General features: G+C 55.3%; 5 protein-coding genes across 8 annotated transcripts; 2 read left to right on the forward strand and 3 right to left on the reverse strand.

The window, feature by feature from the left end:
* Positions 1-2,389: 2,389 nt before the first annotated feature.
* Positions 2,390-31,739, reverse strand: HM13 (histocompatibility minor 13). Of its 2 annotated transcripts, XM_054045764.1 has the most exons (13): positions 31,508-31,739; positions 28,932-29,030; positions 25,709-25,791; positions 23,715-23,803; positions 23,155-23,240; positions 22,862-22,987; positions 17,301-17,358; positions 12,102-12,185; positions 10,463-10,499; positions 8,423-8,525; positions 6,868-6,953; positions 4,097-4,292; positions 2,878-2,966 (listed from the first exon to the last, which is right to left on the reverse strand). In XM_054045764.1, exons 1-12 carry the CDS (start codon positions 31,700-31,702, stop codon positions 4,142-4,144), a joined length of 1,197 nt encoding a protein of 398 aa, XP_053901739.1. In that variant the 5' UTR covers positions 31,703-31,739; the 3' UTR covers positions 2,878-2,966; positions 4,097-4,141. The 2 variants fall into 2 exon arrangements, with proteins under 2 accessions (XP_053901740.1, XP_053901739.1); XM_054045765.1 differs by lacking the exon at positions 4,097-4,292 and having other exon boundaries at positions 2,390-2,966; positions 31,508-31,733.
* Positions 31,740-48,272: 16,533 nt separating this feature from the next.
* On the reverse strand, positions 48,273-60,034 carry REM1 (RRAD and GEM like GTPase 1). Its single transcript, XM_054046481.1, has 5 exons — positions 59,819-60,034; positions 58,141-58,483; positions 57,150-57,232; positions 50,076-50,286; positions 48,273-49,561 (listed from the first exon to the last, which is right to left on the reverse strand). Exons 2-5 carry the CDS (start codon positions 58,478-58,480, stop codon positions 49,284-49,286), a joined length of 912 nt encoding a protein of 303 aa, XP_053902456.1. The 5' UTR covers positions 58,481-58,483; positions 59,819-60,034; the 3' UTR covers positions 48,273-49,283.
* Positions 60,035-63,183: 3,149 nt separating this feature from the next.
* On the reverse strand, positions 63,184-76,127 carry C12H20orf96 (chromosome 12 C20orf96 homolog). Of its 3 annotated transcripts, none has more exons than XM_054045655.1 (11): positions 76,048-76,127; positions 74,362-74,435; positions 73,816-73,957; positions 72,693-72,823; positions 72,046-72,204; positions 71,319-71,418; positions 69,690-69,847; positions 69,463-69,564; positions 68,214-68,300; positions 67,758-67,876; positions 63,184-64,213 (listed from the first exon to the last, which is right to left on the reverse strand). In XM_054045655.1, exons 2-11 carry the CDS (start codon positions 74,419-74,421, stop codon positions 64,153-64,155), a joined length of 1,119 nt encoding a protein of 372 aa, XP_053901630.1. In that variant the 5' UTR covers positions 74,422-74,435; positions 76,048-76,127; the 3' UTR covers positions 63,184-64,152. The 3 variants fall into 3 exon arrangements, with proteins under 3 accessions (XP_053901630.1, XP_053901631.1, XP_053901632.1); XM_054045656.1 differs by having other exon boundaries at positions 76,017-76,092; XM_054045657.1 differs by lacking the exon at positions 76,048-76,127 and adding an exon at positions 74,561-74,955.
* Positions 76,128-103,273: 27,146 nt separating this feature from the next.
* Positions 103,274-104,600, forward strand: SOX12 (SRY-box transcription factor 12). Its single transcript, XM_054045900.1, has one exon. The coding sequence runs from the start codon at positions 103,314-103,316 to the stop codon at positions 104,313-104,315; it is 1,002 nt and encodes a 333-aa protein (XP_053901875.1). The 5' UTR covers positions 103,274-103,313; the 3' UTR covers positions 104,316-104,600.
* Positions 104,601-118,165: 13,565 nt separating this feature from the next.
* NRSN2 (neurensin 2) lies at positions 118,166-124,126 on the forward strand. Its single transcript, XM_054045990.1, has 3 exons — positions 118,166-118,587; positions 120,928-121,118; positions 123,151-124,126. Exons 2-3 carry the CDS (start codon positions 120,933-120,935, stop codon positions 123,595-123,597), a joined length of 633 nt encoding a protein of 210 aa, XP_053901965.1. The 5' UTR covers positions 118,166-118,587; positions 120,928-120,932; the 3' UTR covers positions 123,598-124,126.
* The last annotated feature ends 15,023 nt before the right edge of the window (positions 124,127-139,149 follow it).

Genomic DNA, 139,149 nt, shown 5'->3' on the forward strand with positions numbered 1-139,149 from the left:
CCCCCCCCCCCTTTTAAAAACGCCAGCCTGGGCTTTCAGTCCCACGACTCCCACAGCCTGGGCCCTGCCACAACCCATAGCGCTTTTATTTAACCCAACCTTGGGATTAGCACAGGTGCTGGGCAAAAGCAACAGTTCTAGTTAAGGCAGCCTGAGGCTGGCAGTCAGGGGGCTCGAACCCGCAGCAGTGCAGTGACAGAGCAGAACATCCCTTTCCAAGGGAGGGCAGCGAAGCCCTGCGGGCAGCAGCACTGGCACCCCCCTCGGACAGGCCAGGCCTCTCCCAGACACCGCGGCTCTCGCTGATCAGCTTCCCTGCGTGCAGGATCTACGTGGGTACCGAGGAGGCGCCCCCCCCCCACATTCCTGCAACGAATCATTGACCCTGCCCTGCTTCCTTTAGCTAAGGGAGGGAATCGAACAGCTGCTCCCCTGAGTCCTGCAGGGAAAGAACACGACAGGTAACAGCTCCATGCTGCACCAGGCCACACGTCCAAGGCCAAACGCAGAGGTGCCGTAAGAAGGGGTAGAGGAGTCTCTACAGCTCCAGCGGGTAACCGCTTACAATCAGAAGCATCTGACCTTTGCTCCGAACATGTTGAGATCCCTGCAGTTTCCTCTGTCCTGGGGCAAAACTCTCACTCAGCCTGCCGGGGAAACGAAGTTAGCTGGGTCTCCCTACTGGCTAGACAGGGGAAGAGAGTGTCAATTCCTAGAGTTCTCTGCTGCTAGCCTTCCCCTTCCAGAACCACAGCAGGGCAGGCTGGGAAGAGAGGCCCGAGGTCACAGATGTGTGGGACCCATTCAGAGACTGAAGCTTCTCCAGCCCAGAAAGCGATAGGGCCCAGCAGTTTTTAAGGAGACCCTGAGCCACAGCAGTGCCCAAATGCACAGACTGGCAGGAGCAGGGATGGTTTCTATCTCTGTGTTTGTAGGACAATGGGGCCCTGATGCTGATCGGGGTCTCTGGGCACAACCTACAGAAGGCAGAGTCAGACGTGGATTGTCAGCCTCAGTCCCCTTAGCTGAACGTAGGCCTGAACACTGCCTAATTCCTTCGCTCCGGGTCAGGACCCTGGCTATCAGACTGGGGCTCTAAGCCCCAGGCGTTAAAGAGGAGAAGCCTCAGGATTTAGGGCAGGGAATGGATCTGACACGTTTATCTTGTCTCCTCCTTCCGGCCCCCGCCTCTGGGGCATATTTTCTGGCTCCGTTATACTTGGCATAGGACAGGCAACACACAGCAGGCTAGCCCTGATCACCTTCATTTCTCCCTGCCCAGCACCTCTGCTCCTCCCCCCCGCCCTTTCCACCTGCTCTGAGCAGGGACAGGCCCCCAGGGGACCCTCTGTCCTATTCCCCACCCACCTTGCAACGCGAGCTCTAGTGCTTCCTTCTGAGGTAGGTCACGGCTTCTCTTCCATCAGCAGCTGCTGGGTTCGGTTCTTCATGGAAGCAGCAAGCCTTCCACCCCTTGTCCTGCCAGGCAGCAGCACCCCCTGGCAGGTGGATCTCCTCCCCAGAGGTCACAGCAGGTGGCGTTCCCACCATGCAGCTCTCCCTGGCACCGTGGGACCGCCAGCGCCCTGCAAGTCACTAGAAGCGCCAGCAATGCTCTCCCCAGAGACGCTTCACAGGGGCAGGGGACAAAGCGCAAACAGCCACTTCCTCTAGTGCCACTGCCGCTTTGCTATTGGCCAAGGAGGGGTCACGTGATCTAAGCCAAGCCGATCGAGTGGGATTCTCAAAGCCACCTCAGCTGTGGCTCCCCGACTCCCACGAGACGTTAACGGGAGAGGAAGGATGTTAGGGCCCAGGCTGAGACCCAGGGTCAATTCTCTGCTCTGCCACAGACCCCATGTGACCTTGGGCAGGTCGCTGTGTGCCTCAGTTTCCCATCTGTACAATGGGGATAATGGTTCAACTCTGCCCCCTGGGGCTTTGTGCGGATGAGGACAAAGGTGGACTGGCGCTCTGATACGAGGGGAATGGGGGCCAGATGAGTACCTGAGACAGAAATTAATGGGAAACAGGCATCCAACTCCTCCAGGCAGCCAGCCCCACCCTTCCTCTCTGTCAGGGGCCAAGTCAGTCACGTGAGTGTGTAGCAAACAGAGGGAGTGATTGGACAGTTCTCAGAGAAAAGCACTTTCCTAGGCTAAGAGAAAGCGACCCCCCAGCCCACTAGGCAGTGATGCTGGAGGTCACTTTTTAGCTTGAACCTCATCTGCACTCAACACACTCCAGGCAGGACTGCCCCCAGAGCAGGGGCCAGGCGACCCCCGATCCGCTGCCCGGGGGTAACGAGTGTCGTCCCCGCTGGGGCCCAAAGGGAGAGGTGAGCTCCCTCACCCACTTAACAGCAAGGATCAGACCCAGACAGCTCCTCCATCCTTCGAGATGGTTTAATATGAGAGAAAGCGAATCCACAATACAAAATTTAAAAACCAGCCCCTTGGTTTTCCCCCTCCCCTTTTTTCTACCCATTTAGGAGATGACCAAAAAATGAAATAAAAGAAGGGAGCGCAGCTGCCCAAAGCGCTGCGTGGCCGTGGACAGGCCCCAGGTGGAACGTCGGGATGGCAGAAAGACTTCAGACAGAGATTCTCCCATCCCGACACACACACACACAGGCCCCAGGTGGAACGTCGGGATGGCAGAAAGACTTCAGACAGAGATTCTCCCATCCCGACACACACACACACAGGCCCCAGGTGGAACGTCGGGATGGCAGAAAGACTTCAGACAGAGATTCTCCCATCCCGACACACACACGCACACACAACGATGCTGATACACAATTGGTCTTTATCTTTATCCCTTGCGATGGGGCCTGGATCCCAGCCTGGCCCCGACACGCCCATCCTGGCCCAGGCGTGCAAGGTCACTTCTCTTTTTTATCCGTTTCCATCCTTGCGTCTTTGGAGTCCCCAGGCTCCTCCTTTGGCGTGGAATTCTCCTCATAGCTGAGGGCAAGAGAAGGAGAGGACGTTGGGAGTTAAGCAGCTGCACTTCTTAGGAAAGTCAGCGGGTGGGGACGGTGTGGATCAGGACCAAGGGCACTAGCACTGTCGGCCAGCTGCACAGAGAGCGGAGCTTTCCAGCCCGCCCCTAGCAGTGCAGATCACTGGGCTGTACACACTCCACGCAGGTGGGGAGAACAGCTCCCACGGTCACTGCTGTGTTACAGCGCCGGACAGTGGATTCAGCTGAAGTCACTGGGACAGGGGAGGCTGACAACGGCCATCCTGAAGACAACGTAAGATGCACTGTCGTACCTCCCTCCCTCCCCTCCCCAAATATACATTCCAAACCGAGAAGAGAGGATTTCGCCAGGGCAGCAAGGCGCACACGCAGATACACTAACATGCTCCAGTCGGCCCAGTGAGCACGCCCGCCGATGGACACCCGCTCTCGGTCAAGGGACTGAGAATTCAGCTCAAGGCAGCCCTGGCTTGTGTAGGTGGTACATGGATCGGATAGCGCTGGCTCCCAGCGCCACGCAGAACATTCGGACATCCTGAATAAAAGCATTGCCCTTCGACACTGCCCCTCTGTACAACGTGGCATTGGCCTTTTCACCAGGCCAGACGGGCCAGGCTGCGAAGAGCACGTGTGCCTGGGACAAGTGACCTCAGCTAAGCCAGCAGCCGGGGGCAGGCTATTCAGTAAGGCAGATTTGGGCTTCTTCTTTCGGGTGGCTGGCTCTGGCTGTATGAAGGGAGGAGCGTCTGCAGGGGCCGTTCAGGGATTGGTTCCCTGGGGCACCAGAGAACCTGGTAGCAAGGCCTTCAGGCAGACGGTGGAGAGCTGAACACGTGCAATGCTGCCACCCACGCCTTGGACACCTCTGAACTAACGACACCAGGCACTTGATCCCTTGCATTGGGCTCACGAGCTGGTTCAGACTGGGCAAGCAGGTGGCCTGAAGGTGCTCTGGCACTTAGTGTGGGGACCCAGGATGCCATCAGGGGAGGGGCACCAGCTCAAAGGCGGAAAGAGTGAGACCAGCCCATTGCAGCGAGGCAGATGGCCACAGCACAAGCCAGACACCGTGGAGCTGGGAAGGAGTTTGACAGAACTGGAGAGACCCTACCTGGCCAGACAGAGACAGACAAAGAAAGGGCATCAGATGCGATTGCTACATGGCGCTGGGGCTTTGCTGCCGGCGTCGGCGGGGACAGGACAGTTTCTGCTGCATGGAATCGGCAAGGCTGGCCGGAGAACCCGACACGGTTGGGAAGTGGGTAAGTCTTGGTGTGTGTGGCAAGATTTCAGCAGAGGATTCATAGCTGCAGGAAAGACAGGAAGCAGGAAGGGGACAGGGAGGAATGGAATAGAAGGGAAAGAGAAAGAAAGGAATAAGAATTGCTTTGAGTGATAGGTCTGCAAACACTCCGCCCTGCAAAGCCTGCTTGCTGTCTCGTAACCCGCACTTCCGGCCCCAGCACTGGGATGAGCTGGGCGGTTGGGTACTGTATGAGAGCCCGGGGGGCGCGAGCCTACACGAGTGCAGCTGTACGAGGCATGAGGGGCCGAGGTCTATGGCATGGCCGTATCTGCAGTGTGACCACGGAGAGCAAATGGACAGAGCTCAGCAGGAGAATAGAATTGGGCACCAATGCACAGAAGTGCACACAGGGTAGGGCCAGGCCCAGAGGCCTTTGAGAGGCAGCAGACCAGTGCATGCAAAAGCTCTTCCATACAGGTCTAGGCCGGCTGCTGCACTCGCTATCGGATTTCCTGGGATTAATTCAAAGCACAAAGGGAGATGGGAGGTTGGGGACCTGCCTAAGAGGGCTCTGCAGGGACACGAACCCCAGAGAGTTCGCTCCAAGTTGGGTGCCACCTAGCTCTGCTCCAGCCTGCATTCCACCCCCCCTCCCGACCCCATATAGCTAACTGTTCCCCCGGCTTCTTCTCCCATGTCTTCCTGGCTGCCTCGCCAATCCCCTCCGTAGCCAGGCACAGCACCGCCCCCCTCCTCTTAGGGCACTGGTTCTGTGAAGCCCAGCAGTGTGTTTACAACTGCCCGGCCATTGAAAATCCCGCTGCACTGAGCAGCAATTCTACTGTTTGGGCACCTGGTGCCGTCCAAAACCCGTAAGCTCCTCAGAGCAGAGCCACGTCTCCGCGTTCAATACACACTGGAAACCGCAAGGGACTGCGGGCCGAGAGCCCGGGCCCATCCTCAGACTGAGGTGTGCTGCCAGAAGCACAGGTGGCTGATGGAGACGCATGGAGCAGCTCCCCATCTCAAATCACAGACTTTCAGCGCTCACAGGAACACAGGCTGCATCAAAGCAACCTAGGATCCTACACCTGGTGGAATTCCTAGGGTGGGGAGGCTTCCGTCCCTCCAGGCACATGAGCTCTATCAAGTTCCATTTCCTCCTCCAAATACTGGAGCAGTTTCAAGAGATGCTGGACCCCAGAAACCTTCCTAAGACATCCAACCCCCGCGCTCTCTGCAAGACAGCCGACTCCCGGAGATGCAGAATGCTGCGTCCGCCTCCAAGATGCTAGGAGGGTATCGCTCTTTCCTAGCAAGTTAGTTCTAAGGGGGGCTCGCTAACAATTGAGAGTCACACCGGGGTAAGAGCTATACGCGGCGTCCATGCCGGCCCAGCGCTCCGGAACATTAACCCTTCTCGCTCTGCCACACGAGTCCACGAGCTCCTTGCTCAAATACTGCGTGTGCAAGCAGCTTGTCTCTCACCAGAGCCATCTCTAGCACGGGAGGGGATGCTGCAGCAGGCTGGTGAGTCACAGGCGTGTGTGAAAAGTGGCTGCAGGATACCAGGTGCACAGGAAGGATGAAGCCAGAACACACAGTGCCTGCAGCAGCGACTGTCAGAAGCAAACATCAAAGAGCAGGCAGGTGCTGAAGGGACTGGGAAAAGGGGAGAAGTCCCAGCGAAGAGCCACAGTGGGGAAGACGCACAGAAGAATTCCCTGGGCTAGGAGATGGGGAGGGAAAGACTGGTTCCACTGGCATCCAGCAGGTGAATGACAATTTGCCCCTTTACTTTACCACACTTTTGCCCCCATTAATTTCTGACCAATTGTGTGTCAGTCCAGTGGGTTCAGGCCAGCTGCCAGACCTGGAGCCGCAGGCCCCCTCTGAGCAGACAGAGGCCACAATGCAAGGAGCTCGCGTTTCCATGTGCCATGGACTGTCCAAGTTCTCCCGTGACACGTGAGAAGGACGCCAGCTCTGGGGAGGAACTTACAGGGCTCCATTGTGGCTGGGAGGGTGCAGGACCCCCATGGCTGGGACAGGCCAGCCAGAAGGTGCTGGAGCCAGACTGAAGGGCGCCTCCAGTTGCTGGCCAGCAGGGCTAGAAGCGCCCCCTCTGCAGAGCCAGGGGCGGGAGTAGCACAGAGAAGATGGCTACATAGCTAGGACCTGGATGATTAAACTGGCCTGGTGGCACCCGTGATGATGAAGCATGCCATTACCTCTCCAGGCTCCACGGCTGGCCTGGCTCTGCTCCCTTCCCCCAGCGGGCACTGGGTGCTGACGAGCCAGGTGTGCTGGCCCACCCTCTGACTTCACTCCAGCTCATCGGAAGAGTGAGTCAGAGTTCACGGTGCAGAGCGATACCAGAGGCCTCACCTGTGTTCCAGCCCTGGCGCTCCCACACAGCTACCCAGGAGGAGGGTAGGGACCGGGCTAGAGGAGGAACGCTCCAGGGAGACGTGTATGAACACAGATTCGCTCCCTCCACCCGTACACACGCCCACGCGCCCACAGCATGCCCAGATGCACTCGTCCGTTTGCCTGCGCCCCAGCATGGGAACACCTGCACATTTCAGGCACTCCCAGCACTGCTGGCTAGGGAGCCGTGCCAGAGGCGGACTTACCTGAACATTTCGGTTACTTCTCCCTTCACCAAGGCCACGAGGAGAGGGAACCCAATGCAGGCAGGGACCAGATACAGCAGGGCTGGCTGAGGGGGAGGAAAAACTGAGGCAATTACTGCATCCAACAGCCGGAAAAACCAACACAGCCTTCAGCAGAGGCCCTTGGGGAGGAACGGGACTGGCTCGTCTCAGGTTCACGGCTGGTCTCAGTCCCCAGATTATGGACTAAGTCACACATGAGGGAACGCTGGGCACGGCTCAGGGCTAGGGCTCAGTGTCAGATCTTTCCTTTATGCTCCAGAAATCTGTAAGCATCGAGTCTCAACATATCCTGACGCCCAGGTAAGAACGTGACCAGAAGTCCCACACTCTGGCCCAGCACTCCCAGCGCAGAGCACTTCCAGGAAGGGGCAGGTGACACTTTACAGGTGCTGACTTTCTGATAGCCAAGGTCCCGTCTGCTTGTCTAGCACCCACCTGGATGGGGACTAATGATCTGGGGATACGGCCCTGGAGGAGGAGCGGAGAATCCCCAAGTACTGACCACCCCACTGCACCAGGCTAACGGAGTTATGTGCTGAGGGCACAGCGGCTGCCACGCTCGCCCATAGTTTCCACATCTTGTTCATTCCTCCCTCCCCTGCAGGGGGCAGCTGGGAAGCATTGAAACTAGCCGGATATTTCTGCTGCGCTTGCACCTGCTCTTGCGATCCAGAGACGAGCCCAGGAGAACATGCCGATACTCCCCGTTACTAAGGAGCAGGCGGTTCTCAGCGCACAAGCAGAGCTCCCCACTGATGTGATGGAGTCGCAAGGCCAGGCAGAACCACCCCCCTCCTCCAGAAGACAGGAAAGTGCAGTTATACTCAGAGATGCCCACAGCAGGCTCCACCTTTAGTGCCTGGGAATCCCAGAGCCAGTTTGCCCAATTTATAATCGGAGACAATTCATCAATGCACACTTCACCCGGGAGCTGAAAACCCTGCTGGCCTGGCTGCCTCCTGCGTCACCCCTGGCAGGACACACCCTGCAGGAGGATCTTAGCAGAGTTTTGCAGATGCATGAGGCTCTGCTGTGCTAGCAGCAGTGAACAGATAGCACTCTGAGGGGCAGGCCCTAGTAACCTTTGCATTTAATGCAGTCTCTCCTCAGCCAGGTGCTCCACTCTGTTACGAAGCACGCACCCCCAATATGAAAAGGCAAAGCGGAGCGGCTGTGTCTAGCCTCTCAGGGTGGTCACCACACAATCTCAGCTCAGAGATACAGTCTATTCTCTGCCCCCAAAGCAGCACTGTCCCCCTGATTGTAACGCAAGTTCTGACCAAGCTTCCCCAACCTGCTGCTGCACTTGGCTGCCTGAGGCAGAGCGGTAATGGGCAGGGCACAGAAGACAGGGGATTCGCCGCCCTTGATGGCCAGGGACTGCAAACTGTGCAGTGGAAGGCATGTCTTACAGATCCTCACTGCACCAACACAGGGAGAGCTTGTGGCCAAAACTGCAGTTTTGCAGCTCCTTTGATAGCGTGAGGCGAGGCCAGTTGGACAGCAAGCTTACCTGGGCATGTTTGAAGATGTGCATGATGAAGATGGTCAGGCCCAGTCCAAAGATGTATGCCACAAAGCTGGTGTAGAAGTACGTGTGAGTGTTCTTCTTTAAACTACAGGGGAGGGAAAAGAGCAGAATTAACATGTGCCCCAAACCACTCCAGCTTATGGGATTTGCGAGCTTTATCAGGACAGATCTGCAGCTGCCTAGCAATCTAGTGGCAACACATCCACACAGGAGACTGACATCCAGGCTGGCAGAGACCGGCGGCACCATTACTCCTGAACAGCCCTTCTGCCCGTGCTCGGAGTGGTGCAGAGAGGATCTGGTGAGAGCACAGTCCAGTCCTGGAGGGGAGGCTACCATGACACGAGGTCTCTGGAAGGATCCTGGAACCCCCAGTCCTTACCCAATAAAAACACAAAGTGCCCTGCAGTCTTACCCCATTAACATGAGCGAGGAAGCTGCAGTGAGAAGCCCTCCACCAAGGGAGCAGCTCATAGACTCAGACTTTAAGGTCAGAAGGGACCAGTATGATCATCTAGTCTGACCTCCTGCATGATGCAGGCCACAAAAGCTGACCCACCCCCTTTCCCTTGACTCAGCTGTTGAAGTCCCCAAATCCTGTGATTTAAGGACTTCAAGTCGCAGAGAATCCTCCAGCTAGCGACCCCCGCCCCATGCTGCAGAGGAAGGCGAAAAACCTCCAGGGCCTCTGCCAATCTACCCTGGAGGAAAATTCCTTCCCGACCCCAAATATGGCGATCAGTAGAACCCCGAGCATGCAGGCAAGATTCTCCAGCCAGACCCTCATTGACCATTGATACTATTTACCAGTGATGGCACGCTGTTTATTAATTTACTAAAATCACGTTATCCCATCATACCATTCCCTCCATAAACTTATCAAGCTTAATCTTTAAGCCAGAGAGGTCTTTCGCCCCCACGGTTTCCCTCGGAAGGCTGTTCCAGAACTTCACCCCTCTGATGGTTAGAAACCTTCGTCTAATTTCAAGCCTAAACTTCCCCACCGCCAGTTTATAGCCATTCGTTCTTGTGTCCACATTAGTACTGAGCTGAAATAATTCCTCTCCCTCCCTGGTATTTATCCCTCTGATATATTTAAAGAGAGCAATCATATCCCTGTATCACCCTGCACCTATTCCCCGGCTGGGCAGCTGTTTTACTACAGGTCAGGCCGGGGCAGCAGCTGCAGGCAGAAACACCCGCAGCACTTCCAGCCCTGCACGGATCCATGTGGCAAGTGGAGCGTTTGAGGAGGAGTGGGAACCTGAGGGAGGCATGTTCAGTTGCCCATCTTCCAAGTGACGCAAGGTGACCACTGAGAACTAGAGTCCCAGAGGCAGGCCGAACGCCGTGTGGGAAGGCCCTGCTTTCCCTACACATGGGAAAACACAGCCCTGGCAACAAATGCGCACAGACAATCGGTCACATGTCCGGAGAAGTGCTTCTTGTGTGAGCGAGCAACAGGACCACTCCCAACAGCTTCTCACTGGCCTACACCATCGGCAACAGTGACCCTGAGCGCTCCTCTTCCCCGTCTCCATGTGCCCAACCACCCCAGTATTGCTGCCTCACCTCCACTTCTCCCAGCTCCACCACAGCGGTCTCCTCTTGGCTCTTCCTCCAGGCCCAGCCCGTGCGGAATGCTGCTCTCACATGCACAAACGCAGCAGAGTTTCCAGGGTCAAACAACGTGACAGGGCCCAGTCATTTCAGGGTCCAGATCACAAGTGACCACCCCCTGCCCATGGACTTTCCTGGTCCTCACAGACCTGATCTTTCTGGGCTTGTCTAGCACCAGGCTCTTTTCAGTCACAACGATTGTGGCCTTCTCCTTTGTTCTTCTGCTTTCTAGACTAACCCCGTGGCCTCCTGTCAAAGCTTCCCCATCTCAAGGCTCAGTGAGAGACGTCTGGCCACCCTGGCCTTCCTCCTCTAGTTCAGCAAAGCACTCTGGGGCAACTTACACAAATGCAGTGCAAAACAAAGCTGTCCTGTAGACATGCTCCTAGAGGCACAGCTCACCTGATGTCAAAACGCAGCAGCAGAGCAATGAAGATCCCTGAGGGGCAGAAACGCAGAGTTAGAGAAGGGGATGGAAAGATCGCCTATCTGACAGCTGGTGCCGAATGCAGGGATGGGATGATTTTGTACCTGGCCACAACCACAAGCACATTTGGGACCACAGCACCCCCTTGTGGCTGAATTCAATATTGGTTCAGTTCTAGCAAAACAATTCCTGACTCCCTTGGTATTGTAAAGCAGTGGTTCTCAACCAGGGCACATGTACCCTGGGGGTACACGGAGATTTTCCAGGGGGTATGTCAACTCATCTTGGCTACATAAAAAGCCCTAGCGAAGTCAGTACAAACTAAAATTTCATACAATAACTTGTTTATACTGCTCTATATACGGAAATCTAAGTACAGTATTTATAGTCCAATTGATTTTATAATTCTATGGTAACAATGAGAACATCAGCCATTGTTCAGTAATAGTGGCTGTGGCCACTTTTGTATTCTTATGTCTGATTTTGTAAGCAGGTAGTTTTTAAGTGAGGTGTAACTTGGGGGTACGCAAGACAAGTCCCACTCCTGAAAGGGGTACAGGAGTCTGGACAGGTTGAGAGCACTCAACCCCAACCCCTCGCTGCAAAGGGAAACGGCAGGAGGGAGAGGCACTGGAGATCAGGGGAGTAAAATACAGGGGCACTATGCTGGGGTACAGGGCAGAGCAAGCCACAGGAGAGAACGCACCCAAACCCACATGCTCACCCCTCTTCCTTTCAGAAAAGTGGTCCCTAGCCTGGAATTCAAACTGGTGACCAAGTGCTGCTGTCTCCATCACCATGCTGGGCAGCACCCGAGCACATTCCTTAAGGAACACTTCCCTGGCCCTAACGTACCAGGCCGCACACTAGAGCTAGATTACGAGACCAGGCCCAGCACATCTGCAAGCACCACTAGCTGTGCTGTCAGAAGCTCCCCCCTTCAGAGAACACTTTTCAGTCTAAAATGCTTCCCACCAGTTCCTTCCCTAGGGGCCTACGGTAGCAGTCGGGAGGGAAAGGGATCTCCTGAGAGTCCAAACCCTGAGAGGGGGGCGGCAGCAAATCCCTGCATCAGCGCTCCTAAGGAGCACAGCCCAGGCCAGCCAGCCCCAGCTCCCAGCACGGCTGACTTGAGAAGGTCTCCGGCAGCCCCACGCTGTGAGCCTGCAGCAGGCTCTATATCAATGCATACAACGGAGCCATCTGGCGCTAGGACTGGCAATGGCCTTGCTGCAGATCAGCATGGCAAACAAACTCCACAGCTATCATGACAGCTCCAATGCCAACACCTGGCTTCCCTCTACAACCTTTCCCATATGCCTTCCCCTCTCCTTACTCCCTTTCCTACTCCCAGCCTCAGGCTCCCCAAAAGCCAAGGGCTTCTCCAATCTCCCTTTGACAGCCTCCATTCTGGGCTCCCCCCACTTCAGAACCACGAGACCTTGTCCTCATTCAGCTCTTATGCAGAGGATTCCCTGGTTGACCTGTAGCCATTCAGCCGGATTTGTAGTGTACACTCCACACCCAGGCCCCACCAGGCCAGAGTCCAGGGACCAAAATTGTATCCTTGGTCGAGTAACACACGTTCTATTAACACCATCCATTCATCTTTACCTGGAATTACAACATCTCCAAGGCCCAACATGGCAAAGTTGTCAGCCTCCAGCCCCTTCTCCAGCAGATCCTGGGGGAAAACCACTGGAAAAGCAGAGAGGGAGCATTAAAAAGGGGAAGAGCTCAAGTATAAAAGCACAAACCCAAGCTGCTGCTTTGGTTGGAGATTAGCAGCAGGTGTGCATACGTACAGGAATGGAAAAAGGGGAAGGGGAAGGGATAGCTCAGTGGTTTGAGCACTAAACTAAACCCAGGGTTGTGAGTTCACTCCTTGAGGGGGCCACTTAGGGATCTGGGACAAAAATCTGTCTGGGGGTTGGTCCTGCTTTGAGCAGGAGGTTGGACTAGATGATCTCCTGAGGTCCCTTCCAACCCAGATATTTTATTTATAGATTGAGTTTGGAGAGAAAACTCTCATATGAGTTTTCTCTCCAAACTCAATCTATAAATACAATATCTGGGTTGATATTAAAGAATAAAGTGTGTGTGTGAGTGTGTGTGTGTGTGTGTGCACGCGCTCCAAAGTCAATCTATTCTTATTGCCACAAAGCTGCATCAACTTACTGCATATCCCCCCTGCAGGCCCTGGAAAGCAAGGGAACAAGGAGATAAATCATTCAAATCCCATTCACATGCCATGCTTGCCAGACAACACCCATAGCAGGTGAATGGGGGGACATATGTCCCCTCTACATGCAATTCTTCCGTGCATGAAGGCTGGACTCCTCCTGGTGAGCTGGGGAAGCAGAGGTATTAGGACATTCAGAGCTTCCTTTGGTGAAGCTGTCTTGATTGCCCTCATCTCGCAGGCAGCAGTGCTGTGTGGCGCCAACTTGGGGGAAGATCACATTGAGGGGGCAAAGAAAGAGGAAGGTGGGAAGCCTCCAGGCATCCTGCTCTGGGTCCCCCAGCTGGAGAGGAGTCCAATAGGGCTGCTCAGGTGGTTTGCAGAAGCTGCCGTCTCTGGAGAGGAGCCAATAGTTTCAGTTCAAGACACTTCACAAGCTGAGCTGTCCCATCTAGGGTGACATGGTGGGAGGGGCCAGGGAGACAGGAAAGAAGGCAGCGGATGGAGCATCATGAACAGACTATAGCTATCTAGGCCCCCGCGGGCCAAGAGTTCAGAGTGACCCATGCCCGTGACACGACAGGAATGCATGGCAGGGTTGTCTGGAGTGGGTGGGCTGTTTAGCTAAAGGAACCCAAAGAAACAGGCAGTATGGTTCTTTCACTATATGTGAAAGCAGAGAGTCAAATATGGTAAAAATCAGATATGAATCCAACAGTCCCACAGACTCACTACAGACATTCCCTGCGTGACTAATAAGAGCACAGCAGTAGGAATATAGTACCGACCACCTGACCAGGATGGTGATGGTGACTCTAGGGAGATTCAAGAGGCTACAAAAACAGAAACCCCAACAACAACAGGGATTTCAGCTCCCCCCACATTGACTGGGAACACGTCTCCTCAGGACAGGATGCAGAGATAAAATTTCTAGCAACTAGTTCTGGAACCCACAAGGGGAGGGGCAATTCTTGATTTAGTCTTAAGCAGCGCACATGATCCGCTCAGTAATAGGCACCAGAACATCTTTGGAGGGGGGAAAACACCAAAGAAACCCACCACAGCAGCATTTCACTTCCGAAAGAGGAACTACACAAAAGTGATCCGGCTAGTTCGATGGAAATTAAAAAGCCGTCACACGAGTGAAATGCCTGCAAGCTGCATGGAAACTGTTTAAAAGATACTGTAACAGAGGCTCAAAATATATAAAACAAAAACTAAATAAATGAAAACAAAAACAAAACAAAAAAACAGTAAGAGCCAAAACACGCCACCATGGTAAACAATAAAAAGACCTCCTTTAAAAACTGGAAGTCTAATCTTACTGAGGAAAATAGCAAGGAATGTAAACTCTGGCAAGTCAAGCGTAATTAGGCAGGCCAAAAAATAATTCGAAAAGCAACTAGCAAAAGAGAGAGACAAACTAACAGGAAATTTTTGTAAGTACATCAGAGGCAATAAGTCTGCCAAGCAACCAGTGGGGCCAGTGGACGATCAGAGTACTGACGGAGCACTCAAGGAAGCCAAGGCCTTTGCAGAGAAGCTAAATGAATCCTTTGCATCGGTCTTCACTGCCAAAGGTGCGAGGGAGATTCCCCCACGTGAGCCATTCTTTTTAGGTGACAAATCTGAGGAACTGTCCCAGGTGGGGGTGTCACTAAAGGAGGTTTTGGAACAAACTGATAAATTAAACAGTCATAAGTCACCAGGACCAGATGGCATTCACCCAAGAGTTCTGAAATAATTCAAAGGTGAAACTGCAGAACTACTAATTGTGGTACATAATGTATTATTTAAATCAGCCTCTGTACCAGATGTCTGGAGGATAGCTTATGTCACGCCTATTTTTTTAAAAAGGCTCCAGCAGCAATCCTGGCAATTACAGACCAGATGAGTCTAACTTCAATACCAGGCAAATTGATTGCAACTATAGTAAAGAACAGAATGATTAGACACAGAGATGAACACAATATGTTGGGAAAGAGTTAACACAGCTTTTGTAAAGAAAAATCCTGCCTCAATCAATTCGAATTCTTTGAGCAGGTCAAACTTGTGGAAAGGGTGATCCAGGGGATATAGTATACTTGGACCTTTAGGAAGCCTTTGACAAGGTCCCTCACCAAAGGCTCTTAAGCAAAGTAAGCGGTCATGGGATAAGAGGGATGGTCCTCATGGACCAGTAGCTGGTTAAAAGAGAGGAAACAAAGGGTAGGAATAAATAGTCAGTTTTCACAGAGGAGAGAGGTAAATAGCCAGGTCCGCCCAAGGATCTGTACTGGGACCAGTGATGTTCAACATATTCATAAATGATCTGGAAAAAGGGGTAAACTGGGAGATGGCAAAGTTTGCAGCTAATACAAAACTAGTCAAGATAGGGAAGTCCAAAGCAGACTGAGAAGAGTTACAAAGGGATCTCACTAAACCGGGTGACCAGGCAAGAAAATGGCAGATGAAATTCAATGTTGATAAGTACAAAGTCATGCACATTGGAAAACAATCCCATACATACAAAATGATGGGCTCTAAATTAACTGTTGCCACAGAAGAAAGATCTTGGAGTCATTGTGGATAGTTCTCTGAAAGCATCTGCTCAATGTGCAGTGGCAGTCAAAAAAGCTACCAATGTTAGGAACCATTAGGAAAGGGATAGACAAGACAGAAAATATCATGCCACTATATAAATCCATGGTATGTCCACACCTTGAATACTGCGTGCAGTTCTGGTCACCCCATCTCAAAAAAGATGTATTCGAACTGGAAAAGGAGAAGGGGCAACAAAAATGATTAGGAGTATGGAACAGCTTCCATATGAGGAGAGATTAAAAAGACTGGGACTGTTCATCTTGGAAAAGAGATGGGGGGGATATGATATAGGTCTATAAAATCTTGAATGGTGTGGAGAAAGTGAATAAGGAAGTGTTAGTTACTCATTCACATAACACAAGAACCTGTGGTCACCCAGTGAAATTAATAGGCATTAAGTTTAAAACATACATGAGGAAGTACTTCTTCATATAACACAAAGTCAACCTGTGGAACTCCTTGCCAGGGGATACAGTGAAGGCCAAAGTATTACTGGGTTCAAAAAGGAATTAGATACATTCATGGAGGATGGGTCCATCAATGGCTATTAGCCAAGATGGTCAGGGATACAACCCATGTTCTGAGTGTCTCTAAACCTCTTACTTCTAAAAGCTGGGGCTGGACAACAGGAGATGATCACTCGATAAATTGCCCTGTTCTGTTCGCTCCCTCTTTAGCATCTGGCATTGTCCACTGTCGAAAGATAGGATACTGGGCTAGATGGACCATTGGTCTGAGCCAGTATAGCCGTTATGATGTTCAAAAGTGTTTCCTTTACTTTCTAGAACGATTAGCTGGGAGATTCCATTGTTCCCTGGAGAGTTACTAAGCCAAATCTGGAGACTAAGAGGGATTCTATGAGCCAGCAGTGTGTCCTTGTTGCCAAGAAGGCTAACAGCATATTGGGCTGCATTAGTAGGAGCATTGCCAGCAGATCGAGGGAAGTGATTATTCCCCTCTATTCAGCACTGGTGAGCTACATCTGGAGTACTGCGTCCAGTTTTGGGCCCCCCAATATAGAAAGGATGTGGACAAATTGGAGAGAGTCCAGCAGAAGGCAATGAAAATGATTAGGGGGCTGGGGCACATGACTTACAAGGAGAGGCTGAGGGAACTGGGCTTATTTAATCTGCAGAAGAGAAGAGTGTGGGGGGGGGGGGGGGGAGAATGATAGCAGCCTTCAACTACCTGAAGGGGGGTTCCAAAGAGGAACAAGGAGCAATGGTCTCAAGTTGCAGTGGGGGAGGTCTAGGTTGGATATTAGGAAAAACCTTTTCACTAGGAGGGTGGTGAAGCACTGGAATGGGTTACCTAGGGAGGTGGTGGAATCTCCATCCTTAGAGGTTTTTAAGGCCTGACTTGACAAAGCCCTGGCTGGGATGATTTAGTTGGGAATTGGTCCTGCTTTGAGCAGGGGGTTGGACTAGATGACCTCCTGAGGTCTCTTCCAACCCTGATATTCTATGATTCTATTCCAGCTTTACATGCAAATCCCCACGTAGCCTGAACTGGGGAGCGGCTACCAACACCCCAGAATACTGCAGATTCCATGGCTTCAGGTGCCTTTCAGATCGCGTGTCTGATGCACCTGCCTTGTTCAGTGGCTGTAAAAACTCACTTCACACGTCTGAGGTGACCCTGAGTTCCCATGATTTCCACCTTAAAGGCTTTGTATTGACCCCCTTCACTGGCTGGGCCAGGTCTCTGCAGATATTCCCGCCCCATCATCAGAGACCTGAATGCCCACATCCAATGCTACCCTGCCTGGCAGGTGTATTGTACTTCATGGCGTGCCAGTGACAGGACACGCCGAAAAGACCTATACCGAGCAAATGGCCGCGAGAGGATCCAAATTCCTCATGGGCAGAGTGCAAGCAGGAGTAGGATTACAACCCTGAGGGAGGGAGCCCAGGAAAGAATCCACTCATGGACAGGGGCACGCACAATAGAATGTAAAACGAGTCAGGTGGAGCACAGAGCCCAGGCAGTGAGGGTGATGGGCAGGAGACAGGACAGGTCCTCTCAGGAAGCAGGAAAGATCTACTCACGTTTTATTGGTGCCTCAAACGATTTGGCAACAGTCACCATCACGTTGGTGCCAAAAACCTAGGAGCAAACAACAGTCCCAAGTGAAACCATAGGCCCAAGTAATAACGAAAAGTCATTCCACTATAGCTGCGTAGCTGCAGCTACCGCCACCAGAGCCAGTTGTGGTCACAGCAGAGACCAAGCTCCCGCCAGTCACAGAATCACACTATTCATTTTCTACCGATTCACATTCGTTGACTGTGAAGCCAGAGTAACAGGAGTGCAGCAATTCTCCCAAAAGAGCCATATTTCTGGAGTTTAAAGTACTCGCTCTCCACACACCCACATCATATCTTGTTTGAAAGATTATTTTAGGTACGTTTAGATGAAGTATTATGTGGGACTGTCAAGTGGTGCCATAAGATTGCACACAAGGTGAAACAATGGTACACAAAACGAGAGTCATTGTTTTTGCACTGTTCCAGAAACACTAACGTGACGATGACTGGAGTTTTTACTGTTGAAATTAATTTCAACACCTTGTTGCGGTGTTTATTGGTGAAAATTACCAAACAACAATGTATTAAAAGATCTGTATTGGTTTTGCATGGGTGTTTTTCCCAGAAATTATGCCATTCAGCACGTGGCAAATGTGATGAATATCAACATTTTGCAATACAGTAACATGAACAGTTTTCACATCACGTGAGATACTTTGACAATTAAGAATACAAGTGATTAGAATAGATTTCCTATATTTTTAATTGAAATTTGCTGACCAGACCAGTTTCGCACTGAAGGTTGTGAACCAGTAACAGTAGATCGCATGCTCCTAGCTTGCCCTGCACGGTGGGTAGATATAAATGTACGTGGATTCCTAATGTAATGCTTTTCCCTTTGTAAATACAACATCGCATTTAGTCTGCCTGGTAGAAGGTTTTTAATTTGAAGTTGCCTATGCATGTAGTACTAGCCTTTGAAATATTCTAGAAACTCGCTTTTTAATCCAGTGACACTTTATGCCCAGATCAGTGTTGGTGTTAAAGATGACAATACACAGCTCCATATCATGAATACGCAAAAGCTTTGAGAGAAAAGTGGCCTAACAAGAAGTAGTGAAGACAAACCCCACAAACCCCTTTCCTCGGCACTGAAGGGAGATGAAGAGCATGTTACAGCGCTTACCAATCACATGAGCAATAATATAACAAACCCACTTGACCCTGTATCACATCTAGAGCAACATTTCTCAAATGTGGCCACTAGGGGCTTTTCTTGCGGTCACAGCTTCTTGGGTGGTGATTTGGGGGGTAGGGAGGAAAGGAGCAGCCCCTCTTCTGGGGCTGCCAGGAGGGGTTGGGGCTTGCCCCCCAGAGCCACAAACACTGGAGGAGCAGACATCCGGCGTGAGTTGCCCATCTTCCCAGTGCAGTGGGGCTCAGGCTTCTGGCTTCAGCCCTGGCTTGGCAGGTGGCAGGCTCCGGCCACAGGCTCTGACTGTGAGGCTTTGGTTACTCAGCAGTAGGCTCCATCCCTTGGCCACAGGACTCCATCCCCAGACTCACCACCCCATCATCGCCCCTGCTGCCTTCCCTGCCCACTTCCCCATCCAAGCCTTAATTTGTTCCCCGGCTTGCCAGGGCTGAATAAGTGTGCTGTGAAAAGTGATATTTGTATATTTGTTAATATCAGTTTTCACTGCCTCTTAGCCAGCTAACAAGTCTGTTAATATCATTTTTCACAGCAACAAACATACAAATATCACTTTTCACAGAAGCAGACTTACTAGCTAGCAAGTCTAAAAAATGTAGTGAAAAAAGCAAAAGAAACAATAATAAAAAAAGACAAGAACATGCAAAGCACCTTATTTGTGTTTCTAGTCTGTTTAGGTCCAGTAAAGAACAGAGACAACTGTACATTATTTTTATTAAGTCTGCAAAAAAAATGTACATAATAAATTAGAATGATTTGGACATAGACATGTGCATATTTGTTTTTCCTAAAGTTGATTAAGTATTTTAGGAAAAATTGTCAAGCGGCCAACAGCCAGAGTTGGTGGCCGCACTCTGAAGCACCGAAATTTTTTTTTGCGAGAACACCTGCTCTAGAGGTGCTTACCAACATAGCTACCGGACTACATGTAACAACACATGTACAAGAGTCTCTACTGAAAACAGCAGATGTTGGTGAAGAACAAACAGATTCATGAGAGGTGCACTTGATTCTAATGCGACCCGTAGCTTCTTCAGCCCAGTCAAGAAATCTGGCATCAAAACATTTGCTGACGTGGCCCAATAGGACCTGTACCTATGTCCCTCTTCCACGCTGATACAATGAGAAGAACAGACAAAGATGAATTAGGACATCAACTGGAAGCTCAAGATGGAAGAATCAATAAGCTAAGAGCATGCAACAGAGAAGCCACAGTGTCCATCAGAAGTGTCATGGCTGCGATAGAAATGATGGCACATGGCAATTCCACACCTTCGATGAACTGGCTGCTGAGTACTTGAGGCAGGTCCAAAAAGGATTTGACAAAGCTAATTCTGCCATTGAAGTCTTTGACAGATACAACAGTAACTCAGTGAAAACTGCAGAAAGACAACACCGGACAGGATCGAAGGAGGGATGCAAGAAAGAGCAGGTGATTGACGGATGCCCTGTGCCTCCAAGGAAGAAGTTTCTAAGGCCTCGTCTACACTACAAAGTTTTGTCGGCAAAAGTTAATCCGCTTTAATTAAAATCACTGTTGCATGCCCTCACTAGCTCCTTGTGTCGGCAGAGTGCATCCACACTAACAGCGCTCGCATGCACACAGAGAGCAGTGCACTATGGGTAGCTATCCCACCGTGCAAGAGGCCGCAGGGTGCTTTGGGAAGGGTTTGCAATGCCTCAGTAGATTGTCAGCCGCTTTTTCAACTGAAGTGGGGGGCGGGGGAGAGAAGAGTGGTATGTCTGTGACGGGGAAGACAGCAGGCTGACCCACCTATCCAGAGGCAGGGGGAGAGGGACACCTCCCTGGCTCTCCCCGGAGTCCGCACAGCAGTCTCTCCTGACAGCCCGCTCTGCCTGCGGCTCTGATTCCCTGAGCTCTCCCACAGCCTCCTCAGCTGCCGGGAGCCATCCCGAGCAGCTCTGTAGCTCTCCGTGCTGAGAAATGGCAAACCAGCAGCCTAGTGCCGGGCAGAACAGGAGCCTTTGTTCCCCAAACGGAGCAGCACACTGGGCTGTCGGATACTTCCTGGAGCTTCGAAAGGGGAGGGGGACATGCCTGCAGGGTAGGAGAGATCAAAACAGTGAGCGGAGCAGTCCCAGCGGGCATTGTGGGATATAGATGGAAGCCAGTTATGTCGACAAAACAAACAGCAGTGTCTACCCTGACACTTTGTTGCTTTAACTTTGTCGCAAAAAGCTTTATACCTCTCGTTGAGGTGGTTTTATATGGTCGGCAAAACGGCAGAGTTTTGCCACCAAAAGTAGCTTTGTAGTGTGTCCCCCTCCCGTTTTGTCGGCAAAAAGCAGCTTCTGCAGACAAAACTTTGTAGTCTAGACAAGGCCTAAATGTGGCATCCAGCACATTTCACACTTGTGAAATTCCTCTGACTAGATGGTTCGTGCACCCTCGGGTATATTTTGAAACACCCCTCCTGGCTGGAGATTTTTCCAGTAGCACTTGCTCTTCACTACTTTCCGAAAATGGAACAGAGCAAGAAACACGTGGATTGAAACCCTCAATTACCAGCACAACTGACAAGTGTTGCACTTCATACTTGTGCGTGCAATTTGTGATGCACTCATTCCTGACTTCCACAACATACCTCCTGCTGTACCGGCATTAACAGGATGTAGCTGTGTCATTCCTATTTGGTGTTCAGGAAAAAAAATCCGTGCTTAATGTTGTTAAAACAAAGACAGCTTCCTGCTTCCGGGAGAGAGGGCAGACAAGCCAGGGTGTCTGCAGCAAGGAAGTTGGTGGCAGTGCTGTCTGAGTGAGAAAGGAAAGACGACCCACAGATCTGAATTGCTTGTACCTGAATCTAGCCATCAAAAAGGACAAGTCACTGGTCAAACGCCCACCATGTGAGGACAGTTTTGAAGTGCATGCCAAAAGAGAATCTTGGCAAACAAAGATTTGGATGTCCTTGCACACAGGTAAACCAGACAGCGGATCACCAGTGCAACATGGATGGAAAAATGTGGATGATGAATTACTTCCTGTATTCTTCAAGGGCCTGTTGGCATCTGAGTTTCTACAAGACCTTCTTTGTGCCTGTACCAATAGGGGTTGCTGCATAACTATACAAGTTTAAAGGGTAAAACAAAATCTAATAGATGATGACCTCAAAGCATCACAACAACAATACAGAGAGACATTAAACTAACAGAAGTGAATGCAAATATTGAAAGTGGTCATTAACGTGATGGTGTCAGTTTATCCCTGTTTCTACGGTAACGGCACCACTTGACAGCTCCATATCATACCTCATCCTAAAGTAGACCTCATAAGGTTCCAAATGATGTGTGATGTGCATGTGTAGAGAGGATACATTAAGTCGACCAAATTGATGGTGCCTGCCATTCACATGAAGGCATTTCTGCAAAACTACAAACTGCTGACTTGGCCGCAATCAGCAGACTATGCAGAGTTTGTGTCTGGAAGCTTAAAACAGGACTGAATTCAATAGGAAGTCTAACAATTGCTTCTGACAACTGTATTTTGCTCTGTGGCCATCTATTTTTATTGTATTATCTGGAGGAATGTGTCCATTTTAAATATTGACATCTTTTTGCAGGACTGACTGAACACGTGTTTGTCAGGCCTCTTCAATTCCTGGTCATTTCATGGCATCTAGTTTAAATTAAGCCGACTGTAGATCTATAAATCAGAGGCCAACTAGTTCCTGGCTAGTGAGAGCCAAGAGTTAGCACAGAGAGACAAGAGCATGACAGAATGGTGCAATCACTGTTAGAATGTCTATTATAATCAAGGAGTGAGGTCAGAAAGCTCTAGCTAGGACCAAGGAGAGGACAGTATCCAGAGGGACCTTCCAGCAGACTGGCCCTTGAAGCAGCCACAAGGACTAAGGAAAATCTTTAACAAACATTCTAGCAAAACTTCACACCAACATTACAAGAGGGACCTGTAGCATGTTCAGTAAAATATTTATCTTCTCCTTATTGTAAAATCATCACCTTGGATCCCAAATTGTGAATGACTCTCACTGAACTACAACGTGACTGTTTAACGCTGAAGAGACACATGAAATCAAGCAGCAAGGACAAGTCCTTTGTACAGAGCCAGGAAGTCTGGCTGGAGACGGCTTGTAGGCACAGCATGATAATCAGCTGAGAAAACCAGATCTACTAGAGCAAACAGACAGCAGTGCTGGTGCCAACTGCACCCCCTTGCTTTTGGGCAGAGGAGAAAGTGTACACCCGATTGTAGTCATGGTTTCCAATAGTCCCTCCTTTCCCAAAATTAGCATGACATCATATACGGCCAACTCTGCCAGAAAACCCACAGAACAGGGGTGGTGTGATACTGCTCCTCCTCCAACGCCCACGAGCCGCGCCTGCTTACCCAGAACACATCGTAGATGAAGAGGCCCCCGAGCAGGATGCATCCTGTGCTGACGTTGTTCAAATGCAGGAGCTCCACGCCGTTGAGAGAGAACGCCAGTCCAAAGAGATTGTTTGCAATCCAGTGCTAAGGGCCAAACACAACAGGAAGATGGATCTGGTTCAGCACAGCTAGCGGCACAAACTGACTATTCCTCACAAGCAAATTACCAAGAGACTCCCAAGTTTGATCTAGGGCTGTTCCTCCCCCTTCCTAGTTTGAATATCCCACTGCTGCTTTGTTCCCTTTCTTACCTTCCTCAGCAGGTACCAGACTCCAACGACACTGCTCATGGCCAAGCAAACAAGGTCCTTGGAATCAAACTCATAATTCACTATTTCTGTAACAAACATAACAGCATGATTCCAGCTAGCCCGCACAACTCCTCCTCCCACTCACACAGGCAGAGCAGTGACTAGTGTATATAGAGCAGGTGAGCAACACAGGACCACCGTGGCAACTTTCCCAAACGAGTGTCGGAGTGACACTGCACGTGCAAGTGGCCAATTCTACAGTAACCCCATTCAAGTTAGGTGTGCACTGGGAGCTGACCTTGGAAAATCCAGACCTTTCCTTTCAACCAGGCCACTCTTCCTCAGCAGATTGTCTTGCTGCCAGGAAGGACACTGAACTCAGGGTACATCCGAACAGGCCCGAGCAGCATGGAGTGGGGAATGAGAGGCAGAGAGTCCAAAATATTTTGATTCAATGAAGAGTTGAAAATTGACAAGCTGAGAGAGTGAGAGCACATGAAGCAGGACACAAAAAGGTAGAACAATTAAGTCCCAAGAGAAAGCAGGCAAAATAGACATACCTTCCTTGTTTTCCCCTGAGCCCTGGGTGAAGAGAAGCTGGTACTGTTTGCTGGGGAAGTTAGCCGGGAAGAATTTGTTCATGATGGGGCTGAAATAGAGATGGAGAGAAGGTCAATCCTGCAGAAGCACCTGTGAATTCAATGCACTTCCCTAGCACCTCCAGGATGACTGCAAATCCCATTACAAACCTCAAGTCCCAACACCTCTGCCCTATCCCCACTGTACAGATGGGGAAACTCAAGTACAGAACGAAGTGACTTGCTGAATGTTCCCGAGATAGTGGCACAGCCAGGGCTGTGACGGTCACCAGGCGCTAACCAGCAGTAGACAGTCTTTGTAGGGTTATAGGCAGTATTCAAACCAATTTGTAGGGGGGGCCTGCAGGGGACCATTGCTGGGTATATTTTGGAAGCATGCCAACTTGGTGCAATTGGCTGCATTCCAATGCTTTCCAGAGTCGCCCATGACAGGGCTGGCTTAGCATTAGCCAGAGAGAAAGGGGAGCTCCACTGGAGGCAGAGAAGCCTAACCCCAATTCTGCTAGTGCTCAGGAGTGATAGTTCTCATTTCCCATCCATTACACCTCCTAACGCCGCGAGGTTGGGGTTCACTCTGGATTGCTCTCTGGATGTTTCTAGTGTAACTTGCTGCAGCATCCCACGAGTCTCCTGGATCAGAGACTGGCAGTGGAGAGACCCATTCGAAGCCTGACACCAGCAATACCTTCTCAGGCAGTAACTAACGTGTTTGGGTCAGCACCTCTAGAGAGAAAAAGGCAAAACACCATAATCCAAACGCCCGGGGAAAGTTATCCCTGTCCCCAAAGCCCACAACCTCCTGGGTTTGCGGGGACCAGTGAAACCAATATCAGAAGTCAGAGGGGTCCACGTTGGGTTCAAAATCCTGTAATCTAAAAGAAGGCATTTCCCTCCTCCCCACACCACCCCCCAAAGGCCCCAAACAGCTCAGGAAACAGGAAGTTGATTTCTCTCCCCCCCCCCCCAATAACTTGACCTTTCTAGAAAAGCTCAGATGAGATTGCAACATCCAAGACCAGATCCTACCCTACTCTAAGGTTCAAAGGGCCCTTAAATGCTGCCTTCAGTGGGCGACCAGTTTCCCCTGGAAAGACGGAATCCTCAACTGGTGCAAAGCTGGCAGAGCCGGCCCCCTCTGGTGGATCGGGCAGGAGGGGGTGGGCTGGAGTACACCAGACTGTAGTGAGCCTTGCTGGTGTCACGAGCTCAGACTGCTCTAACTTGCATTGGGAGGTGTGGCTAGCCCCAGGCATGGGGGATGGAGCAGAACAGTGGCCCAATTCCACCTGTTTCCTGGACTGTATCACATTTCGTCCCAGCGCCGCTGAGAATTTAGCCTGCAGTTTTCACTGAGGTTTGTGCTTTGTAAACCAATTTCCCAACCGGCTTTGCTGAGGCACAAGCTCTGGCAATAAAAGTCCATTGAGGATTTCACAACCATCTCTCACGGTTGCTGTTCAAAGCAAAACGTTCTCTGTGTCCTGTTTAAATACAAGCTACGCTGTAAGCTCCTCAGGAGAGGGACAGTGCCTTGCTGGCCATGCACACCTATGGTGCAGTAACAGCATAAATCCAAACTCTTTTGCATGCAGCGTAGCCCAGTGCTTTGTCCACTAGCCTGGGGCTTGGGAGAGCTGGGTTCTATGCCTGGCTCACCCACTGGTCTGCTATGTGACCTTGGGCAAGTCACTTCACCTCTCTATGCCTCAGCTTCCCTGTCTGTAAGTCAGACATGCTGCTGCTGCCTGCCCTCCTTTGTAAAGTGCTTAGAGTTCTACGGATGAAAAGCGCTATGTAAGAGCTAGGTCGTATTATTACTGCTGCAAGGTAACTGCACTCTGGGAATAAACCAGTCCAATCTGCCCTCTTCTAGGTGCACATACGCCATAGGGCACTCCCCTAGTCACCAGGACAGAGTTTACCATACAATATTGAGGTACCCCCCCATTTTTTACCTGATGGTGTGAGACAGGGCTAGGATCCCCAAGACAAAGAAATACATGGAGAGCAACAGGTTGATATATTCTTGAGAGAAGATCTGGAAGGCAAAAGAACGAGATTCGGTTATAATAGCAATTCCCACCTTGCAGGTGGCAGAAAAGACAAGAACCCCTTTACATGTTACCCAGCTGTGATGTAACTAGCAGGTTACTTGCCACTGCTTTCTAGTCACAGTTGTGACAAGTGACTAAGAATGACTAAGGGAACTCAACATATTTACTATATTTCATACCAGCAGGGTTAAAATAAAAAAGGAATAAAATAAATGACTAGTCCCCCAATCACATAATAAGGGCTATGTGGGATAGGTGGCCACCTCTGGGGTCTATGCTACCACAAGCAACAGCGAGCCATTCAGAATGGTTTAAAAAAAAATAATAATAATTTTTTTTGCAGGAAAGGGCACTCATTTTTTCCAAACAATTCTCTTTTGGAGAAAAATTCAGCATGTGATTGGAGCATGAAATTGTTTGTTAAATTCATGCAACAGCCTGAAAATAAAAAATGACCAAGAGGTTGACCTAGTCCTGCCTCAATCTGAGGGACTGGACAAGATAACCTCTTGAGGTCTCTTCCAGCCCTACATTTCTAGGAAAACTGAATTAAGATGGCATTCCCACTACCCTTCAGTTCCAAAGGCATCCTACACTCATACTCCGCCCTAGTTTATCTGAGGATATTATGAGAACCCCAACTTCTCTGAAATGCAAGTGCAGCCTCATAGCCTGCATTCAATTTCTCTCTGAGAGAGAGAGAGAGAGAGACACACACACACACACAACCTAGCTAAATGTGCCAAGAAACACTTAAGGCAGCCTTTGAGCTTTTCTTGTACTCTCCTAAAATAGAGAGAAATTAAGATACAGATGCCCATTGCAGAGTAACATCACAGTAACAATTTAAACCTGTCCAAGTGAAGGCTCATGTACCAACATTAGTTTGTCCACACTGCACACATTTAGCACTTTCCCTTGAGACACTTCACAGCCAGACCTGGCATGACCAAAAGATAAGGGCTGGTAAAGGTACCCGAGGAGTCCTGCTAGGATCCGGACACTGCAGGAGATTGGATCTCTTAGGGGGAACACCTTCTCTGACCACAGGCAAGAAGGAACTGACCAGAACGTTTGATGGGCAGTATTTGTAACCATGGTGGGGAGATGCCATAAATAGTAGGGACCCTGGCTTCTGGTCTCCCCTATTCCAGAAGCAAGAACCCTATCCAGATGGTATTTTTAGAGAAGTATTCCCCCTGCCCCAAAGCTCACATAACTCAGATATGCCTGAACCAATTTCATTCAAGTATTCTAAAAATAAATTCCCCCTGGGCTAAAGACCAAGAACGGAAGATTACAGCCCAGAGAAGTATGAGAAAGTTGTAAGTGACAAAGGATTAGAATAGCAGTTGAAACGAATCCTTAACTAAGGCCTCCTCCATCAAAGAAAGGCTGTACCACTTTAACTAAGCTGATTTTAAATTGTAAACGAGTTAGGCCTGTACATCCCCCTATGTAGACACACTTAAGCCAGTTTAAGCTTCAGTTTAAACTGGTAATTTGCTACCTTAAGCACAGCTACATAGGGGATTCGTACGGGTTTAATTACATAATTTAAAGTCAACTTTAGTACAGGTTTCAGAGTGGTAGCCATGTTAGTCTGTATCAGCAAAAACAACAAGAAATCCTTGTGGCACTGCAGAGATTAACACATTTATTTGGGCATAAGCTTTCCTGGGCTAAAACCCACTTCATCAGATGCATGGAGTGGAACGTACAGTAAGGAGGTATAAATACACAGCATATGAAAAGATGGGAGTTGCCTTACCAAGTCAGGGTTGCACTGACCCTACTCACTACTGTATGTTCCACTCCATGCATCTGATGAAGTGGGTTTTAGCCCACTAAAGCTTATGCCCAAATAAATGTGTTAGTCTCTAAAGTGCCACAAGGACTCCTCGTAACTTTAGTACAAACATTCTCACATAGATGAAGCCCAAGTCAATTCAGTGCCACTATTCTCATATACAAGGCCTAAAGCCCTTACTGCCATGACCTTTAGCTACAGTTCTGGCATTTTCATGTAACCTGGGATGTGGGCATGGGCGCCAGGTTTGTATAATTTTTGGTGGTGCCCAGAATGGGTCCAGCAGAGCCGTCCAGTCCATAGGACGGACCGGGGCAACCGCGGGAAGAGGTGGGACGAGGGCTTGGGGGAAGGGGTGGAGTGGAGGAGGGGCAGGAAGAGGCAGAGCGGAGGGCAGGCTGGGGCCGGGTTACTTGCTACTGACAGCGCCAGGCCCCCCACTAATCCCCCAGGCCACCCTGGACCCTACGTCCAACTGAAGCTTGGGGCCCGGGGCGGTTGCCTCGTTCCATCCTATGGACAGGATGGCTCTGAAAATATCAGCCCAAACGTTGGTGGAGCCAGGCCCACCTTCCTGAATACTGGTGGAGCACGGACACCACGGGCCCATATAACTTGCCGCCTATGGATGTGGGTGTAGTAATTCTCTGAGGCTTCCCCTATGAAACATGTGGGAGATTATTTTTACTTATAGACAATGTCACCTTTTAGCTTCTCAGCTAGCTGGATAGCTGGCATTGATAAATGCCTAAGGCGGGTTACAGCTGGAAGGAATAGGAAACAATGTCGGAAGAAGCTACAGTTCATATACCTTCATTCTCCTCTGCTTTCAGTCAGGTCACTGAGTTACCACTTACTACATCTCAGACTTCAGAGACAGCACCACAGCGTGTCAGGGAAGGCCACATGTGCTTAGTAGTCTGAGAATCGACTCAAGATTTCCATTGGTTCTTTGGCCTTATTTTATAAGCAATTACTTGTACACAGACTCAGACTTGCCATAAAAGTCAGATAATTCAGAATACAGGCTGTGACTCCATCCCTCATGTCTCTCACTGCCTAGCAATGTTGCAAGGACCTCTAAAACCCGTGCAATTTCAACATAGTGCACACCCAGAGATCACAATACAGCAAGCCAGAAAGAGCCTTTCAGACTCCTCTTTGAGATGTCCGCACTGCAGGCTGTGATCAGTCTTGAGGTGATTTAAACACGAATGCAGTAAGGTAGAGAGGTTAAAACAAACAACGAGCAAAGAAGGGAGTTTCCACATTTCTATGGCCCCCAACAACATAGGATCTAAGTGGCTTACTTACTTTAAAGAAGAGGTAGAGTCCGAAGAGGGTGCAACTGGCGACAATGGGAAAGCGAGCAGCGTCCCGACTGGTAATCGTCTCTGGCATATCTGAGGCATTCTAGAGAGGGAAGAAGAGCACATCTGTAGATTAACCTGCTCTCCGTATCAACACATTGGGGAGAAGAGGTCCAGAAGCACCAGCGGAGCTATCAGCTTGCTGAACTCTGCAGAACTAATCAACACTGGGCTCACACGGACGCAGGTTGCTTGCTGGTTTCCAGTCATCCCTGCCGAGCCTTTATTAAAAGCAGAAACTGATACCTGCCCACCTTTGTCCTAGCAGGAATTGCCAGAGTTTACTACTTTTTTCCTTGGGGAGAAATCAGCAGGCCTTCTGAGCTGACCTCCCTCCCCATATCTCTCTTCCTAGTCCCCCAGCCCAGCAGAGGAGTGCTGGACACTGCTGGCTCTGCAGCGCCCTCTGTGCTATTCTAACATCAGAACTGTTTCAACATTATTCATATTCTTGGCTTCATTTACCGTCCCCATCTGTGTGTACCATAGGTTTATTACCCATTGAATGACAGTTCTGTCCAGCCACGTATTTACTCATCACATTCTTAGGATGCGCCCCTGGATTGAGCCCCTTACTAGTGTGAAAGATGTATCAATTTTGTAGATTCCTTTAAATAATTTTGGAAGCGTCTGTTAGGTAACTTGAAGTCTCTTGTTTTGACCCAACAAAGTCTGGTTCTCTCAATGTAGGTCCTCAGTTCCTGATATGACCTTTTCCCCCCCTACACTGCATCCTCTCCATGACATCAATAGCCTGGCTGTGGTACCGAGACCACACGGCAGAGCACACAGGCTAGCAGTCTACTTGGCATGCTGAAAGCAGCGTCACTCAGTGATGGTTACCAAACAGCTGACTGCACTCCACACTTGGCATTAGCTGTTTGGCTAATCAAGACACAGAAACTTTCACAACACACTTGCAATCCCGCCTGAGCAGTATGCGCCCTACTGCTGCAACTTATGCAAAACAACCATATGAAAGTAGCGACGACTCATAGAGAGCATACAGCTGGCTGCTACACAGCATTCCCCAGCTCAAGACAGTATCTAAGTACCCAAAGAATTGCTCATTCTCTGCAGCAAGGTCTGTTAACTCCGCAGCTTTATTTCCATTAGTGCATACTGAACAACGCGGCTATAATACGCTCCCAAAGCTAGGCATTAGAGAAGAAAATGTTATATAACTGGGAAAACCAAGGTGAGCTATCATTACTAGACAGCCCCCAAGAGGGGGACAGGATAATGCGCAGAATCATACAAATGCAGGGTTGGAACGGACCTTGGGAGGTTAATCTAATGCAGTCTTCTGCAATGAGGCAGGACCAAGTATACCTAGACACTCTGAAAGGTGTTTGTTTAACCTAAGCTGGGAGCAGAATTCTCTCAGACAGGGAAGGCATCTCCGTGGAGGATAGTGAGAAGAAGCAGGAGTTTTTCCAGGGAGAAGGCCAGAGGGATAGAAACAGAACCCAGGCTCGGCTCTCTCTGGTGGATGCATTACTCAGAAAGGGATGATGGTGCTTAGAAGCTTTCCAAGGATATATGAACTTCTCCTGAGCCAGTAGGGGCACTATCCAGGGGGCAATAACCAAGAAGGCAGAAGTACCCATGGGTTACCTCTCTCCAGAAGGGGAGAATGAAGGCAGTACTAGGGAATGAAAGCAGAACCCTATGGGTCACAGACAGAGATGAGGGACCAGTAGCTAGAGAGCATCTCTTGCCAGGAAGGGAGCAGTAATACCTGGGGGTATGAAAACGTCGTGGCCCCCCATGTGTGACATATGGCTCCCAGTCCTTGGAGGAGGTTCAGTCAAAGGGAATGCTCAGGACTCTTCTCTCCATGGCACGAGAGGAGAAATCGCTGAGATCAGAGCCAGACGCTCAGGACGCCTCGGTGTCTCAGGGGAGCAGTGGGGGACCACAGCAAAAGGCAGACCTGTCACTGGGGGTCCCAGACCCCTTGTGGGGGTCAACCGGAGCAGCAACAAGGGGAATCACGGCCCCTCAGCGTGGGAGGTCCCTGGGGATGCTCCAGAGCATGAGTCCCTCCAAGGGGCCCGGTCGAGCGGGGGGTGGGGGTCCGGTCCCAGGGGGGGGTCCGAGCGGGAGGTGGGGCCGGTCCCGGGGGGGGTTCGAGCGGGAGGTGGGGCCGGTCGAGCGGGGGGTGGGGGTCCGGTCCCGGGGGGGGTCCGGTCGAGAGGGGGGTGGGGGGCCGGTCGAGCGGGGGGTGGGGGGCCGGTCGAGAGGGGGGGTGGGGGGGCGGTCGAGAGGGGGGGTGGGGGGGCGGTCCGGGGGGGGTCCGGTCGAGCGGGGGGGTGGGGGTCCGGTCGAGAGGGGGGTGGGGGTCCGGTCGAGAGGGGGGTGGGGGGCCGGTCCCGGGGGGGGTCCGGTCGAGCGGGGGATGGGGGGCCGGTCCCGGGGGGGGTCCGGTCGAGCGGGGGATGGGGGTCCGGTCCGGGGGGGGTCCGGTCGAGCGGGGGATGGGGGTCCGGTCCGGGGGGGGGGGGGGGCGGAGGTTACCTTGCTCTTGGCACAGGTGACGGAGCGCAGCGCCCCGAAGAAGATGGGCAGCAGCGCCATGAGCACCAGGCTGCCGTAGGCCAGGGCCATGCCCTCGGGGGTGGCGGGCGGGCGCGCCGGGCCGGCGGCGGGGGCCTCCCCGGGCCCGCTCACGTTGTGCGCTTCGCTCAAGGGAGCCGTCGCCTGCTCCGCCATCGCTGCCTGCTCCCAGCGCGGTCCGCACTTCCGGCCCGGCAGCCCCGCCGTGTCAGGGACACGTTCCCTTACGAGCCGGAAGTGAGAAGCGCGCGTGCGCCAGCCTGGCCCCGCCCCCTAGCAACCGAGCCGGCTCCGTTACCAAGGCCCCTGCTGCTGCGGCTGCACCAACCGGGGAGGAGCCAGGGCCACGCCTAGGCCTAGAGCAGCCCCCGCCCCCAGGCCGGACCCCCACCCCTGGTCCTCCTCCCCCCAGCTTCTGGCAAACAGAGGCTAGGGACACCACCCCTGCCCAGCCTGGCTCATAGCCATTGATGGACCTATCCTCCATGAATTTATCTAGTTCTTGTTTGAACCCTGTTACAGTCTTGGCCTTCACAACATCCTCCGGCAAGGAGTTCCACAGGTTGACGGTGCGCTCTGTGAAGAAATACTTCCTTTTGTTCCTTTTAAACCTATTCATTTCATTTGGTGACCCCTAGTTCTTGTGTTCTGTGAAGGGATAAATAACACGTCCTTATTTACTTTCTCCACACCCGTCATGATTTCATAGACCTCTATCATACCCCCCCAGTCGCCTCTTTTCCAAGCCGAACAGTCCCAGTCTTATTAATCTCGCCTCATACGGAAGCTGTTCCATATCCCTAATTTTTGTTGCTCTTTTCTGTACCTTTTCCAATTCCAATATCTCTTTTTTGAGATGGGGGGGGGGGGGGGGCAGATCTGCACACAGTATTCAAGATGTGGGCATCTCATAGATTTATATAGAGGCAATATGATATTTTCTGTCTTACTATCTATCCCTTTCTTAATGATTCTCAACATTGTTAGTTTTTTGGACTGCCGCTGCACATTGAGTGGATGTTTTCAGAGAACTCTCCACAAGGACTCCAAGATCTCTTTCTTGATTGGTAGCAGCTAATTTAGACCCATCATTTTATAAGTACAGTTGTGATTATGTTTTCCAATGTGCATTACTTGCATTTAGCAGCATTTGGGTCCCTCTTTCTGCTCAGTCTAGTCAGGATCTCTCTCAGGATCGGGATGATGAAGGCCTGACATCTCAGGAGACGGTGGGCATGGCAGCCATGATGTTGAAGCTCGCTCCAGTAGCCAATTTTTCTCCCCAAAGTCTCTTTCTTTAAGGATTCACAAAGGAATGATGATTGGAATAGCCCAGCTCATTCTTTTGTCCACCAATTAGGCCTAGTTTCTAACCCAGCAATTTTGGTTCCCTGATTTCTGGTTCCACTTTTCTTGTTTACCAAGCCTGAGCTTAACACAGTCCATGAGTTATTTCAGGAGGTCTTTTTGTTTGGACTAATTCAGTCTGTCTCACTTTCATACTTTTTCCCATCAGCTTTTGTTGTTATAGGTTATTGTGACATCTTATGACCTTTCAAGTCCTTCTTACAGTTGAACTCACAATTGGGATAAATTTGTAAGCCCAGTTATTACAACGGGTAATAATTGTGATCACACAGCTGGCACAGGCCTAAGGCCATCACAGCCGAGGTGTTATAAATATTTTCTTTGACAAAGTGAGTACAAACTGTTATATAACTAGACATTTTACACAGCAAAACTCTGCGTCCCCCATGGCACAAAATAAACCCGGCCTTTTAGAGCATGCAAGTCAGGTCTTTTTTCTAAATGCCACAATTGTTGCTACATATTCAACTGGATTCAAGTATTACAGCTATAGCAATGCCAGCGTGTTATTGATTAGCTAATCAACCAGATCTCGAGTTGCGAGCCGAGTGGCATTTGCTAGGCAGTTGCCAACAGCAGCAAATTCCCAAATGAGAGACCCCCCAGATTAGAAATGAGAGAACTCTCATTCCTTTTGGTGTCTGGAGATTGACCCACATTCCGATCACTTAAGCTGAAAGAGATGGAGAGCACACCCTCTGACAGAGAAAGGATATTTGATCCGGACATGCTTCACCTTGAGCAGTTCAGGCAGTGCAAAAACCACTTCCGTGTGGAGGGCTTGCCACAGACCTGGCCCCATGTCTTCGTGAGATTTCTGTCGAAACAGAGCCACACCCCCAGGCTAGTGGAAATATAGTGCACTACCATGCAGAGGGTCCAGTGTTGGGACTTGTGCTGTAGTCTTTCACTCCTGGGTTGGCACTAGAGAGTAACACAGCAAGAGGGAGTCCCCCTCAGATCGGCTGATTCAGAAGTATTCATGTGGGCGCTTAGTGAGGGGCGGGGGGGCAGCCATTTCCAGCTCTCCTCAACCAGAATGATGGTGGGGTTGATACAGAATTCATACTATGAATGGGAAATAAGAGCGGGGGGAAAGATAGAGGGTTGCCTGGGTCACCAGGAAGAGCTTGGAGGAACCATGATAAAACAAATAAATCATCACCAGAAAACTCTTACCCGAGCTGGTTGCTTGGAGTGAGCTGCTGTTTAACCCGAGAACCGCCAGAGGTCAGCAAAATCCAGCTGATAGATGCATGGACTTGATGCGGCCTGTGTGGAAGAGAAGACTTTGCAGCACCTCTCTCCTCTCTCTATAATCTGCATCCGGAGGTCGATACTACTGAGCGATTGCATGTGTCTGCTTGTGTTCAGAGAGCTGCAGTATCTGAACTGGGCTAGCTTGGGACAGCAGTTGTTTTTCCAGTTGCTGAAAAGTCTATGATGCTAGTTTGCTGCCTAGGCAGGAGTAGAGTAACTGCTCTCTCAACCAGGACATCTTCACTCACAATGGACTGGGGAAAACACAAGACAAAATGGAGCCCCAGCATCTAAACGATCAGCCCTTAGCATAAGAGTGCTAGCCAGCATGTATGGGTCTGGCTCCCTTCAGGGCAAGGATAGCATCCATTCAGTAGTCACTACCTGGGGAACAAAAAATTGATAAGAGGGCACTTAAATCTCGCAGACAAAGGTATAACAAGGGCCATGTGCAGCCTGGAAGTTGTAGCTAGGCAAATTCAGACTAGAAATACGGTGCAAATTCTCAACAGTGAGAGCAATTAACAACTTACCAAGGGATGTGGTAGATTCTCCATCCCTGGAAACTTTTCAATCCAGATTGGATGTTTTTCTAAACGATCCGTTCTCGGTCAAACCAGAATTAATTCAGGGAAATCCTATGGCTTGTGTTATCTTGGAGGTCAGAGTAGATGATCACAATGGTCCCGTCTAGTTTTATAATCTATTTAGACTGTGGTCCTTAAGTCTGTATTTCAGGACTAGATACCACTGGGAATAGGTGCTTGATAGACAGACAACTGGTGTACTCCCTGGCCTCCCTGCAGCTCTGTGTAAAAGGGTACAATATGGGGGGGGAGGTTCTCTCTTTTTTCTTTATTTGTAGGCTGTTCTATGGAGCATCGAATGCTGGGGCTGAGCAGAGCAGTGTAACTCCAGTTGTAGTTTGTGTTGTGGAGTCAGGGTACCAAAAACCTCCTTGTTGAAGATGTGGTGCCAAGAACCTCTATGCTTTGCAGATGAAGTCATGGTCCAACCCCTAAAGTAAAATCTCTGTCCATGGCCAACATAGGGTACGAAAGGCTCAGCCACTTACTGGTTGGGGACGTGGTAGAAAAGGCCTCCTGTCCTGTGCCTGGAGATGTGGCCTAAGGGCCTTCTACACTGGTTGTACAAATGAAACAGACCCTGAGGATGCCCGGCCTGTCTCCAGGAGCAGTGTGTGTTGCTAGCTCCTTTGCTCACAATGCTTCTAATACTCAGAGTGTTGCATATTTAACTTTCCTCGCAGCTGCTTCTCCCTTCTCTCCACCCTCACCGCCAAGACGGGCACCCGAAGAAGGCAATAAAAGAGAAGGTGATAGATATACAGCCAGCAGAGGAATCTGAATAAATTACTACGTCTGGCGCTATAATCGTTAACTAATGTCCCTGTTTTATGCTGGGCTTCCCTGTTCTGGGGCTGGCTGGTTCAGAGTGACAGTTAACCGCTCTGAATCTTCCCTTTTGCCTCCTTGGATCCTTCTCACCCCTGTTCTTCCTTGGATCCCACCTGCGGCAGGACTCCGCAGACAACTCTTCAGGAAAAATGCCTCGTAAATGAAAGCAAACTTTCCATGCAGCTGGACAGGAGCCCGGCTCCACTGGAAAATTGGCTGAAATGTGTGTTTTCCTTGTGAATATTTCCTTCCCTCCTGGGCTGCTGGCAGCGTGGCTGTGTTATTGAGCATCCTCCTTAGCTTATACACTGAGGCTGCTAGAGTGGTGTCCCCCTTTCCTCATCTGCCGGAGAAGGGGTGGGAGGGGCTTGGTGCATTTGGGACACTGTGTCCTCTTCCCAATTCATCCCTGCAATTAAGCTCTTTTGAAATCAGTTCTTCTGCTTCCTGTGGAACCGTCTTCTGATGCCTAAGCCTGTCTGTGTCGGTGTCTATCTCAGAGTTTAGTCTCGGGGTCTTCCAGACTGTAGGAGCTAGCCCTGAATCAGGAGATCATTCACACATATTCTCTGATCGGAGAAGTCCTAAAATTCAAACCTGGTAAAGGCTTCCCTTCTGCAGTGCACAGGGTCAGTGAGCCCTTTTTGTCCACCAGAGAAGGACACGGTAAGCAGTCGTGTCCTTCATTTGTAGCAATGAGGGATAGAGCCGCTCTGTTTCCAGCAAATAAAACATTACTATCCGGAAACTAAGGGAAACTGGGATTTACTCTCATAAAACATGGCGACTCTAGCTGGGGCTTCGCTGGTGCAATTAGAGGCCCGGGTTTCCTATGACTCTGAGGAGGAGAGTTTAGGTAGTCTCAAGTTGTTAAGCCTACTTGGTAAATTTAATCTGTCACAAACTACCAGTCACTGAACCCGAAGAGTCATCTGCTTCACTCGTGACTAATTACCTCGTGGGCTGTGCCTCTCGCGAATGTGTTGTAAGGAGACCGCAGCCCTGCTGGGGCTTCAGAATGTGCATTAATGTCTGAGTTGCCAAGTGGAATTCAAGGTGTTGGTTTTAAACGTATAAATCTTTAGTGATTTGGGTCCTGATTACCTGAGAGTTGGCCCTTCTCCCCATGCTATACTGGACCTAGAGGGCTAAAAGGAGCCAACTCCTCTCTCCCTACGGCTGCTGGCTCCAGGGAATGACAGAATCCTTCAAAGCCTTACAGGCTGCCCCAACTAGCCGAGGAGAGCACAAAGAAATAGGACGAAGGCTCCACTTGCCTCTTGAGAGGAAAGCAACATAGTTGAGTTATCAATGCACTGGTACCGCTGGGAGGAAGAGTTTAGAATAGGCTTTGCCCAATCCCCTTTAGGCTCCATCTTGTATAGATGAGACCCTCTTGTAACAGGGCCTCTGGATTTTCCAGAGGAATTTAGTGTAGGTAAAAGGTGCACCACTGGCAGTCCTGGAGCCCGAAGTCCCTGTATCCACAGGACATGCAGTAGCCGTGCTGCCTTCCTTCAGCCTGCCCCATCAATGCTCCCCAGCCCTGGCCTGGAGGGACCACCTCTGGGGAGGCTGAGGTAGTTCCGTCTCATGGGCCATTCAGTTCTTTGCTAAGACGGGGCTCGGTGCTAGTTTAAATTCAGAGTGCAGGCAGGGCAAACGAGCCCAGGAAGGAAAGAAATACGATTGCTTTAATTTATCCCCTTAAAAAAAAAATCTATTTCAGGGCTCAGAGGGGATGATTCCTAGTTTCATATTTCAGGCAAGGGGGAGATAGAAAGGTCTCGAGGGAGCTCCAGTCCTGATTTCCATGGGGCTGGTCTCCTGACCAGGACACTCTCCTAATCCTTTCATTGTCTGTCCTTCTCTCACGAACAGCAGGTGTAAAGCATATTCTAAACCAGGGCTTGGCTGGTAACCCCTTCATGCAGGGCAATCTCTTCCCCTTACTGCCCTCTCCCGGCCTCTACATGACTTTATCTCAACCCCATTCAGTCCCTGTCCCAATCCCTTGCAAGCCGTAGGACTCCAGCCCCAGAGTGTGCTCTTTGTCAGCGATAGACACACGCACATCGTGGAATCGAGGCTTCTCGTTTTCCATGCCAACTCAGGGTGATGATGACTGAATTCTGCCCTGCGTCAGAGGCATGGTTGAAAAGATCACTCCCAAGTGGGCTAGAAGAATCACCAGGGGAGAAAACCCTTTCAGCCTTTTATTTTATTTTTTCTGTTGGAAGAACCAAATTAGTGTCAAATTCTGCTCTTAATTACACCGGAACAATGGTGCTGACTTCAAAAATGCAACCCTGGTGCGCCCCAGAAAAGAATTGAGCATCATGTGATCAGGGCCATGCTTCCATGATGCTGTGGTGTCCATGGCTTGCTGCAAAGTCTCAGCTTCCACTTTAGAAACCATATTTCTACGTTGCCTGGTTGCAAAGGTGCCCTAGATAAGCTGGATGGAGTGTGACTGATGCAGTGCTGTCTGCCGGAGTTTGGAGACAGCCTGAAACAATAGCTTGGAGAGGTGTGAACTGACCCATTCATTTCCAAGGGTTGTTAAATCTGAAACCTGAGGATAACTATTTCAATGCTAACACTGTTAACTATTTCACTGCTGAGCATTTTAGCAGAAACATTCAACAAATATTTCCCCCATAATTCCAAATTGCCATCCATGGCTCCCCCGAGGGGGAATATAATTCCAAACTAAATAACCCAGGGTGACTCTACTGACTGTAGAACTAATGTCCATGGCTGATACCTTTACAAAAACAACAATACCGTTTTTAATTGGATGAAGCTGGTGTGGAAGTTCCATGTGCTGAACCCGATGACACAGAAGCCAGGGATCTTGATGCAGAACTGAAGGCCAGCTTTCTGCAGAATAGCTTGTACCTTGCATTTGACAGGGTGCCACCTGGGAAGTGATGTGTTAAGCTGGAGAAGGTGGGGAGTAGCACAGAATTGTAGGGTGAGTAAGGAATTGGCTAAAGGAGGGATGACAACGGGTTGTGCTGAAAAGAGAACTCTTGGGATGGAGGGAGGCTATTAGAGGAGTTCCTCAAAGATCAGTCGTGAGACTGAGCTCATTTAATATTTGCACTAGTGACCTTGCGTGCGAATGAAATTTGCTGATGGCAAAAACTGGGAAGCACCATCAGTACAGAGGAGTGGAATATTAGCCAGGAAGAACTGGATGACAGAGGACTGGAGTAATAGAAATAGGATGACATTTAATACTACATAGTGCACTGTCATGCACTTAGGGACTATTAACAAGAACTTCTGCTTAACACACTTAAAACCGCCTTCACCAAACAAGGACGCTGCACCAGAGACGTGGACTGCATCATGGAATGGGCCACCCAAATACCCCAAGAGAATCTGTTTCAATACAGAAATGACCCCTCTGCCCCCAACCAAACGCCCCTAGTTGTCACCTACCACCCCACCCTGTAACCCATACGGGGGATCATCAAACAGCTACAACCCATACTCAGTGGGGACCCCATCCTGAGAGAAAAGGTCCAGCTTGGCAGGGGCTTTGTTTGTCATGAGGATGGGGAGAGTCTTTGACACGATTGAAGAAACTGGATTTAGAAATAAAGTTGTAGTGCTCTGACACCTGCTCACGGACCATTCTTTTCCGCTGACAATGGCAGGAAGCACCAACAGGCTCGACTCAGAAGCTCGCCAGTGTCATGTGTCTGGGCGTGCTCAGATCTCTGGCTTTGCAATCAAGCCCTGGCTAGCCATTCCTCTGGCTGGCGTGAGTCTGATCCTGGGGACAGCAGCCTCCATGAATTGCAAGGGCAGATTTCAGGGCAAAAGCCCTTAGTCCTAAAGGGGCAGATTACAGAACGACACTTTCAACAAGCAGGACTGGTGGATTTCGGGATCTCTAGCTAGCTTCTAGCATTTATAATGCACCCATCACCATGGCATTTAGGCAGGCACCTTGGACCGAGATACGATGACCCCAGGATAGTGGCTTCAGGGTTCCAGGAAGAGTTAATTGCTGGGATATTAGTCATCTGCTAGAGAGAGTCCAACAGTGGGGTAGCAGTGAGCCGAGTGGAGAGGTCAGGAGAATAACAGGAATTTTCTGCAAGAACATGTGTTGGGAAAGCAGGAGGGACTTTCCACTATCATTGTACTAGAGGGATTTGGAACATGACCTGCCTGCAGCCTGTAGTGAGGAGCAGGAGAAGCGCCAGACCATCCTTCCCAAAAGCTTTTCTTAGAGCCTCTCCATGAGAAGATGAACTGTGGCACATTTTATACACGCGTAACCGTTTCCACCCCAGGCTGCTGGTATGGCCCACGTAGATCTGAGATGCCTTCTCCGCCCGCACGCATGCACACACACACGTTAGACTTCACACAGGCACTGTTAGCAATCTTCATTCAAAGCAACAAAAAATTTCAGGGTCAAATCCCCAGGTTGGACCCTTTTTCCCTGCTGAGATTCACAGCTGCAAACCCTGTCCCTGTCCCTTTGGTGCATCTTCCCAGCACCAAGCTCTGGAGATGACCTTGGTCTGATGCCCCTCAAGTGGGGAGGGGGAACCCCACACTGCATTTGAGAGGATGAGAGACAGAGAGACACTGCCTCACTTCATCTCTCAGCACCACCAGAAAGAAATGGGGAGTGCAGGATAAACAAGGCTACGTAGAGAGAGAAGCAAAGGAAGGGACAAAGAGAGATTGGAAAGGTGGGAATGGGGAGAGAGAGAGAATAGAAAAGAAGTGACGGTTTTGCTACTCCCCTGCTTCTCCTCTTTAATCTCTCCTCTCCTCTTTTCTTGCCCTGTAAACAGCTGAAATGAACCTTTTGTTTCCAGAGCAGAGGGGCTGTGGACTGAAAAGTGACCGAGAATGCTGCCCAAAGAGGCTGCAAATGGCATTATCAGTCAGTTGAGATATCCAACCTCATGCCAGTAAGCAGGGGAGGAGGGAAATCCTCCATCAGATAAGAGACAGGCATGCCTGTTCTGCAAGGGGGAAACCTACCCGTGCTGAGACGGGGTGGGACCGGGGTCAGCCTTGGGCCCCTCTATTGAGAGCCTGTCCATGTGGCAAACACAGTCTAGAGTGGCCCTTACTGTGTTTGCCTTCTCCGGAATGGTTGTCACTTTCTCTCCGATGCAGACCTTGCCTTGGTCAGGCTGGGTTACTGAGATGTGCTTCTGCTTCTCTTGAAATAGCACCAAAAGCTTCAATGCTCACAAACTGGGGTTGCCTGCCTGCTCCTTGGGATAGGAGCAAGACAACTGAGTCCCCTGCAATCTACTGACCCCCAAAGGATCCAATGCAAAGTCCTGGCAATGGCAGAACCTTCTGTAAGTCCTAAGTATTAGGGTGAGATGTGATTGTGGTATCTTCCGACCCAGCAGTAGCAGTCAGAAAGCATTTGGGCCCCTCGCGTCAGTCAGGAGCAGGGGCGGCTCAGGTGAAGAGTCTTGGCTCACGTACAGCAAGTCTGCCGGAGTCCTACACTAGCTGCCCTCAAAGCATAATACAAATCTCGTTTATTTCGGTTGGCCTGTTTTAGGTTGGGGGTGGGCCCCTCCCCTTGCGTGTGTATTTACTACCCTTCCTCGTTACTATCGCTAGATGGGAATTGATCCCGGTGCAAGCAGAGTGGTTTGCCCGATGGCTATTAGGCTTCTCCCAGTGCCAGATATTTTTTTACACTGTCTGGCTGCGTATTGCATTTGGCTGGTTGATTCTTTGGCATTTGGTTTTTATTGTACGTTTCTTAGATGCCTCACAATAGTTGCCTTATAAAAGGACTAAATAAATAAAGTAAAAATGGTTCTGTCCCCATGGCCCATTCAAAGCCTGGCCTCTCTACCAAACCCTGGGCCAATCAGTGCCAACTGGGGGGGTGTTTTCGGAGATGTGGACACTGTTGGAAGCTGGATGAAAACTCAACAAACTCGTTCCACCAAGGCCACTGAACAGCCATCGAATGGCAACAACTTTTGGTCCCCAATGACCCAGTCTGGATACCAATGAGTGACTTGGAAGTGAAAAGACTCAAGATCCTATTAGCAACTGGCTGAGTAAAGTTTAGGCCCAGATCCTCATCTAGGCCTAGATCCGCTGACTTCAAGGGAGCTGCACAAGTTGACATCAGTGGGGGGCTCTGGCCCCTTCTTTTCAGTTAGTACATTGTGGGCTGCTCCTGGCCACTTTAAACGCTAATTGCATTTTCTTTCCCATCCTCTAGGTTTTCTCGGCCTTCCGTTTCCTGCGGTGCCTCCCAGGCAGCAGATGCTACTTCCCGAAAGTTGCACCACTGATTGTCTCAATCCCCTGAGCTCACTCCTGCTCTCAGTTACAGCTGGGCCACCTAGAACATTAACAGGGATGCCCAGGTGTGACTGAGAGCAGAATTGGCCCATTGCCTTCTGTCCCGTGTGGGATGCTTTTCTCCGAGAACCTGCTTCTGCTGAAACATTGGCAAAAACCCCACTGGCTTCCTCAGAAGCAGGAGCAGCACCGACAAGCTTCAGGGCACGTCCCACGGAGTCAGCCAATGGCTGGAGACAAATAGAGGGCAGCAGCCCTAGACAGGGAATTCCAGTGAAAGCTGGCACCTGGCTCCTACTGGTTCCCGCTGGCTGGCTAGTGGGTTTTGGGACAGAGCAATGGGTTGACTGGTCCGCTGGATAGCGGAGGTCCTGGTTCGTGTGGAGGGACCAGAGGCCGGTAGCAATCAGTGGGCACCACGTGAAGCAGGGTGCAGTGTGTCAACACTTACACCTGGGCCAAAGACGTGCAATTGAGAACGGCAGCGTTTTGCACCCGCAGGGTGGGGTGTGTGCAGCCGCGCAGGGGGCTGGAGCCTGCGTGCACAGAAGCAGGCAGGGGATGCTGGGAGGAGCAAGCCCAGACGTAGCAGGTACTACTAGATCCTTAGAACAGGTGCATGGCGTGCTCCCTACAGGTCCGGCCTCCAGCCACTCCTAGCCTCACCCGTGACCAGTTCAAGGCCACCTCCAAGCCACATGGTCACACTCCCTTTGCACTCCTGGCCCGTGGCAGCACGAGAGGAACGCTAGCTCCGGCCGTGCACTGGAGGCAGATTCAGAGATTCCTGGGCCAGAAGGGACCGTTGTGATCTTCCAGCTTGCGCTCCTGTGTAACAGGCCCGCGAACGTCCCCCAAGGAACACCTAGAGCAGAGCTATTCGAAAAACCTCCCCCCTTGCTCTAAGAGCCATCAGTGATGGGGAGCCCCCACATTCGGCCGACGGGCTCCCCATTCCCCTCTCCCCGCCTGCCCTGCCCTGCCGTGGCCCACGCTGTGACGGACGGGCAGTGCCGCTCAGGAGGGGTGGGAAGCAGGCAGCTGAGGCTGGCTTTACGTACCTGCGTCAGGTGCCGCAGTGCGTGCAGAATCCCTGGCCAAAAGCCCCCCTCCCTTCCTTTCCCAGCGGGTCAGTGTCGCCCCCTTGGCCTCTCCTCCGGGCCCTCCAGCAGGGCTGCATTTTTCTGGGTTTGATCTCATTCTTTCCACTCTCCTCCCGGCCTGCAGCCTCTTGCCAACTTTCCATAATGACAGCCCCGCCCCCGCCTTTCGGCGCAAGCGACTGCAACCGTCTCTCAGCTGTTTGCACACAGGAGACATATGGATGCTCCCTGGTCGGCCGGGGCCGGGGGGGGCGAAGGAGGGGAGGGCAGCAGGGCCAGAGCTGATCTTCAACAACAACAAAGAGCTTTACAGATCAACGCTGACGCTTCGCAGAGAACTGTTTCCACTGCGCTTTGGAGTGGTGCCGCCCGGCCAGGCAGCCCAGCTAACTCCACACCAGGGCAGCACAGGGAATGCTGGGCTGGAAGAACCCAGCGCCGAGATCAAAGGGCATTTCCTGGGTCCAGCTGCAGCTAGGCGCCAAGGACTGTGAGCTTCCTCCCAGCAGTGCGCTGCCAGCGGCCAATGGGACTCCAGTGCCGTGAGCTTCCTCCCAGCAGTGCGCCACCAGCGGCCAATGGGACTCCAGTGCCGTGAGCTTCCTCCCAGCAGTGCGCTGCCAGCGGCCAATGGGACTCCAGTGCCGTGAGCTTCCTCCCAGCAGTGCGCCACCAGCGGCCAATGGGACTCCAGTGCCGTGAGCTTCCTCTCAGCAGTGCGCTGCCAGCGGCCAATGGGACTCCAGTGCCGTGAGCTTCCTCCCAGCAGTGCGCCACCAGCGGCCAATGGGACTCCAGTGCCGTGAGCTTCCTCCCAGCAGTGTGCCGCCAGTGGCCAATGGGACTCCTCCAGTGTGAGCGTCCCTGTAGCGGTGCCTTGAGGAAGCCGCTAGATCCCACGTGGGAAGAAGCATTTTGCGGAAGGGGCAGCTGGCTGTGTAGCATATAAAGGAGCAGCAGCCCGAGAGCGGTCACTGTTTAGTAGAAGCTCTCGCCGCTCGGAAACAGAGTTTGTTGGTTAGTGAGAACCTTTCAGCAACACCCCGGGGGCTGCAGAGCAGATTTCTTCGGGGTTCCTCTGGCTACTGAATAGTGCAGCAGCCCAGGGCAGATTCTGAGCTCGCTGACAGCTGGTAAATCTGGAGTAAGCAGCCGTCAGTGGAATCACTCTGGATTTGCCCTGGGGTAAAGAGCAGCAGAATTCAGTCTCTAGTTTTCTCAGGAGCAGGAAAGCGGCTTTTACACCCCCCGGCCCCCACCTCCTTTCAGCTGCTTAGATTAATGACTGCAATTCACCAGAGCTTTGCATCTCCCCCGCTCTCCCCTTAAACAATTCTTCCCGCGCCTGATGCTAAAGATGCACGGCGAGTGGAAACTCCCGACCTGACCTGGGGCGGGGGCGGCTGGCCAAGTCAGCTCTGGCCTGGGGCCCAAACCTCCGAGCAAGCTACCACCACGAACCACTTGAAGGCTCTTCCAGCAGCCGCAGCTAAATAAAAGACAAGCCGAGAGGGGGTTTTGCTCCTTATCGGAGTCATGGATTCCTCCGGTCAGGTTCTGCAGCTGTGGGGGCTGCGCTCCCGGTGGAGAATCGCTCACTCTTGTCCCTGGCATACCAGTCCCATCACACCCAGCAGTGGGGATCCTGGCCGTCCCGCTGGGGAAGTGTGCTGCTCCCAGCTGACTAGCCAGGACAGGGGGAGAGCTGGCCATTCAAAGGGCGGATTTCTGTGGCCTCACCCCCACCCCATCAGTGCTAGCCTCTCTCACCCCGCTGGGCCCATGCAGCCCAGGCCCGTTCTCCTGCGGCTCCGTCCCATCCAAGGCTGTCGCTGCCCGGTACATCGACCGGGGAATTCAGCCTCCCAGCAGCTCTGCAAGGTGAGCACGAGTCCCCTGTAGCACAGACGGGCCCTTAATGGATTCCCCAGGACCAGCAGCAAGTCAGGACTGGAAGCTCCAGGGAATAGCCCCCGGCTTTAACTGTCTCCTCCTCACTGGGCTCCTGCCCAGGGGATATGAGGTCCCCGTCTGGGCCAGGCTAGCCCCAGCATGGCCTGGAAGGGGAGATGCAGCGGGCACCTAGTGCCAAAGGGGAGCCTCGGGAAGGCCCTCCCCTCCCTGCAAAGCGGAAACGTGCCGTAGACCAGCGTGGGCCTTTGACGAAGCCGCGCTGCGAGCCGGAGGCCGGTGGCGTGACGCAGCCCGGGGCAAGTGAGCTCAGGGGCTGGCCAGACTTGGAGAAATCCCTTCCCCTCCCTCTGTGTGAAAAGGGCCCGGTTAGCTGCCTTGCAGGGCTGCCGGGCCGAGGCAATCACCCGGGAGGAGCTCGGAGCGCGTACAGAGCAGCCCAGCCGGGCGTGCTCCGGGACTGGCACGGCTAGAAGTAGCTTGGAGCACAAGCCTCCTCTCTGGGCTGGTCCCTCCTGGCCGTGTGAGCCAGACAAGGCAGGTCAAAGGCCGTGGGACTCACCTGCTAAGCCCAGGGCCGGCGCTTCCACTAGGCGACCCTAGGCAGTCGCCTAGGGCAGCAGGATTTGGGGAGCGGCATTTTGCCGTCCTCGGCAGAAATTTGGCGGCGGGGGGTCCTTCCGCTCTGGGTCTTCGGCGGAAATTCGGCGGCGGGTGTGACGAACTGGGACTGTTCTTGCTGGGGTGTGGGAATGCTGACAGGGGAGTGTGACTAGGATGGTCTGCATCGGAGGATGGGAGTCGGCCCGAGGGAACATACCTGAGCTTGTAACATGAGAACCCAGGAGGGGGTTGGAGGTCAGGTGACTCCGGGGCCCGGGAAACTGACAAAGGCTGTGGGAGGGGTCGCTGAAAGCAGAGTGCTGGAAGCAGGCTGGAGAGATGGCTGGGAGGCAGAGATGGCTCTGACCCCCCAAGGGGGGTGGGCTGGCATGCCCTGGGACCCCAAGCTGGACCTAACTGAGGGGGGCCCCGTTGTCTGTGCCTGCAAGACCTGTCTTGGACTGTATTCCTGTCATCCAAATAAACCTTCTGCTTTACTGGCTGGCTGAGAGTCATGGTGAATCGCAGGAAGCCGGGGGTGCAGGGCCCTGAGTCCCCCAATACTCCGTGACAGCGGGTCCTTCACTCACTCCGGGACCCGCCGCCGAAGTGCCCCGAAGACATGGAGTGGAAGGACCCCCCGCCGCCAAATGCTCAGAGGAAGAGCACTGCTGCCTAGGGCGGCAAAAACCCTGGCACCGCTCCTGGCTAACCCACCTCCATTCGCTGGCTGGGACAGCTGCAAACGGGCCCTCCTCTCCACTGGCAGCTGACCAGGGCAGTCTGTGGCCCAGCCAGGCCGGGCAGCCTGGCCCTCCGGTGACAGGGCCAGCTTGGAATTTCACTCCCTGGGGAGCCGGGCAGGGAGCCCCCGTTCGGTTTCTCACTCCGGGAATCACTTGCAGGCACGAGCCGCTCTTGTTCCCTGATGACAGGGGCCTGCTCAGCTCCCGGCCAAGTGCTCCAGACCCAGGGGTCCCCCCCTCTCCGGGCAGGGTTCACCTTTCAAAGTGGAGTCAGGCGAGCTTGTACAAGATCAGATGGATGGTCACCCACAGGCTGGCCCCATTAGCCCAGCCCCAGTGCTGGGTCCCAGCCTCCCACAACTCCCCTCCCTGCCTGGGCACCCCAGAAAGCCCTCCCGTTCCCACTCTTCTCCATGCCCCAGCCACCCGCCGTGCTGTGTAGTCAGCAAACTGCACTGAGCTGCCACAAGCCCACCATCAGCCTCTCTCATGGGACCCCCCCCAATAGTGAGATGCCTTCCCCCCCTAAACTGTTCTTACCGCCTCGCTCTGAACCTCATCTTTTCTCACAGGACTCCCCAACAGTCAGACACCTTCCCCCCCTACATCGTTCTTACCCCCTCCCTGAACCTCACCTCTTCTCACGGGACCCCCTGAGAGTCAGACGCCTTCCCCCCATACACTGTCCTTACCCCCCTACCTTGCATCTCACCTCCTCTCACGGGCCCGCCCCCCTCCGGTTCCTGCTGTCTCCCATGCTGCCCCATAGACCTGGGACCTCCCCCAGACCCTGCTGGCCAAGCGTCCTTCCCTCTCTCTTTCCAATCTCTTCTAGGAACTAGAGCCGGCTCCACTGTGGCTCCCTAAGCCAAGGCACTGAACTGCCCCGGGAGGTCCATAGCTCGAAGCTTCATTGCTGATGTCCCGAGTATCGCCCTAGCACTAACATTCCCCAGGTCCCGGATCCAACCCCCCCAGCTCACCCTGTCTGTGTAGCAGACTCCATCTCCACCCCTTTCGCCCTGAACATCCAACTGGGCTTCCGGTGTCAAAGTCTGACCCCATCTCCACTGTAAACCACGCTGTAAGGGACGTAGGGCGGGACTGGCTTCGGCCCGGCTCCCTGCCCCAGCTGAGCTGACATCCCCTTGGCACAGCGCTGGGTGCACATGGTGCGGGGTACAGAATCCACAGCCAGGATGATTAACAGTCACTGAGCAATGAAATCACCCCATCTGTGCATAGGAGACACGGGCCCCGCTCCTCCCACTACGGCCACGCTGTGCTCGGTGGCAGCTGCAGGGCACGGACTGCGGCTTGCCGATTCCTGACCGCTCGGCTCCGGCGCTGGCACCGGCTCCCTGCTGCTCTCACTCCTGCTGTGTAACTCCAGGGAGCTCTGCTCCCGCCCTCGCCACCCCTCCCTTCCCACTCAGCTCCTGGAAGGGGGCAGCTACGCCGTACATGGCCCAGATCCCTACTGCACCCAGGGGACTCTCCAGCCAGTTTCAGTTCACTGTGCACCTCAGAAGTAGCACACAGCGAAGTTGGCAGACTGGAGAATCCGGCCTCCATTCCTCAAGGCTATTCCATGGGATTTCCTAGCCGCCTGGAAACCTTGTGTGTGAACCAAGTCCCTCCAGCTGCCCCATGTGCTTCTGTGCTGCCATTTCAGGGTATCTACAGAAATCAAACCAGCCCCCTGCTTGGGGAAATCCCAGGAAGTTCTCGCGGCAGCCCAATGGATCCAGCCCATTTGCCCCCATTAAAGGTGCATTTCGGAGTCCGGCTCGGAAGCCCAGCTCCCCCAGGGGTCAGACTCAGGGGTCTGGTTTGGGCTTTGCCCATCTCGGATTTGGAAGCAGGTACAACGAGCAGTGGGCCCAGCTCCCTGCCTCTCTGGGGGGCACAGGGAAATCCAAGAGAGGAGCCCCTTGCAGGGGGAGTTAAAGGGCAAAAGGCGCTACGCAGTCACTGGTGACAGGCGCCTTTCCAGATTTGGTTTATTCTGCCAGTCTCGGCGGGTCGTCACCGCGGTCATACAGAGACAACAGAAAAACCTCCATCCAAAAACACTGTACAAAAGAGAGATGTGATACAAAAACCCCACCATGCCCACCGCCCGGCCCCCGGCACAGTCCCCAACCCCAGGCCAGGAGACAGGCGGGGTCTGGCTTCCCCAGACTCCTACCCAAGGAAGATGCTTCTCCATTGCCTTCTTCTCCCCTGTCCCCACTGACGTTAATGTGCCCAGAGGTGGCAGCAAAACGCCGCCAGCCCCCACCCTGACATACCGTTGCACCCCAGCTCAGGGCCTTCCTGTCTAAGGGATTTCTAGAGTGCCTGTGCGCACGGTGTCACGGGCCAGCTACACGTCTGGCTCCCAGCAGCATTCAGAGGCATCTTCCAACCTTGGTGATGGCTTTGTGGACTCCAGCAGAGCCGGTGGCCGTACTGCCCCTGCTCCATGATCTGAGTGTCCTGCTCAAACCCATCCCTGGCGCTGGCAAAGTCAGACTTGCATTATCTCTAGGCACCAGGGAACACCCCACCTTCTCTCCCACAGTCCCCGCCCCTCCGGGGCAGCTTCCTCCCCCCCTCCCCCTTCCATGGGCAAACACTAGAACACCTCCTGGTGCCTCCTGGCACCCTGGAGACCTGCCCTAGCTTCTCCCTGCCCGCCTCCTCTTGCAGGGCTCCAGGCAAGTGGCAGGGCTGGCAGGAGGCGCTATTGGGGATTAGGACATTCAGTCCATGCAAGGAGTCCTTCCCCACGGGTTGCTGGTGTCACTTTGGTTCTGAGGCTCTGGTTAGGAAGTTGGCGCCGTCTCCCGGATTATTGCTCCAGACGGGTCTCGTCTCTCCCCTGAAAGGTCCTGTCCACATGCCACCAACCGAGAAGAAAGTTTACAAACCCCTATGTACATGGCAGAAAGCCACTTGGGAGGTACAAGAGGCCATCCCTTTACGCATGAGAAGGAAGTGTCCTGTTTTGTGACAGGTCTCAGAGCACGGACAGGTCATGGCAAGACTTGGAGCGAACTTTCAGAGCCACCTTCTTGTTGTTCCTGGCGACCAGTCTGTCCAGGAAGCGCCGGGCCTTCTTGGTGAGGCTCTCTTTGCGCTTGTAGATGGACTTGCGCCTCTCGTTGGCCTCCTTGCTGTCCCGGCGCAGGCGGATCTGGCGCACCACCCCCTCAAAGAGCTCCGTCACGTTGTGCTGGAGGGTGGCAGACGTCTCGATGAACTTGCAATCGAAGACCACGGCGCAGGCCCGGCCCTCTGGGAAGAGAATGGGTCCAACCCCACCTGAGTTGGCCACCAGGACAAAGAGCTCTCTCCCGGCAGAGCCAGGCGGTGCTTTCTGCACAGGGCACGGGACAGGGGAAGCGGTGAACAGTAGGTTACGCCAGGGAGGCACCTGCTCAGGGCAGTAGCTAATGGGTGCAGGGAGAGATGCTGGTGGAAAGGCTGGATTGATGGCAGACTAACGGGAGGGCAGAGATGGAGGTGACAGGATGGGCTGCTAAAAGAAAGTAGGATGGGTGGTTTAATGGCTGGACAGATGGCTGGCAGAGGACTAGACAGATGGACAGAGAGTGGCACTCCTGGATGGACGCTCAGCAGATGAGCGGGTCCCATCGCAATCTTTCGCTGGCCATCTCAGCTAGGTCTGAGAAGCCGCAGCAGGAGACACCAAGCAAGAAGCCTCCCCCTCCCCTCAGTTCCCGGTCCCCGAACAGCTGGCTGGGAACTGTCTCCCGCAGGGTGGGGACGACAGGCCCTGCTCGCTCACCTTCCACCGAGACCTCTCGGCACCGCACCAGGTCCGTCTTGTTCCCCACGAGGATGATGGGGATGTTCTCTGCTTGCCGGGTCCGGCGCAGCTGGATTCTCAGCTCAGAGGCGCTCTCGAAACTCACCCTGTCGGTGACGGAGTAGACAATGACATAGGCATTCCCCACCTGCATGCAGTGATTGCGGAACCGGTTCTCCTCCTCCTGGGGCTGCAGAGGGAAAGACGGGGTTACTGGGGCACACAGCCATCGGCCACACACACTCGCCGGCGGCGGGCCAGACTCAGCAGTGCTGCGGCCAGCTCCTCACGTGCTTCCCAGTGCCGGGGTAACCTACGCGCCGAGGAGCTGGGAGGAGCATCCAGGATTGGGCTTCTTTAACTTACGCCTTCTGCCTGGCTGGCCACCTTCCTTACTGAACCTGCTCTTCCCGCCCTGGGCTGGGAATTACCAGGCCAATTGAGGGGATGTTTGCACTGCACCAAGCTGGGATCACAGCCCGAGTGGCCAGCCCTGTGCTAGCACTGCTGAAAAGAGCCGTGTAGACACACTGGCACAGGCTTCAGCGTGGCCTGGACACGCGCATCAGGGATCCAAGCTAGGACCTCTCGAGATCCCTTCCAGTCCTACCCTTCTAGGGGTGCTAGTCGGCATTTAAGCGTGTGCTGCTATTTTTAGCCACGCTGGCACGGGTGATGCTAGTGCAGGCACGTCTCGCTGGGCTGCAGTCACGCTACGGATTGCGGTGTGGACACCTCCCAGGCTCCAGGAGCCACATTCAGAGGCAGTAAGTGCGGGCTGGTTGTGAGGGCGGAAAGCCCACGTGCCTGACAGAGCCCAAGCTGGTGGGACGTGCGAGGGGGTGGCGGGGTGGCATGTCCCGCAAGCTTCGACTCCGCTCCTGGCCCAGGGAGTGGGGAACGAGAGCACCCAGCCAGGCTCTTCCAGACACCTGGCGTGGCGGGAACTCCGAGAGCGATTCGGGGCCAGCCGTTCTACCCAAATGCCTGAGCCCGAGGCTTCCCCGCCTGGCGCCGTGCGTAGGCGGCTCCTCCAGTGCGTGGGAAATGCTGCCACTGATGTTTGCTAGCATTTTGCACAGGCGTAGTGACTAGGAGCCCGCACCCCCGGAGCAATGCGGGATGTACCCCTTTCACTTGCCCACAATGCACTGCTGCCAAACGTTTACTCTGCCGCTCCCGGCGCTTTTACCAGCTGCTTCCTTCCTCGCTGTGCTTGGAATCGCTTCGCTCGTATTCAGACGTGACTGGGACGGCCAAGACAACACCCCTGGCTCTTGTCACTCCAGGCCTGCGTGTCAGCGCGGGCTGTATCCTGGGGGACCAGTCCCTTCCCCCCAGGGCTCTCGAAGACTTTGGTTTTGTTTCCTCAAACCACAGCCCCTTGGTTCTAGAGCTCCACCCATCCACAGCCTGCCAGCCCGTTGCCTCGCGCGTCTGCCTCTGGCAGGATGGCGTCAGGGCTGGTTTTTCATTCACGCCCTCATGCCCCTGGCACGGGAGACCAGCAAGGCTCTCCTGCCGTTCCCACGAGCCCAACACACCATCCTTCGCGCTCTTGTTCGCCTTGGTAAGCCCTCCACACCTTTGCCTGGGCAGCACGCCACCCGCTTCGCCATCATTGCGTCTTACCTCGCTGACCCCCACGCTCCCCTCCTGCTCAGGACCGGTGAGCTGTAAATCTATGTTCAGGGTTTTTCTCAGCCTGTGAAAACCTTCCCCCCTTCACTGATTTGGGCACATATGGAAGGACGTCCTGGGACCTCAGGGGCACTGGGGTGATTTACACCAGCTGAGGATCTGGCCCTAGAAAAAACACACGTCCCCATGTGCCCCGGGGGATTGTTACGGGGATTTGATCATTACCCTTTTCTGCAGGTGTCTGACATTCAGGAGGAGGCCAAGGCTGGTGCCCACTCCCAGGATTCCCCTACAAGCATTAATTCAGGCGGTGAGAGTAAGTTAGTACCAGCCAGCACCGCTGGACCCCAGCTGCCCCTCCCCCTCTCAGCCTGACAGCGAGTCCAGCCTCCCCCGCCGGCCGCCGGGATTTCTGCTCACCGCTCGCCATGGGCAGATCTCGCTGGCGGAAGCGTGGGACACTGCTTTCTGTGATGGTTCATTAGCTTTGCTGAGATCCGCCCTCTCCCCTCCGCCTGCACTGGACCCACACATGTGCATTCCCCCATCCATCCCGCAGGTTTTCACACAGCCACTCCCAGCTCCCACAGCTGGGCCAGCTAGCAGGTAGGGGCTCCTGGCAAAGACATGAGGAAGGGGACTCCATGGAGTCAGGGGGCTAGTGACTTGGCATGGGAAGAGCCGTATCCTCGCTGCTGTTGGCAGCACTGGGCACAAACAAGCATTTCCCTCTTGCCCTTAATGGGGAAGGAGGCGGGAACTTGTATAATAAGTGCCCTCCCCAGCTTCCAGGTGGCCTTGATGGCTACCAAGGATGCCAGCCACCGGGATCATTGGGTACAAGACAAGGCACCCCAGTGTCTGCATTATACCGGCCCGTCCTCAGCAGCAATGCTGTCTAGCAATACGAACAGAAGAGTCTTCTCTGCTCCCTGCAGGGGTGGGGCTGAGCCAGCCGCTAGTCTGTGGGCCGGGGCCAAGAGTGGGTAACGGCTCAGCTGAACAGTCCCATCAATCAGTGGGGAACTGGTAGCGCGCTCAAGGTTTACTGAAGGATGAGGCCTGCCCCCAGGCTACTCCCTGCCAGCTGGGGCTAGTCTGAGCCCTTGGAAGGAACGGGTCCCCAGAGAGGGTGCAAATCTCCAGGCTGCAGACAGGGCAAGGAGGGGGAAGCAGTTCAGCATCACAGCCCCGGTGCAGGTGCGGCGCGGCCCCCGCTGCCGTCAGCCTGTCCCCATCAGACAGCAGCCCAGGCTCCCGCAGCCTCTGGCCGCCCAGCAGACATGTCAATAACCTGCAGATTAAAAGCTTCTGGCTTTGGGGGGCGTTTGACCCAGTCTCCTCCTCAATCTGTGTCAGCTGCAAATTACAGCCCCAGGGCTCCGCTCCCAAACGTGCAGGCTGCCCGGCCATGCATCTGTGGCAGCCCAGCGCCTGCAAACACCAATGGGGTTCTTGGGGCTCAGGGGGACCCGCCCTCCCATGCCGGAGAAGGAAGAGGGCTTTAAAGGGTTCACAACAGAACCACTGGCTGCAGCACCCTCTGGGGAACACACCCAGCCCGTGACACCCTTTGTATTCGTACAGCCCCAAACCCCGGCCAGCGCGCTCAGGGGTCTGGGCCTCAGGCTGAAATATGAGCCCCTTTCCAATTGCGAACCGCCAGCAAGAGCCGGGGAGCCCATTTACAAGGGAATGGGGGCCTGGAAGGGAAGGGGCTGAAGGATGGTCCAGTGGTTAGGCCTGGCTTCAATTCCCTGCTGTGCCACAGACTTCCTGTGTGACCATGGGCAAGTCACTTACCACCTCTGCATCTGTCTGTACACTGGGGTTAAGAGCACCTCACCGGGGGGTGGATGGGTGGGAGGATAAATACATTAACAACGGTGATGTGGTTTGAGATCTACTGATGAAAAACGCCACATAAGAGCTAGATAATGTTATCATCAGGCCAGAGCCCCTGGGAGAAAACATGAGCTTTTAATGCGGGTTTTTAAAATGGGAAGGATGGGGGGGGGTAGATTTCAGGGGCATCGGGTTCAAGGCCTTAGGACCCATCACGGTCAAAATGTTGATGTTCACTGTGTCCCTAAACAAATTAACTCGACAATCGGTATCTTCTCACGAGGGGAAATAGCACTCAGTAGAAAAATGCAATTCAGGGATAGTGGAAATAAATTCAAGTCTTTAAAACTTTAGGACCAGATTTTCAGACTGTTTAGATGTACAACTGCTTGTGCAAAAGGTGCATCTAATTTGCATGCACAGTTACCGTGATTAGATGCACAGATTGGGCATGCTAATCCACACGCATTCTGCATGCCGTTGTGGTCCTAAATTCTATGACAAACCGGCCCGCTATTTCTCGTGCTGGGAACAGAAGCCAGCTTCACACACGAGGGAGCAAACCTCAAACTGCAGAGATGCTGGTCAGCAAATGTTGCCAGGACCAACAGGCTTAGGGGCCTTAGAACCAGTAATGCCAATTTACAGTCAATCTCTTCTTTAGAGGCGGTGCAGAAGACACAGGTGTTTCTGACAGGACACTACGGCTTTTCCAGCGAGTGGTCACGCCACTGCTTCTGGACAAGCTGCACGTGCCAGAGCCCTGCCAAGAGAGACCCCCAAACTGGGCAACTCTTCTCGCGTTTGCTTGCAAAACAGGACCCACGAGCCTGCAGCAAAACCTCAGCTCCAACCAGTGCAGAGTTCTGGCGACAGCCAGATCCTGACCCAAGCCTCCCAGGGCGGCGCTCATCTCTACAGACCCGAGAGCCCAGGCAAAGCAAGGCAGATGGAGGGGTTGGGTGGGAGCCGTGGAAAGCTTTGGCAAGATTTGGACCCCGAGACTTAGTACCTTGGGGAGTTTGCCTTTGGGTTTCATGCAGCAGGAGGCCAAGCCCGTATGAACCAGAAGCCAAAGGGCTGGCCCCAGCTTCCCGTGCCTGGCCCAGCTCTGATGTGGAGAGAGCTCATGCAGGCCTAGAACTGCAGGAGGCAGCTGGCCAGAGGTGCAAAGCCGGTTCACAGGAATGACAGGGAATTAACCCTTTGTTCGTCCACTAAAACCAAAGTGATAAAGAATTGCATTTCTCACTGTATCCCCAGTAAAATACTGACCCACTACGAACAGCCTGGCCATAATCACTGCAAGCAGGCCCAGCTGGGCCAGGCTAGTGGGGTCTCGCCAGAACCCCTGCCCCGCCCCCACCTCTCACATCCTCGTCTGGGTCAGGGTCTCTCATTCGGGGCTCGGTGGGTACCACTGACTCACACTCCATGCCAATGCTCTCATCCCCACTCAGTTACGGGCTGTGTTTCCCATAGGAGCCATTCCCCAAGCCCCCTCTGTTCCTCTCAGCCCCCCCCTGGATTTTAAGGGCGGGACGCTAAGGGGTATCTGCGCCCAGTGCTCTGGGCAGAGTGGACAGTGGAAAAGAGGACCGGCGTTTCCTGCTTGTACCAGGTCAGGTGGGGAAGCGAGCCCATCCCTTCCCAGATATCATCAGAGACCTTGGCCACAGGGAGCAGGGGCTGCAGGAGGTGCTGGGGACTAGATGGCCCCCCCGACTTTCCTGAAGATGCAGCTGGCGAAGGGGAAGAGGGCAGGTGGGTCCCAGACCGGCAGGCGGACAGGCCATCTCAGTGAAGCTCAGGACCCTCTTACTGTTACCAGCGAGCGTCGCCCCCAGTTGTACATCGAAAGCAAAGACCCGGGAGGGGCTGGAAGAGGGGGAATCTTGCTCCTATCAATCTCCAGACACCCACAAGCAGGGGCGGAGGGGCAGAGATGCTGCCGGGCACCACGACTGCTGCCTACGAACGCATTCCCTTTAAAGGCTGCATTTCCTCACCCGTCATTCGCCCCGTCAGCTCCTGCACAGCTAGGAGCCAACCGAACCCCAGCACCTCCCAGCACACTCAGCCTGGGCATCTGGCACGTTTCCCTCCTTCTCTCCACCTTCCCCGGGGATGTCTCGGGCCCAGCTCCCGCTGCCTGGCACCTCGCGTCTGCACTTCCGCCAGCACAGCCATTCTGCCCCAGCAGCAGCCTACACCCCCTTTGCAGGTGCATCAGCAGCTACGCCAGAGGGAAGGTGGGAGAATCAGCCCCAAGGGCCTAGCTTGGAGCATCCGCTCTGTGGGGAGCTGGGGGGGACAGGGAGTTGGGTCTGTCCGGAGTCACCCCCCCAGAGTTTAAAATTGCCACATTTTGGAAAGAAGCCGACTCAAGCCCTCGCTTCCTCCCACAGCAGTTAACCCCCAGCTTGGGGCGGGGGGGGGGGGGATTCCTTCCAGCTCCCAGGGGTGTTAAGCTCCTCCCTTGGACACTGATGAGCCAGTCAGCTTTCCACTGGGGAAGTCACCCTCAGCCCCTTACTGGCTGCTGACCCTGACCTCCCCTCTCCAGCCACAGCCTGAGGGGAGCAGTAACCACAGTCTGCTGGGGACATCACACAATGGCCAGAGCAGCTCCCCAGAAAGCGAAAGGGGGGCCTGGTGGACGTAGGGTCCAGCAGGAGGGTCTGTCCCTGCAGCCCCGTCTCATGAGCCGGTGGGCATGGACACACAGCCGGCCGTAGATAACGGAAAGAAAATATCACGTTGCCTCTATACAAATCCACGGTACACCCACATCTTGAACACTGCGTGCAGAGGTGGTCGCCCCATCTCAGAAAAGATGTATTGGAATTGGAAAAGGTTCAGAAAAGGGCAACAAAAATGATTCGGGGTATGGAACGGCTTCCATCTGAGGAGAGATTAATAAGACTGGGACTTTTTAGCTTGAAAAAGAGACGACTAAGGGGGGGATCTGATTGAGGTCTATAAAATCATGACTGGTGTAGAGAAAGTAGATAAGGAAGTAGATTACTCCTTCTCATAGCACAAGAACTAGGGTCACCAAATGAAATTAATGGGCAGCAGGTTTAAAACAAATAAAACAAAGTATTTCTTCACACAACGCACAGTCAACCTGTGGAACTCCTTGCCAGAGGATGTTGTGAAGGCCAAGACTATAACAGGGTTCAAAAAAGAACTAGATAAAAATTCATTGAGGGTAGGTCCTCAATGGCTATTAAACAGGATGGACAGGGATGGATGTTTGCCAGAGGCAAATGAATGAGTGACAGGGGATAGATCACTTGAGGATTCCCTGTTCTGTTCATTCCCTCTGGGGCACCTGGCACTGGCCATAATCGGCAGACAGGATACTGGGCTAGATGGACCTTTGGTCTGACCCAGTAGGGCCGTTCTTATGTTCATACAAGTTCATTGTGGCATTTACAACAGCAATAGACCCTATAATAAATAGCTCCAGTCTATCAACAGAACCCACTTCACTGAAAAGGTAACCTCCCTCCACCCACAGACAGCCCCTCTGATTGCCACGCCCCATGCACGCTCCCCTACCCGCCTCTCTGTTTCCCAGGTGTCCATCACCAGCAGCGTGGTCTCCTCCCCATCCACCGACAGGGTGCGTTCGTAGGCGTCCTCTGAAACAAGCCAGATGCATCCAAGTCAGCCAGACTCCGCGTGCCCAGCAGGGCCTCCAGCCCAGGCCCAGGGCCAGGGCCGCTGAGCTCCGCAGAGGGAGAGTCTGCTGGCTGCTCAGGCTGGGAGGAGGCAGCACCCCAGGGTGGTGGGGCTAAACATAGGGCATGAAAAACACAACTGATCCTCTAGGCGAGGAACTAAAGCTACCAACCAGCCAGCACCATGGAAGGATGTGGGAAAGTGGTGAGGTCCAGGGCGATGCCCTGGCGGAAGCCTGCTCTCCTGCCTTAGTGCGTGGAAGGAGGGGAAGGTGCTGGGGCATCTCACAGTTCTTCCCAGATTCAGGACTCACTCATCCCCCTTGCCAGGTTATTTTTTGGCTTGTGGGGAGGCTGAAAGGTACCGAGGCTCTAGCAGGCAGCTGGACAACTGGCATTGACTGGACCCAGGCGGCTGACCCCTGATGCGTGTCAGAACGATCTCAAACCCACTGAAATCCACAGCTAAGGACCCCCCAGTTTTCAAGGGGGTGCACAGTGTTACCTACAATAGGTACATCAGAACTGAGCCACCGGTGGCTCTCAGCTGGCACTGTGCCCTGCTAACTTCCCCCTGCCCAGCCCCAGAGATGGGGAACGGCACTGGGGGCACGATTCCCACGTTTGGCGGCACGCTCCTCACTGCTAAGCAGTGGCTCTGCCCTGCTCCCAAGCAGTCAGTGCAGCCTCTCCACTGTGCCCCTTGGCTTGGGTTTACACAGGGCTTCTGCCCGCTGTGACCCACTGCCCACACCCCAACCTCTGCCCCGCATGGTCCTCAAGAGCATTTCATTCTGCAGAGCCCCAGGAAGACCTGGGGCAGCCGGCTTGACACCCACGCTGCATTTCCTCCAGGGCAGGGCCCCTACCTCCTGGCTGTTCCGGCAGGTCCCGCTCTTGGATCCCGGCAAAGAGGTTCACCAAGCTGGTCTTGCCCACACCAGGGTCGCCCAGCAGCACCACCCGATACAAGGATTCCCAGGAGCTGTCGGAGTCGGCCGAGTCCGATGACCAGCTGCTGCGCGGCATGACGGGAGCTTTGTCTCCAGGCTCGAAGGATGAGGAGTAGCCAAGCGGAGGGTGATGGGACTCACTGGGGTTAGGCCTCAGCTCACGCATCCCTGGCCTGGCCTGGTGGGAGAGGGGGACCGGGGTGCTGGCCCGTCTGCACACAGGGCCCTTGCCCCCTTGCTGCGTGTTCAGAGTCATCTTCTGCAAAACAGAAAAGGCCGAGCGACGGGCTTGTGGAAGGAAGTCTGGAGGCGAGCGCTGTCCTGGGGAGCTGGAGGTCCCGGTCTGCCTTTCCTCGCCCTGCTCTGCCTGGGATTCTCCAGGACTGGACCCGCCCCACCCCTGGGTGCCCTCGGAGTTCGATTACGTTCACCTTAGGTACAGAGGGGATCGTTTTCAGTTCCACTTCGGTTGGCTCCTGACTGGAGGCAGGCCCAGAAGAAACAAACATAAATCATCCCGGTCTCCTAACGCACTCCCCAGCCGCCCTGCGTTGTCTCAGCCAAACAACTTTTAAACTGGAAAAAAATATCTGGAGCCAAAGACTCTTCAAAGCCCGGTGGATCCTGGGTGTTAGCCCGTCTCTGCTTCAGCTCCAGAGCAAGGAAGGCAAACGTGTGGGGGGAGGCAGGAGGGGGGTCTGATTGCTGCCCACACCCAGCGCCCTTTCACCCAGCTGGGATTGGGACACAAGTAGGGTCCCAGCAGCGTGGGAAGGTTTTTATTCAGGCCAGATGGAAGGAATAAAGGAGAGGCAGAAGGCCAAGGGGCTGATCCATGGAGGAGAGGGATTGGAAATGTTCCCTTCGCCGATCTCACCTGCTGGGAAGGGGGTGGGTTTAGGGTGGTACCCACAGCTGCCAGCTTGGCACTGGCCCATGAAAGACCCTCGCCCCTCTGTGTCGGGTAAGGACAGGGAGGAAGCGCTGTCCCATGCGCTTTCCCGGCCTGGTTTCCCCACCCTATGAATTTCAGCCTGGCACCAAACCCCCAAGAGTCCCGATGCCATGGGGACAGCGGTGCCAACCTCCACCACATGGCACAGGCACCATTGTACCAGCCTGGGGAGCAGCGCACAGGAGGGGCAGGGAGGCGATCCCGACAGACACAGCGTCCTCCCACCCGGGCCAGGCAGCGCCAAGCGCCCGTTCTCCGAACCTGCCCCGGGTTCGAGGCTCCCCAGAGGAGTCCGGCCCCACCCGGGATGCGGCCCCAATTCCGGGACTCGGAGGCTCCTTGCGCGGGTCCCCCTCCGGCCCTGGGAGCGGACCCATTGGCGGCCGCGGGCAGCCCGGAGCCCGGTCCTGCCGGGGAAAGGGCACCGCGCAGGAGGGCAGCCCGCTGGGGCAGGGGAGCCGAGCCAGGCAGCCGAGGGAGCGGGGAACGGCGCGCCCGGGATGGAGAGTCTCAGGCCAAGGCTGAACGCCGGGAGGGGGCCAGGACAACGCGGGCTGCCGGGGGTTCGCTGCGCTCCCGTGCGCCCCAGCTCTCGGCCCCCGCAGCGGAAAGTTTCTTCGCACAACTCAGCCCGCTCACCTCGGCGCCGGCCCCGCTGCTGCTCCGCGCTCCCCGGCTCACCGGAGCCGCTGTCCGGGGGCCCCCGACCGCCCGCAGCCCGCGGAACCCAACGCCCGGCCGCTGGAGCTCCCCTGCCTCATCGCGTAGCGCCGCAGCCGCCGAGCGCAGGGCTTTAAACCCTGGGAGGTGGAGCTCCCTTCGGCCGGTCCCGGGACCCTCCCCTGCCCGCCCGGTGCGGCTCAGAGCGGGTGGAGTTGGAACCCACTCCCCGAGCCCGGGCCAGCGCCGCGGGATCCACCCCTGCCCAAACCCAGCGCCTCCAAGGTCCGCCCCGCAATCCGCCAAGGGAGTCACTGGCCCGGCCCAAGGCTGTTCCCCACAGGCCAGGGGTCTGAGCACTGTGCCGGGGGCCCACACCGGGCGATCAAGTTCTCCAGCACCCGAACACCCTGCCCCAGGCTTCAGAGGGGAGCCCTGGTAGTCTGTAGCCACAAAAACAACCAGGAGGCCGGTGGCACCTTAAAGACGAACGTTTATTTGCATCTGAAGAAGTGGGTTTCTTTACCCACAAAAGCTTATACCCAAATAAGTCTGTTAGTCTTTAAGGTGCCACCGGCCTCCTCCTTGTTTCTGCCCCAGGCTGAATCCAATGCCCATCCCCTCCCCCAACACCCACGGGTATATGCCCGCCCCCCCCCCACCCCAGCCTGAGCCCCCTGACTTCCATACCCCCAGCTGGATCTCGTCACCAGGGCATCCACTCCACTGCAGCGCCCACAGCCCCTGCCTCAGGGACCTGCCCCTTCAGGCCTAATAATCTCAGGGCATCATTCTAGACACCCCCCCACATGACATGATGGAAGATTATACCTCCAGCACCCAGCATAGCCCTGGACTATCCCTCTCCAGACCCTGTTGCCCCAGGCAATTAATACCATCCCTAGGACTGGGGTAACTTCCACTTCCCCGTAGGGGGCAAAGAGAGAGCCAGCAAATGAAGTGGCCAAACAGGAGGATGATCCTTGGAAGGCTGCCTGAGCTGTTTCCCCAGCCAAGCGTGTGCCAGTCCCCTCGGTGGTCCTGGCACTCTGCTCCCCAGGGCTGGGTGGTCATGTCCGTGATCCTGCCGTGTAACACGGGGCTGTAGATTTGACAGACTACTGCACGAAGAGCTGCTGTAACACATCAGAAGGCCTCCTGTCACCTTGGCTGCTACCACTCTAAGCACCTTCCTTCCTTCATTTCCAGTCGTTAGTGGATTCGCATTCTCAGCCCAACACTGAGAGGTGTGTGGGTGAGGCTAGGGCACTGTCAACACACACCGTGAATCCTGTCTGGTCCCCGCTATGGTGGGGCCCAGCCAAGGGCTCTCACTTCAGCAGAGCTGGATCAGTCCCCCAGGGACGAATCTGGGTGCAAAGGCCCCACTTTGGGTGCACTAGGGCTGGTGTTGGGAAGCCAGCTCCTACTGTGGGTCTGGTTCAGGCTGCAGCCCCGGTCCAAGCTCCTGGGCTTTCCCATTCCTTACAGGGCAGCTTTCTCCAGGAGTGAAAAAATGGAGAAGGAACAACTCAGCAGGATTCTTCTTCAGCCTGCCACCCTTGGAGGAGATTCTCCTCCTATGTTTGAAAGTCCATCCCCTATCAAAGGGCACTTCCCACCTTCCATGGGTGAGACAGCCCCTGTACCAGGCCTGCTCTCCAGGGCTCCTCATTTTCTGCTAGTCGGCAGGGAAACCCCTTCCCCCAGCACTTTGGCTCTGGGAGTTTTCTATTAATCTAGGGTTACCATACGTCCGGATTTTCCTGGACATGTCCGGCTTTTGGGGGCTCAAATCCCCGTCCGGGGGGAAATCCCCAAAAGCCGGGCATGTCCGGGAAAATCGGGAGGGCTCAGTGGTGCTCGGCCGGGCCGGCGGTGCGGGGCCGGGGGCATGGTGCCGGGCCGGGAACCAGGGTCACAGTGCCGGGCTGGGCGCGGGGCCGGAGGGAGAGCCGGGGGCACGGTGCCGGGCCGGGAGCCAGTCAGCCGGGCCGGCGGGGAGCCGGTCAGCCGGGCCCGCGAGGAGCCGGTCAGCCGGGCCCGCGAGGAGCCGCGCCGGCGGGGAGCCGGTCAGCCGGGCCGGCAGGGAGCCGGGCCGGCGGGGAGCCCGTCAGCCGGGCCGGCGGGGAGCCGGTCAGCCGGGCCCGCGGGGAGCCGGGCCGGCGGGGAGCCGGTCAGCCGGGCTGGCGGGGAGCCGGGCCCGCGGGGAGCCGGTCAGCCGGGCCGGCGGGGAGCCGGTCAGCCGGGCCCGCGGGGAGCCGGGCCCTCGGGGAGCCGGTCAGCCGGGCCGGCGGGGAGCCGGGCCGGCGGGGAGCCGGTCAGCCGGGCTGGCGGGGAGCCGGTCAGCCGGGCCGGCGGGGAGCCGGTCAGCCGGGCCGGCGGGGAGCCGGTCAGCCGGGCCCGCGGGGAGCCGGGCCCGCGGGGAGCCGATCAGCCGGGCCCGCGGGGAGCCCGGTCAGCCGGGGAGCCGAGCCCGCGGGGAGCCGGGCGCGCGGGGAGCCGGGCGCGCGGGGAGCCGGGGAGCTGGGGGGTGCGCCGGGCCGCCGGGGGCCGGCAGTGCTGGGCGGGCCGGGGGTGGTCGGCCGGGGGCGGTCGGCCGGGGCCGGCACCCCAGGGCCCGAGCCAACCCAGGCTGGAGCCGCCGGGGGGCCAGCCTGGGCCGCGCCTCCTCCCCCCCACATTCCCCTTACCTGCTTCAGGCTTCCCGCGAATTAAATGTTCGCGGGAAGCAGGGGAGGGGGCGGAGACTTTGGGGAGGGGGCGGGGTTGGGGCGGGGGGTGTGGGCGGGGCTGGGGGCGGGGCCGTGGGCCGTGGAGTGTCCTCCATTTGGAGGCACAGAATATGGTAACCCTAATTAATCACTTGATATTCATATTTGATTTCTCTATCTGCTGAGCTGCTGCCAGGCTCCATCTAGTGGCAGACTGAATAGCGACAGAAGGTATGGCTATTTCACCAAGTAAGGAGTGGGACTCGGTACACTGTAATACTACTCCACCAATCACAGAGCACTTGAGAGGAACGGGTACGTATCCCTGCCCTAGCCTCACCCACACACCTCCAGGAGTAAGGTTTTTAGAGGTGCACGTGAAATATCATTATGATCATTACGGGAAGTGAGGCGGGCTCCCATCTTACAGGGATGGGGCTGGAGGAGTACCTAGCCAGCTAGTCTGGCTCTGTGTCATCAAGGCTGTGAGGTTACATTTACTAGTGGCTGTAAAGCACTTTGAGATCCCTGCTTGATACATACTACTGAAGTGAAAAGTGCGATTATTTTTGACAAATAATAAAAGGTGCCTGGAGATTTATTCTGACAGGATGAAACTTCAGTTACAAATTAAAGACCCACTTAATTTTTATTTCAAAATGTAGATTGAAAGTTGCAGGTTAAACATGCTACACAGTTATCCATCAACTGGTAGACTTCCCAGACTGAATACTGTCAGAACCATTCAACCCTAAGCAAGACACAGCTGGGATGGGATGGACTACACTACAGCCATAGGGCAAGCGACGCCGGCTGCTAAGAACGGCAAGCATTTGTACAGACACTGGAAGTGGAAGATCCTCATCCTGTGTCACCATTCTGTCCCCCTGAACTGACATGTGCTATAGCTGATGGGGATGCAATTGTTCTGACAGGCAGCTGCTGGAGGGCACTTAGTGACAGCTGCTCATTGTTCCATTACTAAAGACCTCATCCTGGGTCTGGGCTTCAGCTCATCAGAAATCAAAATATTGATAAAAGTAACTTGTACAAAGGCGTTTTACTGGGAAGGATAAAAAGGCCAAATTTGTTCTGATAGAACTCCCCTGGGCTTCAGGAATTAATCTGCCCACGTGGAACTGTGACGTTTTATCGGTAGGTGGCTGACACCAATGACACTTGGTAGCGCTGTAAGAATGTGAGATTGGGAAAGGGCTGTTGACAATAGTGACACCTCATCAACGATCCCGTTTGGGATCACACCTGGCTGCTTTAATAGAATTTTGCACCATATTCCTTCTAGCGAGATGGCCGTTTTCTGGCTTTTACCCAGCTTGGATCTGGCATGACGATGACACAATGAGTCCTGCATATTGTTCTGTGATGGAACTTGTTTGTCCTGACAAACCAAAAGCGGCGCAGAGCAGAACTTCCTGAGAACTGGGATGGTTTGGAGAACTTGTCCATGAAGAGGGGGCGATTTGTTGTACAGCTCCTCATCCTGTTCTTGGCCCAGCTGCGTTCTATGATGACATAGCTCTGTGGGCGAGGCCTGGCCCATCCACCCACCTTTCCACTTCAGGTCCAAAGGTTCTGGGACTAAACGAAAACCTTCTCCTCTAAGGGGATATTGAGAACAATCTCTGTATCTGGCAGGCATCTGAGCAGAGAGAGGAGAGAGCAATAAGGAGAAAGTCAAACCATAGCCAAGGAAACAAGAACTCTGCCTCAGTTCAGATCAAGTGAGTCTTTGGGAGTGAGGTGGTGGGGAAGAGAAATCCTGGTACAATCAGGGCCAGAAACACATGGCCCTTCTCAGACATGCTGTACAGCCAAAACAGTAACTCAAGGGCCTGGACATCCTTTGTCCACCACTCATGCACCCTTCGCTATTGGAGGGTGGGAGGAGGGGTAGGACCAGAACCCCAGACTTGCTCAGAGGACAACAGCCCTTAAAAGCCATATTGGGTTCTCGTGCATGAGCCAGCGCCCAGACAGGCGACCCAGCCCACAGCAGCAGTGCCCAAGCAGTATTATATGTTAGCTCTGACTCACCCTGCGGAGCCCATTCTGGCATTAACCAGACTGGCCATCTCCTCTCTTCCTATGGGAAGATCACACATTGTAAATCAAACCCTGAGCCCTGTTGCCTAGCTGTTGCCTAGACAGCACGCACAGGATAACCGAGCCCTAATCAGAGTCGGCAGTGGGTTTATGAAAACAGAACAATGTATTTAGCTGCGACTCTCCTCCAAGCCCAACAGACAAACGCAGAGGGGAAAAGCTTCACAGCAGCAGGGCCCACAGTTACATCCACTCTCCAGCACACAGTGGGAGAAACGCAGTAAGATGAAATGTGACCACTAGTTTGTGTATCAACATCCTCATTAATTCTGGTTCTGTTTCGTGACACCTTCAATCCAGGCTTCTGTAACAGCTGGGAAAAGCTCAATGAATGACACCCCATGGCACTCAGAGGAGGTACATTTTTAAAGATGGGAAACTGAAGCCCAGAGGGGTAAATCGCCTGATTTCCAGAAGGTCTGAACACCCACAATGCCCGTGGACTTCCCACACTGAGAAATCAGGCCCCACATGACTTGCCAAATGTCAGACAATGAGTCCGTGGCAAAGCCAGGAATAGCTTCCCAAGTCTTCTGACTCCCAGCCATCTCTCACCTTCCTTGCTGACTAGGCTGCAATACTGATTCTGCACAAAAGGTGGACTTGTTCAGCTGTATTTCGGCAAAGCAGAGGCAGGGAACGGAGGGCGAGAGGAAAGAAGTAACGTGGTTTTGCTGCTTTGGCCACGCAGCAATTAGAAACAAAAATGAGTATGGAAAGGGAGGGACCCCCTCCAGCCTCTTGGCATCCCAGATCTCGTGTCCTGGGACACTATAGGCCTGTTCCGAAAAATCCAACCCTGCCTACGATCAGTTTCTGCTCTGCTGCTGCTAGTGGGGAGAGAGACTGAGCCCCTGCACTCCCAGCTGAACGTGGGCTGAACACAACTTTGTTTCTTCAGTGTCTCAGGGAAACCAATGGGCTAATCTCAGAAAACCAGCCCATTGCGAAGTCATGTGAAAAGTGTAAGGGAGGTCAGTGGGAAAGGTCTGTGGTGGAAACCGTGGTGATGGCTCTAGCAAAGGTGCCCAGCCTGGCAGGGTGTGTAATCACCAAATGCCTGATTTATGATGCTGCAGAAACATTCCCACTTGGCCTTTCTTCTATTTTTAAACCTTTCCCAGTCACACGCAGTCACCCCAGCTCTACAATCTCTCAGGACTAATTAACTCTCCATTTTATCCTGCTTTTATCTGAAAAAAATTAAGTTAGACTAATATCACCAGGCCGTTCAACTCTCCCCAACTTCCTGACACGTTGCAGGCGTTCCTTCTCCTTCACACCAGGCCTCCAAACTTCTGCAGTTGGACCAGGCCAAAGGACCGTCTTCTGCTTAAAACACGGGACTTGGAGTCAGGGAATCTGGCCCTATTTGCCTCTGTCACAGACTTATGGCCTGGGTTTATGGAAATCATGGAAGACGTGGTTTTCATACAGTTCATGTGAATAATCTATGTATGCAAAATGGGGGGAAACTGCAGGACTAATCTGCCTATAAAATTACTTTATGTGCAAAAATGGGGAAGCTAGAGGTGAAAAATCAGTGTGATTCACAGTTTGTTCACACACTCACTTTGCACACACAACTGCAATAAACGCACAGGCAAATAGCAAACAATTTCACATGCATTTTGCACACACACCTACAAGTTAGACTGGCTGACATTCAAGACCTTAACCTCTTTGGGCCAAACGTGGCCCTGGCTTGCACCCTAACTGAAGTCAATAACCGATCAAGACCAATGGCCAGTTGTAACGTCACTTGACACTTGTTAATCAAGTTTCTATTTTAACCTGCATTACGTTTCCTTTAGATATTGTGGATCTGTGTTTATTTGGTGTGCAGTCAATCACAATCTGAGGTGTTATCACAATTGCTCTTTGCATCAACTGCACCCCAGAAGGTATTTGTGGGAGTAGTTTCAGGGCGTGTTAGTGCATCTCTCTCTGTTTTATGATTTGAGCCCACACTCTTAGCCGAACCTTTTCCATTGTTCCTGGAAGTTAGAAGCCAGGATTTTTGTGAATGAGCTGGCAGGGCACCCTGCACATTGATGAACAGAAACTCAATGCTGAAAGCAATCAGCCACCAGTGAACTGGGGCCGGGGAGGGAGAAATGAGATTTGGCTTTTTGCAGCTCTCATCTGCCTTTGAAACCTCTTTAACATAGTAGGAAAATGGCCTACTTATCTTTTTTCACCCAGTATTTTGGGGGGGAATTTACTGTGGCTGTTCGAAAAGTGACTTTAGATAACCAGTGCATGCTCTGACAATTAGTCTTTTGGGACCAACATGGCTATGAATACACTACATACAATGAGTCTTTTGGGAAGGCCTGTTGGTCCCTCGGAGCCTTAGTTTTCCCAACTGGAAAATGAGAACAACAGAATACTTCCTTATTGTGCATCACAGGAGGCTTGTAAAGCTTTATTAATCCTCACAATCCCCTAGTGGGGAAACTGAGGCACAGGGCCGGGAAGTGACTTACCCAAGGTTGACAGTAAATCCGTATCAGTGCTAGGGCTAGCCCGTCCTAGTTCCTACTCCTGTGCTCAGGCCATTAGGCCATGCACGTCCCTTCCCCAATTGGATCTCAAGTAATGGTCTCAAGTTGCAGTGGGGGAGGTCTAGGTTGGATATTAGGAAACACTATTTCACTCGGAGGGTGGTGAAGCACTGGAATGGGTTACCTAGGAAGGTGGTGGAATCTCCTTCCTTAGAGGTTTTTAAGGTCAGGCTTGACAAAGCCCTGGCTGGGATGATTTACTTGGGGATTGGTCCTGCTTTGAGCAGGGGGTTGGACTAGAACCTCCTGAGGTCCCTTCCAGCCCTGATATTCTATGATCCAATATTATAATTAAGTTTACATTTTATGGTGAGGTGCATCGTTTACCTTTGAAGGCTGTGCAAATAGCTGGCTTGCGTTTCTTAACACAAAGGCATTCTGAGTGGAGATTAACTCCCAGTGCACCAAGCAGAGGGTGACCTATGAATACTCACATTGAAGCTGGTGTCAGAAGGGCCTGTGGCTTGTCGGTCAATAAACTCTACTGCTTAGGAGATAAATGCAGGGACTTACTTGGGCCTGCGGAGCAGGACATCGGCGAAGATCACCTCTCTAGGGTCTCTCACGCTCCAGCGAAGTGTCATAATGCTCCTTCGTAGCTCTGTGATTTCTTCCAACAGCTTGTGAATGAACTGAAAGAATTAAACCTGTGAGACTGCTCTTTAAAAACACCTAGATGACGAGAGCACGAAGGTACCAGAGAACTAGAAACATCAGAGGAGCTAGAGAAGACTGGCCAAGGCATTGGTCCATCCTCACAAAGCCAGGGCCAGAGTGTTCCCCACAGTACATTCTGCAGTGTGCCAGGGGAATCCCTGCTGTGCGCCTCAACATCCTAGGTGTACCCTAATAGTCCACTGGAAACTGAATGGCACAGCCACTGTACTGGACGACCAGCAGCAAAGGGGTTAATACTCACTAGGCCAACACCCCTGCTGCTCCATGCGATTTCCTCCCAAATCTGCTCACCTTCTTTTGCATTTGGATTTCATTCCTGAGTATCCGATTGTTGACAGCCATCTGCTTCAGCCCCTCCTGATAGAGAAACGCCTTGTCCTGCACAGATAGAAAAAATAAACCAGCTGAAGTAAAAGACCAGACAGTAAATTCCAGTATGCATCTGGACCAGAAGAGAAGCAGAAAATAGCTGGGGAGGGCTGCAGCAATCACAAACATGATTGCTGTACATGGCTCTCTTTGAGCTAACAGGCTCAGAAGAATGGGTTCACAGCTTCAATGGGAAGAAAAAGGGATGCGGTCTCTCAGGGTTTTGGTTGTTCAAAAACCTGTACTTTAGAGCTGACTGGGTATAATTTATTTCTACAATGCAACCCACAATGACAGATATGAAACCCTGCCACTTGCAGACCCTAGGGATGACCCAGTTGTATTTGCCATGTCTAGAATAACAGGTGAACTCCTCCTTTAAGGAATGCAGACTGGGACAAATTCTGGGGGCCATCATCTGCTCAATACCCAATGAGATCATATTGTGCTGAATACAGGAATAGGAGTCAGTAATATTGGTGTTCTAATGCCAGGTGCCAACACAGACTAGCTATATGGCCTTGGGCAAGTCACATCACCCTTGCTTACAGATTCATCTGTGAAATGGGAATACCGATATTTTTCCACCTCACCAGGCTGTGGTGAGGGCTCCTTTACGTTTGCACAGAAGTCTTAAGTACTACCACATAAACAGCAATTGTACAACAGAAGTTTCCTATATCTTCTGAAGGGACAATAAAGTCTCATATTTTCAGTATTGTGTCTATTTGTGTGCTTAATGTGCTCATGCAATTACTGCAAATGTGTGTGCAATCTCAGTAATTGTGCAGACAAGTGACTAGTTAAACATCTATCTAAATAACATCAGTTCCATTTAATTCATTCCCTCTAATTGTGTGTGCAAATATCCATGTATGATTCTGAAAATATTGCAACATGCAAGGCTACAATTGCACACCAATGCGAAATCCAGCTCTGTACCTACAGCTCCCTGCTACTCCAAAGAAAAGCTCCAGGTAGCAACTAAGCTGGAGGCAGTAGTTCACTGTTACACTCTTGCATGTCCTCTGTACCACAGTGTCACTGGTGGGCCAAATCTGGAACCCCCTAGCCCTAGATGGCAGCTCCCAGTAGCAGTCTAGTTGGCAGGATAGTCCATTATCTTTCTCACTGACTTTCAAGCATGCAAAGACAGATGCAATCCACTAACCTCTGCAACAGCCTGTAATATCTGCTCCTTCTCATCTTGCACCTTCTTTTCCAGTTGCTGCATTACTGTTTTGGCCAGATCTTCTATATCTTCCATTTCATCCTGAGAATTACAGGGATGGGTGGCAGAGAAACAACAGGATTATTAAGCAAGTGAACATCTGATTGCCTTAGTCATCCCTTCTCTTTACACACAGGGATAACAAAGGTTAGGAGAGGTTTCTTTACCTGCTGTTCTTCCTTCAGGTTTCGGATGTTGCGAAGCATAAAGGCTATCTGGACGGCTTTCACTGGGTACTCCTTGTCCATGTATGTTCGTAAAACATTGAGCTCTTCCTGGAGGATTTGCACCTTGGTGTTCATGTGATCCACCTGATGTTTCAGTTCTGATTAAAAGGCCAAGATAGAAAGTTAAGCCACAGAGACTCCTAAACCCCCTCTCTACTGAGTCTCCTGTTCAGTGGAGCCAAGGAAACTTTTGTTCTTCTGAAACAGAACCTTCTCTTTATGATGGTTAAATATTATGTTAGTCTAGTAGCCATGATTAGAAACACAGAAACTGCCAGACTGAATCAGACCAGTGGCCCATCTAATCCACTATCCTGTCGCTGACAGTGGCCAGTACCAGATATTTTCAAAGAAGGTGCAAGAATATGGAATAACTTGCTCATAGGGGAAGTCTCTTTCTAACCCCATCAGTTATGGTTGGTTCTGCCGTTGTAAGGTTTATAGCCCTTCCAAACATTTTTTACATGAGTTGACTGAGAGGGAATGTCCTGTGACAGGTATTACAACTGCATGCAGTATCCCATGTTGTATTAAGTGTATGATTAGTTTGTGTATCACTGTGGGACAGGAATTGTGTGCAACTCCAGTAGGGAAAGGTTACTTTTAGCTCCGCCAGAAATTAAGAAGTAGTGGGGGAGAAGAATGATTAAGGTTTAAAATATATGGAGATATACCTATCTCATAGAGCTGGAAGGGACCCCAAAAGGTCATCGAGTCCAGCCTCCTACCTTCACTAGCAGGACCAAGTTCTGATTTTTGCCCCAGATCCCTAAGTGGCCCCCTCAAGGATTGAACTCATAATCCTGGATTTAGCAGGCCAATGCTCAAACCACTGAGCTATCCCTCCCCCTATCTGGAAGTTGTTAACACCTCCAGAGAGGTACCAACTGGGGAGGTTTGTCCATACTGGTTCAAACTGGGTTTTCCAGAGACCAACAGACAAAGAAAGGGCTTTTGGCATGAAAAGACTGTTTAAACTGACGCAGGGAAAGACTTTGGCCTACAAGGGCACCATAAGACTAATGGGTGACGCCTGGAATGTTTAAGGTGAGTTAAACTCTATTGATTGTTTTAATGATGTTTACTCTATAAATGCTTTTACTTGAAGAATAAATGTGCTTGCTTATGAGGAGCCGTGTAGTAACTTGTAACTGCTGGCAATATACTGTTCATTGCCCACGGAGAGAAAGCAACACACAGGTGCTGGCCATCAGGCAGACTAGCTTGCTGGGGATATCACTGAGTAAGGCAAGGAGCTGTGCAGCTTTAAAACCGAGTTAGAAGGGAGTGGAACAAAGGTCCCTAACCCAGAGACAGGTAACAGCTGGAGTCCTGAGACCTGGCTGGGAACTCCTCGAGTGGCCCACGGAGGGGGAATACAGATGCAGTTACCCTGAAACTGTGACAGTCCCCATATACCAAAACTAATTGATTATCTTTAGGAAACCTAATCATTTGACGTTCACAACAACAATCTGGCATTTATAATCTAATGAAATGAGGAGTACTGGACAATGGGGTTACATGTACTATATTGATATTAGCTTAATGTAAACTATCCATTCTTACTCCTCAGGTTCTTTTCCACCATTTTTTCTGTTTCTTGGAGTTCTGCTCGTGCTACGCCAGCTTGGTTCTGATTGGAGTCCCGAAGGGTCGAGATGACGGTCTACAGAGAGAGAAATCTAGTCACTGATTGCTGTACGCTACTGACAGACTATGAAGTGTCTAGCTGCAGGCTTCCTAATGCACCTCTCCCCATGGTATTTATTGATCCCACTAATAGCATGATGGAGTGAACTGCATGGTGCCAAGGCAGCACAGCTGCAAGGAGAGCTGCTCTTGGGAGTGACTTTGTGCTTCCCACCTCATGAGCCAGTCGAGGTCATGCACTTGATGGAGGGGACATGTTCAAGCTACTAGGAGAGGGTGACAGTTGTCACTTGCTACACTATTGCTTCCTCATCAGAAAATCGTGCAGCAGCATTGCCTTTGGGATCGGCAAGGCAGCTGCTCCGCACACTCCAGGGCTGTATCTGCATTAAGAGGAGGCAGCAGAATGCAGGTAGCTGGAGCACCTCTGGCTGCTGGGGGGCAGTGCCCAGTGGTATATAAACTGTGTAAACCAGAATGCTGCATAGGAGCCTCAGGGCACAGGACTGTTCCCCCTTACCACTAGTGACGGGCTGTGTAATCACCACACAAGAGCTTGAACCTGCTCGGGTGGGATTAGAAGGAGCTGGGATTATGTTGGGATTCTGCCCATCTGACTTCACTGGCCACACCTAAGCCTCACCCCAAACATCTCATACTGCTGCAGCAGGTCTCTGGCATGCTTGGCAGTACTGGCATCTGTCTGCTGAATGTCCTGGGCTAGTCTCCCGTTGGTCTCCACAAGGGCGGCGCTGTGATGCTTCAGCTCATTTAGGGACTTTCTCTTCGACTTAGTCAGTTTCTGAAAGAATTTATGAATGAAAGATTTACAAATGTGTTCCACCTGCCATCCCAATGACATTTCTGTTAATTAATAAATAATGATATCGCCCTTGATTTACTTTGGCACCACAAAACCACCCAATAAACCTCCATCTTTTTGCTAAATTACATCACACCAATTCCCCCAACACATCCCTGCACCCACCTTCTTCACTGGCCAGCTGCTCTATCACTACACTCTTCCTCTAGTTCCTCCCAGCACCTAGGGCCTGATTCTCCATTGCTCAGCACCTTGTGGAGTCATCCGCGTGAGCACAATGGGAGTGTCAAATTGGTGCATGCCTCCAAATCAGAATAGCAGGCTTGGACATCCACTTTGCATGAGTGCAAATGAGATAATCAGGCAACTCGTTTTTTTCCTCTCTTGGGACAACCCTGAATAACTTGAATGGTGTGCGCCAGCCTCCCTATAAATAAATCACAGCACTGGACATTTGCTTTACACACCTTAATAATTTTGATGTTCTCCAAGCTTTTAGTTACATCAGTCTCCTTTGCTGAGGTTTTCTGCTGAACAAATCTGGGATTCAGAGAGGATGCTGTCTTTGAAGGCAAGGATGAACTGGTACTGAATAGAACTGGTAAAACAGAAAATGCTCTGCACTTATTAAACTGCCCAGTTTTAACACATGACAGGAATTGCATACACTTGCCATGTGTAGCTGAGAGATATGTTGTATAAGTAGGGACACTGCCAGCAGATCGAGGGACGTGATCATTCCCCTCTATTCGGCACTGGTGAGGCCTCATCTGGAGTACTGTGTCCAGTTTTGGGCCCCACACTACAAGAAGGATGTAGAAAAATTGGAAAGAGTCCAGCAGAGGGCAACAAAAATGATTAGGGGGCTGGAGCACATAATTTATGAGGAGAGGCTGAGGAAACTGGGATTATTTAGTCTGCAGAAGAGAAGAATGGGGGGGATTTGATAGCTCCTTTCAACTACCTGAAAGGGGGTTCCAAAGAGGATGGATCTAGACTGTTCTCAGTGGTAGCAGATGACAGAACAAGGAGCAATGGTCTCAAGTTGCAGTGGGGGAGGTCTAGGTTGGATATTAGGAAACACTATTTCACTAGGAGGGTGGTGAAGCACTGGAATGGGTTTCCTAGGGAGGTGGTGGAATCTCCTTCCTTAGAGGTTTTTAAGGTCAGACTTGACAAAGCCCTGGCTGGGAAGATTTAGTTGGGAATTGGTCCTGCTTTGAGCAGGGGGTTGGACTAGATGACCTCCTGAGGTCCCTTCCAACCCTGATATTCTATGATTCTATGACATTTAGGAATGCCAGCCACAGGGAGTTTCTAATTCCTGCAGACCCAGGGGAAGTAACTTCAAGTAATGGTATAGGAGCACTGAATGTAAGCAGCTCACAGGTCTCCAGTCCTGACATTTTTATTCTCAGCCTTTCCCAGAAGGAGTCACTGGAGAGAATGGTGAAGCTGTACTGGTTTTGGAGAAATTCTCAGCTCCTCTGGGCTCAAGCCGTCCCATCAGGAAGCACTGTTGGGACTGCAAGAGGGGACACTGGTGGGCAGTAACATGCCATATGGTACAGAAATAGAATCTTTGCCAACCTGACCGCTTGCCTTTCTGGCAGCCAGCGGAGCTCCCTTCGCTTTTCTTGTCCTCACTTGGTGATGCGATAGGTGGCAAAGCTGGTTTGTGTGACACAGGTTTCTTCTTTTTTGCTTCTACCCGCTGCCACTTGCTGTAATCCTAAACTCAGCAGAAGGCACAAACAAGACGCTTACGGTGTCATGGGAGGTTTATGGGTGGTCTTCACTACAATTCAAACTTCCCCATCCTCTTCCCCAAGGGAGTCTGGGAACCTCTCCACTGTGCCAGAGGGCTGAGCACCATTTGGGGAACACTCCCTTCAGGCCTTCTATCAGTGACAGTTTGCTAGTATATCTGACAGGGCCAGTCGAACATGTGCGTACATTCGAATGGCAGCCATCCACCTCCCAGTCCCCAGCCCTTCCTTCACCACAAGCGGCATGGGGAGAGGCACTGTATAGGGTCTATTTATACACTTCTAAAGCCCCCATCACCATGGTGTCCTGGCTCCAGCCCCCAGCCCCTCAGAGGAGTCCAGTTAAAGTGCCATTAGGGTAACTTACTATTGTCCCGTATTTATTCGTTATGTTTTGTGCCAGGGTGTTCAGGACCTTTGCAGCCATCTCTGGAGGTGGCTCTGGAAGAAAAGCAGGAGACGCTAGTCAGGTGGCTAACCCAAAGGTGACTTTATGATTACTACAGAAGACCCTGGGCAAGTAACTTCAAGAAACGGTATAGGAGCACTGAATGTAAGCAGCTCACAGGTCTCCAGTCCCGGCTTATTTATTCTCAGGCTTTCCCAGCAGGATTCACTTCAGAGAATGGCGAAGCTGTACTGGCTTTGGGGAAACTCTCAGTTCCTCTGGGCTCAAGCCGTCCCAGCAGGAAGCACTGTTGGGACTGCAAGAGGGGACACTGGTGGGTGGGCAGTGACATGCCATATAGCCATGCAGACAAATGAACGAGACACCATCCTGGGGTCCCCCCAGCACCTCCCCAGGAGCCAGAGCCCATCCTGGGGTCCCCCTAGCACCCTCCCAGGGGGAACCAGAGCCCACCCTGGGGTACCCCCAGCACCCTCCCAGGAGCCAGAGCCCATCCTGGGGTCTCGCTAGCACCCGCCCAGGGGGAACCAGAGCCCATCCTGGGGTCTCGCTAGCACCCTCCCAGGGGGAACCAGAGCCCACCCTGGGGTCCCCCCAGCACCCTCCCAGGGGGAACCAGAGCCCACCCTGGGGTCCTCCCAGCACCCTCCCAGGGGGAACCAGAGCCCACCCTGGGGTCCCCCCAGCACCTCCCAGGGGGAACCAGAGCCCACCCTGGGGTCCCCCCAGCACCCTCCCAGGAGCCAGAGCCCACCCTGGGGTCCCCCCAGCACCCTCCCAGGGGGAACCAGAGCCCATCCTGGGGTCCCCCCAGCACCTCCCAGGGGGAACCAGAGCCCACCCTGGGGTCCCCCCAGCACCCTCCCAGGGGGAACCAGAGCCCATCCTGGGGTCCCCCTAGCACCCTCCCAGGGGGAACCAGAGCCCATCCTGGGGTCCCCCCAGCACCTCCCAGGAGCCAGAGCCCACCCTGGGGTCCCCCCAGCACCTCCCAGGGGGAACCAGAGCCCATCCTGGGGTCCCCCCAGCACCCTCCCAGGGGGAACCAGAGCCCACCCTGGGGTCCCCCCAGCACCTCCCAGGGGGAACCAGAGCCCACCCTGGGGTCCCCCCAGCACCCTCCCAGGAGCCAGAGCCCACCCTGGGGTCCCCCCAGCACCCTCCCAGGGGGAACCAGAGCCCATCCTGGGGTCCCCCCAGCACCTCCCAGGGGGAACCAGAGCCCACCCTGGGGTCCCCCCAGCACCCTCCCAGGGGGAACCAGAGCCCATCCTGGGGTCCCCCTAGCACCCTCCCAGGGGGAACCAGAGCCCATCCTGGGGTCCCCCCAGCACCTCCCAGGAGCCAGAGCCCACCCTGGGGTCCCCCCAGCACCTCCCAGGGGGAACCAGAGCCCATCCTGGGGTCCCCCCAGCACCTCCCAGGGGGAACCAGAGCCCACCCTGGGGTCCCCCCAGCACCCTCCCAGGGGGAACCAGAGCCCACCCTGGGGTCCCCCTAGCACCCTCCCAGGGGGAACCAGAGCCCATCCTGGGGTCCCCCCAGCACCTCCCAGGAGCCAGAGCCCACCCTGGGGTCCCCCCAACGTCCCCCTGGGGGAGCCAGAGCCCAACCTGGGGTCCCCCAGCCCCGCCCCTTCCGTGCCTGTCCTCGCCCCGGGCGCCCCCTCCCGGCTGGTTCCTCCCCAGGGCTTCTGCTCCTGGTAGCAGCCGGGGCGGCGCGGAGCGGCGGGTCTCCATGGGAACGGGGCGCAGGCGGACGCGGCGTACGGAAGCCGGCTGGGGGGCGTGGCTCTCTAGTCCCGCCCCCCGGCGCTGTGCTCTGCGGGCCGGCCTGGCCGGGCGGACGTGGGGCGGGGCCACGGCTCTGCAGCGCCCCCTGGCGATCCCCAGTCGGCAGAGCGCTCCGGTCAGTGCTGCAGCGTGCGCCCCGCAGGGGGCGGTTTGACTGAGCCCACACGGAGCCCCGTGTTACACACGTGGCGCTGCGCTGGCCTGGGCGCTCTGTCCTGGTGTGGACATGGCCTAGGACAGGTTACAGGGTGACCAGATGTCCCGATTTTAGAGGGACAGTCCCGATTTTGGGGTCTTTTTCTTATATAGGCGCCTATTACCCCCCCCCCACCCCCTGTCCTGATTTTTCACACTTGCTGTCTGGTCACCCTGATTGAGGAACCTCGAGCTTGCAGAGTCAAGCACCAAAGTTAGGAAAAGACCCAATGAAGCAGCAATTGCAGGGAACCTTCTGCCCAGCCCCCTGCAGCCCTGGGCTGGGGTGCAGCATCTTCATAGGCTATGCCCCCTCCCGGGAAAGGTTAATTGAAATGGGCTTTAGAAAACCACGGGCCATGTATCAGAGGGGGAGCCGTGCTCATCTGGTTCTGTAAAAAGCGACAAAGAGTCTGTGGCACCTTATAGACTAACAGACGTATTGGAGCATGAGCTTTTGTGGGTGAATGCCCACTTCGTCAGACGCATGGAGCTGTGTGATTTGTGGGCATTGGACACAGGCTGTGTCCAATGTCCCCCAAATCCATAGACAGTGTGTCTGTGTTTCCATAAAAACAACAAGGAGTCCGGGGGCACCTTAAAGACGAACAGATTTATTTGGGCATAAGCTTTCGTGGATAAAAAACCTCACTTCTTCAGATGCATCGTTTTTTACCCACGAAAGCTTATGTTCAAATAAATCTGTTAGTCTTTAAAATGCCACCGGACTCCTTGTTGTTTTTGTGGATACAGACCAACACGGCTACCCCCTGATTCTGGCACCACGTGTTACCAGATTTACTGGATCGTGTGAATAACTTCAGTTACAAAGCCATTCATTTCTACACAGTTGGATTTATGAGTAATTTTTAAAAAATGTTAGAGCATTGTTAGAATCTAAACCTTTCCTGAGTGTCTGGTTTGTGTACGAGCGGAGGATTCATAGATTTTGAAGGCCAGAAAGGATTACGATTATCTACTCTGCCCTCTTAAATAAGACAGGCCAGGGAACTTGGCCCGATACTTCATTACCTGGGAGCTTTCTACACACAAACTTGCACCAGTTTAGTTAAACCAGTACATATCCCGGTGTGGACACCTTTACATCAGATTACAACAGGTTATAATGGATTAGCTTGCCCCATAAAGACTTGTCTATGTGATAAATGGCACTGAAATAACAAAAGGGGTTGTAATTCACACCTGAGTTATTTCAGTTCAAATCTACATTTTACCAATATTGAAATAGGACTGGTGCTCTTACTCCGAAATGAGTGTGTCCACACACAGCCTTCCACTGAAATTATTAACGGTGTGAATTGACACCCATTTATCTCATTCGGTGCCAGGTCAGGTCGTTTGTAGGCAAGCCCCAAATTGACAAATGTTTAAGATTTAAAACGATTGAAGAGCATCTACACACAAGTGGCACCAGTTTAACTAAATCAGTTTAAAGTCACACCTGTCATTAAGCTGGTGCTACTTTGTTCATAAGCCTAACAAAACGTCTCTCAGATATAAATACGGGCTCTGTACTGCAGTCCTTATTCAGGCCCAACACTTAGGCCATGGCTACACTTGCAAATGTAGAGCGCTTTGGGTTAAACCCGCCTTCGGAGAGCGCACCAGGGAAAGCGCTGCAGTCTGTCCACACTGACAGCTGACAGCGCACTGGCATGGCTACATTTGCGGCACTTGAAGTGGCATTTGGAGTGGTGCATTATGGGCAGCTATCCCATAGAGCACCTCTTCCCATTCTGGCGCTGTGGCTTGTGGGAAGGGGGCGTGGGGCATTCTGGATCCTGTCCCAACGCCCCGTGATGCATCGCTTTGCATCCCAGCAATCCCTGTGCTTCCGTCCACATTCGGCGCCATCTTTCAACGGTTTCTGTGCAGAGCGCACTTTGTCTTCCCTTTCGGTCTGCGGGAATGGAGCCCGAACTGCATACCACCAGTGTGTGGTTTGCCTGAGGGAAGACCTCAGCATATGACAATTCAGCAGGGCCAAGAAACAGGACAGTCTCAGCAGTGGCCCAATCAGCACGTTGGTAATGACCTGTCCTGTGCCTTGGGCTGGAGCGGCTGCTCCCTTTGTCTTGCAAGAGGTCATTCGTAGCATTGGCTCCATCTAATCACTGCAGGGTTAGGCTGTGATCTCTTCTCACCTGTCTTCACACAGGATATCCTTTCCCTTTCCCCTTCCCATCCATGAGCACGTGAGCCTACCGGGCAGGAGATTAATCACATTTAGCTATATAGCATTTTATACCTTTAAAGGGCCTTACAACCCTTAGCTAAGGGCTTGTCTACAGGAGTAGTTATATTGGCATAATACCCATATAGTTAAATCACCGTAATTTCTGGTGTGGACACTTACTCTGGAATAAAAGTGGTTTTCTCCAGTTTAAACTAAACCACTTCCAAAGTGACATAAGCTAAACCAGGAAAAGGCCCTCTTTCCAGAACAAGAGTTATACAAGTACACACAGGGAGTTATACAAGTACAACTACAACTGGTCACTTTACACCAGTATAATTTCCTCTGTGAACAAGCCCTTAGTGATGATCTTCCACAGCCCTGTTGGTTGGTATGCAAATATTAGCCCCGGTTCTGTTACAGCACAGGGTGAGAATTACTTTCTGTTTAAATTTTATAGATGGGAAGCTGCGGCCCAGGCCCAGGCCCAGAGGCAAAGTGACTTGCCCAAGCCCAGAGAGGAGTCTGTGTCAGAGCTAGATTAGCCCCCAAGAAGTCTTAGCTCCCAGTTCTGTGCCCTCTCTGCTGTGAGTAGCTCACCCTAGGGTGACCAGATGTCCTGATTTTATAGGGACAGTCCCGATATTTGGGGCTTTTTCCTATATAGGTTCCTATTTCCCCCCCCCCCCCCCGTCCCAATTTTCACATTTGCTATCTGGTCACCCTAGCTCCCCCATGTCTGCTGCTGAAGCAGGGGGAGATTAAAGCCAAGCAGGCTAAGATAGTTATGCCCAGAGTTAGAACATGGATCTCAGGCTCAGCTCAGGGGAGTTTCAGAGTTCACGGCCATGTGCTCGCTCGTTGTCCTTTGCAGAGCCCTGCTGGCTGCTGGGGTCGATCCTGCTCACCAGCTCCGTGACCAGTGTCTGCAGGGGGACAGCCCACGACCGGCTCACCTCCAGCACACCCTCGGGGTTGGCGCTCTCTTTGCTGTCGTACTCCTTCACCACCTTGTTGGTGGTCAGGGAGAGGCCAAAGACTCGCAGCCCACAATACTTTGCAAGGAGCATCTCGGGAGCAGTGCTCATTCCGGATTACCAAGGCAATCAGAGCTTCTGCGGTGTGATAGGGACCAAGCTTTGTGGGGGTCTCCTGGAGCATCCGGCCAGAGGGTCCTTTCACCAGCAGGGTCAGTCTGTCCAGCAGGGGAATGCAACCAGTGTGCCTAGGGCCCTGCACGAGGGATAGCTCTGTAGTTTGAGCATTGGTCTGCTGTTCTCTGCACTCACCCCCTCTGATCAAATACTTACCTGCGAGACACAGCGACCTGCCCGGTTCCGTCCAGCTCCTTCGCCTGGAGCTAGCCGGGCATCTCCTCGCGCTTCCTACAATTCTCGGGGTCTCAAGCAGCAAGGCTTGGCCCGTGCCCACCCCCTCCCACGCAGGCGTGGTACAGATACTGCCCTTCCCCCCACCCCGTGCAGAGATCCTCCCTTCACAGGAGCAGCCGGCAGGAGGATGGTGCATCAAGTGCTGCACTCAAGGCAGATTTGCCCAGGGCAGGCTCTGCAAAGCCCAGTCCCCCCAGGCCAATCCCCAGGGCCCCCGGGACACTGTTAGTGCCCGTTTACAGCAGGGCGGGGATCTTCAGGTGACTTGCGCCTCACCCCCCCCAGCCCAGCCCCGGGACAGGAGAGATCATTAACCCTCTCTTGGCCTTTGTCTAGCAGGTGGGAGGAGCTTTCACACTCTCAGGCCCAGATGCCCTGGGCCCAGCTGGTGATGAGTTGAGCTCCAGGTTCTGCTTTATCAAAGCAGGGCAGCTGGCCCCCCCTCAGCCCCCAGATGCCCCTTAGCAAGAGCTTGTTTCTTCTCAGAAGTTGATGAATGACTTTTTGGGGCATGACACGGCCTGGGATCCGGGAAGGCTCCGAGTCTGAGACAGCCCTGGGTGCTGTGGGGTGGGCGTGGGGGGGTCCTCCCCCATCCGTTCAGCGCTGCCTTTGTTCCTTGGCTTTTTTACACATTAAAAAAAACCCTTTGTAGAACGGGGTGGGGGAGGGGATTGCAGCGATGAGCTGAATGGCTCCTTTGTTCCCTGGCCTGTCACTTACTGTCAGGTTAGTCGGGAAGAAGAGAGGGGGCGAGCCCTTAAGCAGCTGTTTGGGTGCGCTGACGTTTCCTTCTTCACGTTAATGGGGACTTTATTATAGTGCGGTGGGAGGGGGAGTGCTGGGGGCTGGGGCTGGGAAAGGGATTTTCACCCCACTCCTTTGCCTGCTGGGATTGGATTTGGTTCTTTTTTCTCTCCTCTCATTTGCAATGTGGCTGCCGATTCTTTGGCCCCTTTGTGGTGAGTCTCTCTCCCGGGGCGGGAAATGGCAGAATGCTACATTCTTCCTATGCAGGTGTTTATGCCCGACTCAGCAGGATGGTAACCGAGTCTGGTCCTTCCCCTGACTTCCAAGTGAAGATGATGATGATCAGGATCAGTCATCAGGTGAAGGGGAAGAGGGGCACTTCCCCCTTCCTGAGCTCATCAGCGTGGGGCATCTGTTGCTGTAACGACCTGCAAATTGACACAAAGACATAAAGAGAGGACTGGGTGCAACCAGAATCCTTGCTAACAGTGACATGTTTCCAAGGTCAGACTCTGATTTACTGTAGCAATCCCCAACAAGCAGGGCTGCAAGGAACACAGGGAAATGGAAAGGACACGAGGGTGGGCCCAGACCGCATGCTGTGATCAACGATCAGGCGTCCGCAAAGATCTCATCTTGCTCTGTGACCCTGCATCTCTGAACTGTGCTGCAGCGTGAGAGAGGACACGCCAACTGGGCCTTCCTCACTCCTGGAGTTAGAACGAGCCGGATTCTGATCTCCTGGCATTGCAGAGGTGCTGCAGGTTAGTCAGTGTCACTCGGAGCAGAATCCAGCCCAGGGTTTTACATCTAAACAGATAAGAAAACAGAAAGGAGCAGCCCAAGTTCTCATTGTGGAGAAGAATGGGCCCAAGGAGTATTTGGGCAGAAGGGTGCCCTGCTTTCAAAGCTTGAGCCACACAGGTTAGAAGATGATGGTTTGAACCTGCCCTTGTTCACAATGGTGCAGAGTGAACGGTGCAGTTCTGCCCTCGCTGACACCCAGGCAAAAATGCCGTCTGTCCAAGTGACAGCAGACTAGCTACTGTGCCGGGGCGTCTCACTTCTCACCTTGCTGCCACCTGTGTCTGCCAGCCCCTGCACCTTTCGCTAAATCAGCAGTGTGCAGGTAACCCGTGCCAAGGGGCTGCTAGCAGCTCCTCACGTAGAATAACCTGAAATGCTTCTCCACAAGCCGTCTCTCCGTGCATACCCAAGCAGCTCTCCAAAGCAGCGAGCACCCCGACACAGCCTCTTCCCCAGCACGATACGAGGAGACCCTCATTCCTCTGCACTCGCTCACTCAATGGCACCAGCTTTATCCTTGTCCAGTTTTCATTCCGGGCAGCAGGCACTTTCCCATTGTCCTGCACCCTCGGCTTGGCAGGGTCTCCTTGGGTCGGGGGGGAGACAGAGGGAGGGCTAAAAGCAGGAGGATTTTGTTCTCTTTGTAAGAACCCTTCTCTCTCCTCTGGCTCTGGCTGCTCCAGGCCTGCTCCCAGGCAGCTGGTTGGTGCTGGCCTTATTTTCACCCATCTTCTCATTGCTTTCACCTGGCCTTCCAGCCAGCCACTTCGCTGGGTCAGAAGTCAGCAGAGAGGCCAAGGATCCGAATGAGACGTGGAGGCCCAAGTGCCCTCCTGGCCCTTGAGAAGGTCTCTCCAGCTCAGGGCTGAAGCACGTTAATGAGGTGGCCTGGTGAGGGGAAGGCCAGGCTCAGCTGCTGCCGATGATGTTCCTGGTCTGTGGAGAAACGGCTCTCCAGTCTTTCCCAAGCACTGCCACCATCAGACACGCTCTCTCTAGCTGCCTGCTGCATCCTCTTATGCCACCTTGTTTGGCTGGTGACCTGGCCGTTCCGGGGCTAGAGGTTGATCTTACCATGACAGCAGTTTGACAGTCGTCCTGGAGCCGGTGCCTTGGAATAGAGGGTTTCTTGGGCTTGGCTGATACACGGTTTCCATTGACTGCCCCTTGTTCTCTGAATCGGAGAGCCCCACTTATCTTCTCGGGACCAGTCACCAGTGTGGCTGCCTCTGTTATGGCCTCTCGCTATCTCCTCTGTCACCAAGGCAGACCTGGGGGAGACCCTCACCCCTGCTCCAGGCCCTTTATGCTGGGTAAGAAGGTGTTGAGAAGGGGCCCTAAAAGCCTCATATCTTGCTGGGGGAAGATGCCCTCGGAGCAGGCTGGGGGTGCACTGGGGTACATCAGGAGCAGGGTTGCAGGCAGCCTGTAGTGAGGCGGGCCAGGGCCGCCAAGTGAGGCTGCTGTAACTTGGAGAGGCCCCCAGGGCTAACTTCCACTAGGGCAGACCAGCATCGGGAGGGTGCAAAGGTGGCTTAAAGCCCCATTCCGCCCTGCTCCCGTTCCCTCCCTCCGCCCGCCTGTGATTTCTGTGCTGCGGCTCTTGCTCCTGGTGCTTTTACTCTCTCTTCACACAGGAGTCTGCCCAGCCCTACTCCTGCTGCATCCTCCTTCAGAGAGGGGCCCCGAGCGAAACACATGGTCCCAGGGGCGGGCGTGCCCAGCAGCAATCATTTCAGGGGACAGGAAACTGCTTCTTTTAACCGGGTCCTGATGAGACGTAATAGGACCAATCTGGGTGGCCAGTCTTGGTCTCAGTGGGGTGGCAGAGATGTTCTTTGGGCTCCACCTTGTCCAGAGACTGCAGGGAAAATTTTCGGTGACCATCCTCGCTCCTAAGGATGGCGGCAGGCCCTGTGGGAGGATCCTCGCTTCTTGCCCTGGATGTGTCGGACTCTCCCTGCAGTGCTAGCCAAAGCAGGGAGTTACCTTTCGGGTCTCTGGTGTCACTGCGGAGGGAGGGCCGTGCACTCCAAAGTCAGATGGCGAACAACGCGCCAGCTTCTCTTATCCGCCACCCACCCAGCTCTGGTCAGATTTACCCCATCAGTTCCCTTCCTGCGGACGCCTGCAAAGCGCTGGCCTGGCCTTGCAGGATAAATGTATCCAGCCAGGGAATAGGCACCCTGCATAGCTGGGAGGAGAGAGCCTTGCTGCATCAGGTCTGAGTTGAGGCGGGAGAGCTTGGTCAGAAAAACCTTGAAAAGAAGGTTTGCGTTTTCCACAGGTGCGGGGTGTCAATGTCCCTGGCACAGCCCTGGGACCCGTTACTAAACCCCCCGTGCCAGGGACTGAAGAAGACTATCGAGGGGAGTGAATTCATTAGCAGAGAAGCTGGGTCTCTCCCATCCTGAGATCTAGGTGTGTGTTCTCACTCACTCTCCCTCCAGATTGGGAGAATTTCTCTGTCCCAAGAGTCCCCCTGTCTCTGGGGATCTTGAGCCTCTCTCTCTCTCTCTCTCTCTCTCTCTCTCACACACACACACAAACACACACTCTCTCTCTCTCTCTCTCTCACACACACACACACACACACACACACACACACTCATTCTCTCTCTCTCTCTCTCTCTCTCACACACACACACACTCATTCTCTCTCTCTCTCTCACACACACACACACACACTCATTCTCTCTCTCTCTCTCTCACACACACACACACACTCTCTCTCTCTCTCTCTCTGTATGAGGCCAGCTGTTCTGTTCTGAGGCAATGTCTTCTACCTCCCACTATATCATCCTATGCCCTACGTGGACTAAACTCAAAGGAGATCATCTTTCCCTCAGGGCTCATTGCTGGGCCCTTTGCAGACCTGAACACGCTGGAGTTGTTTTTCATCGTGGGTTTTTCCTCTGAAAAGCAAATTAGGGGAAAACCCCAATGGAGGCCTACACCCAGGGTTGACTTTGGCTCACGTCACTTTCACAGCCCTCTCTGCTCATTGCTCTGTCCCCTGTAATGTGCTATTTCCCCAGGCTTTGCGGCAGAGCGTGGACAGTCCAACACAACTCACTGGCTGCGTCTGCACAAGTGTTGTCCGGGAGATCGGGCGCCATCCTGCCGGTGGGAGCACAGACAGGGTGCTGGCGCTCTCACACCATCCTGCCTAACCCTGCTCAGAGCAGGGCAAGTCGACACCCAGGGGAAAAGTAAAAGGTCCAGAGGGGCCTCTCAGGGTGCCAGCTACCCCTCCTCAATACAGACAGTGATCATCAGTCCACCCAGCACCCCTGCAACTTCTGTTCCAAGCCTTTACAAGCTTCAGCAAATGACCCTTCGCCACCCCTGCCCAGGTGGTACAGAGGGAAATGCCGCTGCCCCATTGTGCAGATGGCAGACAGAGGGTCAGACCCTCCAAAGTGGCCTCTACTACAGGCTGCTAAGGCCAGATTCTCCCGTCTGCAAAAGGACCTGCAAGCCGACGGAGACTCTCCTGGTGCAGAGCGGCTCTCTGAAGCTGCACCAGCCATTCCCTCGCCTCTGGGATAAGGGGAGGGAGAGGTGCCCTGGGGGTGCCCTGTGGGGCAGAGCCTGGGTGTGATGGGAATGGAAGCGGGCATGGCAGAGAGCTTTGTTACCCCATATTCTCCACAGGCATAACGCGCCGGGGAAGCTAGAGCTACAGAAGGTCAACGAGCTGCCCCTGGGTCCTGCCATGTCACCTCGTCACTGCTGGGCAGGATCAGACGGGTGAAGAATCTGCACCCAGGGTCTGTCTGGCCAACTGCTGAGCCCCCACAACGGTCTGTGTAGGAAAGAGGAGCACCAGGGGCTTGGCCCCTCTGCAAAACAGCTCATGGGGGCTGCAGACGGGCCTCCAAAATCCAGGGCTGCCAGCCCTGGGGGCCGCTTTGGGAAAGGCAGCCCCGGGCGCCCGGCCCCAGACTAGCACCCCAGCCCAGGGAAGAAAGCAGGCGTTTGCCGTTTCTAGGCCTGTGACTGCTCACACCTCTCTCTGGGCCAACCCCCCAAGTCCTTGCTCCAGCCCCAGGCAGGTAAAACTCCATGAGCTAGGAGTGAGGGTGGAGTGGGACGGCCGGGTCTGCTGCTGGGAGCGTAGCACGGCTTCATCTCGGAGCTGCTGGCACGAGCTGCAGGGCAGTGACCTCGCTACAGCCCCTCGCCCCGCTCACAGCCCTGGTCCCCCCTTTCTCTCGAGGTGTAAATCGAGGACAAGCCAGCAGAGGGCACCAGGCAACCAGCTCGGCTCCGGGTGACGGGTGTGAAATGGGAGAAGTCAGCAGAGGGCTCCAGTTCCCCACCTCGGGCCCTAGCAAGATGCATTCGGGCAGCAAAGCCGTGTGTCAAACCAGCCCCTCCTGACTCAACGTGTGCACTGCCTTTCCTCATTCCCGGGGGAGCTCACACAGCGATGGGAGAGGGAGGCCGGGGCTCCTCTACCCGGCTGTATTCCCGCCACAGCGCAGCTTCTCTGCCGGCTCCAAGGGCTCGCCCTGGAGATGGCACAAGCCAAGCCCCGCAGCCCCCAAACGCCGAGGAAGTTTGGACTTGGCTGAACCTTGCAGCGGGCCGCAGCCTCAAAGCCAAGCCCCAGGTCCAGACAGCTGGGAGTTCCTGGTTACATTCACATCCGGCCCTGAGCTTTAAGGCTTGGCCCTCATCTCCTGCTTGTGATGGTGCAATGGCAGCACTGCGAGGTCCCTGCAGGAGGGACAGGGCTGGGCCGGGCCGGGCCGCTGAGCTGAGCAGAGCAGCTCTCCCTTCTGCTGTCCAGATTCCCACCCACGCTAGCAATGACGCTGCAGTAGATCCCTTGCTTACAGGGCGCTTGGCGGCTGAAGCTCTCCAAGCACTTTGCAAGGGATCCCAGAAAGATCCCAGCCAGCCCTAGCCGATGGGCTCTACAACGATATTCGCTTTCCTCTCGTGACCCCACAGGACAGGGAGGAGATGAGACACTGCCAGGAACAGCTGCTGGAACTAGGATCCTGGACTGGGAAGAGAGTGACTGATCTGGCCCATCTGGAGCTGGGATCCCAGGAAGGAGCCCAGGAGCCAATGACCTGGAGATGGAATGCCCTTCCAGGAGAAGATTGTCACTCCGGAGTGGGGATCTCAGGGTCTGTGGGGGCGGACGGGAGAAACGCAGCCTCCAGGGGACTCCCAGCGCAGCAGGGAATCTGCAGTTCCCCACGTGGCCCGCAAATGGCCCATGAAATGAACCAACACTGCTCTTCCCCACTGCCCCAGTCTGCCCTGCTTTCTCCCAACTCACTGCCCCCGCCCCTGTCCCCAGCCCACCCCCTCTCACTCCAGTCACACCCCTTCCCCAGCAGTGGTGGGAGCATGGAGCAGGACCAAGCCCAGGGGGAAGGCAGGAGAACCCAGCAGAAGTGGATGCAGGGGGCAGTGAAGGGGAGCTTGGGGTTGGGTGCTGGAGGTGGGGATAGCAGTTGGAGATGGGGGGCTGAAGGACAGGGTGAGGGGGGCGCAGGAGGGGGTGCAGCGGCTGGAGGAGCCTGTTCCCAGGGCGGGATGGGATGCAGAGAGAGGTCAGGACAGAGTATCTCAATCAAGGTAAGCAAATGTGGGATGCAGGAGGTACAGACACCCAAGAACTGCCCAAGGACACGGTGTCTGGAGATGCATGAGTGCCCCAGGCCATGCCTCCCCTCCTTGGTGGAGTTGGAGGCATGTTGGGGAGCAGGGTAAGGCAGCCAGGATCCCAGGAGACCGCAGAATGACCCCTCCAGGGCTGGGGGGAGCTGGCACTCCCGTCTGAGCCATGCCAGCACTTCCCTGCCTCGGAATCAAGGCCCTGGTGGTAGCAGTGCAACTGGTGTGAGCAGGACCTGGTGTGGCCATGTATGCCCAAGTCTGCACGCAGGTGGAAACACACGGCTGGACTTACACTGGGGACAAGCTCAGACTGTTAGGGGCAGGAGAGTGAGGACGGTAACTGGGAAGCTTAACAACAGCACTGGCTGTTTCCTGGCTGACCGTATTAGCAGAAGGAGCCGCTGTTTCCAGGGCTGTGCGTGACATTTCAGGAAGGCACCATGCGCACGCACACACTGCTGCTGGCCTGGGTCACAGCCAGGGACCCCAGGGGCAAGAGACCGGGCCAGCTGATGGGGGGGAGCAGCATTTGAATGCTCAGCACTGGCGTTTGGTCTCCCCCTTCTGACTGGCATCGAACGAACCAGGGAGGAAACCCCGCCAGTTCTTCCCTTGGTCCCCTGGCCAAGCGGCTTGTGTGCGGGTGGGGCTGGGGCCAGGCCCCCACTCGCTTTGGAAGGCCGGTCAATCCGTGGCAGTGGGCGCGGAAGGCGCGATGACGGATTGAGGTTCTTGGCTGATGCCTCGGAAAGTTTTGTCGCGGGGCCTTGGCAGCGAAGTGCAAGGCACGAGCTCGCTGCTGCCCGCAGTGCAGGAGGGACCTCCGCCCGCCACACAGCCGGCCTGCAATTGGGGTCAGGCTGCTAGCCTCTCCCGGCAGGGAGGGGCTTCTGTTTGTCAGCCTCCCAGCGCAGCAAGATGGTTGCCCAAACCTAGCCCTAGTGAGCGGAGGCTGCAGCTGGCTGGCTAGGGGGCGGCTTCCAATCACCTTTAACCCCTCGGTGGCCAGCCTGCAAGCTTCCCCTCTGCAGGGCCTTGGAAGATGGGGCTCTCTGTGCCCTGGTTTAGAGTTTCCCCCCCTACACACACACCAGTTTCTGCCTGGTAGCAACCCGCCTATGCCCTGCCCCGAGTGGCTCAGAACTCTTGGTTCTCAGGGATGGTCAGGCCCCCTCCTGGCATCGCTCAGGAAGGTGCAGGGGGGCAGAGGGTGGGCCTACGGGTTACCCTGCAGCTTGGTGTGAGGCAGACATGGCTTGTGCTGAGCCCCTCGCCCCATGAGCTGAAAGGCTGGTTGTGATCCTCCCACTGGCCCTCGGTGGGAGGGACACCTCGGGTGGCTGGAGTCCCTGACCGTCACTGAGTCACGGTGCAGCTGCGGCTTCCCTGGAGCAGAGGTTTTCTGGAGCTGCATAAGGAGGTTGGATACTCCGGTCCCACTCGTTCACGGGAATTGGGCACCTGAACCCCCGAGGGGTCACTGAAAATTGCAGCCTGTGCCTCCAGCTTCCCCTTCTGTACAATGCATGCAACACTCTCTGGACTGCCGGGGGCGCAGTAATGGGCACATCCCAAACCTCAGGAGACAGGCAGATCGAGGGAACCCCAGTTAGTGCCAAGGCTTAGAAACCCTGCTCTTCAGAGAGCCAGGTACCATGCACCCCTGGCCTGGGGGCCCTCCCCAGGCTGTCTGATGCCCCTACAGGTACAGCCCAGGGTGGGGATGTTTGTGCCAGACCCCCAGCTGCTAGTGACCTGTTGTCAGATGGGTGAGGGGTGTGCCCTGAAGAAGGTGGCCCTGAAACTGGGCTCCGCCTGGAGGGAGGTGGCCATGGGTGGAAGGTGCATCCCTCTCTCCTAGCCAGGGGAGGCTATGGGTGCATGGTTGGGGCAGCTTCAGAGGCAGAGCAGGAGGGAATGAGGAGGCCACAGTGGAAGGCAGAGGGCCAGGCAGGAGGTGGCGTTCCTCTGTTCAGAATGGAGAAACCCAGCACCTGTCCCCTCTACCTGCTCAGAACAAACCAACAAGCAGGCAGGGGGCCTGGTCCGGGCAGTGCCCTGGCCCTGAGCTGCAGCATGAAGCCTCTCCACCCTCCTGCTGGTGTGGGCTCTGCGTGGATCCTGCGCGCTGGCCTCTGGGATTGGTGCTGAGAGGAGCCCTGGTCATATCTGTCCTCAGGTGTCTCGCCCGCCTGCCGTTCCTCTCACTAAAATCAGGTGCCCTGCTGTGCCCACCTTGCCCGTGGCTTGCATATTCCAGCTGTCCCAGTCTGGGCGCAGCCCTGCTTGCGTCTCCAGCCTGACCATGTGCGTGTGTGATCACTGGCTGGAACCGCAGCACTTGTTCCTGTCCACTCTGCCATTTCACACTTGAGTGCCCACAGACCCCTGCTTCAGAGGCGTGCTCTGCCCTCCCAATGGCACTGTGGCACTCACTGGTTTTTTTGGGGGGAGAAACTGGAATCTGGAAGACGATGCTAATACTATGGCAGAGTCCCCCAGCCAGGCAAGGCAGGAGATCCAGCTGCAGGGGTGGCCTTGTGCTTAGCTCATCCTGCTGCTCAGAGGAGAGCATGGAAAAGACCAGTCAGGTGCCATCCAGTCTCTCTCCCCAGGTTACAGGCTCATTGCTATAGGATCTCTGACGCTAGGGCAGAGCCTGCCATCTGGACCTGACCCAAATGGAACCTGACCAGACCCCTCAGGAGCAGATCGGACCCAAACAGAACCTGAGCGGTTTCTTTGGGTCCAAGGCATGAGGCCACATGATGTGAATGGGCCACGCAGGTCTCTATGGAACAAGGCTAATACGCAAGTGACTTTAAAGGGTGTGGGAAGCAGGACTCCTGGGTTCCATTCCCTGGTCTGCCCCGCATTCACCGCATGATCCTTGAAGAGAGTCGCTCTGTCTGTCGGTGTCTCCATCTAGAGCATGGACCCAGCTCCCAGAGGGTCAATTACTGGTTGTGAGATGCTGGGAGAGGAGGTTCTGCAGAGGCCCCGAGGATTACGGCGCTTTGTAAACAAGCCAGCGGGCTGCCGGAGGGTCACTCGCTAGCAGGGCGGTCCAGGCGAAGTTTAAAGCAAGATCTCCCCCAAAGCCAGCTCTCCTCACTAGCACCACGGGCTCTTTGTACAGACGCACCAGCCACCCCACTACAGGCCAGGAGAGCAGGTCTCAGCGGGTCATTTTGTTGATGAGGCACGAGGTAGAATAGAACCCAGCCTGCTCCTTCCTGCCTGGATCAGCCCAGTGGGGACGCCAGGGGTTAAACTGTGGTCATGCCAGTAGGTTAAGCCATCAGGACTCAGGGCAAAGGGAGGGAGCAGCTACCTGGGGGGGAAGGGGAGGATCCATTCCGTTGGGCTGATTTACATAGTGCCCGGAATAAGAGGGGGCTGTTTTTGCAGTCATTTTTCTGAGTGTAACTGTCTTTTTAAGGTGCCTCCCCAAGAGCAGGTGGAAATGGCGTGGTGGAGGTGAGGCGAGGGCAGGGCCTGGATACCCACTGGCTGCTGGGTGACACCACCGATGCAAGCCAATCAGAGCATTGCAATTGTGACCTGGGTTCGAAAGCCTGGTGAGCAGGTGTCTCACAGGGTTACCCCCCGCTGCACAGGTTTACTTTGGGACGAGGCACCACCCAGCATCCCTGGCAGCCCGTTACCAGACACCCAGCAGGGCTGCGTCACATCCAGTCCCCATCCAGCTGTGCCAGCGGCAGCAGGATCTGGTGCATTCACACAGCTATGGTGGCAGCTCCACTGGTCTGAATAAACCCTCTGGGTTCTAAACTCCTCGGCTGCAGGTTGCTCTTGAGCTCTCCAAGGAGCACTGTGACCTGTCTCCCCCTCCCAGGTGCCAGCCTCCGCCAGGGAAAACACTGCGTCCCCCTCTCTCCTGGACTAGGGTTCTGACCCAACCCGCTTCCGAGCTGCAAGGACCCTCCCCCTGTGCCAGTAAGGGCCGGGCTCAGCATCAGAGAGAAGCTGGTTCAAGGTGCCCGCAGCCCAGCTGGTGGAAGGCAGATCCCAAAAGCACAGGAAAGCAGAGGAGAGGGTTTCAGAGCTGCTCACGCCAGCCCGCTGCCACTTTCTCTCTAGTTTAGAGGCTGCTCCCTTCCCCACCTCGGAGAGGATGTGCCTTCTCGGAGAACCTGCTTGCTTGCAGGGGCTGGCTCTGAACCGCAATATGACACCTGCGCCTGGGTCTTTCTGCCCAGGGCCGCCCAGAGGATTCAGGGGGCCTGGGGTCTTTGGTGGCAGGTCCCGGGGTGGAAGGACCCCCCACCACAGGTCTTCGGGACACTTCGGCGGCGGGTCCCGGAGCGGAAGGACCCCCCGCCGCCGAATTGCCACCGAAGACGCGGAGCGGAAGAAGCTCCGGGTGTCCGGGCCCCGCGAGAGTTTTCCGGGACCCCCAGAGCGAGTGAAGGACCTGTTTCTGCCTCTGAGTCTGGAGGACACGACCACGCCACACGCTGCTTGGGAGCCCGTGGCACTAGCTGCTCCGGGCTGCTGTACACTCCCCGCCCTGCGAGAGCAGGTGTCTGGCACTCCCCAGCCCCGAGTGGGGCAAGGCCACCAAGGAACACCCAGCCCGCCCCACCCCCCAGATCTCCCAGCATTCCCAGGGGCTAAGGCAGCACCACGCAGCTTTGGCCCGTCCCCTCCATCAATGGAGACAGCAGGGTGGCCCGGCCTAACCTGACTGGCGCTGCGACCCTGTGCACCATGCCATCCTGTTTGGGGGCCCCCTCAAATGGGGTGACTGGGGCAAATTGCTCCCACCCCCCCCCCATCTGGACAGCCCTGCCTGGGGGAAATGGTCAGTTCAACCAGGACAGGGAGCTCGTGGGGACAATCCCACGAAACCCGGGACTGTTGGCAGGTCTGCCGCCGCCTGTGCGGGGAGGGCACCAGGCCCCTTGTTTTCCTTTACAACTGTTGTTGCTACGGCAACTAGCTGCCTGGGCTTCGATGCTCTGCTAACCCGTCAGTCACCGAGGCAGCCAATGGGCATCGGCTGTGCTCCCCGATCCTCTCAGGCGCTCGGGCAACCAATGGGCACTTCACCTGCCCAGGGAAGCCCTCGGTCACTGAGGCAACCCGTGGGCACGTCCTGCACCCAGTGCACCAAAGCCCAAGGGGAGCTCTCGGAGGTGGGGGTGATTAGTGCGGACATCTGGCGGCCCTGTCTGCGTGCCACCCTAAGCTCCTGCTGGCGTCTCCCTGCCAAGCGCGCGCCACGAAAGGAATTGGGTTCAAAAAAGCTGCCCTGTTTCTATGCCTCCCCGCACTTCACCTTGGGGCTCTGTTAACCCTTCCCACCCCATGCCTGCTGAGCTGTCCCGGGCAGGGACTGGCCCTGGGCTAAGAGCCTGGGCCCCAGCAGGGAAGACTCTTGTTAGAGGGATGCGGGGCCCATGACCCACAGGCGAATACGCCCTAGGCAGAACGGCAGTGCCTGTCCCCCCCGGACCGCATGCCCCAGGGAGCCAGGCACACAGCGAAGCGTACCACAGGGAAGTTTCCCCTTCTCAGACTGTACAGAAACGGGGGCACTGGGGAGGAGGCAGGGCTGTGCCCTTCCTTTGGCAAAGTCCACCTCATTCTTTATACAGAACTTTTTCTCTCCCTGAAAAATGCCTGAATGTTTCTACCCCACTCCCAGCCCCTGGGGCCCTACGGGGCCAGCGCAGGGCAGCCCCGAGAAGGCAAAGGGTCTCCGTTTCGGAGGGGTCACTGAGAAAAGAGTCGCATCTTTTTTTGTAACACATCTCCCCTTGTGATAGACTTTTGGAGGCACATCCAGCCTCCTGCTCCCCGTGCCCCAACACCGGTGGTAACTCCCTTCCCCTCCCCTCTCCTCCCTGGCATCCCCTCCTCGCCCGGGCTGCCAGAACCCTCCCTGGCACCATGGTCTCCCTCTCTCTTTCTGGGACTCAGGTGCTCCCTCCCTGGGACTCAGCGCTCTGGCCAGGTCACTATTCAGTCCTCCCGTTCTGGGCTGCCCGTATGCCATGTCAGGCAGTCATCTGGTCCAGGTCCGGTGTCCCTTTCCCAGTGGCTGGTAGGCGACCCAGGCCTGCCCGCTATCCTGGGTTCCAGCCCAGGGGATAGTGGGCAACCATACTCAGCTCAGTCCCTATTGCTGTTTCCCTGGGCTCCCTCCTACCTCACTTCCCCATCTGCAGGCCCACCTCTAGGTCCACCAGCCCAAGCGTCCTCCTCTCCAATGGCTACTCCCCCCTCTTGGCTTCTTGCCGGACTCTACAGCCCAGGACAGGATCCCAGAGGTTACTTGCCACCTAGAACTCCTCCTTGTCCCTAGCCGCCACCTCCCTTTCTCTCCAGAGAGTGACTGCAGAGCTCCTCTTGCAGCCCCCTCCGGCACTCAACTTCCTGGCTTTGTACAAGCCCCACCTGCACCTGTCCCTTCCCAGCTGGGCTTTATCTTCAGTCAGACGTTAGCAGGCCCTGGCTCTCCTCCAGGTGCAGCCTATAAGGTTAATTGGCCCTTTTTAACCTGCCCAGCCCTTGTCTGGGGTGGACACCCAGCATACCCTGGTTCTGTGGCCATACACACCATGTCCCTTAACCACATTGCCATCTTCCACATGACAGGCCAATGTCCTTTCCCCGGGTGCACACCATCATCTCTCCACCCCCAGCAAGGTTGCCAGCTCTCCTCCTGAGGGTGCTGTGCCCTCTCCCACAGTGCCCACTGCACACAGAGGTTAGGTCAGTCAGACAGATGGGCAATTCCCCAGCTTGAGCATTATCTGAAGCGACCCCTTGGCCTTCTGCTCAGCGCTGAGTGCTTGAGAACAGGTGCACTCATTACATGGGGGTCATGTGGACCAAGTGGTTACCGCAGAGTCAGGACTCCAGGCTTCTACACCCGGCGCTGCGTATCAGTGAGTCGCCTATTTCTCCCTGTGAGCCTGTTTCTGCATTTGTGAAAGGGGACAGCAATAAACGCAGCGTTGGCTGCCCTTCGAAGACCCCAGAACACTCCGCTCTCGAACTCTCCAACAATGCACGTCCTGACCCTGCCTGGGGGTTGCCCCAGAGATTCGTGGATTCGCAAGATTGAGCCAGGTCTGGGAACTTCACTACATGGTGCAATGCCACCAACCGTGGTCACTCTGGCTGGCATAACAGTCTTCAGTATCCTGTGTTTGATTTGGTTTGCGAGCAGTAATACTTAGTGCTTCTGTGGCACTTCCAGTTCAAGAATTTCAAGAGGCTTTACAGATGTGACTGATTTAAGCCTCACAACACACCCGTGAGGCAGCTGGTATAGTTAGCCCTATTTTTCTGATAGGGAAACTGAGGTACATATTTGCTCAAGGTCATATGTTACGTGGCAGAGCCAGGGAATACAGCCCAGGAGTCTTGAGTGTAGCCCATCCTTCCTCCAAAGTGCTTGAGTTTGATGTCCCTTGATGAAAGGCACTATATGTTTTAAGTTTAATAAAATACATAATAAAAAAATGGTGAAAGTAATATTTTACCATCACTGGCCCTGGGATCCTGGGAAATCAATTTTACAGGTAAAGAAGCAATTGTCAATAGACGGTATCTTTTCATGAGAATTTTAAACTAGTTAGAGAAATCTTATTACCATATTCCTGGCATCCTCGAAGGTGTTTGTACATTTCAAAGAGCTTTGGGGTTTACATGTTCCAATGTTAGTGTCACACGTCACACTATAAAATTCTATTTGATTTTGATATAACACCAGTGCTCTGGTACTCAGAGCGGTTACAAAGCACAGGGAAAAGGATTCCAGGATACCAAGAGAGTATAGAAAAACTGGTCCTCGAGGGTTGGGATGACAGTTTTATTTTGGGTCTGCATTTCCTGAACCACATCCTGCCCCTGTGTGTTTAACATCAGGGCTCTCTGTTTTCCAACCTCAGGGCCTGATCCCAAGGCCGACTGAAGTCAATAGGAAGGTTTCCATCGATTTCAGTGAGCTTTGGAGGAGGCCAAGATGCTAGAAGCTCTCTGTTTCCCACACAGAAGCTCTATTGTTAGCTTATGAAATATTAAAGGGACACAGTCAATTCATAAATCACATTTCCTTCTGAAAATTGTTTACCTACTATTGCTATAAGAGACACCTGAGATTGCTATAAATGAAAGAGATTAGTGACAAATATCTTTGTGCTCTGTTTTTGCCCGCTCACTGTGTTTACTTTGTGCATTTGACAGCACTCGGGGCACACTTTCACTGCTTCCAGGAGGCAGGTTCTCTGCTGTTTGTGTGGTGCGGGGTTTTGAACTCACACAGCATCAGAGCACAGGGTATTTCTTAAAAGCGAGCTATGGAATCGTAACGTTCCAAACACTAGCAAGGAGAGTCAGGGCATTTTTAAAAACTGATTACATTTCCAGTATCCCTTTGAGCACCACAGGCTAAGCTTCCAAACGTAGCCTGGAAAACTAGGCCTGTAATCTTGCATGTGCAAATGGGTGTGTGTGTAAATGCCTGCTTCTGCCCACGCCTAGTGAATGTGCAAAGCGGTGGAGACACATTGGTTTGAGAAAGCACCATATAAAAGTGTCCGTACCAGACAGGCGGGGCCAGATTCCACTCTAGTTTCCCGGGCGTAAATCTGGAGTCGCTCTGGAAATCCATGGACCGATGCCAGACTATCCCAAATACAGCAGAGATTGGTGTCTGGCCAGGGTATCATAGTCTGGATTAGATTACTACCATTCATGCACGCTCCATCCACTCCACTTCCTTCCCTTCACGCAGTGAATTCCCACGGCTGGACAGCGAGTGCCGAGGACCCTACCAGGCAGGCCCTGACCAGGCTGGGACAAGGCCAAGGTCACAGCCTCCCTCCTGCCCTCTGTCTAGTCACCCCCTGCAGTAACTATCAGAAGCAGGCTCCTGTGCCTTTAAGAGCCGCACTCCCCTCTCTGCCCCCCTACCCATCCCCCACCCTCATGCATCGCTTGCCTCCTCATTGAAATGGCTCCGCAGCTCCCAGGAGCTCTGGATGCTGGTTAGCGTCTGTTGCTGCGTCTGCCCTGCCGCCATCGGCATTGGCAGACATTGTGCTCAGGAAGCCCGACCCCCGCCCTGCCCTCTCAACGTTCGCCTTTCACCCTTCTCCCTCGCCACCACGGAGCCGGGCACTGGCGAGCCTTCGGGGCCTGGCAGACACCAGGGCACGGTTCACTGGCCTGGCCTGGCGGGAGACCCCTGCTGCACCGTCCTCCCACATCCCGGGCAAGCTCACAGCCGGCCCCATGCCCATCACCTGACCAATGGAGCTTTCACCCCCTTCCCTCCTGCCCCAGAGATCTGTCTGCCATACCCCCCTGCCCCCAACCACGGGCACATCCGTGCAAAAACTCATCCCTGACCACTGCAGCCCCCATCTCTCTTTGCCTGCGGGACTGAGCAGAGCCAAACCCCCACCCCCAGGTCCTCACACCCGCGCTTGGGAGAAGTGCTCTCCCGTGCTCTCTGCTGGAGTGGAGCGGGGCGGGGCAGGGGGGTGGCTGGCTCGCCCCGATTGTGCAGCAGGATTGGCAGCCGGGACTGTTCCCAAAAGGACCCTCTTCTTCCCCAAGAACCCTGCTCTGACTGTGAAATTCACCATGGCTGGGCCAATGTGCTCAGATCACCTGTTAGACCATGGTGCAAGCCTTCCCCGTGGCTGGGGCAGGCTTGTCCTGGCACGGACTTTGCTCACCATAGCTAGTGGCAGTGAGACGCTCGTGTGAGCGCCCGTGTGTCGGGCTGCGGCAGAAGGGGCTGGTTGGCTCTGCTGGCACGCTGGCTAGCTGTGGAGGTGGCAGGCTCACGTGGAGGGTGGCGCGTTTGCAGGGCAGGCGTGTGCCAGCTCACAAGGACATTCTGGGGAAGATGACACAGACGTGACAGCCTAGCTGTCCTGCACACCCGTCCCGGCTGGGGGGCCAGGGAGGGTGGCTCCTGCTGTAGCGGAGTGAGGAGCTCAGACGCCCCGAGAAGCAGACAGTAGCTGTAGCTGTAGCCAGTGCCAGGGCTTTTGGGACAAGGCCCAGTGATTTCCACAAGGCAGGAAAGTCTCCTGCAATAGGCAGGTGCCTTGGGAACATCCCCGTTTTCCTTTCAGCCCCAGCACATTCCCGGGGTGGGCGGTTTGTCATGATTAAGGCTGCGTGTCTGTCACGGATTCAGTGACTTTCCGTGACCTCTGTAACTTCTGCAGAGGCTGGTGCGACTGGCTCTGGGGCTGTCCGAGCAACTCAGGCAGCCCCATGGCCAGCCGCACCAGCCACTGCTGGGGCAGTTTAGTTGTGGGAGGGGGCTCAGGCCTGGGGTAGGGGGTTGGGGTGCGGGATGGCGCTTACCTTGGGGGGGCCTCCCCTGAAGCGGCCAGCATGTCCCTGCAGCTCCTAGGCGGAGGGGCCAGGGGGCTCTGTGTGCTGCCCCCGCCCACAGGCGCCGCCCCCGCAGCTTCCATTGGCTGTGGTTCCCGGTCAGTGGGAGCTGCGAAGCTGGACTCATGGCGGGAGCAGCGCATGGAGCCCCCACGGCCTTCCCTCCCCCTAGGAGCTGCAGGGGCACAAGGAGCCAGGTAGGAAGCCTGCCAGTCCCGCCAACCCTCCCCACCCAGCACCAGCAGGGGTCCCGGGCTGCATGCTGCCACCCATTCAGCACCCACAGCGCCCCCTGACCACCCCCTCAGAGCACCCACAGCCCCCCGGCCCAAGTTTTAGTTAGGAGTAGATAGTACAAGTCATGGACAGGTCATGGGCCGTGATTTTTTTACTGCCTGTGACCTGTCCATGACTTTTACTAAAAAGACCCATGACTAAAACATTTAGTCATGATAAATATTACAAACAACAAACATTGTGCACATACCTAACAGCCTCATCCAAGGCTCTCATAGCCCCTTACTTGACCGAGGCAGTTGTATTATCCCCATTTTCCAGGTGGAGAAACTGAGGCAGAGACAGGCTAAGTGACTCACTCATGGTCACGTCCGGAGTCAGTGGCAGAGCTGGGAAAGAAGCAGGTGTCCTGATCCCCACTCCACTGTTTAAGCTGTAGAGCAGCACCTTATTCGTGGGCACAGGGCCGCCTCCCCGGCAGCACTGTCACAAGTCCCCCAGCCCCAGGTCCGAGACCCACAACAAGCTAGCGCTCCTCTGTTCCCAGGAATTAGCCCCCATGTGCCCACAGCGCCTGGGGAACCGTGCAGCAGAACACGTCACTGGCAGACCCTTTTTGTCAGAGGACTGGGCCCCTTTCCTCTGGTCTCCGCGTGGAGCAGAGCAGGGAATTCTGGAATCACTCACTAGCCTCTCTCAGGTGGGGGAGGGGGAGCCAACTTCTCATTATACCCCAGTCACGCTCCCAGATCCATAAAAAGCTGCAATTACAGCCGGGAGCCTGTGCTGAAGGCTCTCCACTGGAGGATGGGGGCTCTGCAGCTGATGGGTTAAGAGCTCGCTGGCAGCCAGAGTCCCCCCCACAGCCCAGCGTGCACCTGGACTTGTGCACAGCGTTTGCACCACGGTGATATACACTCGGTGGGGGGGGACGGTGCCAAAGGAGGCTGCAACGGGGCAGCCATGTTGCCTGCACAAAGCCTGCCTTTGCAAGCCGACCAGCATTGCCATATGCAAATGGCAATGGTAATAAATATGTATCAGACACCCTCCCACCTGAGCACTCAGGCTGAGGTGCAATCACAGAATACAAGCAGTGACTGATAAAAACTCCCTAACGCAACCCCCCAGCGGTCCCACCAGCGCCTCCACCCACAACATTAGCCAATACAGGCCAGATTTGCAAAGGATTCCACAAGGCAATTGTGCATTGATGATGTGCGTGTAATTGTGAGCATATTATGCACATGCAAATCTGGTCACTTCCCTTGGAAATGAAGGGAACTGTCCAAGTGCAGGAGCACGTTTCCAATCTGCAAGTGTAACAGCCCTCATTGAGCATGCAATCTGGGTGCACAATTGCACACATATTTGCATGCTAAACTGTATGTTCAACTTGCTTGAAAATGTGGTGCTAAGGCTTCTTCAAAGCCCAGGAGGGAACAGCGCCCAAACCGAGCCTCTAGCAGGAGCTCGGTCCTATTCTTGGAGCCACCACTGTGAACGCACGCTCACACACGGAGTGGATGGGTCACCAAACAGTGCTTTAAGGAAGGCTTCAAAGCCCAAGGAGGGCAATCAACAAGCCAGGGAGCCTTCAGACAGGTGGGCCCTGCCCCTGCTGCTCCACGTAAAGCTTTGCGCATGAACAAAGCATGTTGCTGATACGTCAGGTGCTCTGTTGCATAAAGTGCCAAGCAGGCGGGATATGTTCCTAAATGCTCAATTGGCCAAACACGCTGCCACATTCACATGCACTGCAAACACCGGGGCTGCCATCCTAACATCCAGGGAGCTACACTAATCGAGCTGCAATCAAATAGTCCCGTTGCACCCAGAGTTACCCAATTTGCACGTGTAACCGAGAGGCAGTGGATACAAAGGCAAGGTTTTTTACTAAAAGCAATGGGCCAAATTCATCCGTGGCCTAACTGCACTGAAGATGTGGTGTTACGCTGTGCATGGATTTGGCCAAATGGTCGCACGTATGATTTTCAGGCACACTTGTTGAACCTACATTTGAAGACGTGGCTGGTGTTGGTCCACTGTGTTCCCACGTCTCACCCCTTGCGACACTCACACTCTGTGGGCTGGGTTGCCAGAGGGTTACACAGTGGGGCCAACACTCGTGATTTTATTGCATGTCTAGTGACAGCGGGTGTTTTCCTGAAAGACACAGCTCCTGGAGTCAGGTGATTACTTGAGACTCTCAGCTGTCATTATTTTTAAAAAGTCAGTTTCTACTCTTTTGCGGTTGCAGAGGAAAGCATGACCACACAAACCCCAGAACCTTGGAGGCAAAGCCAAAGAACCTAACGCTAAGTCAATTTGAAAGCTCGTGATTGTTAAGCCAGTCTCGTGACCCTGAGGCCTGACGCATGATTTTGGAATAGCTGGGGCTGGCAATGCTGGTTTCACCCATTTTATGCCCCTAAAACTCCAGAGGCCTAAATCCTCAATATGGACTGAGCTCGTTTCTCAACATGATACCTAAAAGCAAGACGTTCTTAGGGCTCCTACTGGTAAAGGCCAAACCTTGGGGCTGGGCTGGGCATGGGCTGGGCAGCGCCTGCAAATGACATCCAACATCTGCACGCTGTGCCTGGGTCCGTCCCTGGGCGAAGGAGGGTGGCCAGGGGCTGCAAGTGGCTTCCAGCCAGGTCTGATGACCACTACTACCGATACAAACCTGGTCACACCAGGGCTGGGCCAGGACTGCCCAAACTCTGGATCGGAGAGTTCAGATCCGGATCTTGACTCTGCAGCGTCGGCCTCTTTGTAAATAACAAGCCTGCAGTGGAGACTCAAGAACAGGAGACAACTGGATTCTGTCCAGGCAGTTACCTCAGTCTCTAGCTTCCTGGGCTGGGCTGTGGGAGTGCAACAGTGAAACCGAGCCATACCTGGGGCAGCTGACTCCTCCAGGGGGGATCAAACAGACACCAAGGAGATGACTCCTTAGAGCAGGGAATGAAAATGCATGGTGGGCTAGAAGCAAGAGCATTGTGTATGGTGGTTACAACACTCGATCGGGAGTCAGGTGTTCTGGATTCCAGTCTTCACCAATGTTCCCTCAAATTTTTCCCATCCATGTGCGGAATGAATTTTGTTATGTGCACCAATATGGAGGTGATGTGTGGCGGGGGTGGAGCTGAGGGGTTTGGAGTGCGGGAGGGGGCTCAGGGCTGGGGCAGAGGGTTGGGGTGCGGGGGGGGGGGAGGTGAGGGCTCCGGCTGGGGGTGCAGCCAGGGATGAGGGGTTCAGGGTGTAGGAGGGGGCTCAGGGCTGGGGCAGAGGGTTGGGGTGCAGGGGGGTGAAGGCTCCAGCTGGGGGTGTGGGCTCAGGGGTGGGGCCAGGGATGACGGGTTTGGGGTGCAGGCTGCTCCGGGGCCATGGTGGGGAGAGAGGACTCCCCCACCCCTCTCTCCTTGCCAGGGCCACCCAGAGGATTCAGGGGGCCTGGGGCAAAGCAATTTTGGGGCTCCCTTCCATAAAAAAAAGTTGCAATATTATAGAATACTATATTCTCATAGGGGCCCCTCTGGGGCCTGGGGCCTGGGGCAAATTGCCCCACTTGCCCCCCCCCTCCTGGGCGGCCCTGCTCCTTGCAGCAGCACCTGGGCTGGGGGGAGAGGTGCCTCTCCCCGGCCGCAGCAGCTCCGGGGCTGGGGGAGAGCATCTCTCCCTGCCACGGCAGGTCTGGGGCTGGATCCTCAGGAGAGGTGCCTCTCCCCGGCTGCAGCAGCTCTGGGGCTGGGGGAGAGCATCTCTCCCTGCCGCGGCCCTTGATAGGCTGCTACGCGGCCTTAGGTCCTCACTCTGCCAGAGACTCACAGTGTGACCTTGGGCAAGTCATTGCCCTGTTCCGCGCCTCAGTTTCCCCATCTGTAAAATGACGACAGGCCAAGTTCAGCTGTGGTGTAACTCACTGGCTGCAGTGACATTACCCCAGCATGCGTGTGTCCCAGTAAGACCTCCCCCAGAGGGTGGGGTGGGCCTGCCTGTGGCATGGTTTGTCAAGTGCTCCGAGATCTTCAGCACACGGGAAGCAGCGAGCGCTATGAGCATGTGTTGGGGTTGAGCGCCCGCTGCTTTAATTGTGCTGAGGGCTGCCCCGCTCACACCAGGAGAGTTACAAGAGACCAGGATGACATCGCTCTCCCAGGCCCTCTGAAACCCCACTCTTTTCACCTCGCTCCCCGCCACTGCCCTCCTCTTCCGGGCCGTCCGCCCCTGCCCCAGGCCCCAGAATGGGTCAGTGCTTGCCAGCAAAACCCAACTTGCGGTGGCATGGTTTGGTTTGACCTCCCTCCTTTGCCCGGTGTCCTCGCTGCCTGGGGCGGAGGGTAGGCTCTTCAGGGCAGGGACCGGGCGGGTTTCTGATCTCAGGAAAGAGCCACGCCATGTTAGGAGGAGGAGGCGGCGAGTCGCAAGGAGGGGACGCCAGCGACGACAAGGGCAATTTGCTTGCTTTCTTCTCTCACCTGTTCCCTTCCCCCAGAGCAGGGTCCTGGCGCACAGCGCTGTATAAACAGAGGCTTGGGCATTGCCCGCCAAGCTGCACCATGAATTTGGGGCTCCGTGTCCCCCAGGCCTGCGGCCATGTCAGCCCAGGGCTGGTTCAGATCCCAGGTAAGTGATGTGGGGAGCAGGGGGTGGGATCAGGAGAAAGTTTGACATTCTCTCTAGCAACCCCTTCCTCGGGGAAAGCCTATTGGGGGATGCAAATCCTTCATTCCTGCCCTGCACCCAATGACGCGCCTGCCTGGGCGGAGCCTCCCATTGACAGAATAAGCACCTGGGTGTTTACACTAGAGGCGTCTGATGGTGCAGCCCCCAGACTGCACACGAGGGGCGGAGAGCGTCTGGGGGAGCCAGCGCTGGCTGACAGCTCGGCAGAGCTGCAAGAGAAGGCACCAGAGAGAGAGAGAGAGACGGGGAGGGCGTGCAGACAGCATGCAGTGCGAGGCACTGGCTCCAGCTGGCGAGCAAGGCAGGCGCTAGGGTGCAGCGAGACAAGGAGCAGGCACCGGGAGGCAACTGGCTGGGAAAGAATAGGAAGAAAGAGCCGGCATTCTTTTGACCAATTTATTTTGTATCGATCCCCTTCCCCCTGCCCTGGGGGGCTCGTGTGCTGCTGGGCCCCCTGCATCGCTCCGGTGCAGTGCCGAGCCGGTGTGTAGCACCAGGAGAGACCGGCTTGGCGTTAATCTCACAGTCCATTGATTCAGGAGCCAGCCTGCTTCCCGGCCGGCCGGCCGGCGGAGTGAAACATCTCAGGGAGGCAGGGCAGTTTTTTGTAAAGGTGCCAAGCCACTTCCATCAATTTCCTCGCCTGCTGCTTTGAGGGACCGAGTTAAAAGGGGGCGGACGGGCTGAAGAACCTTCCCCAGCCCTCAGCAAGCAGAAGATTCTTCCTCCTCCTCTTCTTCCGGACAATGAAAATAACCCTGGCTGGCGTTTAGCATCTGGGAGCAATTCTTCAGCAGCAGCAGCAGCAGCATGGGCCAGCAGAGGACCATGAGGAGCCGTGCGATCGAGTCCAAGAGGGAGGTGTGTCCCCAGCTAGCCACCAAAGACTCCCTGCTCCTGAAGGAAGCCGGCACCAAGGGCGAGCCTGCCTGGTGCAAGACGCCGAGTGGCCACATCAAACGGCCCATGAATGCCTTCATGGTGTGGTCGCAGAACGAGAGGCGGAAGATCATGGACCAGTGGCCGGACATGCACAATGCTGAGATCTCCAAGCGCCTGGGCAGGAGGTGGCAGCTTCTGCAGGACTCGGAGAAGATCCCCTTCGTCAAGGAGGCGGAGCGCCTGCGGCTCAAGCACATGGCTGACTACCCAGACTATAAATACCGGCCCAGGAAAAAGGGCAAAATAGGGGCCAGCAAGTCCCGGCCGAGGCTCCCCGTGAAGATAAAACCATCCGTCCTCAGCCGGGTCACCTCCAGCAGAAGGCAGCCTTCCAAGCATGACTCCAGCTGCCAGATGGGAGAGTCTGCACTCAAGATGGAAGAGGACCTCCTAGAGGTGCGGCTGTCAGAGACGCCCTTTGAGGACTGCCCGAAGGCACCCGGCAAGGAGTTCTGGCACATGGTCCCTGCCGCGCGGGCAGCTGGGGAGAAAAGGAGCAAGACGGATGACTCCGTTGAGTCCTGCCAGCCGAAGGACCCAGAACCCACCGCGCAGCCCTTCCCGGAGCAGGTGAGCTCCCCAGAGAGCGGGTCCCCCTCCCCGATGTCAACCGCATCCCCGCCTTCCTCCTTCTCCTCCTCTGACGAAGAGCTGGAGGAAGAGCTCTTGGGTGTCCTGCCCGGGAAAGCCCAGCCGAGTGTAGCCTGCGGACCCCTGGACTGGTCAGTCTTCGACAAAGACCTCGACCTTTTCCCCTTGGGAGTCACCTCTCACTTTGAGTTCCCGGACTATTGCACTCCGGAGGTGACGGAGATGATTGCTGGGGACTGGCTGATGTCCAGCATCTCGGACTTGGTCTTTACGTACTGAGTCCCGCGTTCGGCAGGTAACTCTTTTCCACAATCAGGTCGTATCAAAAAACAGGAAGAAAAACCAGCTGTTTACATGCAGGAATCAGGTATTTTGCCTTGAACACATTCAAAGGCAGACACTCCCGATCACCCCATCCCCCGCTGCACACACCCACTTCTCCCAGCGCTAGTACAGTCGCCCTGCTCCGGTCCAGAGCCACGGGGGCTGCAGCTCGGTGGCTGGGCTGGGCCATCACCTTTCATTCCCGAAGCCTGGGGGAGGACGGGGCTTGACACGGCCTTTATTTTGCCATGAAATGTGACTGTCTAATCAGGTTTTCATTGTGAACCTCTCTTCTCCCGTCTCCCCTTCCCCCACCCTTGCTTCCAGCTGCTGCATGGCTCTGCCGCCATCCATCCCTCCACTGCTGAGAGACACTCCCCCCACTCCATCTCGCTTCGACCCCAGATTTTTCCCTCCTGCCCTCTCTTGCTAGCAGAGGCCACCCACCCCCTCCCAATGAATTTTCATGCCCCTTTCCTCCTTCCCCGCTCCTTTGCATGTCTGGGAATCACCGGTTTCCTTTGCTTTTATTTCAGTGCATTGTCAAACCTGCCTTCGTTTTTCTCCTCTTCCTTCGAACAGCCCTTGGGAAGAGAGCCCAGCCGGGTCCGCCCATCCCCGGGTTTATAGGGATGTCAGGGAGCACATACAGCTCACACTCTCCCACCCTTCCGATACCCAGTTTTATTGGGGCTCCGGCGGGACAAGCCTCCGTCCCTGCCTAGTTGCAACGGCGCGCGCACGCTCCCCGCAACTCACTTTGGGAAAGAGCGAAGTTGCACGCACGTGATTTGCACGTGGATCCGAGAGGCTGTTGTTCCTCTCTCCAGACTCTCGTGCAGGCAACTGCGCCGTGCGGGGAGCCCATTCCGCGGAAGTACCCTGCTCCCTGTTAATACGAGACGTGAGCCAAAGGCAGGGAAAGTGGGCACATGTTGCTTCCTTCTGCGCCGCACCCCGAGTTGAGCACCGAGTGGCTGAGCCCTGAGCCCCGGCATTGCTGGCGATTCGCCCACACCAGCCCGGCGCTGCTCAAGATTCAGGCTCAAGCTCCTGTCTGGTCTTGGCCAGCGGTGCCGGTCTCGCCCATGCCCCGTTCTGATGACTTGCCCAGGGTGAGGCGGCTTTGCGGGCAGTGTGCCGATCCAGGGCTTGCTGGGGAGGGGAAGCCACAGGGAAATCTGCCCTAAGCGACCACCCAAAAGGGACCAACAACAACAACAGAGCCAGATGCCTGGCTGAGCCGGGGCTGTAACTGAAGGTCGAATAAAACTGTCCTGCATGCTGCATGGGGATGCTTCACAATTCACAGTGCCTGCCTCCTTTTGTGGAGCTGGGCCTTAGGGCAGCTTTCCCTGCAGACTAGTGACTTGGGGCTTCCTGGCAGGGAATGCCCTGGCTGAAGGGCTCTTTGGCTCGGTTTTTCCTTGCCTTTGCTAATGTCTCCTTCCTGCAGTAAAACCGCCTCCTCCTGCTGCTGCCTGGAAACATATGGCTGCAATGGCAGGCTCGGATTTAAAGGCACGGTACAATGCTGCAGAAGGAAGGAACCTTTCTGCCCAGGTATGAATGTGCTTTGTTCGGTGGCCCTAGAAAGGGCACGCGCTGCTCCCTGGCCACAACCTGAGATTGGGGGGGGGGTGCTGCAAGAAGCGGGTCCCCAAGCAAGATGAAATCCCAGTTGGCTGGAAAGGGTGAGGGGGCGGGGCAGGTCTGAGATCGCGCTGTCCTGTTGGTGGCTTGGGACGGGACTTAGCCCTGAAGACACCCCACAGCTATCCGCCTTCGGCTCGCCAGTGTCTCCTCTGCCCTGGATCCCACCCCAAAGTGAGGCAGCCCCTGGGCCATCTCTCAGGAAGGGGAGCACCCTGAACACAGCCATGCTGGGGTGCCATATTGCTGCAGAATTCGGGGCAGGGCTTGTCCCCTTGTTTCTCAGCAGCTCTGCCTCACCTGTCCTGGGCTGTTTCTCAGGTGGCCGCTTGACTCTAGGTCAGAATTCCCCAGTGCCCACAGCTGGGAGGATTTCCATTCAGACTCGGCCGAAGCTCAGAGTCCGGAGTCGCTCGGGTATGAATGGGATCTCCTTCCCTAGGAAACTGTCTAGCCGTATGAAACAACGTGAGTCCAAAAGTCCAGGCTCTTAATGCCGGCATGATCTTCAGAAATGCCTAGCACCTACCACCTCCGCTGGGAGCTATGGGTGAGTGGTGCCTCTGAAAATCAGGTCCTGTGCAGGGCCACATGTAGATCTCTGTTGGCTTTTGAGTCAACCCGCGATCCCAACCCGTGATCTAAGTGGCTTTAGTTTAAATGGCCCAGATGTTGGACTTTAAACGGGGACAAGTGGGCGTGTTCAGGAAGTCCTTTCCCAAGGACATTCCAACCCCCTATTCCCCAGCTGATCAGCTGAGCTCTCGGGATACGTTTGAGAAATATTATAGATATGTGTGTGTGTAGATATGGATTCAAATTTATAAACTAGGTTTAAAGAGCACTGAGACCATAATGAAGCAAGGGATCCTTACTGAGCAGAACAAATGTTTCCCATATCAGCCTCACCTTTCCTTCTCCCGCACCGAGGCATGCAAGCCGTTAAAATACAATGCCGTGAACAGACCGTAGCAAACCAAATAAACCCATGGAAAGCCACATGAATTACAGATGCTGCCCGAGATCCCCTGCTCAAGGCAGCCCATTCACCTGCAGTGGTATGAGGCGGGGACACTACAGCCCATCTGCGTCACTCATGCAGAGCTCTTCCCCCGCAGCTTCCTTCCCCCCCAGGCAGAGGCCAGACAGGCCCATTGTAATGAAAACCCCACCCCCCTTCCCTTCCCAGCAGGGCACCTGGCAGGTCAATGATCCCCAAGGGTTTTATACCCACACAGAGGAGGGCCTGCCTTTAAAGGACTTGGGGGGACTGGCTCTACCATCACTTCTGATCCTCAGGAATCCAGCCGCTGAAGTGCCCTTCGCACATGCTGGCTGCAGGAGGGTCTGTCCCCTCCAGCACTTTCCTGGACACCCAGAATCCTTTAGGATCTAGGGGCCTTCTTGGAATTTGTCTCTTTTCTTGCGCTGCATCCAAGCAAGGCACGAGACACCCTTGGTGGTGACTCAGCTCTGCCCAGCAGTGGCAGCCCCCGGGCGCGCCCTGCTGCCTGCAGGGCCCTGTGCTGGGCTGAGTCAGAGGCGGCCGGGTCTTTACTCGGTGCTGTAAATGGACCTTTCTGGGGCTGGTTCTGCCAGCCTGCTTCCAGATGTCACCAGAATCCACAGCCTGGCTGCCTTGGCGTCAGCCCTCCCAAGGTGAGGAAAGCAAGTCAGCAACTTGAGAAAGTAACATATCCCCTGAACACAGCCGGTGCTGGGGCTGGCCCTGTCCCAGTGAAGCCCCGGCCTTCAGGGGAACAGGTTCGGACTTGGCTGTTTGGAAGGAGAAGTGTTGGCTGATATTCACAGCGATTGGGTGCTTTCAGCTCCCAACGCGTTCTCGTGGCAGGGACTGCAGGGTTGCCAGTACAGTGCTCCCAGGCAGGGCCTTCCTGCGACCCAGGGAAGTGGACCACTTCTTTTGGAGCAGGTGGGATGCAGGTTCTGGGTGTTTCACTCCCCAGAGCATGGCCCACGGACTCTCTTAGCTTGTAGGGATCAGACACTTCCCATGCACCAGTCCCTAGAACAATGGCCGTGGCCCGGAGGGTAACTTTTAAAATGAGCATTGACTGTTCAGGAATACGCCCGCAAACCCCAGGCTCTGCTGTGAACTGTCCTTGCTGCCAGCACCATCACTGCCCGTGACCGGTGCTGTCCTCTGAGACCCCCCAGCCTGCAAGCGTTCCAGACAGGCAGGTCCTCGTATCCGTTCAGAGCCCCACTGCATGGGGGTTTTCTCTTGCGGAGCAACTTGCAGGGTTGGGGCCTTGGCGTTCGGAATGTCCCACTGGCAGGTGCATGCAGTGACTGTCACCAGCAGGCCGTTCTGGTGCAGTCATGGGGCCCCGCCTGGTCTGAGGGGTTTGAGTCACAGATCACAAGGCAGGCGACACCCGAAGAGCAGCAGCATGCTCGGAGGAAGTGTGGCCTGAAGGGCTGTACACGGAGGGGCTCTGGGGGTGTGCTGGGTAAGGGGTATTTGCAGGAATAGGGGTAGCTGCTAGCAGGTGACACCAGCTGGAGGCAGTAGTTTGTAGGGCAGTCAGCAGGTGCGGTGCAACCAGCGAACACACAGCATCTGCCTCGCAGCCAGCCCGTGGATCTCATGTTTTCTTATAGCCCCCAGGTCTGTGCCAGTGGGCTCAGAGCAGAGGGAGAGCAGAACAACCAGGGGTACCGCGGCTGATGGGCTGCGTCTGTCGAAGACATTTTAGCCAGTGACAGGAGCCAGGGTTAGGAGCAGATCAACCCCGACTAGGGACGAGCACTGCAGGGGCAGTAACAGAGACTCAACCAGTGCCACCCTAAGGTGCATGGGCTGAGGTGGCTTGGCTGGGCGTGTGGGTGCTGGGGAGAGTATGTGATACACGTCCCGCCTCACCAAGAGCATCTTCTGCTCTCTGCCAGCCCAGCGGCTCAGAAGGCCTGTCGGGAAGGGGAGAGCAGAATGGACAGGGCGTGGGGGCTGCGTCCTCACCCCCTCGCGTGTAGGAAGAGGTGGGTTTCATTGGCCAGCTGTTTTCCCCTCCCCCATCCCCACAGCTCCCAGGCATGGTAGGAAGCCACTCTGCTGGGTCCCTGCGCATGCCCTCTTGCAGACCCCTCCCCCTACTCTGTGTGTGGGGGGCTCAGGTAGAGGGAACTCCAGTCTGGAAAGATTACTGCAAAACACAGAGCAGAGCGTGTCCTGGCCAGGCTCGCCTCTTCCTCTCAGGGGCTGCCCCCAGAGCTACAGGCCAAACCTGTCCTGTCCACCCCTGATAGAGCAGGTTCTCTCTGCCCCTTGCGGGGGATGCTGGGCTCTCCCTGGCCTGGCCTGAGAGATCCCCCAGGGAAAAGCAGGCTCTGGTTCCAGTCACTTTACAAACCATCAGGCTAAATCTTCCTCAGGAGCAGGCCCCAGGTAGGATCCTCTCTCCAGGGGCCTGATCGTAGCGGCAGAGCCCGGGCCCGGAAGGAGTAAGCGGGACGGTGGGGAGAGGGAAATGCTACTCTTCAGCCTCCTTCCTCCTGACTTTAAGCACAAAGAGCATTTGCTTCCTCTCCGCTCCCCCTTCCTGTCGGCTTTTCTTGTTTTCCTGTGTCAGAGGAGAAAGAGTTGTGAACCATGGTGAACTGCTGTGACATGTGGTTTTAGTGCTTTAGAGACGCCCCCGCGATTTGACTTCTCTCTCATTCTATCGCTTGGCTAGTTTCTGCTGTGACGATCCTTTCCCCGCGTCCCTGCTGCCGTGTGCGCGCGTGTGTGTGTGTGACACATTCGAGTCATCGATCTAGATAAATAAAAACTTGTCTCAGGAACAAACTCCACGGATTGTGGCCAGCAGGGCTCTGGGGATGCAACCCCCAGCCCTTTTCCCAAACCTCCTCCCAACGCTTTACAGTTGTCAGCAGGTGTCGATGGAGAAAAACTCCAGCCTGCAAATGGTGCTACAAGCGCTCTGGGTTTTCTTTTGTATTGTTGTGTTAGTGACGAGGTTCCTGTATCTGTTGTCTTGGAGAAATAGGCTTTTAGATGAGGGGAATAACGGCACTTGGTACATCCGAACAGTGTGTGTGAAATGTCCCGGACTGGTTATGTGAAAGCTCAGCTGATGGTTATACTGATTGTTGTAACTATGGAATAAAGTGTATTCTTGGTCTGCCTCAGGTGCTCTTCTCACTCGGTTCGTGCCTCTGTTTCTGTCTCAGCTCACCTCCACTGCCAGCCTGACCCTAGTGTTACACCACTGGTTACAACGGAGTTACTCCTGCTTTACACTGCCGTGACAGCAGAATCAATCCCCCTCTCTTTGCACAAGAACCCCTAGGACTAGCCTGCCCCTTTCTCTGATCCAGCCCGCTGAACCCCGGTTTACCAGCCCCACGGACACCACAAAATCAGCCAAATCTCGCAAGCCATGTGCTTACGAGTCCAAATAGCACCATTCACTCACACTGAGCCATCACTTCCAGGGGCTTTACAAACAGGACACACACGCGTGTGCGCATAGGGCAGGGAGCGAAGAGGAAAACTATCCATCTGGAAGCGCAATGGAGATGTGTAAGGAAGCAGCATGTAATGGCCTGACTTGGACTTTGGCTGGGATACTGTAACACAGTGGTGTACACCCCAGTTTCACTAAGTTACTTGCTTACAAAATCAGGCATAAAACCACAAAAGGGTCACAGCACACTATTACTGAAAAACTGCTTCCGTTCTCATTGTTCCCATGGGATTATAAAATACATCAATGGGAAGATACATACAGTACAGTACTTACATGTCAGTGAATAACAGAGAGAGCTGTATAATCAAGTCCTTGCCTGAAATGTTAGTTGGTACTGACTTCACTAGTGCTTTTCCTGTAGCCTGTTGTAGAACTAGGCAAATCTCTAGATGAGCTGATGTCCCCCTGGAAGATCTCTGAGGACCCCAAAGGGACGTGTCCCCTGGTTGAAAACCACTGTTGTAACTCACTCAGAAGGCTGATGGCTGGAGCGAAAGGCCAGCCCTTTTCACTAACCACATGAGCACTCAGATCAGTCTCAGCATGCCCAGGTGCTGGGAAACTTCTCGTTCGTGCTAGGCATGCTCCGAGACGTCATCACGGCTCCTAGCAGAGCTAACAGTACGGACGTGACTCACTACCCATTCTAAGAGGGTTAAATGCAGGGCCCAACGACTCCTGCGCTGATCTACTACTGACTGGGGGGGAAAGCACCCGCTAGTGAATTGCCACCAACTGCAGTGGCTAGATTTTCCTTGGCGGTCTCCCATCCAAACACCAGCCACGCCCAGCTCTGCTCAGCACAAGGCACCACCTAGCTACTACCGCTGCGGCCGAAAAGGGCGACTCTCACTGTAGTTCTGCTGCACAGATACTTCCAATGTAGAAGGGGCAAATCCCCAGGCTCTGTCTGCAGCAGTGCCCTAGAACCAGGAGCCGCACCCTCCACAGACACACCCGGAAAGCTGGGAGAACAGAAATCCCCCCCCCCCCCCAATACATTACAAATCTCGCAGAAATGTTTTCGTGAATTTCATTGGATTCTGGGTCAAAATTCCCTTTTTGTGGAAAATTTCCTCCCCGCTCTCCATGCCGACCGTCTCCAGTCCCCATTCATTCCCTCCCTGGAGCTGTTCACAGTAGTCAGTAGAGCTAAATGCTCTGTTTCTGGCTTATCCCTGAATGTCCCCATGTCCAGCTGTAATATGCCCCTTCTCACAAGAGCTCCACACCAGAGCAAGGGAGCAGAGAGCCACATTCCCAGCTCCAGCCTCTGCTTGCACCATGGTCCCCTAACTTTGTGCTTCCACAGCGTTTTCATCCTGGCATCTCAAAGCACTTTCCAAAGGCAGGTAGGAATTAGTATCCCCCCCTCTGACAGGCAGGGAAAGTGAGGTTCCCTTTCACATGCATACGGTGCATTTCATCCAACAGTATTTCATACCACTATATGCAGCATCACGGAAATGCAGCCACCTCTGGGGTATAGGGCAGCAGACAGACAGAGAGCTGGCATTCAGCCAGGGTTGGGGGGAGTTCTGCTCAAGGAAACCATTGGAACAGTGCCGGGAATTCTTTCATGCCCACACAAAGCAGACAAGACCTTGGTTTTCCGTCTCTGATGAGGCACCTCTCTCTGTGCCACAGGAAATTGCATGGACACAGGCCTGTGCTTGCAGCAGTTCAGGTGTTTCCAACCCAAGGCTCAGGTCACTAGGCCCTCCCCGGGAACCTGCTACCTCTTTCTGCGTGATTCATCAGCACACAGGGGTGTATGGAAACCTCGCAGGCAAAGTGACGCAGCCTTTGCATTGCACCCACCACCAGCCTCCGTCCTACGGGGCAGAGGGTGCGTTACAAGTGTCTCAAGGGAGCCAGACTGTACAGGGACCCAGTTGCCTCTAGTCTTCTCTTCTCCTTCTCTGGCACCATCCCCCAGACCTGCCTGAGCATCACAGCAGTCCAGGGCAGGGTGCCCCCACGCTTCTAGGAGACCAACAGACAGGAAACGAGGCTGCTGCTGTGTGGTTCACGGAGACATCTGCTGGCCAGCGGAGGTAGCAGCTACAGACAGGACGATACCTTGGGGGACGGTAACAACCCTCCACCCAAGGAAAGGGGGGGAGTGAAGAGGAAACTAGACCCTGAAGCAGGTCACAGGGCCCTTTATGTCCCAGAGGCTCCGACGGTGCCGCCGCCCAACAGAATCACTTAAAACTCAACCCCCCGGCCCCAAAGTCCCTCCACTCTTAACGGCCAGAACTCCGGGACAGGCCCCGTTTTTAATATAGTGAAAAAGCAAATTCTCCCCCTGAGACAATGTCTGGGATTTGCTTCTCCCATTAAAATAGCAAATTACGTGTTCGTTGTTTGCTTTGCAGGGAAGGCTGGGAGCTGAGAGAAGAATAAAGTGTTGAGTTACCTTTAAAGGTGCGTGCAGTCTGTGCGGTGTCCTCTGTGTGCCGTGTATGCACACACGCACATGATAAAGGGGAGGGGGCACTCAGCGGCTGGCAGGACTGTGTGTGTGGCAAACAGGAACTCAGTCACCAGGTCTGGCTTGAAGCTGAAATGAACACAGATGATTTTATCAAATCAGTCCCTTGAAGAAAGCATGATGTCCTGCCAAAGCGCCCTTTGGGCCTCAGTGTCACTGGGGTCTGGCTCGTTAGCAGCTGCCAAAGAGCCAGCAGGGGGCACAATACCTTGGTTATTGTGGGTACCACAAATATAAACCTTTTTTGAAAGAAAAAGAAAGAGCTTAACCATGGAAAGGGTAGATTTTAAAAACACACCAAACCCCAAACGTTTAGACTCTGCTGGACTTTCCCTGTCCTGTTGTAACAATTTGAGGCCTAAAACTCACCCTCCTTTAAACATCCGTGTCAAACACCAGCCCAGCTGTCGTCAGTGTCACTTGAGTGCTAGACACAAGCCCAGCCCCCTTCACCTGTTACACAAGACAGGCTCCAGCACCCGGAGCCTGGAGAGACGTCAAGGCTGGGAGCTGGGTTTGCCAGAGCAACCAGGTTAGAGCAGGCTGGGTAGTGCCAAGGGCAGGGAGGTAACCCTCAGCCTCCCGGTGGCAGGCCGGAGCACAAAGGGGCCTGAGGGACCCGGAAGACACGTCGGACATACCAGGCAGATGGGAGAGCAGTCCAGGGAAACAGGCAGCCCAGAGGCAGAGGGGCTGGAGCCTTTCCCTGGGTTGCCGACTGAAATCAGTCCCGTGACAGCAAGGATTGGAGGTCGCTTAGGTTGCCATCGGGCCCCTGTCCAGCAGCCGGTGTTCTCAGTCTGCCCCACAAAACCCACCCCTGTGGTTAGTGCTTGCTAGTCCGACGTGTGGGCAAGGCTTGGCAGAGAGGCCTGGATGGACTGGGCTGTGGGGAGGGCCCAGCTGTCCTGCTTCCCCGGTTCTCGGTGTGCCTCGCTGCAGCCTGCAGCCACTCTCCCCAGAAGCAGCAGCTGGGGAGGGTAAGAGACTTGCCCATGATCACACCGTTGGAGCTTGGACTAGCATCGACCTCGTGGAGGCCATGGCTGAGATCCTGGCTAGACTGAAATCTATGGCAAAGTTCCCATTGACTTCAGTGGGGCCAGGACTTCACCCCAAGCCACTAAGTACCACTCTCCCCTTCCTTGGCTAGCTAGCAAGGCAGCATTGTTGTGCCTTCTGGGCTAAGCACTTCGCTCAGAGCTTCAACCGCTGTGATCCTTCGATGGGGATGTCTGACTCGACAGGTCAGGGTATCAGTGGATTGGGATGGGGGTCCCTACACGGTGTGTAGCCTGGCACACCTGGGGGGGGGGGGGCAAGTCAGCTAACCCCCAGCAGCAAACTGCTCCTGTTTAATGTCCCCAAAGAGCACTGAGACGCATGGGGGGAAGGCGCCGGAGGTTCTAATGGGGTTTATTTGCTCTCCTCCGAAGCGTCAGCAGACCAGACCCGATGGCTTGAGCAGCTCCTGTAGGATCTCTTGCGTGTTCATCCTTCCAGAGGGGCTCAGGACACCCCTACATCCATTATCGTTGGGGTGGCAAGAGCCTCCCAGCTCCACCTTCCAGAACCAACGGCCTATGAATGTCAACTTCAGCATCCAGCGAAAGTTGTCTCCGTGGCAACAGGGCGGTGGCGCCGGCCTATGACTCATGGCAAACGAGCCGTCCCCTGAGCCAACTGCCGAGAAGCTCCGGGAAGAATTGAAAAAACTCACCCCTGCCGCAGATAAAACCCATGTGGAAATAATAGAGCCATTCAAATCCCTTTAGAACTGCTCCGAAATTCATGGCTGGATTAGGCCGGGCAGCTGGTCTCTTGTCTGTATCCAGTATTAGAAAGTTATTACACCAGCTGGGGAATTACAGGATTGGGTGAACTGCAGGGCAGCTCACGCCTCTGAGCCACGTCCTCTAATCCCACCGCATTTACATAGTAAAATAAATCTGAGCACAACAACAACAACAACGGGAGACTCGAGATCCAAATACACCCCTCTGCCCCGGAAGCCTTGTCTCCAAGGCGCCCGAAGGAATTAACACCCAACTCTCTTGTTTTCATCTTCTCCTCTGCTCTCCAAGCAGCTGTTACCAAGGTGACAGCAGGACCAAACACGTAACCAGGGGGCTGTGGGTCCCTGCTTGGCTGGATCTAACGTTTGCTAGGGATAGGTCCCCCAAACCAAATCCCCACTACGTTTTGAGGGAGCTTGGATCCAGATCAAACCCCAGCATCTGAATACCCCAAAACTTTATTTTTTTGGAGGGGAAAAGAGTAGATTCCAAATGTTGCATCCCGTCCCATGTTATAATAAGCCAACCCAAAGGTCAGTTTTTTTCTGTAGTCTCCCCAATCCAGTTATTTCCTCTTCCTTTTATATTTCTAGCCCCTCAGTTATTCCTTTCTTCTCATGTGCCTTGCATCTCCCCTGGACTTCACACAGATCCTTTCCCATCATCAATTCCTACTGGGAGAATGAGGAAAAACAGGTCTTTAGATACTTGGAATTAAATCAACCATCTATCCAACTTCCACTCACCACACTCTCTACAAAGCCCAGTTGAGCCCTGTGAGTTAGCCTCTCTATGGCTCAATTTCTGATCTCACACTGGATTAAATCCAGAGTGACTCCAGATTATACCCTTCCAACCAAAAGCAGAACTTGGCCCTAAATTTGGAAGGGTGCTAGTTATGTCCAATCTACATTTGAGAGCTGAGCCCCACCATGACAAAGCGTAAGGCACGTCTCTGTTCTGAATTCCTAGTGTGCTCGATGTTGGGCAGCGACTGAAAACTGAGGTCCAAATGATCCCGTCCGGACAGTCTGGAAAAACTTTTGTGCGGACTCTGCCATGATCAGCTGCAGAGATCTGCCAGCCAGAAGGGCCCATTAGGATCATCTCAGCTGAGCTCCTGCAAAGCACAGGCCTGAGAGTCTCCCCCAGGGATTCCTGCACCCAGCCCCTCGTCGCTGGCTGAGCCAGACCGTCTCTTTTAGAGACATCCAGTCTGAGCGTAACGGCTCGCATTAAAACTCTGTGTTCGCCTTTGAGTGGAGAGAGACGGACCTGCTATCACCAGCCTCAGGTGTGGAGGGCTGGGCACGGCCCCTCTGCTTCTGGGGCTGGACGCTGTAAGCAAGGCAGGGAGTTGGTAAAGTGGGGAGACAGTGACAGCAGCAGCAGCGTAACCTGCTCCCTGGATCCCCTCCTGACATCCCCCCAGCTCCAGGCGTGCAGGGAGGGGGCACGCAGGCAGACACAGCAGGACCTACAGCCAGAGCAGACTGTACTCCCACAGCGGGTTCCCGGAGCGGCGCAGTGGTGACCGAGCAGCAGGCTTTGGCCCTGGTTTTCGTGACCCAAAGGGCACTGGGTTATTCTCAGTGCAGCAGCCACCATGACTAAATCCCTCCCCCACTCACTGCCCTATGAATGCTATGCCACGTCTCTGTGCCTATGATGTGCCCACTTTCCCAGTAGGCATCAGTGTCTCTGGGGTGCCCAGCCTCGTGCTGGGTCCCAGCTGCCATGGTCACGTACAGCCCAGTATCCAGGATTGCTCGACCTCAGAGCAATGGGAGGTAGACTCCTGGGTGTGCCGTCCGCACCCCTGGGTTCACCTGAGCATCCTAGCAGCAGCTCAGTTTCCTCCGGGTTTGTTAGCAACAGAAGGTTTCCAAACCCACCGTAGGGATGTTGTTTTAGCAACCGCTGTGATCGGCTGAATGCAGGGTCAGAATTCTGCCCCAGCAACAGAGCCTTTGAGAGGCCATGTGCTGCATGCTCACAGCTCCTTCGATGGACCGCTGCAGCACGCCCAACGGGTGCCCCTTCGCTGCACCATCTCTGCCCAGCGCCATCTCTGCCCCAGACGATCAGAGCACAGGGAGAGTAGCTGCAGATCATTCCTCTTTGCAGGGCACTCAGTCGCCAGGCAGGAACATGGAGGGGGGCTGTTGGCAGGAGAGGAGCTGAAAGAGAAGACTGGCAGGCTGGGGAGACAGCGCAGAAGTGGGGAGAATGGAAGAGAAGGACCGGGGAGAGAGAAGGGGGTGGAGAAACACAGAGACGAGGCCTTCAGGAGAGAAAGCCATTGGGACCAAAAAGGCTCTCTGTGGCTCCAAACTTGGGGTCAGGCCTTGCTGTGTCACCCCGCCATGCTGGGGCTCCCCCGCTCAGAGCTAGGCGCCATCTGTCCCTGCGCAGGCTCCGGGAGCAAGGAACATTATGTGCCATCCAAGGGCAGGGAGCCGGGGAAGGTGCTACCAGCACCACATCAGGCCAAAACGCAGCCCATACAGCCAGCAAACCTGCGGCCGGCCCTAGCTATGCTAGAACATTGCTTCTAAGGGAGGCCTGGAGAGCTAGTGAGCTAGAGCACGGGCTGCAGGCAGGACTCCAGGGTTCTAGTCTGAGCTCAGGGAGGGGAGCGTTGCCTAGCAGGGGGGTGGGGCTGTGCGTCAGGCCTGGGTTCTAATCCCAGCTCTGCCCTTTGCAATGTGGTTCCTACAGAGAGGCCGTGCTTGGTCAGTAACTGCTGGGTCACTGGGCAAGCCCCAGGGGAAGGCGATGGATTTCGAGGGAGCTGCCTTTGATTTGACGGCACAACAGGAAGCTGTGGACATGCCCTCGAAGCTACAAGCTGACCGTGAAACTCCACGGCTGAGGGAGATTCTCATCCCTGCCAGCCTGGCTGGGCTCTCTGGAGAAAACTATGTCCCTGGGAAGCCCAGCAAGGGGGCTGCCGGATGCCCTGGAGGCTGGACCAGCCATCACACCCAGAGGCCTGGAGCTGGATTCTACTCTCAGGGATCCTAGACCTGGGTTTACACCAGTGTCTCCGAGACCTGAATCCTGCCGGGGGGCAGAGTCTGACGCTGCAGGCCTGCCCTGCCCATGAACCGTAGGAGACAGTGGCTCTCCACTCTGCCCCTCTCATCTTGCCACCAACGTGGCTGCCCTGCCAGCCAAGATGGGCCCTTGCTGAACCGCCAGGCTGGGGTCATGCTCTGCCTGGCAGCCCCCGGCACACCGCACTCCCCAGCGCTGCGACTGACGGCTCCTCCACATGCTCCCATCCCCTCAGACCCGCTGACACACACAGCCACGCATCCTCTCTCTTCCTCTGACTCAGACACTGCTCAGCTCCACGGCTGTGCGTAGCTAGTCTCTCACAAGCTTCTGCTGGCTGGGAAACGCCAGACAGATGCTGGGCTAGCCGGCCACTGCAACAGGTAAACAGCTCTTTCTCCATCGCCCCCTCCTTGCTGCCCTGCCTGCCCCCCACAGCCCTGCTCCCTCCCCTTTCGCCCCCTCCAATTCAGCGGGTGCTGCTGAGCCCTTTGGAGAAGAAAAATAACTCCAGCTCCCGCCGGCCGCCAAACCCTGGCACGAGCTGGCGCCCTCTGCTTCCCAGCCAGCCAGAGAGAGGAGGCGCCCGTTGCAGTTTGGATACCGTCGGAGCAAGATCTGTCGTCCCGCTACGGGTCTCGGTCCGGAGGGCGTCCCGCAAGCAAAGGGGCCATCCCCAGAGAAGAACCCAGAGGGGAAAGGATGCGCTAGGAGCTCAACCAGCGGTAAGGGCAGCGGGGGCAGCTCCATGAACTGCCGCAGGTTACACCACGGGGGAGGCGGCTTGGCACGGCTCTGCCAAGCAGGGCACAAGGGGAAATCGATGGGCTAAAATCCTGGACATGTATGGAAGTGCAGGAAGGAAGGGGGGGAGCGATCGGCGGGGAGGGGGGTGTTGGGCGTGAGAATGAGATGCAGCGTGGCAGACAGTAGCGTTTACTCGCCTGTGACTCACCAGCCAAGGAGCGGGGGAGATTTTCTGATGTCTGGGGCCAACAGGGCCCCCTCACAGACACCTCGTGCCTGGACATGGGGCTTCTCGGTACAGGAGCGGGGAAGGAATGACAAACGCCCCAGTGCCAGTAACCGGGCCACAAACCCAGCATCGGGGTGTAGCCCATGCGGGTAGGGATGGGTCGACTGGCCGGAACTGGGGCAGGGGGTTATTCCCAGGCCGCTGCTCCTCAAGGATGGGAGGTGCCTTCTCGGATGACCCTGTGCTAACCACCACGGCCTGGCAGACAGGCCCTGTGGGTGCAGGATCACCCTCCGCCATGCCAGGCCCCGTGGCATGTCTCTCTGGCTGGGCGATGTGTCGGTGCTGAGCGCAAGGCCCCAGCCAGGCCTGGGCTCCCTGAAATTAACACAGAAACTCAGTGTGCTGGACAGGGCTTTCAGCGGGTGGGGGGACCCACCTCTCAGAGCAGCCCCTGGGTGCGACTCCGGTGACTCCACCAGGGTTACTCCAGCGAGGAATTTGGCCCCTAGATCCTTCTCAAACCCCTCCCCCTGGGACTGAAGGGGTCCCCCTTCTCCCCTGCCCCTCGTCCCCCGCAGGGAGGCTCTGCCATTTCCACCCCCTCCCCACACACCGGCTCTGCTGTCAGCATGTCCAGCCCCAGCTGTGACTGCGGCCCAGTGAGGCAGTTCCCATGGCAATGCCCAATCAGCCCCATTGCAGGCGGACCCGTTGATTGGTGGGGAAAGGCAGGACAGGGTGGGTGTGAACGCTATAGGAAAAGTGTGTGTGTGTGTGGGGGGGGGATTGCTTCAGCATGAAGAGGCAGAGCCGAGTGCTCCCAGCTCCTCCTTCTCCTCTCACTCAATTGGGTAACTGGGGATACCCAATTCTGCAAGCAGTGGAACTCCTGCAGCCCCACTGCGCTCCTAGCAGGGGGCCGGGCCCATAGGAAGGATGGAGCCAGTCTCTGTTCAGCAGCAGGGCCGGCTGGTGTTTGGGACCTAGGAAGGGTCCCCCGGTGGGTGGGTGCACCAGAGGTGTCAATCTCAGCTCCCACGAAAGCCAGTGACTCTGGAACCGATCGCCAGGGAGCGCGGGCACGTGACGGTCACGCTGCCCCCCGGCTGCCCCAAGGCTTGCAAAGCACAGGGCTGCAGGTTCCCGCAACGTCCTGGTGGGAGGTGACCCAGCAATCATCTCATTGGCCCTTCCCAGGTCCTGCAGGCTGATTCTGCCCACAGGATGATGGGCTCCGGTCCTGGCCAAACCCTCCTTGATATCAATGGGGCAGGAACCTGATGCTGAGCAGGGGAGCCGTGGGAGCAGGGTCTTGGCTCAGCAAGGGCTGTCCCTGCTCTGAAGAGCCCAGTCCAGCTTCCCATGGGCCTAGGATATTAGGCCTGACTCGCTGAGAATGCCCATGTCTCCTTGGTACCAGCAGGAGGCACTCTCAGGAGGGTGAGGTGGTGGTTCAGAGCTGTCACTCCTGTCCCCATGCCCGCCCCTTGGCTCCCCATCCCCCCGGATACTATTATCCCATGCCCTGGCCATTAACCCCTCAGCTCTGGCTAACCAGATCCTCTCTGCCCCCAGCTTTCAAACATCACGTCCTGACCAAGATGAAGGCGAAACTGCTCCCTGGCGTCTCCAGCTGGGCGAGGGCTCTGGGAGCCCACCCCACCATGGGAGGGAGGTGGCACCCAGCTTGGTGGTGTCCTGCCCCACAAAATGGGTGGGGGCATGCTCAGAAAGAGCAGGGGGAACATTCTTCACAGCTGGGGAAACTGAGTCATACTGAGATTTAAGTGACTGGCCCAAGGCCACTTGGCTAGGTATCAGCACAGCTTGGAACCCAGGAGTCCTGTCTTTTAACCACTAGGGGATGCCCTCTAGCCAGACACAGGGGACAGGACATGAATGTCTGGCTGAGGTCGTGTCCTGGCATCCGGCTGGGGATGGGGCCCGGATGTGTCTCGTGGGTATCCCTGATGCGCCGTGCCCATGGGGCACAGGGCTAGCTCCGCTCCTGGAGGAGTTCACGTCCCCGAGCTTAACATCAGTAGCAAAGGCACGTCCTGCTGAGCGTTCTCAATCCCCTCCCCAGGCCCCATGCCTGCCCGCGACCAGTCGTGCGGCTGCAGCCGGGGACCCAACGTGGAGCGTGGGAAGTGGTACGGGGTCCGCTCCTACCTTCACCTCTTCTACGAGGACTGCACCGGTGCCGGTCTGGCTGATGACGTGACCGAACCCCCACTCTCCCGTGCCCATGGCGGATGGCCCTCCCTCGTCTGGAAGGTAAGAACCATGTCAGCATCATTAGCCCCTGTTGGGAGGTGCTCTGCTCCCAGAGCCTGGGGTCAAGGGTCACTCCCCCTACCTGGGTGTCACCTCTGGGACGGTCACGCCCCATCCCAGGATTTCCCCCTGAAACTCTCCAGCCCACAGTAAGAGCCTGGGTTCCTTCCCCTCCTCCCCGGTTTGGCTTGCCTGGCGTGTCCTGTTCAGAGACCCGCTCTGGCCCCGCAGTTAGGAGGCTAGACACCCTCCCCCAGGGTCAGAGGAGGATGAGGTAGAGCATGCCGGAGATGCCGGGCAGTTCAGCCATCAGCGATCACCCAGCTCTCTGGATTGCAGAGTCGTCCGGCTGAGGGACCGTGCAGGCAGGTACGGCACCGGCCTCCCCCTCACAGCTCAGCCAATGCAGCCCTAGCTTGCCCCTCCCCAGGACCTCTCCCCTCCGTGCTGGCAAGCAGCAACTCCATCTAGCCCAGCCCTGGGCTTCTGCTCAACCCACAGACTCCAAGGTCACTGTGATCAGCTAGTCCGACCTGTCCAGCACAGGCCCTGGGACTTCCCTGAAATAATCCCTGTTTGAACTAGAGCCGATCTTGGAGAAAACCTTCCAATCCGCATCTAAAGCTGGCTGCTGAGGGAGAATTCCCGCAGCCCTCGCTAAGTTGTTCCCAGGCTGAGTTACAAGCGTGCGCCTGTCTAGCGTCAATGAGGCAGCGAAGAGCCGATGTCTGGACACTGGTCACTAGGAACCGCTGGGGACTCAGAGGAGAAACCCCCCCCCCCCCCCCCGCTGTCCCAATCCCAACTCCCCTTTTATCGGAGGGTCTCGACTCACTTCCCAGCACGCAGCCCTGGCAGGGAGGGATCCTTAGCCCCTTTTTAGAGAGGAAGAAACTGAGGCACACACAGGCTGAGACCTGCTTGTCTCAGGCCAGAGGGGGGTGCAACCCAGGAGTCTTGACTCCCTGCCCCCAGTTCCAACCCCTTGCATGCAAGCTGCCCACCACGCTACGGCCCTAAGGTGCAACGTCTCGCTGCTTCCCAGCTAGTCAGAGAGGAGGAAGGAGCTCAGCGCTCAGGAGGATTTCAAGCCGGGGCTTCCCCACCTGGTCATGTGACGGTGCAGGGTCACCAGGTCAACTGTGCAGGTAGCCCAGAGATCAGCTGACATCTCCCCCAAATGAATCAGTCCCTGGGCACAGAATCAGAGACGCCCCAACCCCCGGCCTGCAATGAAAGCGGGGGCCCTGGGCACAGAATCAGAGACGCCCCATCCCCCGGCCTGCAATGAAAGCGGGGGCCCTGGGCACAGAATCAGAGACGCCCCATCCCCCGGCCTGCAATGAAAGCGGGGGCCCTGGGCACAGACTCAGAGACGCCCCATCCCCCGGCCTGCAATGAAAGCGGGGCCCTGGGCACAGACTCACAGACGCCCCATCCCCCAGCCTGCAATGAAAGTGGGGGCTCTGGGCACAGACTCAGAGACGCCCCATCCCCCGGTCTGCAATGAAAGCGGGGGCCCTGGGCACAGACTCAGAGATGCCCCAACTCCTGGCCTGCAATGAAAGCGGGGATCCTGGGCACAGACTCAGCTCATCGGGCAACATTTTCCATGCCTAATTCAGGGGCCCTACCAGCTGGGAATTTGAATGTAGAGTCCAGGCTCTAGCCGCTGGCCACAGGCCTTGGGTTACTGCCTAGGGCTCTCCGAGCTGGGCTATGGACTAGTGGGTTATGGTGGGGTCCTCGCCGTGGGGCTGGGGTTGTTAATTTGTCTTAGGTGCGCTGGGTGCCAGGCACTGCAAGAGACAGTCCCTGCCCTGAAGAGCAGACAGTCTAGAGACAAAGGGTGGGAGGGGAAACAGAGGCCCAGAGCGGGGGAGGGAGTGCCCAAGGGCCGAGCCAGGACTAGCAACCCAGCTCTCGGGGGTGCCAGGTCAGTGCCTAGGCCATTCTGTCCCCATCCCCCGTGGTAGAGCCTTTCCTCTCGTTGGTAGCACGCTGACGGAGCCCTTTGCATCCCGGCCCCCAGGTGAGTCTCTCAGCGGGAATGCTGCTCTTGCTGATTGGAGCCGCAGCGCTGGCCACAGGGTACCTGGTGCCCCCGAAGCTGGAGGGCATCGGCGAGGAAGAGTTTATGGTGCTTGACCTGCAGGCGATGGCCTATAACCATGCCCTGGTGACCTGCAGACTGGTGGGCACTGTCCTGTGCGCCATGGCCGGGGCCCTGGGGGCGGCGGGCGCCCTGGCGTGCGTGCTGGGCAGGGCTGCGCGAGGGGGCGAGGAAGAGGAGGAGCAGCAGCTGTCGCCCATTCTGCGGGACAGCCCCCTGAAGAAGCACAGCACCATCATCATGCCGCCGGCAGCAGCAGGATCACCTGCTGTGCCCTTCGGCGCTTCGCAGATACAAAACATACAGCCAAAGAGGGACACACAGCGCCCCCTCCTGTCCCCCTCCACCGCCGCACCCGCTCCCTGAAGCTAAGAGCTCTTCTGTCTCCCCCGCGTTACTGCCACACCCGATTAACAGCCCCACTGCCCCTGGCTCTAAGGAGCCCTGACGTCACCATTCAGCGCTAGCAGGAGGAAGGTGTGTGCAGCCCCTGGACCCCTTCCCGCTGCTTCATCTGCAGAACCTGGGGAGGAGTGTGGCCTGGCCCCCATGTGAGAAGATCTGAGAACTGCTGGAGGTGTCTTCTGGCCAGGCCACCTGGCTCAAACCAGAACAGAAATGCCCCTGACTCAGCCTTTAAGCCAATAGGATCCTTTCATGCCACATCATCTGGAGGCGGGGCTACAACTGCAACCTATCAGCAAGAAGGAAACTGCGTTCGGAGGTAGAGGTGGAGTGCGATTGGCCATCACCTAATGGACAAAGTCCCAACTTTTCTGTGGTCCACCTTCCTCTGCTCTGCTTCCTGGTCAGCTGTAACCGATGAAAGTGTCTGAGTACCGGTCCAGCAATGTCCTCCTTCCATGCTGGTTCAATAAAGATACAAAGAAACTCAGGTTCATCATCAGTCATTTCCGGCATGACTTTGTCACAATCCCATGAGCCCTGGGTTTCACACGACAGCACCCTTCACCTTCCACCCACTCCCACAACTTAATTCAATTCTATGCTTAATCAGATCACAAAATCATTTGACACAGCTTCCACCCTTTAGACACTTGAAACGGGTTATTGGCTAATCTGATCAATGGTTACAGAGGTCAAATGCCACTCAATTACTGTTTAGAATATGTTTTTAATGAAAGGCAGATGCAGAATAAGGTTCTGTTAATTACTAGGGAGGAGAATGAAACATGCAGAAGGTGGAAGAGCCCAAGGAAAACCCCACAACACTCCTGCGGGACTCCAGCACAAGTCCAAGCAGGGCTAGTTAGACACTGCTATTGACTTTGGCCACATTCTTTTCTCAGATATGGTGAGGCCACTCTACTGATGTCAGCAGTTTTGCACTGGTACAACTGGGAGTGGAATTTAGCCCTTTGTAAGTAGCACCCATGACTTGGGCCTTGATATTCCTCTTACCTTCAATGTGCATCACCTATTCTGTACCCTGAGGGTTGGGTTTTTGAGACAGGAAATTCCTCTAAATCAACCCACTTTCAGGAACAGTTTCAGTTTTGACAAATGATAAAAATGTTTCCTTGAAAAATTCTTGATCAGCTCTTGAGTTGAAAAAGCATGATTCAGAGCCCCCAAGATGGGGAGAATGGCTTAAATCGTGGGATTTTAAAAATAAAAAAGGTGTGTTCTTTTTATTTGCTTACTGGTTTCGGAGCCTTTAGGGGTCAGGTTTGCACGCTTTTCTCTGCAACGGTGGGATATAAATGTTATTTTCTTCAAGTGAAAGCTGAGTGTTTCATATAATCACATGACTCCAGGAGCTGGGGACTGAAAGAAAAGACCAAATATCGTGAGACTCACAATCAAATCATGAGAGTTGGCAGCAAGGTTAATTCAAGATATTTGTTAGGAGATTCTGTCCCGTCCTGGTGGAAATGGGCAATGACTTGACCTCAATGATTCAAGCCTTCGCCACCTCACAGCTGGACTACCGCAAAGTAATGTACCTGGGCATGAAGTATTTAGGAAAGTATTGATTTAGTATTGATTTTGCAGGGCCATGGGGCAGTTCAGACCCGTAGCCCATTCATCCAACTCCCCACCCTCATCGGGGACTTCTGGGTAAATGGGCCAGGTTCAGCCCCTGTCCACCATGGATAAGCTCAGCGGCTGAGTTCAGTCCAATTGACAAGAACAGACTCGATCCGAAGGCCCCATTCAGCACTTCCTGGATTGGGGCCAGCTTCAGTGCCCCAGTCAGAGAGATCAGGGGAATCCATGGCCCAGGGCATGTGACACACACCAAGGGAGGGCATGAGCAGGCAGGGAGCCCAGGGGCAGGGAGTCCTAGAGGATTATGTGAGCACTCCCTGGTGAGCACAGCCCGCGCTGGGCACAGCCGCCCATGCCATGTCCGGCCCTGGAGGCGTTCCTCCCCATTCTGCCCCCCTACCCCAGACTGCCCCATGTTCCCAGGCCTCCCCCGGGCAGAGGCAGGAATCCGGGCAGCTCCTTTCCCGCACGTCACCGCCTGGTGGAGCTGTGTGCTCAGAGCTCGGGGCTGGAGGAATGGCAGTGCCAGGGCTCACTGACAGCCGGGTCCTGAGGACACAGAGCCTGGGAGCAGCTTTCCAGTGAGCGGCAGAGATCACCTCTGCCCAGCGCACCCAGCCCTGAGCTCTGGGAGTGCCTCACGCCTGCCCAGCTGGGCCCATTACCTGCCCAGTTCTCACTACCATGCTGGAGCAGGGGCGGTCTCCATGCAGACCCCAGGGAGCAGCAACTCCCTCGCAGCTCAGGCTTCCCGGGCTCCCTGACCAGGGAGAAACATCCCGCTTCTGCTCCTTATCCCTTGTTCCCTGACCAGTCGGCTCAGCTCTGTGACATGGGACCTGACCTCCCGGGGCAATGGAGTCAGTCCTGATTGCTGTGCTGCCCGACCTGGATCCCTCCACCTCCAACCGCCCCCGGCACCCCCCCTCTGATAGCGTCACTTTAATGCAGGTGGGTTTTATTCATGGCTCGGGAGTAAATATGGACACCTGGGGCAACCCTTTGCCTCCTGCCCTGTTTGCCAGCCCTCGTAGCCCCTCCCCTTGGTCCCCAGGTAAGTACTTTGTACCATGCTAATGACTTGCTTCCACACCCCTTCCATCCACAAGGATCCCATGGAGTGGGGCAGCTTCAAGGATGCTTGCAACCTGGCTGGGGCTCATTGAGTCTCCACAGAGCCTACAGGGACCACTTCCAGCAACCTGCACACATGGGGCCCAGTCTTCACTGGGGGCAGGATCAGGGCCCCGCAGCCCATTTTTGCAAAACTCTGCATCCCACAGAGGCCATGCGATGCCCCGTAAGATCTGGGTCAAGCTCTCTGGAGAGGGTCCGTGCAGCATGCGATGAAACGTGGCTTCTGCAAAGAGCGGTGGGAGATGCTAGGAAAGTGGGGAGAACGGGCCTGCTCAGGGGGAAGGGGAAGGGAGCCTGCCCAGAGTCGGGAGGGACTGCTAATCTCAGATTTCCTGCCTTCAGCTCCCTTCCCTTGAGCCTCGCCCCCAGGGTGCAGACAGGGTTGGCGAGTCCCCAGCACGAAAGTGACAGGCCTAGTCCCTGAGTGACTGAATGAGGGAGGAAACAAAAAAGTGAATGAAGAAGGAAGTGAGAGAGGGAGGGGCGTGAGGGCGAGTGGAAGGTGACTTCCAGGGCATGGGAAAGAATGAATGAAGCAGCAAGTAACCGGAGGAGTGAGTGAAATAGGGAAGGAAAGAAGAAACAGAGGTGACGTGGGGGCCAGGACAGACGCAGGGTCACGTGCCCTCCCCCTCCCCCTCCGCCCCCGATTTCTGCCAGGGTTTCTATGTCCTGCCCTGAACCCTGCTGCATTCCACCAGAATCTTTAAATTGTGCCCCCCCTCCACCCCCACCGTCGTTTCTGGAAGAGAAAGAGCAGGGAGGAGAAATCCAGAGCAAGGGCCATCCCCAAGCAGGCTGGGGGTCCTCAGAGCTTCCCCTGGCATGTGCCAGCACTGTTAGGGTTACCATTCGTCCGGATTTACCCGGACATGTCCTCCTTTTTGTTCTAAAAATAGCGTCGGGGGGAATTTGTAAAGCACTCACAATGTCCGGGATTCCCCCCCTCCCCCGGCAGAGCAGAGCGAGCAGCTGGGAGGGCTGCAGGAAAGTCCCGGGCTGGACTATGGAGCAGCTGTAGAGGAGCCGGATCCGCCCTGCATTCTGAGCCGGCAGCTCTCCCCTGCAGCCCAGTCCAGCAGCACTGTGCAGGGCCAGGGACCGGGTTTTGTTGTGCTGGGGAGCGCAGCCATGTGTCCGGCTCGCACAGAGCCCAACACCCTGTTCTGAGCAGCAGGGTAAGGGGGCCAGGGAGGTTCTGGAGGGGGCAGTCAAGAAACGGGGGGGGGCTTTTTGGGGGGAGTGGAGAAAGTTTTGGGCAGTCAGGGTACAGGTAGGGGGTAGGGTCCTGGGGGGCAGTTGGGGGGGGTCTTAGGAGGGGGCAGTCAGGGGACAAGGAGCGGGGGGGTGGGGAGCTGGGAGTTCTGGGGGGGGGCTGTCAAGGGGCAGGAGTGGGGAGAGGGATCGGAGCAGTCAGGGGACAGGGAGCAGAGGGGTTTAGATGGGTTGGGAGTTCGGGGGGGGGCTGTCAGGGGGTGGGGAGTGGTTGGATGGGGCGTGGGAGTCCCAGGGGTCTGTCTGGGGGTGGGGGTGTGGATAAGGGTTGGGGCAGTCAGGGGACAAGAGGCAAGGAGGCTTAGATAGGGAGTGGAGTCCTGGGGGGCAGTTAGGGGCAGGGGTCCCAGGAGGGGGCAGTCAGGGGACAAGGAACGGGGGGAGGGTTGGGGGTTCTGGGGGGGCGGGAAGTGGGAGGGGCAGGGGCCGGGCTCCTCCCGTCCTCTTTTTTGCTTGCTGAAATATGGTAACCCTAAGCACTGTACACGGGCACGCAGCCCAGACAGGGCCCTCCGGAGAATGGGTGAGGGAGGCAGGGAGCTCCTGGGAAGGGGGCAAGGAGGGTGAGGCAGCAGCGGTGACTGGCCAGTCCCCTCCAGGGTCTGGCTCCCTCGCTGCAGACAGGACGTCCTGTGGCTCGGCCTGGATCGGGGGGAGACCCGGAGAACGGCCTGCGGAAGGAAGCGGAGCATTTCCTCCCGCACACGCGGCAGTGGGCAGTGGGGGAGGGAAGGGAACCAGCACTTACGGCCCCCAGGGCTGCACAGCCCTGACAGCGGCTCTTCCAAAGGGCTTTCTGCCCCGGCACCCCCCAATCCGTTACCCAGGGAGGAGCCGAAGAGGGCCCAATGCCGCTGCAGCTCAGATCCTGCACCAGCTCTCTCCGGGCTGCTTCCACAGCATGCAAGAAACGTGGTCACATCAACCCAGTCCCTCCGCTCCTCCACAGCCAGCTCCCAGGCCCCATTCCCTACTGTGACCCCCATGGGAGTGGGGGGGATGCATGCGGCTCTGTGCTCTCAAATGCAGCCAATGGTGGGAGAGGCCAGGTATGGAGCAGAGGTGAGGTCCTCCCCCCACACACCCACACCCTGTGCAGTGATGCCTGCTGGGAGGAGATGCAGCTGGGAGAGCCTTTGTAGCCAGTGCTCCTGCCCCATGCCCTGCAGTGCCACCCGCTGGGAGAGGCTGGCAATGCGGGAAGGTGCAGCTCTCCCCTCCTCTCCGCTCCCCAAGGAGCAGGAATTCCCAGCCATTCCCGTGAGCACACTTCTGGTTCCGCAGCGCTACGCCATCCCGGCCGTGTGCACGCTGCTCCCGGCGAGGCGCGCTGCCTTGGGCGCCGGTGCTCGCCACGGGGCTGCTGGAGCGTGCAGATGCAGAGCTTGGCCGGAGATGAATGGGAAAGATAAAAAGAGCTGCTGACCGAGAAGGCTGAGTCAGCCAGCAGCTCCCAGCAGCCGGGGTCATGGCAACAGCTGCGCGAGCGGAAGCCGGGCATTAGCCCTGACGCTGACATAGGCTTGACTGCGCCTCCTGCCACCTTCTAGGACAAAACTGCCAAGCTGAGCGCCCATAAGAGAGCGAAACCGACTGGGCCCCCCTCTCCCACCACCCTGCCATGTGCTGTCAAAGGCCCACCCGTCTGAATGCAAACACCCCAGTTTGTCCTGCACCCCCCTCCTTGGGCCGTGCTGCTGTGCAGGGAACAGATCTGACAGGCAGCAGGGAGCTATTTCTGGGTTACCCACAGCACGGGGTGGGGTCCTTTCTTTGGAGAGATGCTATTCCGCTCCTCCGGCCCCAGAGACATGCTGTCCCTCTGTCACGGAGTTCCCGGGAAATGCTCTGGAACTGGTCCCTACGAAGCCAGGCAGGATTCTGGGGAAGTCTCCTCTCTCTGAGCAGACTGTCTCCAGGGCAAGAAGCTCACACGGCTTCATCTTCCTGGGATTGACCTTGAAGCATTCAGCATCCTCTGCCCTTCCGTGCGCTTCCCACAGCGAGGCCGCCCAGGCAGGGTCCTGGGGAAGCCAGAGGGTCCTGCACCCCCACTTCGCAGTCAGATGTGACTCTCAGCCAGCCAGTAAAACAGAGGTTTATTAGATGACAGGAACACGGTCTAAAACAGAGCTTGTAGGTACAGAGAACAGGACCCCTCAGCTGAGTCCATTTTGGGGGGCAGTGAGCCAGACACCCACCTCTGCACTCACTCCATGTCCCCAGCCAGCCCCAAACTGACTCCCCCTCCAGCCCCTCCTCCTCTGGGCTTTTTCCTTTCCCAGGCCAGGAGGTCACCTGATTCCTTTGTTCTCCAACACCTTTAACTATCACCTTGCAGGGGGGAAGGGCCCCGGCCATTAGTTGCCAGGAGACAGAGTGTCCGCCATTGATGCACACTGGCCTTTATCCCACCACCTAGAGACTTAAGAAATGCATAGGGGAAACTGAGGTACCCCTACAGTATTCAGAGGAAACATTAAGAACTGTCCCACTTCGTCACATCGTGTGATTCCATTGCCTGGGTCCTGCTCACAGTCTCTCCAGCATTACAGACAGGCCCTGGCCTAGCTTGGCTGCAGGACGGGAGCTCTGAGTGCTAGGACGGGAGAGGGGCTCATCCCCTGGGCAGGCTTCCCCATTTCTGGAAAATAGGGTCCCTGTGAATCAGGCCTCAGACAGGCTCCTCGGGGGCAGGGGGGACCCGCTCTGGCAAACGGAGCCAAGGACCTGTCTGAAGACGCGTGGCGAAAGCCAGCAGACTGAAGGGGGGCAGTAGCTCAGCGACGCAGCCCAGCTCCAGACTCCACCATTGTCGCCCATGTGCAAATATGGGCTGTGGCTTCACACGTGTGTGACGGGAGGATGGACACGCCATGCTCTGTAGTGCACAGCAAGCACACCCCACAGTGCACCAGGGTCAGCGTCAGTGGTGGGCACAGCAGAGGGTTAGCGTGTGTGCACACCCCCACTCCTGGTGGTGTTTCTCTCCCAGGCAGGAGCTGCATTGTGGAAAAATTGGAGAGAGTCCAGCGGAGGGCAACAAAAATGATTAGGGGGCTGGAGCACATGACTCATGAGGAGAGGCTGAGGAAACTGGGATTATTTAGTCTGCAGAAGAGAAGAATGAGGGGGGATTTGATAGCTGCTTTCAACTACCTGAAGGGGGGTTCCAAAGAGGATGGATCTAGACTGTTCTCAGTGGTAGCAGATGACAGAACAAGGAGTAATGGTCTCAAGTTGCAGTGGGGGAGGTCTAGGTTGGATATTAGGAAACACTATTTCACTAGGAGGGTGGTGAAGCACTGGAATGGGTTCCCTAGGGATGTGGTGGAATCTCCATCCTTAGAGGTTTTTAAGGTCAGTCTTGACAAAGCCCTGGCTGGGATGATTTAGTTGGGGTTGGTCCTGCTTTGAGCAGGGGATGGGACTAGATACCTCCCGAGGTCCCTTCCAACCCTGATATTCTGTGATTCCCCAGGAGACAGCGAGTAGCCTGCAGGGCTGATGGGGGCCCTTAGTCAAGGACACTTGCTAAAATGCATCAACTTTCATCACCTTGTGTCTACCTCCCCCCCCCCCCCCCCCGGACTCCCTGCCCTGTGCTCCCTCCACTGGCCTCAGCTGTGCATTGCATTCGCCATGACCACTCTGTTCAGCCGGCTGGGGTTCCCATCCCCTCTCCCATCCCTGGGCCTGAGTCACTGGCTCCTGACTCCGGAGCAGCCCAGGCTGGCACAGGGTCACTGCCAGCACATCCGCCCGTTTCCTGCCCCTTGCCCCAGTGCAGGCACACTGCAAATCACTGCACAGCTCAGCTTCTTCCTGTGCCGCTGCAGCATCCCCGCACCCCTCCGAGCCGCACACGAGCCCGCTGGCACCGTGACAGGCCCAGCTTCCTGGTGCCAGCAGGCTCCTGTCCCACCAACAGCTCGGCAGGGGACCAGGCACTCTCGGAGAACAGCCAGGGGATTGCGTAACCCGAGACGAACTCGCATGGCGTAATCACACTGGCAGTTTCGCAATGCCTCCGGTGTGCCACAGGGCAGAGGTGTCAAGCCCAGTGGAGTCAGGCCCCAGCCCCGTCGAGGCTGGGTACAGGGCAGCTGGTGCCTGGGTACCACTCTCCATCCCTGGGCACAATAAGAACCTCCTCCCAGGCCGTGCCAGGGACTGGCAGTCCCCACCCCCGTCAGCCAGTTACAGGAATGGCAGCATGAGGCATCTGGCTCCAAACCCACCTACGCATGACCATGCCTGCCTGAGTCAAACCCGTCACCCAACAGCTACAGCCCCAGCCCCTGCGCACCGCCAGGCGGGTCCGATTCCAGCCCCGAGTCACCATGGGCGAGGCTTTGGGCATTGCACCCCGATGGTGCCCGCGTCGGCGTTTAGAAACCAGCGGTTCTGGCAACTGCAGCATCAGCACCAGCAGCGCAGGCCTGATGCCAGCCCCACTGTTCCCTGCTAGGTCCGCGCTTCCATCAGCAGGGTGCTTCCAGACCCACCTCCATCTACACCTAGCAGCACCCCCGAGACACCAAGCCCCCAGACAGCTCCCGGCACAGCCCTGCAGGCTGCCGTCCTGCCACTGCCCTGGTGCCAGCAGGTCCAGCCCCTTGGGAGCTGGGGAATAGCTGGGCAGGGGGAGCGGTGGTCCCTCAGAGGGGGGAAAACAGAAGCTGCTGCTGCCCTGAGCCTGGAGTGAGCTCCTGACCCCGAGTGCGTGGGAACGCGGCAGTCCCAGGGGCTGCGTTGGGAAGCGGATGTAGGAGGCTGGGCGGGCGGCGTGGGAGTCAACTTCCCGGAGCAGGGAGGGGGCATTCCAGCCGCAGCGAGGAAGGCGCCCGAGGAATGCGCTCCCTGTCCTGGGGCCCCGCCAGGCTGGCTCACATTCCCCTCGGCTCTGCCCCTCGCTGGCTCCTGGGGCGAGGAGTGCAGTGGGAAACCTGCCTCCCGGGAGCCACTGCCAGGGGCCGGCTTTTCTCTCACCCCTTCGCTGGTGCTGTGAGGCCAGTTCTAGTAGGCCCTGGGCCACACCCTGCGCATCCAGCACCGTCAGCCTCCTCCCCACTGGCCCTGCCTCCTGGGCCGCATGCCCATGGAGTCCATCCAGAACGCACAGCTCAGATCTCCCCCTAGCCTAGACCCTGCCCTCGGACTATGCCCCCCGCCCCCAAGCCCACCCCTGGCTCCCCCTCCTCGTCAAAGCCCTCCACAGCTCAGCCCTGCCCACCTCACGGCTGCAGGGTGAGCTCCCCATTCACTCTGCCCACCATGCCAGCCTGGCTCACCCGCTCCTCCCTTCATGCTTTGTCCCATGCTGCCCCATGTGCCTCGGGATTTGGGGACCCCCTCAAAGCCATCCCCTCCCCCTCATGCCTGCAGGGCTCTGGGCACCGCAGGGCCGGGGGAGGGAGCTGCTGGGACCGCAGTTGCTGCTGCTCGTTGGCTAATTACACCAAGCCGCTGGGCATGCAGCCTACCTGGGTTTAACCATTCTGGGGTCCCTGTTACCCCACCCTCCTGCTCCCCCTTCCCTGCATGTTGGTTTCATCCACCTGTTAGGCCTTATTGTGAGCTCTTTGGGGCAGAGGGTATCATTCAGCGCATGTGTGTCCGGTGCCTGGCATGATGGGCCCTGATCCAGTCTGGGAGCTGGGGCTGCTGGCAGAACAACAGAGCCGTGGAGCCCCTTGGGGTTTGTGTCGCAGCATCCCCGGGGGACCCTTACGAAAGTGGTCTCTGGCCAGCTGCACCCCACAGCTCAGGATGGGCGCCCTAGGAAAGCCATGGGGGGAATCCCAGGCGAGAATCACACCGAGGAGAGTTTGCCCTCCAGCTGCATGGGGATGTGAGGGGGTGAGATCACATCTATGCAGATGGCTGGCAGGAAATGTCTGAGTTTCTTCTTGTGGCTGGGAGTGCACGTGGCTGTGACTAAAGGTGCAGTAGTACGAGAACGCCGAGTGGTGCGAATAACGGCACATGGATCTGCTCAGAATTGTCTATAGACGTGGGCACAGGGCTGCTCCTGGTGTGTGTGTGTATTAGTTAGGGCTGTGTGTATTAGCCAGACAGACAGAGAGAGAGAGAGACTCTGTGTGTGTGTGTGTGCGTGCACACGCGTGTGTAGACACAGGGCTGGGTGCACTCGCTGGTGTTACATGTACTGGCACATGTGTGATGAGCTCACTCCTCTGTGGATACGTGTGTGTTTTGAATGTGTCCATGGAAACAAGTGCTCCCCTGGGAGGAGCTGGTGTTTGGCAGCAGCTGTTTGCCACCAGGTAAGGGCCTGAGATTAGGCGTCAGTGGGGCCTGTTGCACAGAACAGGGAATCACTGAGCGAAATGAGCCGGGCCACGTGCCAGAACCGTGGTTGTATAATCCGCCAACCAGGCCACAATCCTGAGAGGTTCCAGTGCAGCACAGGGCGCTTGGCTTTTCGGCTTCCCTGTTTAAACAGCGCCTGCCTGCTGAGCTCGGGTTACGTCCAGAAAGGGTGATGCAAGCTGCTTCCTTCTCAGGCGCCTGCTCTAGCAGAGAGGGCACGGGGCTGCGGGTTCTAGTCCTGCATCCAGCTGTGACCTCAGGCAAGTCACTGCTCCTCAGTTTTGCCATCTGTAAAATGGGCACAACAGCCACCGTGTCACCAGAGCCTGGTGAAGGCCCATTTGGGAAGCTCTGAGATCCTGCGATGGGAAAGACTCTAGAAGCCCAGTCTTGGCCTCCCCTTTGCTGTCTCTTTTCACTCAGCTGCGTGTTCAGCGGACAGTGCAGACCCAGACGGATGTCCCCCTGGCTCAGTGTCCAGGGCCTTGGCTCCTCCTAGCGCTGCAGCTCCAGCAGTGTCAGGCCCGGCGGCCATGCCAGGCACTCTCTGGAGCAGCAGGGGTTGCCTCAGTGGCTTTGCAGTATCCATGGACAGCTCTGGTTGTCGGGGAGTGAGGGAGGAGCCCGGGGCTGCCTTTAGGGGTGGGTCAGATGGCTCCATCGCGGTCCCGGGGCTGGCTCCCAAAGGCACCGGCACCCCACCCAGGCCGCAGTGGGGAGCGTGGGTTCGGAGGGCAGCAGAGGCCGTGCAGCGCTCTGTGCCCCATGCAGTAGTCTCGCCCGGGCCTGGGAGCTGAGCAGAGCTGTACGGGTCGAGGCTCAGAGAGATGCCTTCCAAGAACGAGTCAGGTGCTGCCGGAAGTGGTGGTAGTGACTCCGGAGGGAGCTCTCTCCCTGCTGAGCCAATGCCCAGCCTGGTGCTAGGAGGCGCTGTCTGACCTAGGGCCCAGCGTCTCACTCGTTCCCAGAGATCCTGGCCCCTAAGTCCTGGGGAGGGATAGGAGCCCCGGTGCCCTGGATTCCAGTGCGGGTCTCTCGCCGCCTAGCTTCATCGCTGCTGCAGGCTCCATGTGACAAGTGATTCTTCATGGCTCCTCCCAGCCCCCGCTCCGCCACAGCATACAAATAGGATGAATACGTTCAGTAGATCCTAACCTTTGCAGAGAGATGTTACATGGCATGAGACAGAGTCCAGTTAGGTCATAGATACATTCATAAGCAGATTTCCATGAAGCAGGATGGGGGGCACCGTCACAGCGCTCATGGGCAGAGCTGTGCCCAGCCGCACCAGCAAAGCCTTCCTGTCGTCTGGGTCTCCGGCACTGGGTGCGGGGCCTCCCCCGGTGCAGTGCGCAGGGGCAGGCGCGGGTGCGAAGTGCTGCCGGCCCGTTGGCCTGTGTGCGAGAGACCGAGCCGCTCCTCGCAGAGCCGGCGTGAGGCAGAAGCAGACTAAGCAATTGCTTAGGGCCCCGAGCAGCTCAAGGGGGCCCCCATTTGCTTTTTATTATGGGGGGGGGCGCATCCAATGGGCTAGCACCGCCTCTGGCTCCTTGCATACCCCTCCTGATGCAATCCGCATACCTCTGGCAGAGGCTTGGCTGCTCTTCGGAGAAGAGGAGGGGCTGCTCCGGGCTGAGCTCAGGGAGGCTTTAAAAGGGCAGGCGCGGAGAGGAGAAGGGAAACTCGGGGAGGGCGGGGGAGTGGAAGGCAAAGGGAAACTCGGGGAGGGATGTGGGGAGTCCTACTTTGGGAAAGACAGAGGGGTTTCCGCCCCTACTCCGGCTCCCTTCCGAACAGCCACCAGCCCCAGCCCCCTACCCTGAGCCAGCTCACCCCCCCGCTCCCTGCCATAGGCCAGGCAGACAGTCCACTCAGTACAGAGGAGACCTGCGGTGTCCTGGACTCTGCCAACACCCTGCTGGTGCTCAGTAACGGACATCAGTGCAGCTGATTCTGGGGGACAGCTGTTTGTGTTTGCCTTCTGTTGCGGATTGTGGGGGAGTTAGGGCCCTGCACCCCTCTTCCCGAGATTCACTGCGACTCTCAGCCAGCCAGTAAAGCAGAAGGTTTATTTAAGGACAGGAACACAGTCTCAAGCAGAGCGTGTAGGTACGACCGGACCCCCTCAATTAGGTCCCTCTGGGAGGTTCAGGGAGCTTAGACCCCAGCTTGGGGTTCCCTGCGTTGCACCACCCAGCCCCAACCGAAACTAAACTCCCAGCCCCTCCCGCTGCTCCTCTCCTTTGTTCAGTCTCCCGGGCAGAAGGTGTTAATTCTCCCCACCCCCGTTCCTGGCTCAGGTTACAGCTCAGGTAGCTTCCTTCAAGGGAAGTCCCACATCCCCACTGCAACCCCCCTGCAACATTCCCAGGTCAAATCTGCCCTGCTCCGTCACACCTTCGGGCCTGGGTTTCATGTGGTTTGCACAAGTGATGGGGGCATCTGGTCCCTCCTGGGAGGCTCTCCATGGAATGTGCAGAATCAAAGGGCGGGGCTGAAAATCTGACCCACAAGTTTTTTATCCTTTCATTAAGGGGCCATTAGATTTGCAATGCCACAGCCTGATCCGGGCAATGCACAGGGCTGGGGTTTGGGCCCCACTGTCTGAGCACAATGCGACTGTTTTACCGTCCCGGCACCACTGGCTGATCTGGTTTGGCTGTGTGAACTGGTCATTGCGCTGCCGGGCTGTAGAGTGGAGATAGAACGTTCCCCAGGGCATAACTCCTGAGCCCTCCTGTGGGCCAAACGCCCACTGACCCCTGCTGGAGTTTGCCTGAGTACTTGGGAGTCGTGTTGCAGGGGGAGTTGAACAAAGAGGGGCTTCCCGGGCAGGGAGCTCTCTAGTTTCTGCTTGAGGCCTGGCTCTTTGCGTTCATCTCCTCACACCACGGTAAGGATGGATTCAAAACTACATGAGAGCTTTTGGCCCCGTGGGTAAAGTGCTCTGTGCTACCAGTCACCTACCACTGAGCGCCCGGTACGGCCGCGCTGACTCCTCATGCTCACCCGGTTCTGACTCCCGCTGCGATGTGCCACTGTAATCCTGGGCGTGCTCCCCACCGCTGGGAACCACAGCAGAGCAGCCGCCCTGGGGAAAACGTAACGCGAAGAACATCACTCGGCACCTGCCATTCCAGCACCGACCAGAAGGGGGAAGGAGCCTTGTCCCTGCTTTGAAGAAGAGACACAAAGGGGTCAGGTGACTTGCCCAAGGACCCCCAGCGGGCCAGTGGCAGAGTTGGGATTAGACGCCAGGCCTAGGATCTCAGCCAGTGCCTGCTCCTCCTGAGTCGCTGAGGGATAGCGCTCCAGAAGCCAGGCCTTTCTGTTCCCTCTCACGGGCTGCCGGGGATTATGGGAGAATCTTCTGAAATCAGCCCCTCCCGAACCCCAGCATCAGACTGCCTGGGCCTGAGACTCCTCCCCTGGTGGGGAGTCAGAGGCAGTTCCCTTGGGCCCTCCAAGCCAGCCCTATCTCCCCTCCCTCCCCTGGGCGTTTCCCAGGAGGTAGTGAGGCTGATACAAGTGTTTCTATGGTACGTAGGAGCCAGAGACAGGAACGGGAGCTGCCATCCTGGGGCCTGTCCTGATGCTAAGGTTCTGCTTTCCCCACTGCAGAACTTTAAAGGCTGGGGACTCTGGAGGGATGTGGGGTGAGAACAGGGCATGAGGGTCCGAGCCATCACTCGCTGCATGAGCCAAGCAGGTGTTTGAGGTTCTCCAGGGTCCAGATGGGTTCTGTAGGTCCCTTTGCATGTTCGGATTTGGGGCGGGGCAGGGCTGGGCAGTGCCAGGCGGGTACCAGGAGAAAGGCAGGTCTGTCCATCTGTCCATTGACAATCCACGTCTCATGGTAGTGCCTGCATGTGTGGCATTTCTGTCCCCAGCTCCGGCAGCAGGAGCGCTGGCAATCTCCCCCTCTCCCTGGGCCGTGTCTGGCCCAGCTTTCCAAGGTTGAGAGTAGCAGAGAGGGACCCCGATCAGCCGCCTGCCAACCCAAACACCCCCAAAGCCTGGAGGCATTTGGAGCCACGCTCTGCAGCTGAGCCCTGGCCCTGTAACAGGCTGAAGCAAACCCCAGGCTTCCGCCGTGGCTCCGGACGCGGACGTTAGAATCGTCTGCTCTGCCCAGAGTCAGGAGGCTGGATGCCCTGCACTGTACCGTGGCTGTCAGGGACCCGTACCCATGACTGCGTCCGAGGCTACCCTTGGGGGATTGCGGAATAGGGTGTTCAGGGAGCACAAGCAGTTACTTGGCGGTGGGCATTGCCCGGGCCTGGAGGTCTGAAGGCTTGTGATGGGGCAGCAGGCACTGCCAGCAGCCTGATCTGTGGTGCCCCTAGGGGCAGGCGTTCCCCCAACCCCCGGCAATGGGAGATGGAGAAGCCTGAAGTTTGCTCTGTGCCCCTGTGACGAGGCGACAGCTCACCCGGCGGCGCCTCCTGCTGGTCGTCCAGGGAATTAGCTCACCAGCCTCCAGAGCGCCCTCTGCAGGCCGGTGTCTCGCCTTGCCGCTGGCCCCCGCTGCCCCTCCCAGACCCCAGTGCCCCTTCTCTCTGGGTTCTGCCCCCTGCAGTACCCCACAGTCTCGCTGGGTCTCCCCTCCCCAGGGAACCCCCAACCTCCGCAGGGAACCCTCAACCCTCTATCCCCACCTTGCCTCAGTCATGGGCTACTGCCAGTCACCATCTAGCTCCCACTCACTGGGGCGGACTGCAGTGTAATTGCCACTCATCATCGGCAAGGGGGTTTTGAACCTTCTGCCTCTGCCTACCCTTGGGCTGCCCCCTGCTACCCCTTCTTGGCCTTTAACAAGGCCTGGAGCCTGGGGGGTTTCCAGGCTGGAGCTCCCCAGCCTTTCCCTCAGCCCTGCTCCACTTTAGGTACCCTGCTCAGCTCCCAGCAGCCAGGTCCCTCCCTCTCAACAGCTAGAGAGACGGTGTCTCTTGGCTTCTGGCCCCAGCCCTCTTATAAGGGCCAGCTGGGCCCTGATTCAGCCAGCCTCAGCTGTGGTCAGCGACCCACTCAGCTTCCCCAGCCGTTCTGAATCCCTCTGACCCTGCCGCAGCCCTCTCCAGGGCTGCTTCCACCCTCCCAGGGCCAGAGCGGGGTGATCACCCCCCTACAGCCCCGTTGCCATTTCAGAACGGACAT

This window comes from Malaclemys terrapin, chromosome 12, assembly GCF_027887155.1.
Source record: "Malaclemys terrapin pileata isolate rMalTer1 chromosome 12, rMalTer1.hap1, whole genome shotgun sequence".
In the NCBI taxonomy this organism is placed as follows: Eukaryota; Metazoa; Chordata; order Testudines; family Emydidae; genus Malaclemys; species Malaclemys terrapin.

Coding starts and splice junctions, on each gene's coding strand:
- SOX12 (XM_054045900.1), top strand. CDS start 103,314: ATGGGCCAGCAGAGGACCATGAGGAGCCGTGCGATCGAGTCCAAGAGG.
- HM13 (XM_054045764.1), bottom strand. CDS start 31,702: ATGGCGGAGCAGGCGACGGCTCCCTTGAGCGAAGCGCACAACGTGAGC. Junction 17,359..22,861: donor TCATCTACGATGTGTTCTGG/GTAAGCAGGCGC, acceptor GTTTGCTCCTAG/GTTTTTGGCACCAACGTGAT. Junction 8,526..10,462: donor CTGCTGCGTTTTGACATCAG/GTGAGCTGTGCC, acceptor CCTCCCCTGTAG/TTTAAAGAAGAACACTCACA.
- NRSN2 (XM_054045990.1), top strand. CDS start 120,933: ATGCCTGCCCGCGACCAGTCGTGCGGCTGCAGCCGGGGACCCAACGTG. Junction 121,119..123,150: donor GGCCCTCCCTCGTCTGGAAG/GTAAGAACCATG, acceptor CCCGGCCCCCAG/GTGAGTCTCTCAGCGGGAAT.
- C12H20orf96 (XM_054045655.1), bottom strand. CDS start 74,421: ATGGCTGCAAAGGTCCTGAACACCCTGGCACAAAACATAACGAATAAA. Junction 73,958..74,361: donor CGAATAAATACGGGACAATA/GTAAGTTACCCT, acceptor TGCTGAGTTTAG/GATTACAGCAAGTGGCAGCG. Junction 72,824..73,815: donor CCAGAAAGGCAAGCGGTCAG/GTTGGCAAAGAT, acceptor CTGTTTTACCAG/TTCTATTCAGTACCAGTTCA.
- REM1 (XM_054046481.1), bottom strand. CDS start 58,480: ATGACTCTGAACACGCAGCAAGGGGGCAAGGGCCCTGTGTGCAGACGG. Junction 57,233..58,140: donor CCTGCCGGAACAGCCAGGAG/GTAGGGGCCCTG, acceptor GGCTTGTTTCAG/AGGACGCCTACGAACGCACC. Junction 49,562..50,075: donor CCGAGAGGTCTCGGTGGAAG/GTGAGCGAGCAG, acceptor TTCTCTTCCCAG/AGGGCCGGGCCTGCGCCGTG.